This window comes from Arachis hypogaea, chromosome 15 (assembly GCF_003086295.3).
Source record: "Arachis hypogaea cultivar Tifrunner chromosome 15, arahy.Tifrunner.gnm2.J5K5, whole genome shotgun sequence".
NCBI lineage: Eukaryota > Viridiplantae > Streptophyta > Magnoliopsida > Fabales > Fabaceae > Arachis > Arachis hypogaea.
The window spans coordinates 14,023,121-14,159,018 of record NC_092050.1 but is presented as its reverse complement, the minus strand read 5'-3'; the positions used below and the strand labels follow the sequence as shown (position 1 = coordinate 14,159,018).

General features: G+C 34.7%; 7 protein-coding genes, 2 long non-coding RNA genes and 1 pseudogene across 15 annotated transcripts; 2 read left to right on the top strand and 8 right to left on the bottom strand.

The window, feature by feature from the left end:
- Positions 1-17,292: 17,292 nt before the first annotated feature.
- On the bottom strand, positions 17,293-19,337 carry LOC112749574 (uncharacterized). The gene is made up of 5 exons (XM_025797866.3): positions 18,924-19,337; positions 18,760-18,838; positions 18,599-18,667; positions 18,257-18,372; positions 17,293-17,745 (listed from the first exon to the last, which is right to left on the bottom strand). Exons 1-4 carry the CDS (start codon positions 19,220-19,222, stop codon positions 18,265-18,267), a joined length of 555 nt encoding a protein of 184 aa, XP_025653651.1. The 5' UTR covers positions 19,223-19,337; the 3' UTR covers positions 17,293-17,745; positions 18,257-18,264.
- A 25,693-nt stretch (positions 19,338-45,030) lies between these two features.
- On the bottom strand, positions 45,031-65,971 carry LOC140179601 (uncharacterized). 2 transcript variants are annotated; one of them, XR_011873171.1, is made up of 3 exons: positions 65,037-65,971; positions 64,796-64,864; positions 45,031-45,379 (listed from the first exon to the last, which is right to left on the bottom strand). It is a non-coding gene; the product is annotated as an uncharacterized lncRNA (long non-coding RNA). The 2 variants fall into 2 exon arrangements; XR_011873170.1 differs by lacking the exon at positions 45,031-45,379 and adding an exon at positions 53,969-55,055 and having other exon boundaries at positions 65,037-65,429.
- On the top strand, positions 55,830-59,481 carry LOC140178992 (uncharacterized). The gene is made up of 3 exons (XM_072216949.1): positions 55,830-55,884; positions 56,162-56,476; positions 58,607-59,481. Exons 1-3 carry the CDS (start codon positions 55,830-55,832, stop codon positions 59,332-59,334), a joined length of 1,098 nt encoding a protein of 365 aa, XP_072073050.1. The 3' UTR covers positions 59,335-59,481.
- Positions 65,972-69,565: 3,594 nt separating the features above from the next.
- LOC112749575 (transcription factor TGA10-like) lies at positions 69,566-74,010 on the bottom strand. Of its 4 annotated transcripts, XR_003814263.2 has the most exons (9): positions 73,883-74,010; positions 73,547-73,628; positions 72,727-72,771; positions 72,500-72,559; positions 72,269-72,346; positions 70,934-71,302; positions 70,803-70,847; positions 70,597-70,704; positions 69,566-70,031 (listed from the first exon to the last, which is right to left on the bottom strand). XR_003814263.2 is itself a non-coding variant. In XM_072218631.1 (8 exons), the coding sequence occupies exons 1-4, from the start codon at positions 73,356-73,358 to the stop codon at positions 72,323-72,325; spliced, it is 417 nt and encodes a 138-aa protein (XP_072074732.1). In that variant the 5' UTR covers positions 73,359-73,480; the 3' UTR covers positions 69,566-70,031; positions 70,597-70,704; positions 70,803-70,847; positions 70,934-71,302; positions 72,269-72,322. The 4 variants fall into 4 exon arrangements, 2 of the variants coding, with proteins under 2 accessions (XP_072074732.1, XP_072074733.1); XR_011873169.1 differs by lacking the exon at positions 73,883-74,010 and having other exon boundaries at positions 70,934-71,274; positions 73,547-73,871; XM_072218631.1 differs by lacking the exons at positions 73,547-73,628; positions 73,883-74,010 and adding an exon at positions 73,071-73,480.
- A 2,818-nt stretch (positions 74,011-76,828) lies between these two features.
- On the bottom strand, positions 76,829-78,191 carry LOC140179603 (uncharacterized). The gene is made up of 3 exons (XR_011873172.1): positions 78,080-78,191; positions 77,863-77,979; positions 76,829-77,339 (listed from the first exon to the last, which is right to left on the bottom strand). It is a non-coding gene; the product is annotated as an uncharacterized lncRNA (long non-coding RNA).
- Positions 78,192-82,718: 4,527 nt separating this feature from the next.
- Positions 82,719-84,392, bottom strand: LOC140179121 (uncharacterized). The gene is made up of 3 exons (XM_072217748.1): positions 84,251-84,392; positions 83,451-84,035; positions 82,719-83,227 (listed from the first exon to the last, which is right to left on the bottom strand). Exons 1-3 carry the CDS (start codon positions 84,390-84,392, stop codon positions 82,719-82,721), a joined length of 1,236 nt encoding a protein of 411 aa, XP_072073849.1.
- A 925-nt stretch (positions 84,393-85,317) lies between these two features.
- Positions 85,318-88,823, bottom strand: LOC140179602 (uncharacterized). Of its 2 annotated transcripts, none has more exons than XM_072218634.1 (4): positions 88,395-88,823; positions 88,231-88,309; positions 87,449-87,514; positions 85,318-87,329 (listed from the first exon to the last, which is right to left on the bottom strand). In XM_072218634.1, the coding sequence occupies exon 4, from the start codon at positions 86,460-86,462 to the stop codon at positions 85,584-85,586; it is 879 nt and encodes a 292-aa protein (XP_072074735.1). In that variant the 5' UTR covers positions 86,463-87,329; positions 87,449-87,514; positions 88,231-88,309; positions 88,395-88,823; the 3' UTR covers positions 85,318-85,583. The 2 variants fall into 2 exon arrangements, with proteins under 2 accessions (XP_072074735.1, XP_072074736.1); XM_072218635.1 differs by having other exon boundaries at positions 88,236-88,309.
- Positions 88,824-92,290: 3,467 nt separating this feature from the next.
- Positions 92,291-95,228, bottom strand: LOC112749573 (probable sodium/metabolite cotransporter BASS5, chloroplastic). Of its 2 annotated transcripts, XR_003814261.2 has the most exons (8): positions 94,713-95,228; positions 94,477-94,607; positions 94,135-94,328; positions 93,806-94,058; positions 93,465-93,718; positions 93,300-93,382; positions 92,790-93,000; positions 92,291-92,662 (listed from the first exon to the last, which is right to left on the bottom strand). XR_003814261.2 is itself a non-coding variant. In XM_025797865.3 (7 exons), the coding sequence occupies exons 1-7, from the start codon at positions 94,971-94,973 to the stop codon at positions 92,938-92,940; spliced, it is 1,239 nt and encodes a 412-aa protein (XP_025653650.1). In that variant the 5' UTR covers positions 94,974-95,228; the 3' UTR covers positions 92,585-92,937. The 2 variants fall into 2 exon arrangements, 1 of the variants encoding a protein (XP_025653650.1); XM_025797865.3 differs by having other exon boundaries at positions 92,585-93,000.
- A 4,336-nt stretch (positions 95,229-99,564) lies between these two features.
- Positions 99,565-104,689, bottom strand: LOC112747952 (uncharacterized). Its single transcript, XM_025796161.1, has 3 exons — positions 104,610-104,689; positions 100,849-101,836; positions 99,565-100,686 (listed from the first exon to the last, which is right to left on the bottom strand). Exons 1-3 carry the CDS (start codon positions 104,687-104,689, stop codon positions 99,565-99,567), a joined length of 2,190 nt encoding a protein of 729 aa, XP_025651946.1.
- A 1,729-nt stretch (positions 104,690-106,418) lies between these two features.
- Positions 106,419-134,907, top strand: LOC112747951 (pentatricopeptide repeat-containing protein At3g26782, mitochondrial-like; annotated as a pseudogene).
- Positions 134,908-135,898: the final 991 nt, after the last annotated feature.

The window sequence follows — 135,898 nt, the reverse complement described above, 5'->3', positions numbered from 1 at the left end:
TTCTCTTTGTTATAGAAGGATTTGCAGTGGTAATGACAGATTAGAAGAGTTAATACCCAAAATTGCTAGATTAAAGAGGCGGAGAGCAATCCTTTAAAAAAAAAAGACAAGAAGATATGTGCCTCCAACATGGTCGAAGAGGAGTGTCAATTTAGCTTCCAGTTCAGGTTAGTACAAAAGAGTCTTATAACATATTCTGTTCTGTTTTTTGTATTGATTTTTGGTACCAATAGAAAAAAAATTCTTTTGTAATTCTTTACGAATCATTACGTAGGATTTAAATAAAATATTTTGTATTATTTAAAATCATAAAAATCGGTAAAAAAAGGATAATTTTTGGGTCAAAAAATCACATGAATAGTAATTTTACAATTCGTAAAAAAATATGAATATCCTTCTAATTTTATTGTGTTATAAGATTGTTCAATCCATTAGTTAAATTAAATTATTGAGAAAGAAATTAAGAAGCCTATTTGTATTTTTAATACTTCATGGGATAATTTTTTTTTAAAAAAAAATTACTTCAATAATAATTTTACAACCATTGAAGAGAAAGCTATGTCTTAGATTAAGAAGTATTGCCAATTCAGCTTTCACTTTAGGTAAGTAGAAATGATTTTATAACATGCTTTATTTTAATTGTTGCTACTCATATCTAATTAATAGGAAAAAATTCGTACAGTTTGTTGTAATTGTTTGCTATGTAGGATGAAAATGAAATCTTTTTCATCTATCTATCTATCAACCAATCACTATTTAGTAAAATATTTTAAAAAAATTAAAACAAAAAACTCTTATCTATTATTATTCAATTGAAACATCAAGTACTAATTAAATGCAATAAACATACATTAAAAGTGTTATAATAATAATAGTTATAAAAAATTTCAGTTACAAATATTCAAATTCTACAGCTTATATATATTAAGACCCTTACTACTCTTCATTTCTTAATCTCTCATACTAATTGTCAAAAATTCCTTAAATTTAATATAATATCCACAATGAGTTTACGCTCTTTGCTGATGATGCCACATCAGCAATTCTAATGACTTGGCAAAAGATAAAAATCAACCAATCACTATTTAGTAAAATATTTTAAAAAAATTAAAACAAAAAATTCTTATCTATTATTATTCAATTGAAACATCAAGTACTAATTAAATGTAATAAACGTATATTAAAAGTGTCATAATAATAATAATTATAAAAAATTTCAGTTACAAATATTCAAATTCTACAACTTATACATATTAACACTCTTACTACTCTTTATTTCTTAATCTCTCATACTAATTGTCAAAAATTCCTTAAATTTAATATAACATTTTTATATGTTTTTCATTCTCATTCATTTATTTTTTTAATTATTTACAAACAAAAAAATTACAAGAAAAGACAAAGTGTAGCCATTAATGTAAATCGAAAAATAAAAAAAAATGAAAATATAGTTTTGTATAATTCTAATATAAATAACCTATATCTTTTTTAAAAATAAATAAATTCAAAATCTATTTATAATATGTTCTCCAAAATATTTTTAATATAACATTTATTAAAATATGCTATATAGTATAAATAATCTACCTCTCCGCGCATCGCGCGGGTCTCACTCTAGTTACACTTAATTAACGCATTACACACTTCCACATTCAAGAGTAAATAAAACGCACGTTATTCAACAATTTCCTGTTTCCAAAGCGCGCTACTCACCATGCATTATAAACGACTCTTCTTCTTCTTCCTCCATGAAAATAATTTTCTTGCCAAATTTGAAGATAATGGAACTTCAGAAATACACCCAAACGATTACAGAAATACACCCCAACGATTACAGAAATACACCCAAAGGATTACAGTAATACACCCAAACGGTTACAGGAATTCACCCAAACGATTATAGAAATACACCCAAAGGATTACAGAAATACACCTAAAGGATTACAAAAATACACCCAAAGGATTTAAAAAATACACCCAAAATTCGTTGAATTACACCTTATGCATATTTCAGAACTCTTTCTCTTTCTCCTCCTCATCTTCTGCTGCTTCTTCTTCTTCAAAAATGATTTCAGAGCTTGATGTCAAAAAACAATGAAAATCGAGAATAACGAAGAAAAAAAACAGAGAGAAAAACACGTAAATGAAGAAGAAGAACAGAAAGAGGAAGAAGAACGTGCAGTAAGAAGAAGAAGAAGGAGAAAGAGAAGGCAAGAAACGAAAGAAAAGAAGAAGAAGAGGAAGAGGAAGAAGAACGTGCAAGAAGAAGAAGAACGAGAAAGAGAAAACAAGAAACGAAAAAAAAGAAGAAGAAGAAGAAGAGGAAGAGGAAGAAGAACGTGCAGCAAGAAGAAGAAGAAGGAGAAAGAGAAGGCAAGAAACGAAAGAAAAGAAGAAGAAGAAGAAGAAGAGGAAGAGGAAGAAGAACGTAGACCTTGTATCGCGTTTTTTGGGTTTATTCGTTAATTAACTTGTAAAGCATACAAGCCCTATGGCTTGTATGCAGAGCTTTTCTGTTGTAAAAAAGAGAATTTGTGATAACTTGTTGGCCTTAAACAAATAAGTATTGTAACATGTCCCCAAGTAGAAATTGAGAGATTTGTTCTGATAAGTATGAGTCTAGTAATCAGTCAGAGGCATTTAATAAGTGATTACGCTAGCCTATTTTGCGTATGAATATGAGCTATTGGGTGTCCACATATGTATACAAGTGATCATACAATAAGTATCAAAAGTTTGAGAAGTAAATTCATCAACATTATCAAGGCGAATTGTTTTTATTCTATTTTCTGAAAATTGTGCTTTTAATTTTATAACTTGCACAAAGAGCCTCGCAAACATCAAGTTACGAGATGATAATAAACACACATGAGATTACCTTGAAAGACGCATCTATTAGAACCATAAAATATGTAAAAGATCTACATGATGGATGAATTGATTCACACATCACCTTGAATTTGCTCAACGAATTTAGGAAATTCAAATCCAATCTTTGTTACTGATAGCCTTTTTAATTAGTTTTCCTTGGGAGCATGTAGCATAACATAACTCATTGGATTAAAAAATCTTATTCTTCTTTAGTAAATGTCCTTGTGAGGTTTCAATGATTCTTCACATCATTATTATTTGAAGATGAGCTAATTGATCATACAAATGGTGAATTTATTTGGGCTAAAAAGTTTTTGATTTATTATAACATGTGATTCAATTGCACTAATATGAGTATAATATATACTCATTCAAGAGTAAATAAAACGCACGTTATTCAACAATTTCCTGTTTCCAAAGTGCGCTACTCACCATGCATTATAAACGACTCTTCTTCTTCTTCCTCCATGAAAATAATTTTCTTGCCAAATTTGAAGATAATGGAACTTCAGAAATACACCCAAACGATTACAGAAATACACCCCAACGATTACAGAAATACACCCAAAGGATTACAGCAATACACCCAAACGGTTATAGGAATTCACCCAAACGATTATAGAAATACACCCAAAGGATTACAGAAATACACCCAAAGAATTACAAAAATACACCCAAAGAATTTAAAAAATACACCCAAAATTCGTTGAATTACACCTTATGCATATTTCAGAACTCTTTCTCTTTCTCCTCCTCATCTTCTGCTGCTTCTTCTTCTTCAAAAACGATTTCAGAGCTTGATGTCAAAAAATAATGAAAATCAAGAATAACGAAGAAAGAAAACAGAGAGAAAAATATGTAAATGAAGAAGAAGAACAGAAAGAGAAAGAAGAACGTGCAGCAAGAAGAAGTAGAAGAAGGAGAAAGAGAAGGCAAGAAACGAAAGAAAAGAAGAAGAAGAGGAAGAGGAAGAAGAACGTGCAAGAAGAAGAAGAACGAGAAAGAGAAAGCAAGAAACGAAAAAGAAGAAGAAGAAGAAGAAGAGGAAGAGGAAGAAGAGCGTAGACCTTGCATTGCGTTTTTGGGGTTTATTCGTTAATTAACTTGTATGCAGAGCTTTTCTGTTGTAAAAAAGAGAATTTGTGATAACTTGTTGGCCTTAAACAAATAAGTATTGTAACATGTCCCCAAGTAGAAATTGAGAGATTTGTTCTGATAAGTATGAGTCTAGTAATCAGTCGGAGGCATTTAATAAGTGATTACGCTAGCCTATTTTGCGTATGAATATGAGCTATTGGGTGTCCACATATATATACAAGTGATCATACAATAAGTATCAAAAGTTTGAGAAGTAAATTTATCAACATTATCAAGGCGAATTGTTTTTATTCTATTTTCTGAAAATTGTGCTTTTAATTTTATAACTTGCACAAAGAGCCTCGCAAACATCAAGTTACGAGATGATAATAAACACACATGAGATTACCTTGAAAGATGCATCTATTAGAACCATAAAATATGTAAAAGATCTACATGATGGATGAATTGATTCACACATCACCTTTAATTTGCTCAACGAATTTAGGAAATTCAAATCCAATCTTTGTTACTGATGGCCTTTTTAATTAGTTTTCCTTGAGAGCATGTAGCATAATATAACTCATTGGATTAAAAAATCTTATTCTTCTTCAGTAAATGTCCTTGTGAGGTTTCAATGATTCTTCAAATCATTATTATTTGAAGATGAGCTAATTGATCATACAAATGGTGAATTTATTTGGGCTAAAAAGTTTTTGATTTATTATAACATGTGATTCAATTGCACTAATATGAGTATAATATATACTGAAAGAAAGCATAGATAATTTTTTTAATATGACTTTTTTATTTGAATGATAACTTGTAATACAAAAGAAATCATTCTCATCCTCATTTACTATTTTAATATAATATCCATTTTCACAAATATCTTTAAAACTTAACAAATTTTTTGAGACTTTGGAGATAATGACACATTATCTATAATGAGTTTTGTTCCTCTAAAGAAAATAAAATAACAGTTCTTCATTTGTACTAATAATGGTAGTAATACTTGCCTCTTCGTGTACAAGATTAGCAAAATAAATTTTACTTTTGAGAATAGTGTGTACTTACATTGTTCGCTAACAAATATCTTCTTCTTGTACCTTCATTATTTTCTTTACAAAAAAATGTGAAAATGCAATCTAACATATGATCTATTTTTATTTTTTTTTTTAAAATTCATAACTCAATCATTTTGTTAATGGATATATATGTAATGAGTTAAATCATATTCTTACTTGCATAGTTATTTTATTTATTGTACACATTATAATAATACAAATTTATTTATTGATTCTTTAAAACTTACATAGAAAGATAAATTTCAAAGTAAATACATTCAAATATAAATAAATAAAAACATACATTAATATATCAAAAACTATTCAATATTTTTATTATTGATTAAATGACCAATATTTTTTTCATAAACATCTTTACAAAAACAGACACATCACAATAAGTTGTGGTAGAAATATCTTTTAAAATAAAATTAGCTTTTATCTTTTCCTCGTTCCCTTTTAAAGATGACTCATAAAATTTAACCAAGTAATTTGGAGTGTGACAAATATGTGACTAATAATTTTTACCACTATACCACTATAATGATGATATCTGCTTTCTATATTTTTATTGTGGCTATTTTTTTTATTATTATCCCACTTTTTATAGAATCTTTTATTATGGAAGAATTTTTTCTTCTTTTCTTTGTCATATTTGTTACTAAAATATTGATTTTTATTATTTTTGGGATTACAATGTGTCACATTTATTTCAATGAATGGAGAAAAGTTATAGAGGTAAATTTCATGATTTTTCATGACCAATTCGTTACTCTATTTTGCTATAAGAAGACATGCAATTATTCAAAATATTTTGTATATTTTTTCTCTCAATATTGCTGCTACAGGAATATATTCGAGGTATGAAATGTTAAAAATATTTTCTCCAGCATATTTTTATCAGTAACATTTTTTCCACACAATTTTAATTGTGAGATTATTTTAACATTTCAGAATAACTATAAATGTAACTATTCATTTTGGGCATTTGGTTTAAAATCCTATAACTATAAATGTAACTATTCATTTTGGGTATTTGGAAGAATCACTGGTTTTTTGTGATAATACCTTTTCTCTAGCCTCTTCCATAATTCTGTTGGATTTTTTTTATAATAAGATATTCATTTTTTAATCTTTTGTTAAAATGACAACGAAAGAAAATTATTGCCATAATGCGATACTTTAGTGTTGTATTATTGTTTGCCTTAATGGCATTACAAGATCCATTGAGTCAAGGTGAATTTCAGCATCTATAATTCATGATAAATAATTTTTTTCAAAAATAAGTAGTAGTACAAATTTCAGACAAAAAAAATTTGACATAATTAAAATTTCTTATCTTAAGAGCATTCGTGCTATAACGTGTTGTGGAATTAAGACGAATAGATAGCATTAAAACTAGAAAATTAGAAGAGAATAAAAAAACTGTTATTAATTCTCAACATGTGTTACTCAATATAACATAACACATTCACACTAATATTGCATCTACAATATTCTTCTCAAAAGAGCCCAAAAAAAAAAACTACTTGAGATAAATAACTATATATTTTCTATGCAACATATTATTTTGAGTGTGTTAAAACCTTCTCTTTAGGATCTATGTATAAATTAAAATTTTGAATTAAATAATAGTAGAGTATTATTTACCTAACCCACTTATTAATTAGTACAAGCAAATTATAAAAATTCATGTTCCATTAATTAATAATATTTCATATTCCATTATATGACATCCAGAGTACTAATAATTTTATAATAGTTATAAGAGTACAAAAATATTTTACACTATAATTATTAAACCACTCTTCCACCTTAGCCCATGACAACAATAAAGACGTCTCACGGCCCACAAATTCAGCCCAACAGAATACACAAATTAAATTATAATTTAGTCTTTATCTTATCTTATAGTTATCTTTATCTTTATCTATATCTTATCTTTATCTAATTTTATTTTTCATAGGCCAATACTCTATATATACTTAGTTTTACCTTCATAGTTTACAATTCATTCAATCAATAATCAATAAAATTTCTTCATCTTTTTCTTTCACAATTCTTTTATTTTCCTATTCTTTCACAATTTTATTATGGTATCAGAGCTCCTCTTGAGCTCTGCTGACATCCATGGATCAAGGAGAAAGGGCACACCAGCAACTTCATCCGGAGTCTCTTTTGGACCTTTCGTCAGCCCAACACTTTTCTTTCATGGCACTTCCTTTCAATGAAGAAGCTCGTCCTTCAAACCAACTTGAGCTTCTGCCAAGTCCAACTACTCATTATCTTTGTTCTTTCAATACCTTTTCTACTGTTAACAATTCTTCAAATCGAGATTCATTCTTGAATACTTGGATCATTGATTCTGGTGCCACAGATCACATTGCATCAAATTTGTCTTGGTTTATTTCTTACACACAAATTTCTCCTATTATTGTTCATTTACCAAATGGTTCTCGAACTACTGTTTCTTATAAAGGCATCGTTCAATTTTCACCATCCTTGGTTCTTCATGATGTTCTTTATTTACCTCATTTCAACTTTAATATTATCTCTGTTTCAAAAATTACTTCAGCACTCATATGTGAACTCACTTTTTCATCTTCTTCTTGCACTCTACAGAGCAACAATTTGGGGACAATTGATTTGGCCAGAATGAGAGAGGGATTATATGTCTTTGAACCTAATTTCGGTAAAAATTCATCCACTACACACTCCATAAATTCCATCCAATCTCCACCCATTACACCTTCCAATATATGGCATTTTCGTTTAGGACACCTTTCTGGGCAAAGACTTAATCATTTACATAAACAATTTCCTTTTATCTCTATGCATCGTGACGAGGCTTGTGACATTTGTCATCTTTCTAAACAAAAGAAACTTTCTTTTTCTCAAAGTTTTAACAAAGCTAATGCAAGTTTTGATTTATTACACTTTGATATTTGGGGTCCGTTTCGACAAAATTCTATTCATAATCATAAATATTTTTTTACTATTGTTGATGATTTTAGCCGCTTTACATGGGTTACTTTATTAAAATCAAAAGGAGAAGTACAGAATCAAATAAAAAATTTTATTACTTTAATTGAAACACAATTCAACTCCAAAGTCAAAACTATTCGTTCTGATAATGGACCAGAATTTATTTTACCTGATTTTTATGCTTCAAAGGGCATTATTCATCAACGTAGTTGTGTTGAAACTCCTCAACAAAATGGAAGGGTAGAACGCAAGCATCAACATATTTTGAATATAGCTCGTGCTCTTATGTTTCAATCTAATTTACCATCATCTTTTTGGTCTTATGCTGTTAGACATGCTGTTTATTTACTTAATAGAGTTCCATCATCCGCAATTAATTTTAAAACACCATTTGAGATTTTACTCAATCTTCCACCAAATTATCATGACATTAAAGTTTTTGGATGCTTATGTTTTGTTTCTACCCAAATGACAAATAGATCAAAATTTGATCCAAGAGCCAAAAAGGCTGTATTTATTGGCTTTCAATCTGGTTTTAAAGGGTATATTGTTTATGTTTTAGAAGATAAAAGAATTGAGATTTCTAGAAACGTAATTTTTTATGAAAAGATCTTGCCCTTAGTCACAAAAAATGTCCAATTTCAGACACTTAGCCCAACATTGCCAAACACACCTTCTCAAAAACAAGATTCGGTTAGTCTTCCAGTTGAACCCTCACCTATACCCATTGACCCAACTCCACCTAGTTCTTTATTTTCTCCAACAACCTCTCCTTCTTCCTCACTATCGTTTCCTAACCAAGTTGAACCCATGACCACCGAATCCCTTTCAATACTAGACACCAGCCCACCATCACCTTCTCATCCCCCGTCACCTTCTTCACCACCTGAGCAACCCCATCCTCGTCATTCCGACCGGCCTCACCGACCTCCAGCATATCTCTCTGATTACTTGTGTAATTCCTCTCTCATCTCTACAAATCAATCTCCCTCAAAGTGCAAGTATCCTTTATCTTCAGTCATGTCTTTTTCTTCTCTTTCATCTTCACATAAAAAGTTTCTTTTATCTCTACATTCTGACGTTGAGCCAAAGTCTTTTAAGGACGCCAATCAACACTCTAATTGGCGTAGTGCTATGAAAGATGAGTTGGATGCTCTTGAGCTGAACAAAACTTGGCGTCTTGTTGATTGCCCTGCAGGGGTTAAGCCGGTTGGCTGTAAATGGGTCTATCGCATCAAACGCAAGCCTGATGGTTCAGTTGATCGATATAAAGCACGCCTTGTGGCTAAAGGGTTCACTCAAACTGAAGGTGTTGATTTCTTGGAAACTTTCTCCCCTGTTGTCAAGCCTGCCACTATCAGATTAGTTTTGGCATTGGCCTCTATGAAGCATTGGCCTATACATCAGTTGGATGTCAATAATGCTTTCTTACATGGGGATCTTTCTGAGGATGTTTATATGACTCTGCCACCCGGATTTATATCTCCTCAACCGAATCAATGCTGTAAGCTACTAAAGTCACTGTATGGTTTACGACAATCTAGTCGTATGTGGTATGACAAACTTTCTCATCTTTTGCTATCTCATGGATATCAGCAGACCTCATCTGATTATAGTTTATTTGTCAAATTCATTGGTGATCAAATTTCTATCCTTTTAGTCTATGTTGACGACATTGTTCTCACTGGTAATTCTATTTCTGAACTTGCTGCCATCAAGTCTATTTTACACCAACACTTCCGAATTAAAGACTTGGGCCCATTAAAATATTTTTTGGGTATTGAAGTTGCTCAATCAGAGAAGGGAATTTGCTTATCTCAGAGAAAATATTGTCTTGATCTTTTGGAGGATTCTGGTTTATTAGGTGCTAAACCTGCCTCTGTTCCAATGGATAGTACCACAAGACTATATCAAGACCAAAGTCCCTTGCTATCCGACCCTTTTGTATATCGTCGTTTGGTTGGCCGTCTTATCTATCTCACCACTACTCGACCGGACATCATGTATGCTACTCAACAATTAAGTCAATTCATGGCATCTCCTACTGAATCTCATCTTCAAGCTGCCAAGCATGTGTTACGATATCTGAAAACTAGTCCCGGCAAAGGACTTTTCTTTCCAAGGGAATCAGAAATTCAGCTTCTCGGCTTCAGTGACTCTGATTGGGCCGGATGTCCTGACACTCGGCGATCTTTAACAGGTTATTGTTTCTTCTTAGGCAGTTCTTTAGTCTCTTGGAAGACCAAGAAACAAACCACCGTTGCCCGCTCTTCCACGGAAGCAGAATATCGTGCACTTGCCAACACAACTTGTGAACTTCAATGGATAATAAATGTGTTACAATTTTTACGCATCTCTCCTATTCGCCCACCAGTTTTATATTGTGATAATCAGAGTGCTCTTCATATTGCTGCTAACCCGGTTTTTCATGAACGGACCAAACATTTAGAGGTTGATTGTCACTTGGTTCGACAAAAAGCTCAAGCTGGAGTGATGAAACTTCTCCCAATTCCCTCTTCTGGGCAACTAGCTGACATCTTCACCAAGCCTTTGTCTCCTCAACCCTTCCATCTTAATCTGAATAAGCTTAGTGTTCTTGACATCTTTCATCCTCCAGCTTGCGGGGGCGTATTAAACCACTCTTCCACCTTAGCCCATGACAACAATAAAGACGTCTCACGGCCCACAAATTCAGCCCAACAGAATACACAAATTAAATTATAATTTAGTCTTTATCTTATCTTATAGTTATCTTTATCTTTATCTATATCTTATCTTTATCTAATTTTATTTTTCATAGGCCAATACTCTATATATACTTAGTTTTACCTTCATAGTTTACAATTCATTCAATCAATAATCAATAAAATTTCTTCATCTTTTTCTTTCACAATTCTTTTATTTTCCTATTCTTTCACAATTTTATTAATAATCATTACCATATAGATCGATATGAATACCAAACTTCAAATAAAAAGCAAGTGAATAATTGAAACATGTTGTAAAATAACTAAATAAATAAGAAAGAGGTAACAAATATAAATATGAAATATAATTAAATAACTCTAGTAATATTCACCACAATTACTATTTTAATATAAAAGAGATGATTTATATATATATATATAAATAATATATGTAGTAATGTATGAAAGAAAGAGAGAAGAAAAGTCAGTGTAAATAAAAAGAGAGAATTGTTATTATTGTATAAGAAAAATATTATAGTAAAAGAGGAGAGAGGAATGCTTTATTTTGTATTATTGTGTGTTATACGTAAAGGCTATGATGCCTTATTTATAGTAGTACAAAATCAACCTTCATTAAAGGTTGGTCTTCAAATTTCTTCCTTGAAAATAAATCTTTGCATGGGAAAGATTATTAACCGCCCAATTGATAAATGGGCATTCATTTCATGTTTATCCCAACACTCCCCCTTGAATGCCCATTAAGGATTATGCCTCGTTAAAACCTTACTAAAGAAAACCCAATGGGAAAAAACCTTAGTGAAGGAAAAAGAGTACAATATCCTTTAGTGATGGGGACTGCCTCATTAAAAACCTTGTCAAGAAAAACCCAATGGGAAAAAACCTGACCAAGGGAAAAAGAGTACAGTCTCCCCCTCTTGCCGACATCATTTAATGTCTCGAAATCGACGCATTCCAATCTCATGTACCAATCTTTCAAAGGAGGATTTTGTGAATAAATCTGCCAGATTGTCACTTGAGCGGATCTGTTGCACATCAATTGTCCCTTGATTTTGAAGATCATGAGTGAAGAAGAATTTGGGAGAAATATGCTTTGTTCTATCGCCTTTGATGTATCCACCCTTAAGTTGAGCAATGCATGCTGTATTATCTTCAAACAGGACAGTTGGAGCTATCTTATGATCAATTAGTCCACATGATGACAGAATATATTGAATCAGACTCCTCAGCCAAAAACACTCGCGACTAGCTTCATGAATCGCCAGTATTTCAGCATGATTAGAGGAGGTTGCTGCTATCGTCTGTTTCGTGGACCTCCATGATATAGCTGTACCACCATATGTGAATAGGTATCCTGTTTGAGACCTCCCTTTATGTGGATCAGACAGGTATCCGGCATCTGCATAGCCAACTAGTTGTGACTTGGATCCATAGGGATAAAATAATCCCATATCAACCGTCCCATGAAGATATCGAAAGATTTGTTTGATTCCACTCCAATGTCTTCTGGTTGGAGAGGAACTATATCTTGCTAGTAAATTCACAGCAAATGATATATCGGGTCGCGTATTATTAGCAAGATACATTAGCGCTCCAATGGCACTAAGATATGGTACTTCAGGACCAATGATATCTTCATTTTCTTCTTTAGGACGGAATTGATCATTTTTCACATCCAAAGATCTTACGATCATTGGGGTACTTAATGGATGTGACTTATCCATATAAAATCTTTTCAAGATCTTTTCTGTGTATGTTGTTTGATGAATAAAGATCCCACTTTTTATATGCTCAATCTGCAGGCCGAGACAAAATTTAGTTCTTCCAAGATCTTTCATCTCAAACTCTTCTTTTAGAATTTTTATAATTGTTGGAATCTCTTCAGGAGTCCCAATGATATTTAAATCATCAACGTACACAGCAATTATAATGAATCCGGATGCAGATTTCTTTATGAAAACACACGGGCATATATCATCATTCTTGAATCCGTTTTTGGCCAGATAATCAGTAAGACGATTATACCACATTCGTCCAGATTGCTTTAGACCATATAAAGATCTTTGCAATTTGACTGAGTATAACCCTTGCGAATATTCATTGGATGGTTTAGATATCTTTAGTCCTTCAGGGACTTTCATATAGATATCACGATCTAATGAGCCGTATAAATAGGCTGTTACCACATCCATTAAATGCATATGCAGTTTATGATATGCAGATAAACTGACCAAATAACGCAATGTTATCGCATCCACTACAGGGGAATACGTTTCTTCATAATCTATACCGGGCCTTTGTGAAAAACCTTATGCCACAAGTCGGGCTTTATAGCGTACAACTTCATTTTTCTCATTTCGTTTTCTCACAAATACCCACTTATATCCAACAGGTTTTACATCTTCAGGTGTACGGACTACAGGTCCAAAGACTTCACGTTTTGCAAGTGAGTCTAATTCAGCCTTCATGGCTGCTTCCCATTTTGGCCAATCATTTCTTTGTCGACATTCTTCAACTGATCTTGGCTCAAGATCCTTACTTTCATGCATGATATCTAATGCCACATTATATGCAAATATTTCATTGACAATTGTCTTATTTCGGTCCCATTTCTCTCCTGTAAAGACATAATTTATCGAGATCTCGTCATTTTCACAATTTTCAGGTACCTGAACGTCTTCTGGCGTTATATCAGAATTTTGGACAACTGCGGGTGTCTCTACTATGTCTTTTTCAACAGGAATAGTATTTACCTCTTTTCTCTTTCGAGGATTTCTATCTTTAGAACCGACAGGCCTGCCACGCTTCTGGCGTGTATTTGCTTCAGTGGCTATTTTTCCTACTGGGACATCAATTCGAATTGGGACATTTTCCGCCCTGCCACGCTTCTGGCGTGAATTCGCTTCAGTAGCTACTTGTCCTACTGGGACATCAATTCGAATTGAGGCATTTTCCGCTGGTATATAAGATTTGGTTATCCTCTTTGTATCGGAAAATGCATCAGGCAATTCATTTGCTATTCTTTGCAAATGTACAATCTTTTGAACTTCTAGTTCACATTGCGCTGATCGAGGATCTAAATGCATCAACGATGATGCATTCCAATTAAGTTCCTTTTCAGGAAACTTATTCTCTCCCTCTAATGTTGGAAATTTTGATTCATCAAAATGACAATCGGCAAACCGGGCTTTAAACACATCACCAGTTTGTATCTCAAGATACCTCACTATAGAGGGAGAATCATATCCAACATATATCCCCAATTTTCTTTGGGGTCCCATTTTGGTGCGATTAGGTGGCGCAATGGGAACATATATCGCACACCCAAATATTCTTAAATGGGAAACATTTGGCTGCTGGCCAAAAGCTAATTGTATAGGAGAGAATTGATGATAACTCGTTGGCCTCAAACGAATAAGTGCTGCGGCATGTAAAATAGCATGCCCCCAAACCGAGGTTGGGAGATTTGTTCTCATAAGCAAGGGTCTAGCAATTAATTGGAGGCGCTTAATAAGTGATTCTGCTAACCCATTTTGTGTGTGAACATAAGCTACTGGATGTTCAACACTTATTCCATTAGCCATACAATAAGCATCAAAAGCTTGGGAAGTAAATTCACCAGCATTATCAAGACGAATTGCTTTAATTGGATTTTCTGGAAATTGTGCTTTTAATCGAATAATTTGAGCCAGTAATCTCGCAAACGCCAGGTTGCGAGAAGATAATAAGCACACATGTGACCATCTCGAAGATGCGTCTATCAGGACCATAAAATATCTAAAGGATCCACATGGTGGATGAATAGGTCCACATATATCACCTTGAATCCTTTCTAGGAATTCAGGGGACTCAAATCCAATCTTTACTGGTGATGGCCTTAAAATTAACTTCCCTTGAGAACATGCAGCACAACAAAATTCACTAGTTTTAAGAATCTTCTGGTTCTTTAGTGAATGTCCATGAGAGTTTTCAATAATTCTTCTCATCATGGTTGTTCCCGGATGACCCAAACGGTCGTGCCAAGTTATGAATTCATTTGGGCTAGTAAACTTCTGGTTTACAGTGGCATGTGATTCAATTGCACTAATCTTAGTATAATACAACCCAGATGAAAGTGAGGGTAATTTTTCTAATATAACTTTCTTATTTGAATCATGAGTTGTTATACATAAATACTCATGATTTCCCTCATTCATCGTCTCAACATGATATCCATTTCGGCGAATATCTTTGAAACTCAACAAGTTTCTCAGAGACTTGGTAGATAATAGTGCATTATTTATTATAAATTTTGTTCCTCCAGGAAACAAAATTATAGCTCTTCCGGAGCCTTCTATCACATTGCCTGAGCCAATAATAGTGTTAACATATTCCTCTTTTGGCACAAGATGGGTAAAATATATATCACTTTTGAGAATAGTGTGTGAACTTGCACTATCCGCAAGGCATACATCTTCATTACATATCCTTACCATTCTTCAAAAACAAATAATAATAAAATGAGTAGTATGCATAGTTAAATTGAATATTTGATCAGAATTATTTTTCTAAGAAACACTGCACATAAAATAATGTCATATACTAAAATTTTATTTTAAAATTTGACACAATTAATAATTTCAAAATTCATAAATATTAATATTTCATTATTTATGTACATCACATTTGAAACTTAAATACATAGAAAATAAAACTTAACAATAAGTTCTTTACATTATTTATTTACATATATACTTCACAATCCCATAGATTAAACTATTCCATCATTGATTAAATGACCAATATTTCCTTCAGGATCCTCAAAGAAATCAGATACATCATAATGAGTGGTGGAGTTCTCAGTATCATTTGAAACAAAATTTGTTTCCTTTCCTTTGTCGTTCTTTTTCAAAGATACCTGGTAAAGATCGACTAGGTGCCTTGGGGTACGACAGGTACGAGACCAATGGCCCTTTCCACCACAGCGGAAACACTTCTCCTCGGTTGATTTATTCTGCCCGATATTCTTTTCTTTGTCCCACTTCTGGTGAGATCCACTCTTTTGAACATAATTCTTTTTCCTTCCATAATTTTTCTTGTTATTAAAAGCTTGCCATTTACCTCTTCTGGGGTAATGATTTGCCGCATTTACTTCAGGAAATGGGGCGGCGCCAGCTGTGCGCGCTTCATGATTTTTCAATAACAACTCATTGTTGCGTTCGGCAACAAGAAGGCAAGAAATTAACTCAGAATATTTCTTAAACCCTTTCTCTCGATACTGCTGCTGCAGGAGCACATTCGAGGCATGGAAGGTTGAGAAAGTTTTCTCTAACATATCATGATCAGTTATTTTTTCCCCACACAATTTCATTCGTGAGGTGATCCGAAACATTGCAGAATTATATTCATTTATAGATTTAAAATCTTGTAAACGCAAATGCGTCCATTCATACCGGGCTTGAGGAAGTATCACCGTTTTCTGATGATTGTACCTTTCTTCAAGGTCTTTCCAAAGATCTGCAGGATCTTTTAATGTAAGATATTCATTTTTCAATCCTTCGTCAAGATGACGACGGAGAAAAATCATGGCTTTGGCTTTATCCTTCTGGGATGCATTATTTTCAGCCTTAATGGTATCTCCAAGATCCATTGAATCAAGATGGATTTCAGCATCTAGTATCCATGATAAATAATTGTTTCCAGATATATCAAGAGCATTGAATTCAAGATGAGAGAGTTTTGACATAATGAAAATTTGTTACCTGAGTCTTCCTAAAAATTTGATCAGAGTCTCGTGCTGATAACGTGTTGTAAAATAACTAAATAAATAAGAAAGAGGTAACAAATATAAATATGAAATATAATTAAATAACTCTAGTAATATTCACCACAATTACTATTTTAATATAAAAGAGATGATTTATATATATATATATAAATAATATATGTAGTAATGTATGAAAGAAAGAGAGAAGAAAAGTCAGTGTAAATAAAAAGAGAGAATTGTTATTATTGTATAAGAAAAATATTATAGTAAAAGAGGAGAGAGGAATGCTTTATTTTGTATTATTGTGTGTTATACGTAAAGGCTATGATGCCTTATTTATAGTAGTACAAAATCAACCTTCATTAAAGGTTGGTCTTCAAATTTCTTCCTTGAAAATAAATCTTTGCATGGAAAAGATTATTAACCGCCCAATTGATAAATGGGCATTCATTTCATGTTTATCCCAACAAAACATACAATTGTTGATAAAATTGATAACAAACTTATCCTGCTTTTCAAATTTGTTTCGGTGCATCAATTTTCAGTTTTTTTCAATGCTTATCTAATCTCTTTTTCCACTTGTTATATGCTCTATTTCAATCCTTTTTTTCCCCTTTTTGTTTGACATATATATTTGCTTTTAAAAAAATTGAACGATTAGATTGAACCCCACACAGCACACATCACCAGCTTTTTCTTTCCCCTATAGTACATACATATCAATAAAGTTCAGTTTGAAACATCCTTAGATTTATACAGTCACGACATTATGCCAACTCCTTTAATTAGTTTCCAAAATAAAATATTGCAATTCAAGGAGCTAGGAATAGCCGCAATAGGATTAGTAGAGAAACAGATTCATTTGAGATTCAATGGCTAGCGTACATGTGTTTTCTAAGTAACCAAGTGATCAAATAATAAGATCTTAAACATCATCACTAACTAACAATAACAATAAGGGGAGGCTAGATTAGTCAAAGTTTTGCTAATAAATAAAAAGAGGGGCAAATCCATAATTGATGTAACTTTAGTACTGAAACTAGGGGAGCAGTGAGAGAGCAACTTTAGGTCCATGTGGATGATCAAAGTTTGACACTTTGACTTGTGACTGATGAACCATTATGAATGCTTTCATTATCTTTATGGGGTGGCATGGACTTTTTAGGGAGTAGACAAGATGGGATGCCTTTTCTTTACTTGAAAAGAAAAATGACATGTGAATTATGAAAGGAATGGACCACATCTTCAAACCATTTTGGAGGGGACTTCTCTGCTTACTTGATCTCGTGGAAGGCTGCATGCAAATGCCATTTGCATCAATATATAACATATGCTTTACATTTCTCCAATAAAGTTTATTTAGAATGAATTCTACAAAAGCTTACCCAAGTCACTACCCTAGTAAGTTGTAGTTTATCTAAACACACACAAAGCTGATCTTAGAGATGTAAAATACATGTTGAAATTTTCAAATGTAATGATTGTTATTGAGTATTTTCTATTTACAATTCTTAATTAATACCTTGGCAAAATCTTTACTGAAATACTTTCACAAGTAATAAGGTACTGTGTTTTGATCCTTGAACTGAGCAAACTTGTAGCTTCGAAAAGCTTTATTTTTCAATGTAATGAAAAGAGTTAAAGTAATCATGTGAACCCTATGCCTTTGCCTATGGGATTATTCTATAGTTGTCTATCAATATATTTTGGTAAATGATCAGCATGTTCATGGAAGATATAGCTTAGCAATCAGAATCAGCACAAGAGAAGAGTAGGACTTCCATTCAAAGTATATATATACATACTTTTTCGTTCAAAAATTCTTGGAGCCTTCGCTGGACGATTTGTATATCCTGTAAGCAGCAATGCACATTGTGAAGTTACCAATAACGGTCAGCGCCGCTTGAAGAGCCACCAATACCTGCAACTCATTACAGAACCCCTCATTCATTTTGTATGATCATCCTATTTCAATAAAATTCACATTCCAAATGGAACACGGAGTGAAGGAACAGATATGGCTATTATTATGCAGCAAGAAATATTTTGTAGCAATGTAACTGGACTTCTGCATAGAATGAATTTGAGAGCACGAGTGCACAACTCATTAATCCTAAAATTATAATAATTTGAGATAATGAAGTTACCTCGAGGGACTCAGAGTTATAAAAGAAATGCCATGTACATGCACAAAGTGCTCCACCAAGAAGAGGTACCTAGAACCAATCAATCAGAACAAACACACACATACACACAAATAAGAGCTAATTAATAATAAAAGGAAGAAAATTAAGGAAGAAAAACTCACCATACCCCAAGAAAGGCCCTTCCAAGCTTGATGACCGGATTTTTCGCCGTATTGCCAGACCAAAGCCATGGCTATAATCCTTCAAATAGAAAAGCAACAATATAATGAAGCAAAATGAAAGCATGAATCATAAAGCAGAGAGTGTGTTAGAGAGAGAGAAGGACCATTCAGCTACGCTGGAGACGTGAACGGCCCACGTGGGCAAAGAGAGGGCGTTGGGGGGTTCATGGAGCTGCAACGGCAGAGACAACGCGGGTTCTAAATAGCTCACAAACTGCAACACACTCGCTCCAACACCAACTACACCCACCGATTTCAATATATTGCTTTCACGTTCAGTCTTTCCCATTATCTCACATTTCAAAAGCTTTCTAATTTCATTGCAACTGGATCTTGAGCTCCACGGAACAGGGATTTCCGCTCTACACCAACCTCTTCCTGAGTACAAGCTTGCCACCGCCATCTTTGCAATTTTCCGACACAACACCACAACGCTATCCGCTGCAATTTTCCAACCACCACTTCGGATAGCCTTTTTTTTGGTTCATGGTAGGAAATATTTTCCTTTTGAGCCTAAAAGATAAGCCCAATTATGAGCGCCCACGCATTTGAACCCTATTTTTATTGGGCCTTTGGTGGTGCATCCTATTGAAGGTAGCCCAACACGATGTCCAAAAACAAGCCAGCCGAAAACAATAGTAAAATTAGTATGGGACATTAACCCAAAAAAAAAAAGTATAAGAGATTCGAACTATTGAGGATACCGCTGACCAAAAAGAAAAAAAAAAACTATTGAGGGTTCATACCAAAAAAGGAAAAAGGTATTGACGATTAAATGCATAATCTGTTAAACTAATGATATAATCATTGCTAAACCAAGTAAAAGATCCTGACCCAAATTAAAAACCAAGGGAAAGATTGGGTATAAAAGTTTTAGATTATGATTCTTAAAAAGGATATTGTCTTGCCTAAGAAATAATAAATATTTGTAATAGATAATTCTTTTTTTTTTTTCGGTATATATGTATGCAAATTGCAATATATATTTTTTTTTGGAGGCCACTCAGATAAACATGCCTAAAACGTCTTTTTTTAAAGATGTCTTTATGTTGTGTTTTAATTGGTTTTGGTATAATTTATTCGGTGTTCCTCATCACATATTATTAAATTCCTCAAAAGATTTTCTTTCCAAAAACAATAAAAAATATTTAATTTGGACTAAAACAAAAAAGGTAATAGATTAACTATTAGATTTTTTTTTAAAAGATTATTTACATAAAAAAATATATCACATTCATCAAAATATATATATATATATATAAAAGCTCTTAAAAAATTTTATAAATAAAAAAATAATTAATTTTTATTCGTATAATATATAAAATAATTACTATATTATTATTATATTATAGATTAAAATTTACTAATTTAAATTTTGTTTTTATTTTTAATATAAGCATTAAAAATAAATAATTTTTTTATAACAAGATATATTGTAATAAAATATATATAATATTAATTAGTTTTTAAAAAATTCTGAAAAGATAGTTTTTTCTAATAAAGTGTTATTAAAAAATTAACATTATAAAAACTAATTTCAACCAATATGATATAATATGATATAATAGGTTATTAAATATATTTAATACAAAATACATTGAATATAAATTTTTATTGAGTTTAAATTTTAAATAATTTTTAATTAAATTTCAAATATTTTTATTTTAAAGAGTTAGAATATTTTAACATCATTTTTTTCGTATCTTTTTAATTGAATCTTTGATTTTTTAAATTATAAACCTTATTTATAATTAAGAGTAATGTTTTAACACCACCAATTAGTCACACATATAAAAATACAAGAACAATTCTATTGTCATAATTATAATCTAACTTTATAAGCAATACAATACAATGAAACTATATATAAGTAATATAACTAAATTTTATCTGCATCTATAGTCACATTTCATAAATAATATAATTAAATTATATTTATGTTTATAATTAAAATATGAATAAAATACAAAAAAGTATCAGGATGGTTAATTTTTTCATTCATAATTTTTTATTATTTTTGTTGTAAAAAATTTAATTATTTTAATAATTAATTATTTTTTAAAAAAAGATAATTGAATAACACAAAAAAGTCTTATTAAGAGTAATTTATTTATATATGATTAAAAAATAATTGAATAATTATATACGGTAAAAAATTAATATTATTAAAAAATAAAAATAAAATTTATTTTAAAATTAAAAATAAAATTAAAAATCATGGTTTTTTTCTTTTTTCCAAAATTTATCTATGAGTAATTTTATAAATATTTTATGATGAATAAAAATATTAAACTCATACTAAAATTTATTCTAATAAAATTTATTTTTATTCTACTAAACGTTAAATAAATTATTGAAAAGAATTTTGTTTCCTCCATTAGAGAAGAATGATAAACTTCCATACTTCTATTATGTTATGGCAATAATTTGGCCTGTTATTTTTTAATGTACATAATAATAATAATAATAATAATAATAATAATAATAATAATAATAATAATAATAATAAAACAAGTATATCACAGTAAAAAAGAAAGCACGTCACCAAATAATTTATCATCCGAATTATATATGAATCAAATTGATAATATGAGAGCTAACACTACAAAAATCGACAACAAAGTTAGAGACTTACAAAACCTTTCTTAAGATCATAGAAAAAAAAACGTTTATATTTGTGTGATATACAAAGCAATTATCATATTATTATTATTATTATTATTATTATTATTATTATTATTATTAATATTATTATTATTATTATTATTATTATTATTATGAGCAAAAAAAGTCCAACCGTATGTTTTAAAGTAAAAATTTTTTTAATATTTGATTAAATGTTCTTGTATTTAGTACTTTTTTTTGCACTTCCTCTTAGTTAAAAATATAATCATTATAATTTTTTAGTTATTATTGCTAGGGGTGTTTACAGATGGGATATGGCTGAAATTTCGATCCAATCCGCACTAAACTCATTAGATCAAATTCGATATTCGCACTTTTTATGTTTGGATCAGATATCACATATATCCATAAAATAAAAAATATAAAAAAATTTATTTTTATAAAAAAAAGTCAATAATTTTTTTTGTTTACTTTTTTAAACATATTTACTTCTATCTGATTAGAGTGTGGATCCGATTCGATCCAATCCGATCATCTTACAGATCAGATCATATTCTCAAATTACAGATCAGATACGGATAAATACTGTGAATTTATATGGATATGATCTAATCTATGAACACCCCTAACTATTACTATAGGTTCATTGTTGCAAAAGAATGTTTCTTTTATTATAAACTATTATTAGATTTTAATTACCATTAAAACAACTGAATGGTCAACTTAATTACCATTATTATATCCATAGTTGTAAAAACCGAACTGGATCGGTTGGTTCGACCAAAAAACTAGTGAACCGGACTAGAACTGGATTATAGTCCAGTTCGGTTTACTCTTTGGACCGTTTAAGGAATAAAATCGGTGTGAACTGGTAAGAACCGGTGCAAATTGGTCTAACCAAACTGGTCTGCTTGAAAAAATTTTTAAAATGTCTCCACAAGGTCTCAAACCAAGAATCTTGGAGTAAAAGTAACCTCTACTTGCCACTTAGCCATTGCACTTCTAAGTACTATATTTGACAAATACTAATTATATAGTATATATAAATATCTAATTTAATTTAATTTTTGTTTTTTCTATTTTTAAAATTAATTATATTTTAATTATATACCATTATTAATATAAATATAAATTTCACTAAAAATTTATTAATTTACTTGATCTATTTTATTGCTAGTATTGTGATTAAGGTTATTTGTTTTGATGTTAGTGTTAAAATCTACTGATATTATAGTTAGATGATAGGCTTTGTGAATTAATTATTTTTTTATTGTGTCAAAATAAGATACTATTGTAGTATTAAAATTTTATGATTTTTTTTATATTAGTTATTTTTAGAAGTTGAGACTTGATTCTTCATAAAATGTTAGTGAAGATATGCATTTCAAATTTTAATTTTAAGTTTTTAACTATTTTATATTTTATATTTACGTGAGACCAGTTTTATCGGTTCAACCAGTGATTTATCAGTTGAACCAATAAACCAGTGAACCAGTAGCTTGATCGGTTCGATCACTGGTTCAGTTCTAACAATTATATTTCAATCTAATTTCAAAAATTTCGATTTACTCAATTTAATAGTTATGACTCACAATTGGTTCCTAATCAAGCAACAACAAATTATGTCTCCCAATTGGTTCCTAATCAGTTCTAACAATTATGTCTCCCAACTTAATAGTTATGACTCACATTGGTTCCTAATCTTATTTTTGTCACTGTCTCACAAAATCGTTAACGACATGCTGAAATGGACTAACGACTGCTACATTATACATTCTAGCGACTATTTGATGTGACAATTGAAATTTTTTTACCTTATTTTTTATTTTCAACTAAACACTTAAAACCCTAATATGAGTCACGGATACCTAAGTTAAAAAATCAAACTAAGTAAATTGAAACTTTAAAAATCAGATTAAAGCTCGAATATAACTTCAAAACAGAACTTTAACTTATGTAGTGATTAATTTAAATGAAAATCAAATAAATCAAAATTCAACATAATTTTTATCAATGTTTTTAAATTCGAAATTTCTATACCAAAATTAACTAGGATTTTTCTTTAAATTAAAAATTTAATGAAATAGTGACTTTAATTATCTTAACCAATGTCCTAATTAATTGCTTTTATGTCTTAAAAAAACCGTATATGAGAAGAAAATAATTAATTTGTCTACTTTAATAAATAGTTATTTTACTAAAATGAGAAACTATTTTTTTAAAATTTTTAAGAACTAATTAATATTATATATATTTTGTTACACTACATTTAATTATAAAAATTTTATTTATTTCTAATACTTATATTAAAAATAAAAAAAATTAAATTAGTAAATCTTAATCTATAATATAATAATAATATAGTAATTATTTTATATATTGTACGAATATAAATTAATTATTTTTTTTTATTTATAAAAATTTTTAAACGCTTGAGCTTGTTTTATATATATATATATATATATATATATATATATATATTTATTTATTTATTTATGTAAATAATCTTTTAAAAAAATCTAATAGTTAATCTATTACTTTTTTTGTTTTAGTCCAAATTAAATATTTTTTAGTGTTTTTGGAAAGAAAATCTTTTGAGGAATTTAATAATATGTGATGAGGAACACCGAATAAATTATACAGAAACCAATTAAAACACAATATGAAAACATCTTTAAAAAAAGACGTTTTAGGCGTGTTTATCTGAGTGGCCTCCTTTTTTTTTGTATTAAAATTGCAATAGATAGTTAACGCAACGGCTTAACGCAATTAGGAACCAGGACTCACTTTTTTATTTTTGTTTTCTTATTTGGATCATTTTCTTTTTCTTAGAAGTCTCAATTTTTTGTTCATTAATGTACCCAAAAAGATAAAAAGCAAGTCCAAAATAAAATATACCCAAAAAAAAATAAAAAGAATGAAAACAAAATTAATTAAGAGTGAAATCAACTCCAATCAACTAGTTAAAACACGGGTTCGTTACAAAAAAAAATTATCCAAATTTTTTTAATTTCAAAATAAAAAAAAAAATAATTTAGTTGACTTATATTATAATTAGTCTTTAAAGTACCAAACTGCAAAGACCAAAGTAATCTCCAGGACCGGCGATATCACAATGTTCGCCTGCAATAAACTAACTACCAGTGAAGGGTTTTCCTTCGTCCATTCCTAAAGTCAACATAAGAGAAAGAATCAAAATGAGACGATTATTTAAATCAAAAGGCATATTTGAGTCCATTCGCACCGGACTCCTCTACTTTGATCTCTACTAAGCAATTTGCACCAACGATTACCTTCTTACATTGTTATTATAATACATGAAAATTTCCCTCAAAAACTTTCAAAGCTAAACGTTAAAACTGCTTTGAATGACATTTCTCCGGCTGCTATTGATGCCTCCTGAAAAATGTGCAGTACATACCCCAAACCATACCTTTCATCTGCTTTAATATCAATCTCTTACTCTTTCCTCTTGGCCCAAATCATCACAAGAGAAAATCCCATCAAAGACATTATTACAGTCTGCAAGCAAAATTAGCTTACTTATATTGCAATACAATAATGCATATACTTATCGAAAATGGTTGCATCAGTTTTTTCTTTTTCTTTTAATGAAAAGAAAAAGCTCTAGATTTTCTCACAACGAAGCAATAAGCTTGGTTGCTTTGAGTAAGTATTAAATAAAGACATTTAAATAATATGTCTTTCATGCAGAAAGTATAAACAGTTAAATACATACATGCAAAAGAGAAAAAAGATAGAGAATACTTAAATAGTTAAATTGCACAAAGAAACTACTCTAATTGGAGTCTATCGAGGTGGCCAGACTTACAGAAATTGCAGGAGGCACACTCACTAGTGGATCTTCGAAGAACCGATTAGCAAGGGCCAGAGCAAGAAGGCTACTTTGCATTCCTGCAATTAATAACGACTCATTTTTAATTTTTTATTACATTCATTCTTTCTCTCCTTCAATTAATAACGGCTCATTTTTTATACCTCATTCTTTCTTTCTTTTTTTTTTTCCGATTTTTTACTGCATTGTACTGGATCTTTTTGTGTATTCTGTTCATAATTTTATGTTAATTATATATTGTTTCAGAAATTTTCAATCTACAAGGTAGTGTTTGTGAAATTAAATTATATTTTTTTGCGTACTTCTTTTTTAATGTCGTTGTTGTCATAGCTGCTGCCTCACTGTCGTGTTTATTATTGTCATAAGTGTCATCACCTTCTTCTTCTTATTTTTGTTGATGTTGTTGTTATTTAATTTCTTTTTTTTTTCTCTTCATCCTCCTTTATTAAGATTATTATCGTCCTTGTTTTTCTCTTCTTCTTGATGGACAACACAAAAATTTTGGAACCACATGAATTTGTGTACTGTGCTTCGAAAATTTATGTATTATATTTAAAAATTTGTATATTATACTAATAAAATACGTATAACACATAAATTTTAATGTATAGTATAAAAATTTTGATCCATAGCACAAAAATTTTTAGAGAATAATATAATTAGAACATTAATTCATCCAACTAACAAAATATATTTGCAGTAAAAATTATATACTGTTACAAAAATTTATGTGTTGTGTACAAAAATTTGTATATTATATTTATAAATTTGTGTTATATGCAAAATTTTGTTTGTTATATTTCAAAAATTTGTGATATAAGAAATGTGAAATACAGGCATGTAAAGATAACTAAAACGAAAGGTAAATGATTTTCCAAAGATGATGCCAAATTAGTTGTTAGTGGTAGATGGGTACAGGGACGAATATATTCATTGAGCAATTCTTACGGTCCGAGAGAACCCGTATTGAATTTTATTTTGCTTTACACAACAAACAACATATAAATTAACAAAAATGCTAGAACTAAAATCTAATTAAAGTTGAGAGTTCAATCCTGGTTATTGATGAAAGCAGCAATGCACTTAAGCATGCTCTTAGCATTATCAGAATCAGGGTTGAAGATGTGAAAGTCGTGATCCTCTCTTTCTGTCTCGTATAACTCAGCTTTTTCTTTCCTTCTACCAGAATCTTATGAATTGTGAAAATTCATATTACTTTAAAAGACGTAAATCGATTGGATAACACAACCAACTGTAAAACTTCATATTACTTTGAAGTCTTTAATTAATTGGGTAACATGAACAATCGATTGAATTAGAAAAAATCCATCTTTTAAACATCGTTCAATCGATTGTGTATAAGTTACAATAGATTGATTGTTGAAACAACAATACTATCGTCCAACATTCAATCAATTGTTGTGTGAAACCAGAATTTCAATCGATTGAATTATGGAAAATCTGAAATTCAATCGATTGATTTTTGAAGAAACACGATTTCACAATTCTATAAAAATGTAACGGATCAAAGATAAAATTTTAATCGATTAGAATTGTCAAAAATATTATTACGATTAATGGAAGATCTTTTATTATTTTTGTTTTTTATTATTAATAAATATGATAGATAAATAATAAAATAATAATTTATAAAATAAAAAATAAATTTTATAATTAAATAATATATAAAAAATTAATTTAGAATTAAAATTAAATAAAAATTATTTAATAATTATTAAAAAATTTAAAAAATATATTTTATTATGAAACTATTTAATTATCCAAACATTCTACTAAGTCAAATCCTTTGCCGAATATGTAGTCAACAGTTATGACCCTTACGTATTCCTCTTTCAGTTCCCCTCATTTTGACATGTTCATATGTTGTTAGCTATTCCAAATAAAAGGAATAATGGTGTCGAACTCTTTGTATGGATGGATGACTGTCTCTGTAGGGGAATTTTGATAAGGGCATTTGCTTCTGTGCATAAAGAGAACACTCTATCATCTGCTGCGCCCCACGTTTCAGTAACTTTGGTTGGCTTCAGCATGATTGTGGGTACAGTGATCTTTTTCACGGTCTATGCAAAGAGGCAGCTCAGGGAGCTCCAGAAAGAAGATCAGCGGCTTTTGGGGTAATCAACTAACTTCAACTCAAATTTGATAGCGTCACTACTAACATTGCAGAATTTGGGTGAGGCTTGAACATCATCATCTATGGGAATTGGAGGGCCAAATATAGGAATTTTCTATCGCAGGTAGGGGGGAGGGGTGACCAAGGAGGAGCTAGCTATAACACAAACCAATTGGCATCTCTTCCTTTTTCCATTTTGTTTATAAAAATGAAATTTTGTTTCTGGATTGCTTCATGCTTGCAGCTCAATTGTCATTGTTTATGAATGAAATTTCCACTTAGGGAGTTCTTTTCTGAATTCGCAATTGCTTATGCTTAAAGCTTCCTTTTGCCGCATGAACCTTTACATTTAGTAAAGTACAAGAACCGAGATGTAAAAATGACAAGTGACCATAGTGAGTGTAGAATCACTAACATTTTATTTCAACGTTTGAAAACTATAATTTAATTGATTGCTATAAATTCGGTGTCCAAAAATCGAATGTTAATTCTAATATACAAATAATATTTTTTCATACTATTCTAGTATTCAATTTATCACTCTGAATTTAATTGAGATATTTATACCTGATTTTTAATATTTTCTTTAGAGAGAAAAACAACACCATTTTGAGTAATGGTTAGTAGAAAAAAAAGTAGGAGATAAAATGAGGGACCTGGGTCCACAACTGAAACAAGTCAACCATGCTTCTTTCTTTTTTTTTTTTTTTTTACATGAACCATGCTTCTTTCTTATTCTTATTAGATAGATAGAAAAAGCACCAAATAAATGAATTTCGAAACATGGCAGAAACCGTGGCACAAGAAAACCCATAGGAGACATTCACTTTTTCTTTTTGGATTACATGGAAACATCAAACATACCCTTATTATTGCATATTGTATGTGTCAATTCATCATTTTGTTGTGTTTATGTTTTAACAGTGGATCAAACCCCACTCTCTTTTATTTAAGAAAGATCGAGAATTCTTGAATATAAAGTGAAAAGACAGTGGATCCAAAAGCTTTTTACTGCTTAGTCAAATGCCAAAAGGAAAGGTTGAACAAATTAGAGAAGGACCAATTTTCTCAGAAATTATTTTTTATATTGGGACTTTCTCGATGTTATGCAGGAGTTAGAGCGGGAGGCTTTTATAAATTCGGGTCTTCTTTTTCCTGAGAGATAAAATAAAATAAAATTGTCTTTCTTTTTTTTTTTACCTAAAATAAAGAAATTTGATTCTGCAACTTTTTAAATGAGTATAAAAAAATTATGTCATTTAAATTATAGTTCTTTGATAATTTGTATCTCTATCTACAAAAATAAAAATGTGATTATTAATGAAAAAAGTGTGATTTGAGTTAAAATGGTATGAAATTTAATTCTACCAAAAAAAATATTATTTCACATTTAAATCATTCTCAATAGGTAAGTTATTATTTTTTTAAATTTATTTATATTAATATATAGATGTTATATTATTAGTGTTGTTTTTTTTAATATATTAATATTATTGTCATTTTAAATATTCAAAAAAATTAATTACGTATGTTAATATTATATTTAAATTTATTAAAATGAGTATCTGAATGTTAATATTAGAAGACAAAATATTCAATAAAAGAAAGTATTTTTTTTGCGTTAATTTTTTTTTGTATTTATAATTGTTATATATTAACATTATTATGTCTAATAATATAAAAATTACTTATTATTAATTTTAAAATGTTAATAATGTGTAATACTCTGAAAATAATATGTTATTATTGATTTTAAATTAAAATTATATTAGTAGTCATATTTCAAATAATAGTATATTATTAACGTTAATGTATTTTTGATATTCATGTTAGTAAAATATATTTATTTTAAATATATTGTAAATAAATTATGCAACATACACAAATATATTAGTAATAAATATAGTAATTGTTAAAGTATTTTTTATATTCATGTTGATAAAATATATTTATGTTATATTTATTTTAAATATATTATAAAAAAATAAATGATACAAAAATATATAAATATATTAGTAATAAATATAGTACGATAATAATATACATCATTAGAGTTAAAATATATGTATATTAATATATATGACGTCATGTTATAAATAAATATATACGTAATTTAGATTTTATTTATTAATTTTTATACCGAATTTAATTACGAATATGTATTTAGATTAAAGGATTGTATATATTGATGTTACTAAATATATTTATATTAAAATATTTATTCTAAATATATTGCTGTACGCAACATACATAAATATATTATTGATATAGTATTATGATATATATATATATATATATATTATGTTATATTATGAAAAATAGATACGTTAGTTATATTTTATTTATTAATTTTAATTATGAGTATAATTTTTGTTATTCTTTTTGCATGTTAGTCTAATTTTTTATATCTTTATTTTTATTCATATTCAGGCACAAAAAATTTTAAAACCGAAAAACTTGGTCTCCTCAGAACAGCATAGTCAATTTGGTGACGGAAGCATTACGAGGGACTGAATTCTATTATGTTTCTTAAATAGGAAGAATAAACTGTAAACTATTCCTAATGAAGGCATTAATAGACAGATGACAACCAGAGATATATACGTTCCATCTTTTAGGGGGTATGTATAATCACTCTATAGAGAATGTGGCACACATCCAGGGACGGGTCCATTTTTTAAGGTGCTTGTTTTCACTGCAATTTAAAATTTTATTGGGTAATATATAATAATAATATTTATTTGTCTTACTAAATTATTAAATTTGACTCCATAATAATTTTTTATTTAACTTTCGATACTTAATAGTCAATTTAAGAACTTCATATTAGATGTTTATTATAATGATCAAATTTTAAATTTAAATAAGATTGATGTTTTTTCTTAGAAATCGACTCGAAAGAATATTATCTATCCATTTGTATTTCTTCTTTTAAAATTAGTTTTAGTTTTTTTTCATAATAACTACACTAATTAAATGAACTTTTTCAACTATGAATAATATAATCAAGAACTAATTGTATGAAAGTTGAATTTTAAATGATTGTTTAACGACATATACAAAAAAAAAGAAATTTTAATTATATTATCAATGTTTTAAAATATGAAATATAAAAAATTAAATTTTAAATTATATGTTATTATTTAAATTACTATTTTAGTATTTTAATTTGTAATTAGATATTTTGAAACCTAATCATATTTTACAATAAAAAAATATAATTATAACAACAATTATGCTATGTATACATAAAATAATCACTTGTGCAGAATAAATCTTAAAATACAAATTTTAAAATATAAAATATACATTAAAAATAAGTTAAATGATATATATACTTATACACAAATTTATAGTAGATAATTTGATAGTTATTTTTTTATGTAAACGTAATATTTTTATTATAAAAATTATTATCATATTATATATATTTCGCCCCCACTATTAATATTTTCTGGATCCCACACATCTATGGTCTTTCGACTTACGGTCGTGCTGTAAGTAGAAGAACAGATAGTAGTTTTGCCCACCTAGTCGATAAATGTGTGACCAACTTCGGGATACTGTCGGACGAAAACGATCATGTATCTAGTGCGATCAAGCTATCATGGATCAGACAAATTCGTGATGCGGAGGCGTTAGACATTCCAGAGTCTGTGCAACGCTATGTTCGTTGTCACATATTCTTCTTGATTGGGACCACTTTATTTCCTGACAAGTCGACGTCGTTGGTGAGCTACAAGTACTTGCCCTTGTTGAGAAATTTTGTGGAAATCAGTTCTTACAGTTGGGGATCAGCGTGTTTGGCATATTTGTATAAGTCGTTGTGCCGGGTCTCGCGTTATGATACGAAGGACATGAATGGTCCACTAGTGCTGTTGCATGTCTGGACATGGGAGCGAATGCCTTGGCTAGCTCCAATTTTCGCACCTGTTCCTGCAGGTGGAGTATTTTCGTTGGCACGAAGGTAAAATTATTTTTTCACTTCAAAAATAGTATTAATCCATGGTAAATTATACTACTGTATTAAGTCATTATTGTCATGTTAGTAATTAGAAATGTTAATATTTTAAGGTGGAATAATTGGAGGGAACACTAGATCCACAGAGAAATGAAAGTAGCACAAGTTAGGCAGCTGCTGGACGATATGCAACCTGAAGGAGTAATAACTACAAATTGTGAGATATAATAAAAATAAATAAATAAATTTGCGTTTGCTAACTTCTATTTGCATTCCGACACGTAAGTCGGATCACTTGAAAGTTGTCACATCCGCATAATCTGTACCTAAGATTGACGGTGTATTCAGCCCCACTAGGTATCTCACGAATCTCAAAAACTTCGTTGCGTCTATTAAATCGATGCACTTGTATGTTTCCTGATGCTTGTAAATTTGCCTGCAACTTCACAGTGGCAAATTCTGAGAAGGTATGTCTAGCATTGATGCGCTCTTGAGTCTCGGCACTCTTTTGGATAAATAGCTCATTTAAGCGATAAAAGGTTGCCCTGACCAATGCTGTGACCGGGATGTTGCATGCACATTTCAACACAGAGTTTATGCACTCAACCAGATTGGTTGTCATGTGACTCTAGCGATGCCCTTCATCAAAAGCCATAACCCACTATCGATGATCAATAGTGTCACACCATTAAGTATATGTCTCTCATCGATTCTGCAACCCCGCTGGTACTGCTCGTTGTATTATTGTTCTGTCTTACAATACCCTACAGAAAAAATCATTTCAATATAATACCACTTATTAGTAATTCAAATAGTATATAGCAAATTTAAGTTCAACAAAGATCAACTCAATATAAAGAACCTGTTTTATCCATGTTTATGATTTTTTTTTGCAAGTAAGGGGTCTTGAATCTGCGTAGGAAGTTTGATGCAATATGTCTGACACAGAATAGATGAAATGCTCTAGGAAGACTCCATGCACCATTACATCCAGCCATTGCTGCATTGATAGAGTCGTGCCTATCAGAAATAATACCGACATCGTCCCTCCTGACGACATTTCTCCGTAGATTATTTAAAAAAAAGTATCATGCGTTAGCGGTTTCTCCTTTAACGATGGCAAAAATAAGTGGCACAATATTCTAGTTTTCATCTTCAGACACGACAACCAAAAGAGCTCCTTTATATCGCCCATATAGATGTATTCCATCAACTTGCACGAGTGACTTGCAGTGTCAGAATGCTCTAATGCATGGATGGAAGCTCCAATCCACGATATGCTGGTATAGTATCAACCTGAACCACAGATCCTGAGTTCTGAACACACATTGTCATACACCATTCTGGAAAATACTCATAGGAAGATTTTCAACCACCAAAGATTTTTGCAATCGACTTTTACTTTGCCAACCACATTTTACGATAGCTTATCATATAGTTAAATTTCAACTGAACATCTGTGATCACAACTCGGATCTTTAGAGATAGATTGACTTCAACTAGAGGTCTTACAGCGTCCTCTATTGAGAATGGTCTTAGAAATTGTGTCCATAATGCAAGTATGACTTCCATTGTATCGTCTAATTTTCTAACAACATTTTCTCTGAATCAAACTAGCGCGAATCATCAGCCAACAAAACATCTGCCATGCTGCATGCATTTTGCATAAAATGTCAATGGCTTAAACTCAAACACACTGTAATCGACACCCCTGAAAATGGTATAATTCCTAATTTTCATGACTACAGCCTCTCTAGAACTGAGCTCCATTCTAACAGCAAACTCACCATCTTACACAAAAGGAACACCTATGTATGCAGAATAACAATTTCTAAGTTCTAAAAAAAGTATATCTAATTTAAAAAGTACTCTCAAGCTGAGGAAAATTTATCGTTTTTAGATAGTGAACAATTTTTGAACACTTTAGCTGATAACTTAGAAACAAATATATTTTAAATAATTCAACAAATAAAATTAGAATGTATAACCGAAATTTGATAAATAAAAGTAAAATTGTCATGACAAAAAAATAATAGGATGACATACCTGAGTTTGCCAACTCAGGAAATTCGAGTGCGTTCACAGCTTTAAGATCCAAAGCACGCATGGAAGATGGAACACCAAATGAATGTTGGCTTCTAACTATGCTTGTTGCAGCCTGAACTTCTGTGTCGGTAATCTCAGTTTCTTCCCAACATGTCATTGTTAGATAAGAACTCCTCTTCATTGTCATGTCATTTTCTTCTCAATCTGTGTTGCCCCCTTCAATTAGGAAGGATGCGGTAATCTCGTAACTAATAGCCAACTCTTCAAATTCAACATACAGTTTGATCATCGACATATGAGCTTGATTCTGTCAATAAATCATTAACATTTCTAGTATGGTGGATTCATCAGTCACATTCATTACTTGAGATTGTATTACAATCACTGAAAACTAACACAGACTGCCTGTATAAAATATTGCTAACTCTTTTTGACAAATCACCGCATATGTATTGACATAGTCTATTTTATAACTCTACAAATGACATCGTGTAAAGAATAACAGAAGATACTGAACTTGTGTTAGGTACCAGACAAATGACACAGCAAAATATAGAGATGAAAAATTAGAAATTTGTATAAAATATGGAAACAATTGAATAACTTTCTTTGAGAATTACAACTTCTCTCTATCACAAGGAGACTACAATAACACTCTCTCTTGAAAAAAGGAGAACACACTTCTCTCTCTCTATATATATAGAAGAAAACTACTCAAAGAAATATTATGTTATTCTCTTTGGATGACATGATTGAAATGAATTAAAGAAAAACTCAATTTATAGGTGAGTCTCTTCAATATGAACCATCCGTCAATTAGAGGTATATAATTCTTCTCTTTTTCAACCACTAAAATTCTAAGGTTATAAACTAAGATTGTTTATTACCTCTCATTTTATTTAGTTATTATTTATTTATATATTTTCTAAAATTAGCTTTACTAATTTTCACAATCTCCCATTTAAAGCTAATTTTGATAAATTTTAAAAAATTCATGTTGCTCATGTATTCCATAGGCCGTATGAGGATCTACACCATTCAAACTTTTCTGTGTTGATTGGTTTTGTCATGGCATCTGCTAGGTTATCTTTAGTGTGAATCTTCTGCATATCAACACTTCCTTCTTCTACTACTTCCCGAACAAAGTGATATGGTACTCCAATGTGTTTTGTTCTTGAATGAAAGGCAGGATTCCTTGCAATGTGCAAGGCACTCTGACTATCACAATACACAGAAATCTTCTGTTGTTTGTGCCCGAGTTCTTCTATCAACCTTTGGATCCAAATAGCTTCCTTGCATGCTTGTGTAGCTGCCATATATTCAGCTTCTGTAGTAGATAAAGCTACAACAGTCTGTAATTTAGATAGCCAGCTCACAGCTCCTCCTGCAAGTGTAAACACATAGCCTGTACTAGATTTTCGTTTATCAAGATCACCTGCAAAGTCTGAGTCGACATATCCATTGACAATGAATTCTGATCCTCCAAAACATAATGCAACATTTGAGGTTCCTTTGATGTATCTCAAGATCCTCTTAACAACATTCCAATGCTCTTTACCCGGATCTGCCATAAATCGACTTACCACCGCAACTGCTTGAGCAATATCTGGCCTTGTACAGATCATGGCATACATAAGGCTTCCCACCGCTGATGCATACGGTACTCGAGACATTTCCATCCTCTCTGCTTCACTACTAGGGCACATACTTGAGGATAATTTGAAATTCATAGGAAGTGGGGTTGAAATTGGCTTACATTCTTGCATATTGAAGCGTTGCAAGATTTTCTTCAAATAATTCTTTTGCGATAGCCAAATCTTCCTATCTTTTTTGTCTCGGTGAATTTGCATCCCTAAAATCTTGTTTACTATTCCCAAGTCTTTCATATCAAACTCCCTAGCCAACTGTGCCTTCAATTCTTGGATTTGATCTTTGTTGGGACCTACCACCAACATGTCATCCACATATAACAGTAGAATGATGAAATCATTATCACCAGACCTCTTGTAATAAGTACAATAATCTGAACTAAGTCTGTTGTATCCAAGGCTAATAATGAAAGAATCAAATCTCTTGTACCAACACCTTGGCGCCTGCTTTAGACCGTACAAAGATTTAGTTAACCTGCAAACCAAGTTTTCTTTTCCTTGTTCTTCAAAACCTTCTGGTTGGAGCATATATATCTCTTCTTCAAGTTCTCCATGAAGAAAATCAGTCTTTACATCTAATTGCTCTAGATGTAAATCAAATGCAGCACACATAGCCAAAACTACTCTAATAGTAGTTAGTCTCACCACCGGAGAAAATATTTCATTGAAGTCAATACCTTCTTTCTGAGCATATCCCTTGACAACCAATCTTAGACGATATCGTTCCACCTGATCATTACTATCTCGTTTGATCTTGTAAACCCATTTGTTACCAATGGCTTTTCGACCTGCTGGAAGTTCAACAAGTTTCCATGTATGGTTCCTATGTAATGCCTCAATTTCTTCTTGCATTGCTGTCATCCACATAGAAGCGTCTGGATTGCGCATAGCCTCCATAAAAGTTGTTGGCTCTCCATCTTCTGTCAAAAGACAATATGCATCATGGTTTGTCAAAACATAATATGAGTGCCATGATGGTGTTCTTCTTTGTCGAGTGGATCGACGAACTTCTATGTCATTAGCCTCTGCTTCTTGTTCTTCGTGCTGTGGTTCTGCTTCAGAAAGATCACATTCTCTGCATTTTTCATCTATTTGAACAGTGGTTATCTCTTTAATAGTACTGTCATTTTCTTGTTCTTTTTGCAATTTATCTTCTGCAAATATCACATCTCTACTGACAACTACCTTGCGGGCAGTGGGATCCCCCAGGCGATACCCCTTAACACCATCATCATAACCCAAGAATATACATTTTCTAGACTTTGGGTCTAGCTTTGTTCTTTCTTGGGAATTGTACATCACGTACACAGGACAACCAAATATATGTAAAGAAGAATAATTAGGTGGCTTACCTTGCCACATCTCCATTGGTGTCTTTAACCCAATTGCAGTTGATGGTGACCGATTTATCACATAACAGACAGTTTTAACAGCTTCTGCCCAAAAAGACTTGGCTAAACCTGCAGTTTGCAACATAGCTCGTGCTCTTTCTAGGAGAGTCCTATTCATTCGCTCTGCTACACCATTTTGCTGAGGCGTATATGCAACTGTGAATTGTCGTTGAATACCTGCTTGCTTGCAAAATGTTAGAAAATCACCATCAACATATTTTCCTCCATTATCTGTCCTTAAACACTTGATCTTCTTTCCAGATTCAAGTTCTAACTTTGCTTTGAACTCTTTGAACATCGCAAACACGTCTGACTTTTTCCTGATCGGGTACACCCATAGCCTCCTAGAGTAATCATCAATAAATGATACAAGATATTTTGCTCCTCCTAGGGACATCTCCGACGATTCCCACACATCAGAATGAATCAACTCCAATATGTGCTTGCTCCGAGCAGTTGATCTACCAAACGTCAATCTATGTTGTTTGCTTGTAACGCAGTGCTTACAAAATGGTAAGTTTACCGATTTGAGCCTGGGAATGAGATTACGTTCTACAAGAATCTTCAAGCCTCGTTCTGACATGTGGCCTAGTTTGCAATGCCATATCATCGTCATTTCTTCTTGGCTTGTTGAAGCAACTGATGCCTCTGCCTCTTGCAAAGTATCTCCCATAAGCATGTATAGATTTGCTGCAATCTTTTCTGCTTTTATTACCACAAGAGCTCCTTTAACAACTTTTAAGATCTCACCTTCAATATGGGTCTTACAACCAAGTTCATCCAATTGCCCAATCGACAACAAATTCTTCTTCAAGCCTTTCACGTGTCTTACCCCTTGAAGTGAACGAATAGAACCATCAAACATTTTTATTTTGACAGTACCCATTCCAACAATTTCTAAGGCATGATCGTTTCCCATAAACACAGATCCTTCCATGACAGGTTCATATGTACAAAACCAATCACGATGAGGAGTCATGTGCCATGTTGCTCCTGAATCAACAATCCAAACATCAGTGAGCTGTTTACTGCCTTTAGAACCAATTGTTGCTTCGCCATACAGGATTTCTCCATCATCAGAGGTACTTGCAACACATCCTTGAGAACTTGATCCTTCTGGAACCTTCTCTATACTCTTCTTATTCCAACAATCTTTCTTGAAGTGCCCTCTCTTACCACAATTGTAGCATTTGACCTGCTTCTTACTTTGTGACTTTGGTCTACTTTGACTCCCACTGAAACCACGCTCTATTGATCTCCCTCTTGTCATCAACAAAGCCTCTGCTTATTTTGAGCTTTCTAATCTATCTTCCTTATTCTTGCGCCTAGATTCTTCTTCAAGAACCGCAGCAGCCATGTCATCAAAAGAAAGATAATCAGTCAAAACATTATTAGTTAAGTTAATGATAAGCTGATCATATGAATCTGGTAGACTTTGAAGTAAGAGCTCTGCACGTTCGTTTTCCGCTATGGTATATTCCAACGATGAGAGTTGGAAAAATAGCGTATTTAGATTGTTGATGTGATCCGTTGCCGATGTGGATTCACTCATTCGAAGAGTATAAAGTCTTCTCTTCAAGAATATCTTGTTGTGAAGTGACTTGACTTCATATAATTTGGTGAGAGCATCCCAAATTTTTTTTGCTGTCTTTTTCTCTGCTACACTTGATAAAACTGAATCAGCTAGTGCCAAGTGTAAGTTTGCAACAGCATTGTTGTCCATTTCCTTCCATTTTTCATCTGTAATTCCAGTGGGTCTACCTTCAATTGCTATCACGCAATTGTCTTTTTTCATAATGGCTTTTATCTTCAATTTCCATACGGAAAAATTACTCCCACTGAATTTCGGAATTTCATACTTTGCTGCCATTTTTTTTTAGACGGTAACTCGCAGCGGGAAAAAAATATATTAATCAGCAACCTTTGGCTCTGATACCACTGTTAGGTACCAGACAAATGACACAGCAAAATATAGAGATGAAAAATTAGAAATTTGTATAAAATATGGAAACAATTGAATAACTTTCTTTGAGAATTACAACTTCTCTATCACAAGGAGACTACAATAACACTCTCTTTTGACAAAAGGAGAACACACTTCTCTCTCTATATATATATAGAAGAAAACTACTCAAAGAAATATTATGTTATTCTCTTTGGATGACATGATTGAAATGAATTAAAGAAAAACTCAATTTATAGGTGAGTCTCTTCAATATGAACCATCCGTCAATTAGAGATATATAATTCTTCTCTTTTTCAACCACTAAAATTCTAAGGTTATAAACTAAGATTATTTATTACCGCTCATTTTATTTAGTTATTATTTATTTATATATTTTCTAAAATTAGCTTTACTAATTTTCACAACTTGCACAAGTCAATTTTATACCTTTATTTATATATGGTATAATCTCATCCTCAAAATATACTAATAAACACACATTAGTTTCTATGACTTCCAAAAATAAAAATTTCTCAAAAAAACTCATATGTAAAGACTTATACAAAATCACAGTTTTAACTTCTCAACGAAAATAAATGTTGCTTTTGGAATACTAACTCTTTTATATAGGAAAAAAAAACTAATTTTTTATTATTTTTTAACGACCTTTTTTCACAAAATAGTTAACTTTATTTAAAATAATATTAAATAATTACACTTTTCACCGTCTTTAAATTAATAAAAATGTCCCATCATATAAAATTTATTAAGTTAAAATATTATTTTTTTCAAATATTTTTTATAAGTATATTTTTTAAAATAAATAAATCAGAACTTTTTCTTTTTAATATTGTATTACTAGAAGTGAAATCCTTCATCATGAACCAAACTATGTGTTGAGCACAACTATGGCCATTTACAAAACGTCAGTGACGTTTTGTGTTTCTTCAATTAAAATAATATTTTTTTAACAAAACGTCAATGACGTTTTGTGTTTTAATAATTAAAATAATATTTTTTATTACAAAACGTCAGCGACGTTTTGTTCTTTCATGATTAAAAAATTTTTTTTATCGTAAAACGTCAACGACGTTTTGTGTTACTACCATAACCGTGTAGAACACCAAAATGATCAAATATTTTTGTATTTCACATTAAAATTATTCATATATAAAAATTTTAGCCACCAATCTTGCGTCCTACGAAATGAATTTAAGAAAATATAAAAAATACTCCTCGTAGTTGACGATAAACTTTTGCTTTCCCTTTATTCCATGCTCATCTCTCGTCAATGACAAGAAAGTGAATACCATTAGAAAGTTTAACACCTCATATACCTGTATTAAAGAATAACTCCAAAAAAATTGTCCATGTTTAAATTTTTTAACCAATTTTCTTTCGTGTATTTAATAACATAAAATAAATCGGGGCCAAAATTACCTAATACAACGAGCAAGACAGCGAAGGATATGCCGCGTGTCAAAGATTCGGATTCCGTTAGGGAGATAATGGACTATTTGTACAATGTGTACAATGGACTATTGAGTTACAAAATGAACATCTCCCATACTAACTAGAATAACCATCCGAGTACGCGATAATAAACATCTTCCCAAAAGCTTAAACTGATTTTGGGGTTCACCAAGGCTCGAACTTTTGACCTTTTGAATCTAGCGTTCTAATACCATGCATGATACTACTCATCTCAAAAGTTTCAGCTGATGAAAAAAAGTAACACTAATGATTATATTTCTAATATTCTCTAAACTTCCATTGTACACATTGTATAAATATTCTATTGGCTCCTCATACTTTTCCCAAAGACTCGTTGTGGTCGCATCACAATTCCTGTATTGCTCGCTGTTAGAAAATTCTATTAACACTATTTTTTATTTATAAATTGTTATTACTTCAACAAATATTAAATAAATAAATCAAACATCTTCCGTCTTTAGAAATAGCAGGAAAGAAATTTAATTGGGTTAGTTAAGTGGTAAATTTACTAAATTATTTAAATAAATATAAAAAATTTAAATTTCATTATATGTATGTAATAATTTATTAATAAAGAGACCACTAATTATAACAAATTAGAGGAGATACCTCACAATAATGCTTCTGACAAGAAGTTCTTTCATAATTTGTTCGATGAAGTACTTGTATATTTAATTTAATATTTTTCTCTACACGTAGGTACTCCTAAGAGTATGAGAGAACGAGAGAAAAGGTGAGTAAGGTGGAAAAACACAGAGTGGGATAGAGTTAGACATTCACTCAATGAAAAAGATTCGTGGATTATTTGGAATCGAGAAGAGTATCAACGTTTGAAAAAAGAATCATTTATTATTTTTGTGAAAAATTTACCAGAAGATAGTTCGAAAAAAGAGTTGTTTCACTTATTTAAGTAGACAGGGCGAATAAATGACATATCTGTCCTGTAAGCAGAAGAATGGACGGATCCATTGTTTTCTTTCATAAGGTATACTACGAAAGGAGGACACTGAAAGCAATACAAGAGATGGACCGAATGCGATTGCGGGATAAAGAGATCTTTGTGGGAGAGGCTAAGTATCGGAGATAGCTTGATGATAAGGTGAAACATGATACAGAAGATGCCGCTAATACCAGATATATTCAGAAGAATTTAATTGGCTATGGGAATCACCAAGTGACCGTGGTGGCTGGTCTGAACAGCGTGAAGCAGACAAGAGACAAGAGAGGCAAGTAGAGTAGAATGCAACCCAGAGTTAGAGTTTGGCATCCGTGCTAAATCACGGGAGATACCATTAAAGATGGGGTGGGACATGGCGGCAGAAATGGTGACACAAATGACACTGGCTGACGAAAGAAAATGGATAGAAAGATCATTTCCCTCAAAGAACTGGATGAATGGCGTACGGAAATTTCAATAAATTTGAAAAAAGCAACGAAAGTTCCTATAATTAGATCGACAGTTATGGGATTACATTTAATTGATGAAGATGCTGCTCCAGGGGTGGGTCCAATAACGTAGATCAACACACTAAAGGGAATATATGTGATGTGGGCCAAAACCACATAAGCGCTCATGAGCTAGCTGATCCTGGAGGATGGGCGGGTTGAGTAACCCAACCAGGATGTGGAACATGGGATGTACTCCCAGGTAGGAGCGTGGTGTCGGGTTGGGATGGGAAAGGGGATTGGAGTTGATCACACTCATGTTGCTACTACCGTAAGGTGTAACGGTGACTTCATCATACTAGGCTTTCACAAGAAGTTCTTGGCAGCGACTACGGGTGGTGGTGTAGGGATACGATGCATTAGACAGTGATAAGGGAGGAGGGTCTTGGGTATCACACAGCTATGGTGGATAACGTGAATCACAATAGTGACGCGGGATATGGTGGAGGAGTGGTAGGGATAGAAGATGGCCGGCAGAAGGTCAGCGGTGGTGCTAGTGGAGATGTTTGGAAAGCGGTTGCTATCATAGCGAGTGACGAGTTTGAGGTTTGGCGGTGCCGCCGCTGGTCCACTTCGTGCCGTGAAGGAGCATGACGATGTTGGAGGGCACAAGCCAGTGCCAATGGTAGAAACCTCTATGGTAAAGAAGGTAAATGGCGTAGGGATGAATGATTTCTCTTGTGCAGGGATACTTCATGCGGTCAACAACTTTGTGATAGATGGCGACAATCTATTAGACAGGGAGGAAGGGAGAAGAATAATAAGGAGCTTGAATAAAACTGATGCCATATCACATACGGTGCACGAAAGTCTCGATGGGAGTGTAAAGAAGACCACCGTTACAAGATTGGTAAGGGATGATGGAGTAGAGGAAGCAGATTCAGGGGGAGAGGATACTGGGAGAGAACATGCTTTAAAGAGGATGGGACGGCCAGGAACTTGGAGGATGTTGGGAACTCTAAAAAGGATGTAATCAGTGATCATAATATTGTGAAGCAAATAAAAAGCTGGGACGAAGACTTGGTTGAAAACAGAGTTGCTTGGACCTTAGCAGTGGAATCAAGAACTGTCTCATATGAGGAAGACGACATTATGGCAGCTCTTCAAGCTCAGAATAATGAAGTGCTTGAACAGAAACGAAGGCAAGCAAAGTAAAAGGAGAAAGCAAGAAAGAGCCGGCCTAGAAATCGGAATAAGGAACCATTAAGCAACACTTTGAGAGTTGGATAAGAACTCCTATAAGAAAAGACGAACGTAATAGGTGACTGATTTTTGCTATCATTTGAAATACGTGGTTGAAAAGAAATGACAGGATTTTTAAAAATCAAGAAACAGGCATTCCGGAAATAACTACAGTTTCTTTTTTAGTATTTGTATTATAATTTTGGACTTTCTAAATGCTCCACCTTACAGTATTGACCTTTTTGTTTCAAAAAAAAATAAATAATTTATTAATGAGTAACGAACTTTTAAATAAATTATGGTAATAATATTATTTAAAAAAAAATATAGTACCGCTTTACCCTTTATTTATAGATATCAACTAGTATCGAACCCGTGTGATGCACGGAATTTATATTTTAATTTGATATGGTAAATTGAAAATAATATTTAATAATCATAAATTTCTTAAGTTTAGTATAACACTATCATCGTCATTATATAATAAACGTATTTAAAATGTTGTTTTATCTTTATTCAAAGTAAAATACAAATGGAACAGTTTGAAGTTTATAATATTCTTGAGCCATAAAGAAAGAGACCTGAAAAAAATAAGAACATATATAACTATAATAGTAGCATGTCAGTTTTACACTAAACTTTATATTATAAGGCTAATAAAAATTTATAGACAACCTAGTATTTTACTAATCTCATTAGAAAAATAATTGGCATATAATGTTGTGTTCCATGATATATACTTTATTTCAAGTCTGAAAGTATAGTTAATAAATTAGTTATATCTACGACAAATATTTGTATAAAAGTGTAAATCATAACATGTTACTAAAATGAAAATACTATTTTCTTATCTAAATTTATATTATTAAAAACTTCGTTGAACACGGCATTTGTTGTTGATGAGTTTGGATTGTTGTCTTCATCTAGAATTAAAATGTTCAAACAATTGCGACTCTTAACTCTTGACAAAGCAATGTAAAGTTGGCCATTAGTGAACACTGATTTTGGCAAGCAAAGTCCTACATGTGATAATAATTTACCACATAGTGAAATATCTTAGTTTTTCAGTATTTTTCTCTTCATATATAGTATCCTGTCAGCCAATAACGTCTAAGTTACATTTTAAATACGATTTGATTTGTTAACACTATCAGATATCAATAGCATCACAAACAATTTTCTCAATTGATGACCAGATCTCATTAATAACTGCAATGAATTTTTTATCGTCACACAGTAGTCCTATAAAATAGAAAGCATCTTGGAAGCTAGGATATGTAATCCCATTAACTGTCCTAATAGACTCATATGTTGTGCAACATTTTTGAATAATTAACAAAATTCTCATATAGTAGATATCATCACATGTACCCGGTGAAACATAGTCTAACCTCCCAATAGAATACTCTCTCTTGCGTGGATATCATTCCCTTTCTTCGCTATCATAAACAAATTGATTTGGAAACTCAGCATAAGTTAAAACTTGACCAACTTCAAATTTTTTGTTGGTCTCCATCCATGCTAAGAATATCGTACCTTTTCCGTTCTTTTGATCCATAATTTTCTCAAAATTGTCATCGTCTTTAAAAATGATATTTTACTTTTCAGGTAAATAAAAAGTTAATCTCATCACTAAAGACCATCTCCGATGAATATCATAAACTAAAGTTCTCTATACAGCCTCCCGTGTCACGATTATAAAATTATTTGATCTTATAATACATTTTTTTAAGTATGTTTTATCTTTTATATTTTTAATACTAACATACCAATAATGATGTTTGTCTTTAAATGTGGTACTTGACTCACTCGAAGCGTTTTTTTTTAATTAATGAAACACAATAACTCAATTCATAAATAACTAATATCTAACTATCTTTTTATTTATCTATTCTTATTATATAAAAATTAATAATTAAATTCTTTTATATTATATCTAAATTATATTTTTTCTTTTAATGATGTTATGTCAATAATTTTATTTACTTGACAAATTTTAGATATCAACTAATTATATTTTAATAAAAATTTTAAAAAATTAAAATAAAAAAATTTTATTTATTATTATTATTCAATTAAAACATAAATTACTAATTAAATACATTAAATATACATTAATAATAATAATAATAATAATTTAAATTATTATTATTATTATTATTATTATTATTATTATTATTATTATAAAAATTTGCATAAATTATTAATTAAATAAAATAAATATACATTAAAAATATCATAATAATAATAATTATAAAAATTTTCAATTACAAATACTAAAATACAATTTATACATATTAATACTTTTATTATTACATTATTTGATTTAACTATGCATGTTACATAATATTCTACTACTCCTTCAAATAAGTTTAATTTTACAATATTTTTTATTAAATATATCATAATTATAAAATTAATTTATCATACTAGTACAATGATGTGACTATATTTTCCATTATTGGTACCGTAGTTGATTAATACTAACTACTTTGTAATAAGCTGGTCCGACGAATTCCAACTAATAAAGGTATCCCTAATGAAACGGATACATAACATGTCTTGGAATAAAAGCAAAGCAAAAGCCTTAACCAAGAAACGCTACTACAGACAAAACAGCTCCCTGCCTCTACCATCAATCCACCATCTTCTTGTTTAAGATGAATGTTCAAACTTCAAAGCATATTCAATATATATCTATATCTATATCTATCTATCTATCTGTTGCATAGTAGTAGTGGCAGTAGTATAATTGAGAGAGTGATTAAGGTGGTGGTGTTGTGGCTTGGTTGGTGGGGAAGAATAAATGCCCGGGCAAGAGAAAGTGGTCCCTACTCAAAACAACACAGGAACAGGACAACTTAGTGTGTGTTTGGATTATGGTTTGTCAAACTTCAGTTTGAATAAAAGTGATTTTATAGAATTGATTTTAGGTAGAAGTAAGTTTGTGTCAACGTGATTTATATTTGGCAACTCTATACTAAAATTAATTTTGATAAAATAAATATTGTTTGGATAATATTAATTAAAATTACTTTTAGATAAATAATTACTAAAATGGACATGACATTAAATTATAATGTTATTTTTTTATATAGGTTTAATTTTTTATATATTTTTTTTACATGTTTTTATATAGTATATTTTTAGTACTTTTAGTATTCTTTTTTAGTACGTTATAATTTTTTACTATTTATTCATACCCTGACCCAATGATAAGGCCCAGGTCCAAATGAAAGGCCCAATCCAAAGGATTGAGCCTCGCCCTACACCACCTTCTCCCTACGAAGTCGGTTCTTACCACGACTTACCCTAAAGAAGTCGGGACGAGGATTAGCTGGCAGATAAACACTCATTCAAATGAGTAACTGCCCCTAAAATCTCTCTAACTTTCCAAGAGACATATCTCAACTTCCCTAAGATAAGGGGACGGTTATCCACCTTAAATGGCGGAACTACTTCAACGGTGGTTATGGGTTCACCACTATAAATACACTGACACTTCTCAAGTATCACTAAGCCCAATACTCTCTAAACCTGTTTTGCTCCCTTTGCTAACTTTGGCATCGGAGTGTCTTTGCAGGTACCACCCCCCATTCTCTCATACTGAAGTCGGACGGAGGCCCTTGGATCACAAACCTATTTGGACACCTCCTCATTCAGACGATTGGACCAGCCAAACTAATCCAACCCAATAATCTCCGGTTACCCATCGTAACATTGGCGCCGTTGCCGGGGACCCGAGAGATCAACCAGTAATAGCGGACATGTCACCGGAAGACGGTCATGTGGCATCGGATTCCGAACAAGAGAATCTAGATACCGGAAACAATGACGCAGACCTAACCCTTCACCAGGAAACCAACGACCAACATAGGGAAGGCACCTCCGGATTTAAAAATCCGAAGATGAACTCCTCGGAGGGGCGTGAATCGGAAAAGGATGGACCACTCCATGCAACTGAACTAATGGGGCTAGTCCATGGCCACCAAGGTCGCTTGGAACAGCTGGAACAGGAGCGGGAGCAACAAAGGGAGATAGAAAAGCACCTAAGAGAGGAGATGGAACGACGAAAAGAGTTAGAAGAAAAACTCTTAAAGTTAGAATCCTCCCACAAAGGTCGGAACTCCCGTGGCGATCGAGAAGAGTCACCCCCAGGAGGGGAGGACCCTTTTAGTGAGGACATAACGAGGGCAAGAGTTCCAAGAAACTTTAAAAGCCCTGATATGGACTTCTATGATGGAACCACAGATCCAAAGCATCATTTAAGCAATTTCAAAAGTCGGATGTATCTGGCTGATGCTTCTGATGCGACGCGCTGCAAAGCTTTTCCGACCACCTTATCGAAAGCAGCGATGAAGTGGTTCAATAGCCTCCCTCCAAGATCGGTCACCAGCTTTGAGGACCTCTCTAGAAAGTTTCTAATGAGGTTCTCCATTCAGAAAGATAAAGTAAAGCATGCACCGAGCCTCCTGGGAATAAAGCAGGAGGTCGGAGAACCTCTACGGGACTATATGGAAAGGTTCAACAAAGCATGCTTAGAGATTCAAGACCTGCTCGCCGAGGCAGTCATTATGGGGCTGGTAAATGGGCTTAGAGAAGGTCCCTTCTCACAGTCCATATCAAAGAGGCACCCCACCTCCTTAAGTGATGTACAAGAAAGAGCTGAAAAGTACATCAACATGAAGGAAAATGCTAGATTGAGAGAGTCGAGTTGGCGACCTGGGCACTTCCCCTCGATAAAAGAGAGGGAGAGGGAGCCCAAAAAGAAAGAAGACCTCGGTCTCGACAGACCCAGAAAATATCACTCTTATACTCCTCTGAAAGTCTCTATAGTTGACGTATACAGAGAAATTTACAATACTGAAAGGCTGCCACCTCCCAGGCCTATTAAAAACAAAAGAGGGGGGAGTCGCGGCGATTACTGTGAGTACCATAAGATATATGGTCACTCAACAAACGATTGTTACGACCTTAAAAACGTGATAGAAAAGCTAGCCAGAGAAGGCCGACTTGACAGATATCTCATGAAAAGGTCGGACAATCATGGGAAGAGAAAGCGAGATGACGCGGATAGAAGAGACCCACCACCGCAGACTCCGGAGAGATATATACATATGATCTTAGGAGGATTCGCGGGAGGGGAACTCACCAAGTCCTCTCGCAAGAGACACCTCAAGCGAGTTTACCAGGTCGGAAGCGAATCATCTGACCTCCCTACCATCTCATTTACAAAAGAAGATGGGCAAGGAGTAATCCCTGGACACGATGATCCAGTAGTGATAACCATGATCCTAGCCAATGCCCACCTCCACAGAACCCTAGTAGATCAAGGAAGTTCGGCAGACATCCTTTTCAAGCCTGCATTTGACAAACTAGGTTGGATGAAAAGGAGTTAAGAAAGGGATGCCAGTTTGAATGGACTCCAGAATGCGAATGAGCGTTCCAGGAGTTCAAAAGGTTTTTAAGTCAACCTCCATTCCTAACCCGACCTCTAGTTGGGGAAGATCTCGTCCTATATCTATCTGTAGCAGACAAAGCTGTCGCATCAGCCCTGATAAGGGAGGACGAGGTCGGACAACATCCAGTTTACTTCATCAGCAAAGTTCTACAAGGCCCCGAACTAAGGTACCACAAGCTAGAGAAGTTTGCGTACTCCTTAGTAATAGCCTCACGGAGGCTACGACCTTACTTTCAAGCTCATACGATAAGAGTCCGAACGAACCAACCCATGAAGCAAATCCTCCAAAAGACGGATGTTGCAGGGAGAATGGTTCAATGGATAATAGAGCTCTCCGAGTTCGACTTAAAGTATGAAACTCGGACAGCAATCAAAGCCCAATGCCTCACCGACTTCATAGCAGAATACGCGGGAGATCAAGAGAAAAAGCCAACTGCATGGGAACTTTATGTAGATGGATCCTCAAATAAAACAGGAAGCGGTGCAGGAATAATATTGGTTGATGAAAGGGGAACCCAAATAGAGGTATCCCTCAAATTTGAATTCCCAACTTCAAATAATCAGGCAGAATATGAAGCCATGATTGCAGGATTGAAGCTGGCAGAAGAAGTCGGTGCGACAAAAATGATGATATACAGCGACTCTCAAGTAGTAACCTCCCAAATAAATGGAGAGTATCAGGCCAAATACCCGAATATGAAAAGATACTTGAAAAAAACTCTGGAGCTTCTCGAGCGCTTTGCAGAAACCAAGATCAAACACATAACTCGGGATCTTAAAAGCAAAGCAGACGTCCTCTCCAGGTTAGCAAGTACCAAACCAGGAGGGAATAATAGAAGCCTGATCTAAAAAACTCTCCAAGAGCCCTCTGTGGTGAAAGCAGAGGGCAAACAAGATGTCCTTGAGGTAACTGGGCTAAACCTCGGATGGATGAATCCCTTGGTCGAATACCTAAAATTCGACACCCTCCCCAAAGAGAAAAAAGAGGCTAAGAAAATCCGGAGGGAAGCACAATATTACACTCTGATAAAAAGTATCCTTTATAAAAGAGGAATATCAACGCCATTGTTGAAGTGCATACCGACCTCAAGGACCACTGAAGTGCTAGAGGAGGTTCATAATGGGATCTGCGGGAACCATCTCGGAGCCAGGTCACTAGCCAGGAAAGTAATCCGAGCTGGATTCTACTGGCCGACCTTGCAAAAAGATGCCACAGAGTTTGTGAAAAAATGCCAACCATGCCAAATGCATGCAAATTTCCACGTGGCTCCCCCCGAGAAGCTCATTAGTATAACTTCTCCATGGCCCTTCGCAAAATGGGGAATGGATTTGTTAGGTCCTTTTCCCCAGGCGCCAGGACAAGTCAAATACTTAATCGTGAGAATAGATTACTTCACAAAGTGGATAGAAGCAGAACCATTAGCCACCATCACAACCCAAAGAAGTCGGAGGTTCCTTTACAAAAATATCATCACGAGGTATAGGATACCTTACTCCATTACTACAGATAATGGAACCCAGTTCATCGACTCTACCTTTAGAAGCCTAGTGACTAGTATGAAGATTAAACACCGGTTCACCTCGGTAGAACACCCACAAGCAAATGGACAAGCCGAGGCGGCCAACAAAGTCATACTAGCAGGGCTAAATAAAAGACTATAAGAGGCAAAAGGAGCCTGGACAGAGGAGCTCCCACAAGTATTATGGGCTTACCGGACGACGCCACAATCTGCCATTGGAGAAACACCCTTCCGACTTGTCTATGGAGTAGAAGCCATGATACCAGTAGAAATCAGCGAACAAAGTCCTAGGGTGATTCTCCATGATGAAATCGGGAATATACAGGGGCACAAGGAGGAACTTGATTTACTCCCCGAAGTCCGAGAGCAGGCCCAGATAAGAGAAGCAGCATTGAAACAAAGGATGACTATCAGATACAACAAAAAAGTCATTCGAAGGAGTTTCACCCCAAACGACTTGGTCTTGATCAGAAACGACACCGGAGTCAACAAATCGGGAGAAGGAAAGCTCGCTGCTAATTGGAAAGGACCATACAAAGTTAATGAAGTCTTAGGGAAAGGTTATTATAAGGTGACCGACCTAAACGGCACCGAGTTACCAAGGTCGTGGCATGCTTGTAACATGAAAAGGTACTATAGTTAAAAGCGAACTCTACTCCCTGATGTACTCTTTTCCCAACTTCACAATTTTTTCCCAAAAATAAAAGGGTTTTTCTGAAGAAGGGTTTTTAACGAGGCATCAAAGTAGAGACTAAGGGAGAATGGATTATCAAAAACCCTTAGTAGCAGTAAAGTACCTTCCCAAATAAATAAAGATCTTTTTACAATATCTCTTATAAATTCCTCCTCGTTTGTCTTTTTTTTTTCTACGAAACGCGCCGACTTAAGCTTGACAAAACGTGAAAATTCCATGAACCGACCTAGATGATCGTCAGGATAAAACGACGAGGTACAAGTCGGTGTAAAGAGGTCATAAAAGTTGATCGTGAGAAACTCGAAAAAATTCCGACTCATAAGTCGAAATGAAAACCCGAGAAGCAAAGAAAACGCATCGCAAAAATAACCTAAGTCATAGGAACTCAATGAATCAAAAAATTGAGTATAAGGAATACCAAAAAGAGATCGAAAAACCTATCAAAGAGCCAAAAGATTGTCCTAAGTCCTTAAAGTTAAAAGACTCAAAAAGGACAGACAGCCAAGAAAAGGTTTCAAAAAGATCAAAGGGGATTTTTCAAAAACCAACCTCAGAAAAGCATGCACGCAAAAAAGTAACTTAGACCCTTATCCAAGAAAGGGTATTCTTCATTAACCTAAACCCTTATCCAAAAAAGGGTATTTTTAAATATTTTTTGTTGTTTACGGCCTTAAAAGGCCAAGGAAAATGTCAAGAAGTTACCACCACATAAAAAAGAGTTTAAAAAAGAGGGGACCCACAGGCCGGGCCCCATATAGCCACAAATATTTTAAAGAGTATCACCACCAGAGTCGAAGGGAGTAGTCGGATCACCACCAGAATCAGGGAGAGTAGTCGGAGAGGAGGTTCTGTGAACCTTCGAGGAACTCAGAGCATCCTTGGAACGAGGAGGGGACTCAATTATCCTCTGCCCCCGAGTCTTCAGATCTGAATCGGTGACATGCTTGGGAGAGGGAGGAGGATAGACTATCGCCCCATCAATGACAACCTTGTCAGGATCCAAGGGAGATAGATCCAGGTCGGGAGCAAGAACTCCGACCTGCTTCTTAAAAATCCTCCAGGCTTCCTCGGCATAAGCATTCCTAGCATTCAACAAGTCCTTCCTCACCTCCACAAGATCCGTGAACAGGCTCGAATAACTCTCCTGCACCTTCAACCTTAGGCCCTCCTCCATGTTACACTGAGCCTGCAACTTCTTTTCCCTCTCCTGGAGGCCATCTTTCTCTTCCTTCAATTTGGCGATCTCTTCCCTCAGCAACTTCTCCTACCCTTGATATAAGAGAAACCTCCCCTCCAACTCTTCAACCCTCGAGGTTGAACCCAGAGAGCTAAGAGGAGTTTTCTCAAAAATATCAAGGAACTTTGTACAAATTCCTGCCGCCCTGATACTCTCCTGAGCCAGAATAGTGAGGTGATTCCGAATAGAAACATCATCCATACCTATACGGGTATGAGGATAGATGTATTTCCGAACAAACTGAGGCGCATCCACCTTAGCCTCACCTTCAAAAGAAGAGCTAGACTCTAAAGTCTTGCGCTTCTTCTTCTCTGGCTCAGGGAAAGATTGGGGGGAGGGGACGGCTGAGAAGAAGCCGAGGAGGAAATAACGATAGGTCGGGAAGGGGTCTCCAAATTTTGGGAAGAAGTGGGAGGAGGAAAAAGAGGAGAACTAGTTACCCTGGCGCCGCCATTCCTGGCACGGAAAGCTTAAACAAATCAAGGGCTACCTAATTGCGTCTGGACAAAGGTCGGAGCCCCCTGGAGAAATTTTTTAGTGTCCAGATATGGGGCCCGCCCCCACACTTCTCGGAGGAATTCCACAATAGCTGCCTCCGCCTCATCCAGATCATCCAAACCATATTTCTCACAAGTGGAGGCCTCTAGCCAGTACAGAGGAAAGCGAGGGGAAGAACTCTCGTCTAAGAAGAAGGGGTGGTGACCCTCTACAGCTTGAATTTTGAAAAAATAATTTTTGAAGTCATGGAAGGATTCATCAAAAAGGGTGAAGACTCTCCGACCTTGTATAGCTCGGAAAGACACCCATTGTTGCTTATTATTTTGCCCACTGAAGGGCTTGGTCATGTGGAAAAGGAAAAAGAAAATCCTCAAGGAAGTCAGAAAGTCTAAAGCGTGGCTGATAAACTGGTAGATTTTCAGAAAACCCCAGGAATTGGGGTGAAGTTGGGTAGGAGCAACACGGCAGTGACGTAAGACAGCCATTTCGAAGTCAGAAAATGGGAGAAAAACACCCAAACGGGTAACCATGCTCTCATACATGTAGAAGAAATGAGGGGCCGTCTCAGTAGCCCTCCCGAAGCAAATCCGGTCTTCCAGACCCGGGACCACCAATTCATACTTCGGCTTATCCTCCTCAGAAGTACAGATTCTGTGGTGAGTGCGAAAGTTGGTGATAAATTCGGTATCGACCAAAGGTTCCTCTCCTAAAACTGTGACATCGACCTACTGAGCAAGAGTTTCTATGGAAGACATTTTCTTTTCCTAAAAAAGGATTCGTGAAACCTACAAAGGGAAAAAGAAAAAGGTCAAGAACAGGGTCTCTAAGGGGGCATGGAATCAAACAGTAGCCTACAAAGTCAACTCCTCTCTCTAAAAAAGTAAAAGCATGCAATTAGAAGCATTTCATAAAAGAGAAGAGGAGAAAAGACTAACCTTTGTCTGGAAGCAAGGTAGAGGAAGATGAAAGCCTTCAAACGAAGAATGCCCCACGAACAGATGGGAAGAAAATTTTAAAAACGCAAAAACGAAACAACGAAAGAAAGGAAAATTATTTATAGACACGTTAGGGGCATAATGGTAAAAACGGAAAGCGGTCATTAATGGGTTCACCGTTACCAAGGTAATTAATACCTACGCAAACCTCTAACGGACGCGACGTTTAATTAGACGTAACTATGAAAACCAAAAGTCACGAAAGTCACGTCGGTTCCGAACAATCACGTCGGTTCCCTCACAAGTCGGCTACGACCCCGAGTAGAATACTCGAACCCAAGTCTCAAAAGAAATTGGGTTCGAATAGGGGCACTGTTCATACCCTGGCCCATTGATAAGACCCAGGTCCAAATGAAAGGCCCAATCCAAAGGATTGAGTCTCGCCCTACACCGACCTTCTCCCTACGAAGTCGGTTCTTACCATGACTTACCCTAAAGAAGTCGGGACGAGGATTAGCTGGCAGATAAACACTCATTCAAATGAGTAACTGCCCCTAAAATCTCTCTAACCACTTCCAGGAGCCATATCTCAACTTCCCTAAGATAAGGGGACGGTTATCCACCTTAAATGGCGGAACTACTTCAACGGTGGTTATGGGTTCACCACTATAAATACACTGACACTTCTCAGGTATCACCAAGGCCAATACTCTCTAGACCTGTTTTGCTCTTTTTGCTGACTTTGGCATCGGAGTATCTTTGCAGGTACCACCCCCATTCTCTCACACTGAAGTCGGACGGGGCCCTTGGATTACAAACCTATTTGGACACCTCATTCAGACGATTGGGCCAGCCAAACTAATCCAACCCAATAATCTCCGATTACCCATCGTAACACTATTATTATTATTTATGGTTAATTTTTTTTGTTTATTTTATTTTACCTAATGGGATCAATAGATTATATTATAAAAAGATAATAATAAATATAATGTACAAAAATTACCAGTATAATAATATATAATGCCAAATAAAAATTTAATAAAAAATATAAATAATAAATAATAAATAATAAAAAAAACTCATATAAAGAGAAATAATAACAATTCAATAAATAATACAATAATATGTATAAAGGATAAAAACGGTAAAGAAAAATAAATATTAAATATTAATAGCCAAAAGCTAAATGCAGAAGCTAGAAATTGTTGCTTCTTATAAACGTGGTTTTGAGACTAAAATCACTTCTATGTTTATAGAGAGAAAAATTAGCCAAACCAAAAATTGAAACTTTTAAGAAACTGTAACATACTTTTCTTCTTCTAACGTGGTTGCCAAACACACCCGGTGTTGGTGGTAGTAACTGAGAAGTGAGAACTCAAGCTCGAACACACATATAGGACAGGACACATAATAATAGTTGAGGTTTCCAGTTTCCATTATAGAAAGGGCATCATTTGCATATGAATAAGTCATTCAAGCTTATAAATGGTAGGGAAGATAGTGTGGTATGGAAATTTGATAAAACAGGTGACTACTCAACAAAATTCTGTGCGAGTGATGAAGGAGGAAGTCCTACTGGAGGAGGTTACCAGCTATAGCTTCACTAGTGCTGTTTGGAAAGGATTTGTCCCCCCGATGATTGAACTCCTTTCTTGGTTTGCGTTAGTCGGAAGGATCAACACAAAGGATCGACTGTGCAGATTACGGGTTATTGACCAGCAGGACAATAGGTGTCTTCTCTGTGGTAAGCCTATGGAAACCGCGTATCATCTGTTTCTTAGTTGTGAGATTACATGGCAGGTGTGGTGTGCTTGGCTAATGGCCTTTCAACAAAGGTGGAGCTTTCCGGGTACTTTGAAGGAACATTTTGAGAGTTGGACGAGCTTTATAGGAAGGAAGGTAGATAGGAAGAGATGATTCACTGAATTCTTTGCTGTTATCTGGACAATTTGGCTAGAAAGGAATGACAGGCTCTTCCGAAATAAGAGTTCAAGAGTAGGGGACATTATTAACAGATCGTTTACGTTCTACGAAGAATGGAGTGGTGCTGAGCCCTTTGGGTGTTGATGGCCGGGTCACAGTGTCTAGGAGTTGTATGTTATCTTGTTTTATTCTTACTATAGCTTTGCTATCTGCTCCACTCTGCTGTGTTGAGCTCCCTTTGATTCAAAAAAAAAAAGTGTAAGTAGCGAGTTAGTGTGTGCCATTCTAATGCACGTGGTTGAATCCTCTTTTTCTATACTAGTTTTATACTAATATTTTTTTTTTCATTTTGTGTCTTTAAAATGTGGACAATCTTTTAAAATTGAACCAAGTGAAAATCAAGAACATACAAGGAATTTTACCTAATTAATGGATAGAAAGAAATTTTCTTTTTATTTGCACAATAAAGTTATTTTTATAATTCAAAAAAAGTTTCAAATAGAATTGCAACATAAAGGATGAAGTAGAAAATGCAAAACTTCTTTCCAAAACACAGGTGGAAGCCACGAACTCTAATATAATAAAGGAAAAGTTTAAAGAGCTAACAACTTTTTTAAATTTTGGCCAGCATGTAACGAGTATTGAAAAATGAGCTATAAGATGAAATTTCACACTAATCTCACACCGTTAAAATCATCATTAATGGCTACTTGCTGGCCCCTATCACTCCTCTATAATAAAATACTGTATGATAGTATGATTTTCCTTCTATTATTTTTTATAATATGTTATTATTTATGATATTTATCAGTCTTTGATCACAATTCACAAGTCACTTGTTTTAATTTTCTTAAACTCCCAAATATACTCTTATTATAGAACACAGAGTGCAATTTGATATTAAAAGTTAAAACTACGAGAAGTTGCTGCAACTACAAGGAAGTTCTCTATCAAGTACTCGTCTTTTTATAATTATAGTTCTGTCATTCTCTGAGTTCTTAGGGGTGAGCATGGGTAGCGGGTACCCGATTACCCACCCGGACCCGAACCGAACCAATAAAATTGGTTCAGGAACCGACGGGTAATCGGGTCCAACTCGAACCAAACCGATGACAATTGCTGATGATTGGTTCGAGTATCGGTTTTGGGGACGCGGAACCCGAACCAACCCGTATACCCGATTATAATTAATTAAATAAAATATATATATATGACTTTGTAAAAACGCATAACCTGATAACCCTAATACACAATCTCACTAACGGCGCAACCAAAGTTACCAAACCATGGCGAAACCCTAGCAGAGGCAGAGGCGCAGAGCTTCCTCCTACCACGTAACCAGCTTGGCAGCTTCTCCAATCTTCATCGTCTTCTCCATTAGGCGTCAGGCTCGTCTTCTCCATTAGGCGTCAGGCGCATCGTCTTCTCCACCTCGTCCGTGGGACCATCAGGTGTATCGTCTTCCTCGTAGCGGCAGTGACGCAGCAATCAACTTTGTCCCGGTCATTGGCATCTCATTCGGTATCTCTGTCAGCATCGTTGTTCGCGGTTCCCTCTCCAGCAGCCAGCTTCGTCTTCAGCCAGCCGTTCCCTCTCCAGCAGCCAGCTTCCTCCAGGGCCCAGGCTCCAGCGTCGTCTTCTCCAGTCACTCATTCAGGTTAGTCTATAATTTTTGGGGAATGTTATATGTTAAACTATTAATTGTTTTATTTTCTGTTCAATTTTTGAAATTATACATTCTTATTTGTTGTTGAATAAAGCAATCTTGATCACTCTGAAACAATCGTGCTGTTCAATTTTTTAAATATTAATAGAATCTTGCTCTTGTGTAAAAGCTAGATTTGATTTTGAACTGAGGATCTTCTATAAGCTAATTTTGATTTGTTAACTTCAAAAATATTATGCTAATTGCTATGCAGTTACTATTATAATTCATGGTAGCAAATATTTATAACAGAGACCAAACCCTTAGAGTTTGATAATTGATGTTCACTAAAAACTAGAAGTCCCCTTAGAATTTGAAGTTGAAACCAAACATAAAACATTACGCTGAAGGCAAGGTGATATTAAGGATGACATTAAGGATGTAGCAAGTGATGATGGAGTGCAGTTATTATGATATTTGTATTCCTATTTATATATGTATTTATTCTTTTTTTTTTTATCTATCTTGCATTTTCACTAATATGTGATTTTATCTTGTTAATTGAGTTGATTTGATTAATTTAAACCGGTGTCTGTAAAGTAGTATCCATCAGAAGGAGTTAGGTGCTGTCAAATTGTGACATTAAGTATTAATTTTCCTCTCCAGCAAGTTGATTTCACTAATATGTGATTTTATCTTGTTAATTGAGTTTATTTTGTATTGAATCATAAGATATAATGATGTAGCAAGTGATGATAGAGTGCAATTATCATGATATTTGTATTCCTATTTGTATATGTATTTATTCTTTTTTTATCTACCATGCAATTTCACTAATATGTGATTTTATCTTGTTAATTGAGTTGATTTGATTAATTTAAACTGGTGTCTGTAAAGTAGTATCCATCAAAAGGAGTTAGGTGCTGTCAAATTGTGACATTAAGTATTAATTTTCCTCTCCAACAAATTGATTTCACTAACATGTGATTTTATCTTGTTAATTGAGTTTATTTTGTATTGAATCATAAGATATACTGATATAGGATGACATTAAGGATGTAGCAAGTGATGATGGAGTGCAATTATCATGATATTTGTATTCCTATTTGTATATGTATTTATTCTTTTTTTTATCTACCATGCGATTTCACTAATATGTGATTTTATCTTGTTAATTGAGTTGATTTGATTAATTTAAACCGGTGTCTGTAAAGTAGTATCCATCAGAAGGAGTTAGGTGCTGTCAAATTGTAACATTAAGTATTAATTTCCCTCTCCAGCAGGTTGATTTCACTAATATGTGATTTTATCTTGTTAATTGAGTTTATTTTGTATTGAATCATAAGATATACTGATATAAGATGACATTAAGGATGTAGCAAGTGATGATAGAGTGCAATTATCATGATATTTGTATTCCTATTTGTATATGTATTTATTCTTTTTTTATCTATCATGCAATTTTACTAATATGTGATTTTATCTTGTTAATTGAGTTGATTTGATTAATTTAAACCGGTGTTTGTAAAGTAGTATCCATCAGAAGAAGTTAGGTGCTGTCAAATTGTAACATTAAGTATTAATTTCCCTCTCCAGCAGGTTGATTTCACTAATATGTGATTTTATCTTGTTAATTGAGTTTATTTTGTATTGAATCATAAGATATACTGATATAGGATGACATTAAGGATATAGCAAGTGATGATAGAGTGCAATTATCATGATATTTGTATTCCTATTTGTATATGTATTTATTCTTTTTTTTATCTATCATGCAATTTCACTAATATGTGATTTTATCTTGTTAATTGAGTTGATTTGATTAATTTAAACCGGTGTTTATAAAGTAGTATCCATCAGAAGAAGTTAGGTGCTGTCAAATTGTAACATTAAGTATTAATTTCCCTCTTCAGCAAGTTGATTTCACTAATATGTGATTTTATCTTGTTAATTGAGTTTATTTTGTATTGAATCATAAGATATAGGATGACATTAAAGATGTAGCAAGTGATGATAGAGTGCAATTATCATGATATTTGTATTCCTATTTGTATATGTATTTATTCTTTTTTTTTATCTATCATGCAATTTCACTAATAATTTAACAAATACATGACTTCTCTTATTTTATGTATTTTGCAGATTCAAAAAAATGGGGGAAAACTAACCCTAAAAGTGATTCGGTTGTTGGAAGTACTTCTTCTCCAAGTGCAGCCACTCCCACTGTTGAGAACGATGTTCTTTCTGGTGGAACATCGCAAAGTCCAGCTCCCCCAAAGTTGCCTGCCTCAAATCCTTCATCAGAAACACAAACCAAAGCTGCTGGAACTACTGGCGAGCCTCCAAAAGAGGTAAAACGTAAACCCAGTAGAGCACCTAGTAGTGTTTGGGCGCATTTTACTAAAAGTTCTCCTAATGAAGCTTGCTGCAACTATTGTAAAAAAATATATATATGCAATAGTTCTAGTCATGGTACAACAAACTTGCATAAACATTTAAGAATTTGCACTAAAAACCCTCATAAGCAAGCTGAAAATGGGCAGAAAACTATTGCACTTGGGAGCCAAATTGAGGATGACCCTAATGCAGTCACTATGAAGCTTGTTGATTTTAATCAAGAGGAAACTCGTCTTGATCTTGCAAATATGATAATTGTTGATGAACTTCCTTTTAAATTTGTTGAGGTTCAAGGCTTTAGACAATTTATGAGTAAAGCACAACCTAGGTTTAAGGTTCCCTCCCGTTGGACAATTGCTAGAGATTGTATGGCTTTGTTTAGATATGAGAAAGAGAAGTTGAGAACATTGTTATCTGAAAATCGCCAAATGGTTTCCCTTACTACGATACTTGGACCTCAATTCAGAATTTGAATTATATGTGTGTGACTGCGCATTATATTGATGAGTCTTGGACATTGCATAAAAAAATTTTGAATTTTGGTTTGATTACTGATCATAAGGGTGAAACTATAGGGAGAGCCTTAGAACAGTGCTTGCAAGAGTGGGGTATTAGAAGGATATGTTGTGTAACTGTTGACAATGCTAGTGTTAATAGTGTTGCAATTTCGTATTTACTTAGAGGCATGGGTGATTGGAATGGGTCAACATTGTTAAATAGGGAGTTCATGCATATGAGGTGTTGTGCTCACATATTAAATCTAATTGTGGGTGATGGTATGAAAGAGATTGATAGCTCAATAACTAAAATCAGAATTGCATGCAAGTTTGTTAGGTCATCTCCTGCTAGGATGCAAGCTTTTAAGAGGTGTGTTCGAGAGGCTAATATAACTTCTAAAGCTAGTGTAGTGTTAGATGTGCCTACTAGGTGGAACTCTACTTATTTGATGCTAGAGGCTGCTGAGAAGTTTGAATCGGCTTTTAGTCGGCTTAGTTATCAAGACTCATTTTATTTGTTGGCGCTTGAGTCTGAAGGAGGACCTCCTGATGCTAATGATTGGACAAGGGCACGTGTGTTTGTGAAGTTCTTGAAGATATTTTATGATGCAACTCTTACTTTTTCTGGTTCTTTGAATGTTACATGTAATAATTTTTTCAATAAGTTGTGTGATATTCAAAAAACTTTGAATAAGTGGAGAAAGAGTAATGATGTTGGTTTGCAAAAGATGGCGACACAAATGAAAGTGAAACTAGACAAATATTGGGAGGGTGATGGGATAAATTACTTTCTCTTTGTGGCTGTTTTTCTTGATCCTCGTTACAAGTATGATTATGTTGAATTTTGTCTTAATCGGGTGTATAGGTTGAATCAAGCCAAAGATATGTTGAAAAAATTGAAGGATATCATTCATAAGTTGTTTGAGTATTACTCCATGATGTATCCCCTTTCGGATGGTAGTTCTTTTGGTAGTTTTAATTCTAGCATTGCCTCTCATGATCATGGGGTTGGTGGTGAAAATGCAATTGAGGAGGAAGATGACTTCGAAGATGAGTTTAGAATGAGGGTTAAAAAAAAGCAAGTTGAGGTCAAAAGGAATGAATTGGAAAGATACATGGAAGATGGAGGATAACATTCCCGGTTTTGACATTTTGCATTGGTGGAAATTGAAATCAATGAAGTATTATGCTCTTGCTCACATGGCTAGAGATTTGTTGGCTATTTCCGTCTCTACCGTGTCTTCTGAGTCGGCATTTAGTACTAGTGGTCATGTGCTTGACCAATTTAGAAGCTCATTAAGTCCTTCTACTGTTGAGTCTCTAATTTACGCACAAAATTGGTTGAAGACTCAAGAGAAGATGTATGACTTAAAGCAAGAACTTGAGGACCAAGAAAAACTTGAATTAGTTTACTATTTTTAAATTATATTTATTTAAATTATTATGTAATTGTTGTTATTGTTGAGTCTCTAATAATAATTTAATTACTGTTAATATAGAGCTCTCAGCTTTAACAATATCTAATCAAGCCATTGGAGTTGATGTTATTTACAACAATTTGAGGTTAACATTTTTATTTACTGTTATTTGTTGAATTTCTTTTAATTAATCAATTTTATATGTTGACATTAGCTAATTATATGCTGATTTTTTGAAGGTTACAACTCCTCTCTTGAATATGCTTGGTTAATGGAGTAAAGGATTATGGAGTGAAGACTTTGAAAAACAAATATTTCTATTGCACTTTTGTATTGAGCTTCTAATGTTTAGATTTTATTGTGTTTTGGTTTTAGCTTTTTTCAAAGATTATTCACTAGACTTTTGTATTTAACTTCTAATATTTCTATTGCACTTTTATATTTTCATTAGACAAGATTATTCACTATTAATATGTTTAGATTTTGATGAGTTTAGTTTTTAATGTCTTTGGTTTTTAATATGTTTGCATTATTTTTGTTGATGTTACATGTTTATTGTATTTGTTGAATTTTTAACATAAAAATTTGCCAATTTTTGTTTAATTTCAAAGTCATCGGGTACCCGCTACCTGAACCGAACCAACCCACTCTTTATCGGTTTGGTTTGGTTCGGGTACAAGCATAAAAAAACGCAAATCCGAACCAATTATTTTTTGATCGGTTCGGTTCTAATTTTACCTTGAACCCGAACCAAACCGACCCGTGCTCACCCCTATGAGTTCTTATTATATTAAAAAATACCATTAGTTATTGATATTTTTTTCATTGAAATTTATATATCTTTTATCTTTAAAATTTTGAATTTGGTAAAGTCAACGTGCCTAATCTATATAGATTGTTCAGCGATTGTGAGTTACTAAACTTTACTATTTTTATTTTTTTTTTTTAATCGATTTTTTGCTCATACAGTTTATCTTTTACTTTTTTTATTAGCCGACTTGAGGGGGAAAGAGTGCTCCGAAGGCAAGCCGAGTCTCTGATAGAGTCCATTATCGATATTGTAGCCCACAGCACAGACTATATTTCACATTCCCTCATTTCTCTGCTAATTTCGCATTAATATTTTTTTTTTTCTTTGAAAGCTGGATAATATTCTAAAGTTGAACTGGTGAAAGTCGAGAACATACAGATAATTTTACTTTACCTAACTAATGGACAAAGAAATTTTTTTTATTTATACAGTGAAATGACTTTTATAATTTAAAAAAAATTTCAAAGAGACATGCGATATCAGATCCATAGATTTAGGAGTGACATGAAAGATGCTGACAATGAGTTGAAGGTTAAAGTAGAAAATAATTCTTTTCAAAGACAAAGCCTAATCTAATAAAATACAGTATTATTTTGCTACAGTTAGAATAACATATCTTGGTTGAAAAAAAAAAAAAACTAAAATGTTGGATGTTTGTTTCAAATTGAGGAATGATCTTTTCCACGGAACCTTCATCGAAAACACCTCTTTAATCTTGGCAGGAGTTTTCATGGGAAACCGATGAACTCAACTTGAAACCATAGAGTATTATATATTCATACAATGCATTACACTACTATCAAACATTTCAACATCTTAATTTTTTTTTTCAACTAAGATATATTATTCTATGTGCTGCTAGACAATACAGTATTCATATAGTATTTTATTAGACTTCGTGGTTTTTACATATACTTGGAAAAGAATTTTTGCATTTTCTACTTCAATTTTTAACTCCTTGTCAGTCCTTCTATCACTCCTAAATCTATGAATTTGATGTTAATCTCTCTTTGAAACCCTCTTTCAATTATAAAAGCCATTTCATTCAGTGTAAAAAAAATTCTCTGTCCATTAGTTAGATAAAATTACTTGTATGCTTTTGACTTTCACCCAACGTTAGAATAATATCCACTTTTCAAAGACACAGAGAAAAAAAAACAAATATTAATACGAAACTAGCGTAAAATCTAGTCAATGTGAAATATTTTCATTGTTGTTGGCCACAACATTGATAATGGCCTCCGTCAGAGCTTCAGCCTACATTTGGGGCACTCCTTGCCCCTCAAGTCGGCTAACCAAGAAAGTAAAAGATAAAATTGCATGAACAAAACATTCGACTAAAAGAAAAAATAAAAAATAATAAAGTTTAGTAACTTACAATGGCTAAACAATCAATGTAGATAAGGTGTACCGTTGACTTTACCAAATCCGAAATTCCAAAAATAGAAAACCAACAATTTTAAAAAGAACTTTGATATACATGAGGTTTAAAAGTATAAATACACAGGTTTCAATAAAAAAATATCAATAACTAATTATATTTTTTAATATAATAAGAATCCAATTGAATGACAGAACTATAATTATAAAAAAATAACAGTACCTGATAGAGAACCTTCTTGTAGTTGATGAATTATAATCCAGGGCAGCAACTTCTCATAGTTTTGATATCAAATTATACTTTTTCAAGATGTGTGTTCTATAATGAGCTTATATTTGGGAGTTTAAGAAAATATAAAAAAAAAATTAAAACAAGTGACTTGTGAATTGTAATCAAGACTCAAAAATATCATAAATAACAACATACTATAAAGAATAATGGAAGGAAAATCATACTTTAAAATAAAAGTAAAATAGAACATGAGTTTTGAAAAGCTTCTTTCATGCTCAACTTACCAATCCTACAAAACTAACAATACCTTCTACTTATTTATAACACAAATATAGTTTTTCTTTTTCTTTATTATTGATTCTTCCTGAATTGAAGTTAAAATTATAATGACCGTGCTCCTATTCCCTTCTTTTTTAAGAAAAATTATGTAGTTAACACTACTATTCATACTAGTGCTTTCAATTGAGTTAAAAATATTCAATATACAAAACGATAATCATATAGACTTATGGTGGCCAGTGGTTAAATAATATATAAGTTATATATAGAATAGGCTTCAAAGTAACTTATGCTTACTTAGTAATTAAGGGCATCCCATATAAAATTTAAAAACCTGAATAAACGAAGAGAATGTGGGAAATGTGAATTATTTTTATTACAATTCATATGATCATTACTCTTATAAACCTGAATAAAATTTAGTACAAGCAGCTGACCAAATATAATAAATTAATAAACCACAGCAGAACGAATTTCATATGATCATTACTCTTATAAATCACGAAATAGAATCTATGAAATGTGAATTATTTTATTCATATGGTCAGTGTTCCTAGTCAATGAACATGCCTATATATTAACACATACGCCAGCTGGCTATTAGCAACTCCAACATTATACAACAAATTAAAATTGAGTTAGTTTTTTGCGATCTAATTATTAACCTTGAGAATAAAGTAATAGCTTCTAGGCCGAATCCACAAGATACTTGTTACTTAAACCAGAGCAATCGATATGAAAAATGTGCAAAGTTTATATCAACTCGTTCTTTTAGAAATAAGTTTTCCAACGAATCATGAATCATGAAGAATAATTTCTTTTTTTAAAAATAAAAAAGACTATAATAAATATATTTTTAATGAAGAATAATTTCTTTTTTTAAATTCCTTAAAAGTTCATATAATATAAAAATTAAATATTTATTATATTATACCTAATATGTGATAGAGATGTATTTGATTTAAAATTTGTAAAGATTAAAATAAAAAATTAAAAATATATGAAGATTGTGTCAGAATTTGTGGAGGTTAAGATGAGAAATTAGAAATATACGAAGATTCCAATGATAATATAACAGCGAGGGAATAAATTTTTTTCTTAAAATTAACCCTATCTTAACAAAAAAGAACACTAAAATAAATAATCATTAAAAATGTTATCGTATTAAAAACATGAAGAACATTAAAATAAACTAGCGTAGTTTTTATTTTAGTGCTATGGAGCAAATTGAATAAAATGGCTTTATAGTATTAATAATAACATTTATATTCGGTTAAATATTATTTGTGTTATTTAAAAATAAAAATAAAATCATACCTAATGATGAAGAAGCAGTGTTTCCTTCCTCCTCGACGAGTAAATGGACTAAGAAATTCACGAGTAAACCTGCATTGCAATTTCAGCAGCATTTTTTTTCACAGATGAATTGGCAAAGAGGAAAACAGAATTCGATGGAAAGAGAAGCATACATTCCACACAGAACTAAATAAAAAAAAAAAAGAAGTAATCATACAAGGATAAGGAACAGAAAAATTGAAATCGTAGATCTTACAATCACCTGGCAACAGAGACATCATGTGGCTGTTAGCTTCAGAAACAGCATCAATGGTGGGTGCTAAGATACACCTTTGTTTCAATACTCACGGATTTCATTACAGATACCAGGGTACACAAAGTCAACCAAATTTTGCAAGTTTGAACATTCGTCTGCTAATAAAAACAACTCAGGAATTTCAAACATGGACTTAGCATCAATATTATCTCCTAAAGTCTAAAAGACCGTCACCAACATAAATCATGATGATTAACCGATTAACATAATTTAAAATTGATTTATACTAGTGCATCGACCCGTGAGTTGCACGGGCATGACAAAAAAAATAATAAAAGATATATTAGGTATATGTATAAAAAAGATAAGGTATAAAAATTATATTCAATCAGCTTAAATACATATATAGATTAAAATTTGACAAAAAAAAATATAAGTATACAATAGATCAATTTATTTATAAGATTCAGGATTTAATATAGCATCATGGAATAATTACTGTCATAATTCATAAGCATGCTAATTTATGTGAATGGAATTGAAGAAATAAAAATTAAACTCTACATGTTTATTGTAATTTTTTTTTTGCGGTCGGAATTCAACGTATAAGTTTAATAATAACATTTTAAGTCAACATAATGACATCTTTTTATAGGTATAAATGACATAAATATATAAAATTACCAATTGTGATTTATTTTAACAACTAATAACAAAATTTGATTGACATCGTGCATTATAGAACACAATGAGTAATTATTTGAAATATTAATTATTTTTTTAATATTTAAAAAAAATAAAAATTTAAACATATATTATTTTTGAAATTATTAAAAAGATTTAATACTTTCTTATTTAAAAATTAAGATGAGATTTAAGATTTTCAAATTTTTTTCTTAAATGTATCACATATCAATTGTGATATAATGTGATATAATGTGATATAAAAATAAGTACGTTAACAAAAACGAAATGCATTCATAAATTACATAAATAAAATAATGAAATATAAAATTTTTTTATTAATTATACACATTTTTGTACGGTATGACTTATAGTAGAATTAGTTAGTAACTCAAAATTAGAAAATAAAATACAATAATAAATATGTAAAACACTTAAAATAATAAAACTGTTTAAAAACTTTAACAATTATTATAATTTACCATATTTTTTTGTTACCTAAAGTATTTTATTTTGTCATTGTATATAACATTTAAAATCTTATATAATTTGAAAGTGTATTATAAATTGATAATTAATTTTAGAGGGACAATTATAAATAAAAAATAATGCAAGAAATAAATAAATTTAAAGATAAAATAATTATGATATACATATATCAATCATGAATGAATTGTAATATATTATCTTCAACCATTTTATTTTTAAGACTGTAAAACTAAAAAGCATACAAAAAAAATTAGTTGATACATATTGTAGCTAATGCACAATTTTTTCAGTGATAAGACATTTTTCACAAAGATCATAAACAACCCCAAAAATACAACTTGTACAATACATTATCACCACGATTTGACACCGTATGGATTCCAAAACTGTCATTAAAGATATGTTGACTTGTGTTCATCATCAATGAGTATAAACTTTTCAAATGATGCTCACTAATGAAAATATTTTGATAACTAAGGATTTGTCTTCGTGGTAGTAAAAAATTATAAACAAAATAAATATTGACAAAAATATTTATGGATAAAACAGATGACATCCACATATCTATATAGACTTAACCTGAAAAATAAAAAGTTTAAAAATTTTCATCATAACCTAATGAAACCCAAAATAAAATATCATCCATCATAACTCTTAAATTACCATAAAGACTATAAGAATAAAAAAGAGACAATATAGTCAATGCAATTACCACTCATCATTGAAGATATATTCAATCTTCTTACCTGAGCATCACTTCCGGGAACAGTTTTTCCTCAAACTCAATTATATCCATAGTTCAAATTTATCTAAAAACTCGGGTGCTAACCAATCTCAAATGTTTTAGCCAATAAATCGAATAATAATAAGAAGAAGAAAACCTGAATGTAATAATAATAAGAGGAAGAAGATTCTGCAATAACTTTCTGAAAAGAGCAAAATAAAAAAGTTAGAATCAACTTTGTCATTTATAGAAATTAATCCAGAAAATTGGCATCAATGGAATATCCCCTTTGATTTTTATTTTTTACAATAAGTAGTAATTTGTATAACATCATTCATGGATCAACAACTTTGTGGCTTCAAGCACCTTAGTTAGATGTTAATCTCGTTACAAATTGGTAAGGAAGAAGGTGGTTTTGGTGAGCCATGGAGCATTGAGGGCAGATGTAGAACGCAAAGTGATTGAAATTTGTAAACTTTATTTAGAGTTCGATAAAAATGTATCAACAACCACTTTTATATAAAGAGTATCAAGATTATAACATAAAGATAATGACCACAACAAATTTTAAAGAAAGGAAAAATCACAATTTGTTATACTCAAGAATTAAACAAAAAAAAATTATAAGCATCCAGAATCCAGAGCACTTGGATAAGTAAGAGTACCTATTCTTGCCCTTTTCTCTTTTCTCCGTGAGTGGCTCTCCCTTTAATCATGCCTCTATTCACACTCACAGTACTATCTACTTTCACCACAGCTTCAATTTCATACTCAATATATATTAAAAGAGAAATATTAAAACTTTTTTATTTGATCAACCGAGAGAAACAACATAATCACAAATTAAAAAAAAAATGAAAGCAATGGATGCATTAAGTAAACTACAACAAATTCAAACTAACTAATTCTCTTACAAAATATTTTGAAAGAATTAAATACCTATACATCATGAGAATGAGCACCTATTTCATGGTATTTAGAAATCAGAACGTAATAGGTAGCAGATAAAGAGAATGGGTCCTACTGAGAAGAATTCAAACCAACAATTAAAAAGGTAGAAGAATTCAAGCCTATTGAGACTTCACACCTGAAAAAGTTTTTTTTTTTGAAAAAAAAAAAACTACTCTTTAGAAAGTAAAGGATAAACTGTTCTCATTGTACATATTAAATATAATAGTATTGAACAGTGGATAAGATTGATATGATGAACATATGTGGCCAACAACTGCATTGCGCCTTTACATTTTCTTGAATCTTTTCCTCAAAAAACAATGAGCAAATATTTGTGGTTTATGATAAGCGTAGTTAAGAATTATATTAGATATGTAAACTTTGTGCTGGCTTACGTTTTTATTTCTCTTTCTTTTTCTTGCGCACACATAATTTGCGTGTTTAACTTGTACTAATAACTACATATCATAAGGCAACAAAATTAAAAAGCACCATTCTTTTATAGTTATAAAAAAATGACTTGACACATTCTATATGTGAAGAGCAGATAACTTTTAAATTGCATGAGTTTTGGTCAATAACAATGTAAAAATAAAATCAGAGTAATGTAGTTTTAAGAAAAGCACCAATAAAAGATAGTTTGATCAGATGTGGAGTATTTCACTATTTTGTAAACAACTACCAAATTATATAATACTAAAAATAAACGAATACTCATTAGTGGAAATAGTCTTGCAAGTATGCAAACTATGATGCACTTACATGTAAAGCCTTACAATAATTAGAAGTGCCTAAATCTGAACCATCTATTTTCAAGACTAACCACATCATATCAAGAGCAGTAGTTTTTCACAATCAGAACGGATAGGTTGAAACTTGAGTAGACAAACTTAACATGATATAAACCAAATTGAAGCTAGTTTTTATAAATATCCTTATCATGTTACTTTACAACACCAAATTAATAATTAATAGCTCACAACTAAAAACACTTACCAGTCCAGTGTCCAATAAATTTCAAATTACATCAAAACCTAAATAAAGAACCCTCTTAGAGAGGAAATGAAGTTTCTGAAATGAAATATCACTATTAAAATTCCAGTATGCTCAAGAATGAAGAACAATTAAAATTTAGATATAAGGTAACATCAAATTATGGCATATGAAAGAGATCTTAATTAAAGAAAATATGCTTAATGGAAATTGTGAAACCAAGTTTAACATGAAAATAAATAGAAAATTAGAGATATACAGGATCTAAGGTGATGAATTGAACATCAGGGGAACTATCATAGAGAATTTTAAAATTCATCTAAAAATGTTGGGGATTGGTTGTACGTGGTATATGTTTAGCTAAACTATGATACTTTATGCTGTGGAGTGAAAGATTGATAATGAATCTTTGATAGAAATAGAATATAACATATTTCATCTATAAAATTTACTTTCAGTGAAGTCTTTCTTCTTGATAAATTCATTTACAACTGGTCGAGACTATATAACTGAATTTTGTAGTGTGTAAAAACTTTCATGCACATCACCCTCCCTTATGTTAACTTTTCTCTCGATTGGATAAAACGAAAATGAAGGTTGGGGAAGCAATAAAACAGCAAAAATGAAAATTTCTAATTATATATATATATATATATATATATATAGAGAGAGAGAGAGAGAGAGACTTTCAAGGTTTAAGAATTTAATCATTAATGCATGGTTATATTCCTTTTGACTTGTAATGATCAACAGCAACAGGACTTGGTGATCACTATGAGGCTAAAACTATGTTGTGCTTTAGTCATTGGTTAATTATTTTTAAACCTATGGATGCTAAATTGTGTACGGTTGAAGGAAACGGTGCAAGGACCTCCAGAAGGACATAGAACAAATGCTGACACCCTAGCAACTTCCTATGTTGAAACCGCTAATAACATTAGAGATCTATCCTTATATGGCATCTATCCTTATATGAGAGCCATGCAACAAACACTATAAAGGAATCCAACAACAATACAACAAATAGAACATTACCTAACGATGCCAAAGCACAAAGTAAAAAGGCAGAGCAGGTGGTGCAGGATGAACCAGGCGTATAGTTGCTACTTGCTGCCAGTAGGTAAACTTAACTCCTTTCAATTTATTCTGATCAGATTCACCTTGAACGAAAACAACAGTAGATATAGTTTAATTTCTATCATGTCAAACACTGCTAGTTGATTAAATCATAATGTATTTATGCTAAATTCTTCTCAGTCCAATTTTCAAAAAGTTTTTTCCACAGTAAAAGATTGTTTATGCAGGGAGAAGAAGGATATAATATATTAGCTACAATGCAATATTAATTCAAACCAAGATGCACGCAATATTAAGCACAGAAAGAAGAATAGAATCATGTAGCAGAGTTAACATAAACATGGAATTTACAAAGTTTCATTTGAAAGCAACAAAGCTGAAATGGGTAGTGAAAAAAAAAATTGACCCAATTTTAGAAGACAAAAGACCCAAAATTGAGAATCGAAACTCATTACCTTGAAGAGTGATGAATATAGTAGATATAGTTTAAGGAATTGAACAAAAAATTAACAGAAACACAATAGAGTGGATACAAACCTCCACAGTAGCTGTAGAAAGATCTTCTTTTACCTTAGTTGCTAAATTATTTTGAAATCACTTGCTCTTATTGGATGCAAAATTAAAGATAAGAAGGAAACAGGTTAAGACCTTTTGGTGAAGGGCAATTAGAATCCTGGCAACAATATAACGGTTCTGAATTTTCTGCATCAACGGTGGATTTTCGGCATCAACGGAGAAGGACGCCTCACAACAACACTACAGACATTTACAGCAGATCAAATAGTAAGGAACACACACAACTCATCATCGCAAACCATTACGAATCTGTCATTGGAAAAAGAAAAAAGAAATACCCCTAGGTGGGAGCGCGTCTCTTGAGAGTGATCTGGTGCTGCTACCTGTATTGAAGACACAATTTAAATAAACAAAAATAATATTAAAAAAAACAAAGAGAAGTATGAGCAGGGGTATTAAAATCTTATACTTTCATTTTCTCATAGAGCTTGTTGGGCAGTCTGTTGCAAAATGCCCATAAATGCCTATAGTTGTAGCAGCTTCTGCCGGCACAAACGCCCCGAACCTACCTCTGCATCTGCCTCCTCTCTGGTTGCAATCCTTGACCCATTCCAACACGGCTGTAGCATGCACGACAGTGGACCCATGCTGCCTTAGACTTCTCCACCACCATAGCCGCCATCGCCACCGCATCCATCTTCGTACCCCTACCACCACCGCTGCTGTCCCTTCCACCACCACGACCACCCCTGAAGGTTGGAGCCATCAGGTACAGTGATATCAACTGCTTTGAAACTCTATAATCTCCACCTTCAAGTTAGATTAGGAACAAAAAGAGCTGAAGAAGAGAAAGAGATCGAAAAATAGTATCAGAGAACGGAGAAACAAACTGAAGAGGAGGAGGAGGAACTAAAGATGATGATGAAGAAGAAGAAAAAAAATAGAAATTGAGAATGGAGGGAGAACGTAAATGATGGGAATGAATCTCTTTTTCAATTTTGATTTTGAATTCAAAATTTGAAATTTCATGCTCAATTGTTGTATTTGTGGCAAGTGACAACAATGACACGGGATGGGAAAGATGAGCTTGATGTAAGGAGGAAGGAAATAAGGAATTGTTGAGAATGAATCTGCAGCATGCCACGTTGGATTTCCACTACCGAATGAACCTTCTTTTAAAGGATAGTTATAGTTATAGGAGTTATAGGATGAATAATAAAAATATTTTTATGAACACTGATATTCAAAAATATAGAGAATATCATTTAAATTTAAATAAAGATGAAGAATTTAAAAATAACTATCTAATATTCTAATGTGAGGTAATAATAACAAAAAATATTATATTATTAATGTTTATTTTCACCTAATTTGCTTAGAAAATTATTGAAAGATAATTATATATTTTATTATATAAATCCTATACCGTAAGTTCTATACTATAAACACTAAACTCTATGCATAAAAATATTTATTAAAGAATAATTAAAGGATAATATATACTTCTTTTAACAACATAAACTAGTTGAGATTTTTTAAAAAAAAAAATAAGCATAAAGCTACAGAAAACAAAGTTATAATAATAAAAGATAAATAAGCATAAAATACACAATAAACACAATGCCATAAACTCTCAAAATTTAATGCAAAACTATAACAACGAAACCTTTAAACATGAAAAAAAAAATCCTAAATCCTATATCATAAACCATGGACAATAAAAAATAAACACTTTGGCCATGGTAATTAATAGAGAAGATTAAGTTTGAGACCGGTTTCATTTTAATGTATATGAGTTTAGAACCTGAGAATGAACTCTTTGAAGGTCCTGTTCAAGTTGTGTAAGCTTTAATCTACTTTACTCTAATTGCTGCACATAAGCCTGTTCCATAGACAGCAAAAAAATGCATTTATTATTCATTTTTATCAACATCCAATCATTTTTTTTCACCATTTTACAATATATGCTATGCTTTAATCTTATCTCTTAACAACTATTTTTGAATTTGTGCAACCATATAATAATAGGACACACCTTTTTCCATAGATGGCTTTTTCTTGCAGCCTCTCTGTTTTGAGCCAAATGTCTCAATGTCTGATAGCAAAAGTAATATAGAAAAAAATAATAATAAACGTAAAAGAAGTTAACATAGCTTCAATAATGCAGAAACTATATTATAAAATATAATAGAGAAGGAGATATAGATACAAAAAAAATAAGTTTATGGAGAAATGATAATATATGCTTTCATATTCAAACACCTTTGCATCAAGTGGCTTCTCTGATGTGGAACCAGCTCCCTTCCTCTGCAACTCAAGGGAAAAAAAAAAAACTTATTTGAAACAGATTGATTATTGCAGAATAAAGAAGGAAAAAAAGCTTATTTGAAACATTTTTTTTTTGGCTAAAAAAAATCAGTGTAGAATTTGGGACTAGAAAACCAGAACAAAAATGTTTCCATAGCAGAAGCTTCTTGGTATAAAAGAGGGAGGGAAATGGATACAAGTTTAGAACATGTTTTAGATAGCTAAGCTATTAAAGGGGGCTACAATTTTTTTCAATCCAAAATGAAAAAGAAAAGAAAAATATGATTATATTTTCTCACAGAATTTCTAGGAAGAGTTTCTGAATGCTGATCAAGTCCCTTAGACCATTTCTCTTGAGGCATGCAATAATCAATATGATAAGGGTAGCAAAAGGGATCATTTTCAGCCATTGTTTTTTGTGGCTTAGAACTTGAGAAGAAGAAGAAGAAGAAGAAGAAGAAGAGGAGGAGGAGGAGGATAGTAATTAAACTTGGTAGGACACGGGGGTTTAAAATGAGAAAACTTTGATACGTGATAAGTACTGAAAAGATTCTCTCTTTGTTTGTTTGTGAGTACTTTGTACACATCCATCCCTCTCTATTTCTCCTTCCTGATTTTGAACCTCCCTAATTGCGAAGATTTAATTTTGATGAGCATGATTCAAACCCAACATGATTAATATTAATATCATTATTGTTTGAACTTATTACTTGTAAGCATAAGAAACTTTATATTAATAATTTTGAATGGTCAAAGATGAGAGTAGTACAAGTACCCTTGAGGTTTGGTGAAATCTGATTGCCATGAAGGGAACATTTCTAGTGTAGCTGTAGGTCTGGGTGTTGTTGTGAATAAAGCTGCAAGAATCACAAAAGTAAAATCTGAGAGGATCACCAAACCATAAAGGACTATTGAAGCCTATACCAAAATAAATAAAATCATAGAAAAAGACAAGAGAAATGAGGAACCGAATCCTCCTCCTTTTGCAGCAGTTATGGAGTCAGTAGAAAAAATAAAGAAAGAAAATCATGCAAGGAGGGTGAGTCTTTGTCTTTTTCTCTGTCTCTATCTCTTTCTTTTTCTTTTTTTTTACTATTTTCTATGAAGAAACCTGGTTGATTATTGATTAATGTCTTTGGCTTGCTTTGCCACTCTCTCTAACTTGAAATCATATTTCATTTCATTTTGAAGAAAAAATATTGTGTGGTGCTTGCTTAACATACTGTGATTACTGTCCCAGCAAACATGTCTCTATCCCTTGTGGGCCTTCAAAGGTGGCTCAAGTAAAAATTATATAGAAAATAAAAATTTTACAAATTTAATAAAAAAATGGAAATTGGACATGTGGGTTCTTGTGAAGGAAGGCACTAGAATCAGTGAGTCCTACTCCATTCTCTCTCTTGTAACGGCCTGTGTTTTCTTATTGGTTCCCTTTGTGGGTCTCTTCAGGACAATATGTACTTAAAAACAAATATGACTCTTGTATTTTTCAAATGCTTAGTGGGAACAGTCACGAAAAATTTTTTAAGTCACCGAAAAAAAAAATGCTTAGTGGGAACACAATAAATTCAGCAATGAGATAGATTAATTACCTTTGATGAGACTTTGTTTTTTCTTTAGTATTTACTTTCCCATCAAAATATGGCCCCAAAAAAAGGGTGAAAAAGAAAGGTCAATCTTTGATATCCTTTTAAACCTAGGAGGACATTGGATTATTATTTCATTTTTTACAATTTAAGTTAAAAAATATATAATATAAGTTTTTAATATATTTATTAAAAAAAAATACTAGTAATATATAACAACTTTAACATGTGTTGATAAAGTTGTACTATAATGCCATGCCATTTCATTTCAACCAAAACATTATATTATTAGTATAATCTTTTGTTCATAAGCATATAGCATATTAGCAACCACTTTGTGTATTTAATCCCAGGTCTGAGATGGATTTGTTTGGTGTTATACTTCTTTGTTGATGAGTCAACGTCCATTCCCTGTTGAGATTCCTTTCTACTTATAGAAATTGGAAAATCTGTTTCAGACCAATATAGTACTCATTGGTAATCATGAATTACTTGCTGCAGCTTCATCTCATTTTTATCTTGTGCTCACAAATCCACCATTTAGATATATCTACAACTCTCTGTTTGACTATAATATGAGTAAATGGTCAGACAAATTTGTTCCTCATGAGAGATAACAAAATATAAAGCTAATGCATGTCTTTAGTGTTGTAGATTCGGGTCTGTTTAAGACCGTTAATATATAAACTTATCATGAGAGAATTGAGTTATCTGAATATTGTAATTGTGTTGTGTTGATTGCATATGAAACTAATGTTTGTAGAGTAGTAACTACCACACCAGAATACTATGCATTGATTTAGGTTATATGACTCCCAATGTGTTGGATATTCTATGTGAATTGTATATAATATAGAGGTGTCCATAGATTATTTTTTTAATGCAAAAAAAAAAATCATCAATTGTATTTGTGTATATGTGCATTCGATATTTTATACATGGGGATGCTCCCATAAAGACGGATAAAACGTCTTTTTTTAAAGATATTTTTTAATAATTAAAATTTAATACTTATAATCACTTAAATTGTGTTATTTTTGTCAAAATTGGATCAGACAAATTAATTTGATCGAAAAATAGTGAATCAAATTTTGAATCGATCTAAATTAATATTATTTTTTATAAAAAATGACTACAATATCCCTATTATATAAAATAACTAAAATACTCTTATTATATATATTAATTTTAAAAATCTTAAATTTTAGTCCTTTTCTTCTCTGTTGTTGTTATAGGGTTAGAATTTAAAGTTTTCTATATATAATAAAGATATTTTAGTTGTGGTTTATAATAAAGATGTTGTAATAATTTTTTATAAAAAATATTAATTTATACCTGTTTAAAATTTAATTTATTAATTTTTTTACTTAACTGATTTGTTTGATCTAATTTTAATAAAAATAATATAATTTAATTAATTATATGTGTTAAATTTTAATTTTTAAAAAATATCTTTAAATAAAGATATTTTTGACATCTTTATCTAAGTGGCTCCCTTTATTACATTTTCATATGAATTTCACATTTCAGTATGCATTCTACATAAGTGGTTGATTTAGTTCTTGAAATACAAATAGTCTAGTTCATATATAATATGTAAGGATCCTTTGTTTCTTTCTTGCCATTGTTTCCTTGTGTATACAAAATTATTTTGTCTTTTTAAAATAATTTCTATAGAGTCAAATTTAATTTCAATGATTGATTACTTTTGTTAAACAATATTCATCTTTCATGAATACAGTATTAGTTTAATTTTTTTTATTAGTTTTGCAGCCATTAAATTTATATGGTCAAAAATGGTTATTTACCCGAATAGTGATATTAAGGGTTGAACTATTAATCATATATGAGTTTTACATATTTTGTGTGGAATTAGACTTGTTTGGAGGAATTGTCCTAAAACATGACTTAATATTCTGATCTACTGTTAAAATTTAAAACTGAATGAGTTAAACAAACTCAATACCAAAAAATTAGTTATAACTTATAATAGGACAACCTTGTTTCACACAAATTAGTTATAACTTATAACAGGACAACCTTGTTTCACACTATGATCATTACCAATATAGATCGATATGAATACGAAACGTCAAATAAAAAGCAAGTGAATAATTGAAACCTACAATTGTTGATAAAATTGATAACAAACTTATCCTGCTTTTTAAATTTGTTTTGGTGCATCAATTTTCAGTTTTTCTCAATGCTTATCTAATCTCTCTTTCCACTTGTTATATATGCTCTATTTCAATCTTCTTTTTTTCCCTTTTAGTTTGACATATATATTTGCTTTTAAAAAAAATTGAAGGATTAGATTGAACCCCGCAGAACCAGCTTTTTCTTTCCCCTATAGTATGTACATATCAATAAAGTTCAGTTTGAAACATCCATAGATTTATACGAGTCACGACATTAGGCCAACTCCTTTAGTTAGTTTCCAAAATAAATATTGCAATTCAAGGAGCTAGGAATAGCCAAAATAGGATTAATAGAGAAACAGATCCATTTGAGATTCAATAGCTAGCATGCATGTGTTTTCAAAGTAACTAAGTGATCAAATAATAACATCTTAAACACCATCCTAACTAACAAAAACAATAAGAGGAGGCTGCATTAGTGGAAGTTCTGCTAATAGAAACAAATGCCAGTAGTTTAATTGAAAAGGAAAAAAAAAAGAGGGGTGGATTTGAATCCACAACTGAGGTAACTTTAGTACTGAAACTAGGGGAGCAGACGAGCAGTGAGAGAGTAACTATAGGTTCATGTAGATGATCAAAGTTTGACACTTTGACTTGTGACTGATGAGCCATGATTAATGCTTTCATTATCTTTATGGGGTGGCATGGACTTTTTAGAGAGTAGATAAGATGGGATGCCTTTTCTTTACTTGAAAAGAAAAATGACGTGAATTATGAAAGGAATGGACCACATCTTCAAACCATTTTGGAGGGGACTTCTCTGCTTACTTGATCTCGTGGAAGGCTGCATGCAAATGCCATTTGCTTCAATATATAACACATGCTTTACATTTCTCCAATGAAGTTTATTTAGAATGAATTCTACAAAAGCTTACCCAAGTCACTACCCTAGTAAGTTGTAGTTTATCTAAACACACACAAAGCTGATCTTAGAGATGTAAAATACATGTTGAAATTTTCAAATGTATTGATTATTATTGAATATTTTCTATTTAGAATTTTTAACTAATACCCTGGCAAAATCTTCACTAAATTACTTTCACAAGTAATAAGGTACTTTGTTTTGATTCTTAAACTGAGCAAAACTTGTAGCTTTGAAAAGCTTCTTTTTCAATGTAATGAAAAGAATTCAAGTAATCATGTGAACCCTATGCCTTTGCCTATGGGATTATTCTATAGTTGTCTATCAATATATTTTGGTAAATGATCAGCATGTTCATGGAAGATATAGTTTAGCAATCAGAATCAGCACAAGAGAAGAATAGAACTTCCATTCAAGGTATATATATATATATATATATACATACTGCTCTCATTCAAAAATTAATGGAGCCTTCGCTGGACGATTTGTATATCCTGTAAGCAGCAATGCACATTGTGAAGTTACCAATTTCGGTCAGCCCCGCTTGAAGAAACACCAATACCTGCAACTCATAACGGAACCACCCATTCATTTTGTATGTTCAACCTATTTTAATAAAGTTCATATTCTAAATGGAACGGGGAATGAAGCAACATATATGCCTATTGTTTCGTCCTGGCAATGGGGTGACCGAGCTTTAGCTGTTCCAAGCAGGCAGCTGTCGGAGAGGAAGAGCTATACGTCGGTCTGGATCGAACACCGCGGTGGGAATACCTGCAAAAGATACTCCGACGCTCAAGTTAGTAATGATCTTTAGTGAATTAGCTAAGTAAAGAATAGAAGACTGAGAATGGAACCTGAACCTTAGCCGAGGATATTAGCTCGGCTTTATAGGAGTTGTTTTATCCGTTTTACTGGAGATAAGTCCTAGTTTGTAGGTTGGTTATGATATTCTGTTTTGGTGATTAGGTTTGCTGAGCACGTTTCTTATTTTCAAATGGGTGAGGCCGTTCCTGTCTGCTTTCATGCCGAGCTTATCGGGCAGCTGGCGTAAGGCCGAGGATAAGGGTGACGTATCATAGCCCCCAAGCTTGCGTTGGTTTGGACAGGACTAAGGCGAGCTTTCGAACCAAGAGTACCGCAATCCTCGGTCGCTGAGTTGTTGTCGTATATGCTCCTTGCAGCCCCCAAACTCGGCTTGGTTCTGTACAGAATCCAAAACATTTTGGGTGGCTTCGTTCTGCGTGCCATTATGACATGATTGATGTGAAACTGCCCCGTTTTTCTAGGCACCCCTGTCCATTGGATTTTGTAGTGGGTTTAATGCTTATCTTTTTTAACAATCTGGATTAAATGCTTGTGGTATTGTAACCGTTTGTGTTTTAGGGGAGTTATCTATAGTTTCATTTCTCCTTTCCTTCACACTGCTGTGTTTTGAAAAAAAGTTTGTGTCTTCTACCTGACTGAGAATGAGTAAGAAAGGTCAGTGTTAACTCCTCTTCTATTTTTCTTTTTTGCTTTTTTGTCTTTCCGTTTCGTTCCTCGTTAATGGAGAACTGTAATGTGGGTGACCTATATGGTTGGGTGGATGCTAGGGTGAAAGAGTATGCCTCCTAGTTTGATGATGAGGAATCGGTGAGGTTGTTGGGTTCAGATTTCTGGATCAAGGAGGGTAGTAATGTTAGGATAGAGTTATTACCTTGTGAGAGAGGTGACCGAGTGTGCAACCGACTGGACGATTGGTCTTTCTTTTTCATGTATAGTTGTCTGTTTACTGAGTTGGGTGTGAGACTTCCCTTTACCGAATTCGAGTGTGGGGTGTTGTATTGGTTAAATTGTGCCCCATCACAGCTTCACCCTAACTCCTGGGGTTTTGTCCGAGCGTTCGAAATTTTGATGGATCTGTTGGAGCATCCGCCGTCTTTGAGACTGTTTTTCTCTTTATTTCAAGAAAAAGGGGTGAATAGGGGCTTGTGGGTAAACCTTAGTAGCTATCTCCGTCGTGTTGTGTTTGGTCTATATAAGTCTTCGTTTAAGGACTTTAAATCCATGTTTGTAAGGGTTAGGAGTGTACCTGAGGATTTCCCATTTTATTTGAACGAGCATTTAGTCGAGAGATTTCCTTTATTTTGGTGTGCCAAGCCGTATCAAGCATTGGATGTAGATGATAGGCTTCCTGATGATGATATCGTGATGGATTTTTTGTTTAAGTCCTTGGGTCCAAAAGATTTGTTGTCGGTTGCCGAGATGTTGAAATGGGATACTGATAGACAGGCTGTATACGATCACATAGGTAATTAGTTTTACTGTGTTTGTTTCCTATTTCTGTTTTGATCTGTCGTTCCTGATTTGGTTATTTGTGATTTGCAGTCGAGAAAGCTCATGCCATCACCACTGCAGGTTTGAAGTCTTTCTTCAATCAATGCAAGAAAGGTGAGAAAGAAGTTTCATCTAATGTCGAGAAAGGTCTTGCTGCTTTGGTTCAATATGGTCCTGGGCAGAAGCATAAGAGGAAAAGAGGACAAGCTCAAGGCAGCCTTGCCGAGGTCTTAGAGGGTAAGGGGGAGTCTTCTATGATTCTGCAGATGGTTGAGTCTGCATATGAATCACAAAAAAAGCTCTATGGGTACGATGAAAACGAGCATGCTAGGTCTTTGTGGGCAAAGTGGTATCCTTTTAGCACCATGGCTGATGAACTTTGCTGCTTCCCGGATGACATGAAGATGATTGACGAAGTTGGCCGAGCTGGTGTTAGCCAATTTCTTCAAGTACAGGTTTTGTTGTAATGTTGTAAATATTTGTTAATGTCACCTATTTACTTGTTTTCTTTTCCATAGGTGATTGGTGCTCGGATCGTTGCCATTGGTCGGGCACAGGAGCTTGCCTTGGAGCGGGAGGAGAAAGAGGCTTCCCGTGTAGAGGAGCTATTTGGGATTATCCAGGAGAAGGACCAAAAAATTGCTGAGCTCTCTGCTTCAATGGAGAGGAAGGAGCTGGAATTGGCTGACGAGAGGAAACTGCAGAAGACATCGTCTGAAAAACTGAAGGTTATGGGGTCCGAGAATGATCAGCTTTCTGCTCGGATCAAAGAGTTGGAAAGTGGGATTTATGAGGCTTTTGCTCAAGGATTTGATCGCACCGTTTCTCAGGTCAAGGTGCTATACCCGGAATCTGACCCTTCGAAGGTTGATGTTATGAAGGTGGTCGTGAATGGTGAGCTTGTGGATGACGAGGCTGGTGCTGGAAGTGATGGCGAAGGATCCAGCATGGGTGATAAGGCAGATTAGGCCTTTTTTAGTTTGTGCTTTTATTTTGTAGGTTTTGTATATGGTGTTTTGGATTTGAGACTTGTATCTGACTGTTTTGGTTCTTTTGGACAATTTCGAGTATTATTCTCGGTCGTGTTATTTTGGTTTCCGAGTATATAGCTCGGTTTGACGGTGACTTGTTTAGTTTTTTATAAAATATGATATTTGGCAAAGTTGTGATAATGGTATGTTGTGTTGTGATATCAATTGCGTGTATGTATTGAAGATGGCTATCTGTTGCCATTTCTTATCTTATCAGACTGTCAATAAGTAGAGCGGTAGCTTTGATATAGGAGGTATGGTGGAGTGAGCCTTTAGGCTTTGTTTGGGCAACTTAATGTTGTTTTGTTTGTTTGTATTTTTTCGAGTAATATGCTCGGCGTACGTTTTGTGTTTTCCGAGTATGAAGCTCGGATTATTTTGAATGTTTGTTGGTTGAAATATATGCTAACTGCCATGATAAAAATGTTTTACTTGTAATGTAAGTTACATTGGTATAATGTTTTGTGGCGTCCGGCCTCATTAAAACCCTCTCCGAGTAAAATCCAAGTGTTTTTTGGGAAAAAATCTTCGGAGGGAAAAAAGAGTACCATCATTCGCGTATTTACAGCATGTGTTATGATTGATATCCCCTTAATGAGGAGACGTTCCAGGTTCCCGGAAGTTGATCTCCTTTAAGGGTTTCTAGCTTGTAATCCCCCTTTCTGAGATTTTGGAGAACTCGGAAAGGTCCATCCCAATTTGCTGCTAATTTGCCATGTGCTGGAGGCTTCCGAGCTTCTTCTGTTTGTCTGAGTACGAGGTATCCTTTAATGAAAGACCTATGAACTACTCTTTTGTTGTGTCTTCGCTCTATGTACTGTTTTCTAGCTCGCTGCTTTATGGTTGAGATGTCTCTTTCTTCTTTCACAAGATCCAGCTCGGCTGCCCCAACTTGTAAATTATTTGATTGATCATATAGCTCGGCCCGTAACGTCGGGACACTGACTTCTACTGGGATTAGTGCCTCTGCACCATATACCAGTTTGAAAGGAGTTTCTCCTGTAGCAGATTGAATGCTGGTGTTGTAGCTCCATAGGATTTCTGGAATGAGGTCGGCCCACTCCCCCTTAGCCTCGCCGAGCTTTTTCTTTAATCCCTGCAAGATGATTCTGTTAGCTGATTCAACTGGCCCGTTGGTTTGCGTGTACTCGACTGAGCTGAAATGATGTTTAATGTTAAAATTTGTTAGAAAGGTAGCGAGCTTATGGTCTGTAAATTGTCTCCCGTTATCCGAGATTATCTCCCTTGGGATACCGTATCTGCATATAATATTTTTCCATAAGAAAGATTGCACTTTCTCTGCCGTTATATGTGCTAGCGGTTGTGCCTCTATCCACTTAGAGAAATAATCTATTGATACTAAAAGAAACTTTACCTGACCTGGCGCTTTTGGAAAAGGTCCGAGGATATCCAATCCCCACCTATCGAAAGGCCAGCTTACCTCTATGGTGTGGAGCTCTTCAGCCGGGATCTCCATGAGGGTGGCGTGTTTTTGACAATTATCACATGCCTTTACTTTCGAGATACAGTCCCTTTTTATTGTCGGCCAATAGTATCCTATTCGCAGTATCTTTGCGGCCAATGCTCGGCCACCGATGTGGTTTCCACAAACCCCTTCGTGGGTTTCTGCCATGACATCTTTGGCCTCCTCCTTACTGATGCATTTGAGGAGTGGTTGGGAGTGTCCTCGTCTGTACAGGGTATTTCTGAGTACTGTATAGAAACTTACTCTTCTTCGGAAGAGCGGCAAGTTCGGCTCCTCGTTTGGCACGGCACCTGTGTTGATGTAATTGAAAAAGGGTGTTCTCCAATCTGGTACCTGCATGATGCTTAAGATTGTGTCCTGCTCAAAGCTCGGCTTGTTGAGTGTTAGCTGTGACAGGGCCAGTGTGTTTTCCGCCTGCCTTGTTGTGGCTAACTTGGATAACACATCGGCTCTGGTGTTTTGTTCTCAGTTTACATGAATAATATCAAATTTACTGAACTTTGAGATGAGATCATTTGTTATGAGCCAATATTTCTCTAACAAAGGATCTTTTACCTGGTACTCGCCCTTGATTTGTTGTACTACAAGCAATGAGTCGCAGTAGACTGTTATCTGAAGTATTCTGAGTTGTTGGGCGAGCTTTAATCCTGCTAGCAGAGCTTCATATTCCGCTTGGTTGTTACTTGCGTTGAAGCAGAATTGTAGTGATTGTTCGGCTATCACTTTCTCTCCCTCTTTTAGCAGTACCCCAGCTCCGCTTCCTTCTCTGTTTGATGCTTCATCCACATGTATACTCCAATTTGCTGATGTGTGTTGTGCCTCATTGGTCATCTCTGACACAAAGTCGGCGAGTATTTGTGACTTCAGAGCCTTTCTCGACTCGTACTGGATGTCAAACTCGGATAGTTCGATTGACCACTTTATTAACCGTTCGGCCAGCTCGGGTCTGGTTAGTATCTGCCTTAGTGGTTGGTCTGTTCGTACTATGATTGTATGGCTTTGAAAGTAATGTCGCAGCCTTCTTACCGTTGTGACTAGTGCCAGTGCTAGCTGTTCTATCTTCGGATACCTTATTTCTGCTGGTTGTAGTACCTTACTAATGAAGTACACTGGGTTTTGCTTTTTTTCCTGTTTCCATCACTAGGACCGAGCTTATGGCATGGTTAGATACTGATAAATAAAAAAACAACGGCTTACCTGCCTCTGGTCTCTGGAGTATTGGAGGTGATGCTAAGAGCTGTTTGAGTTCCGTAAAGGAGTTTTCACATTCGTCTGTCCATGTGAATTTCTTGCCCTTAGAGAATGTCTGGAAGAAATGATAAGATCGGTTTGCCACTGCAGGCAGGAAACGTGATAGGGCGGCTATTCTCCCTGCTATTTGCTGGACTTCTTTTACTATCTTTGGACTTGTCATGCTCAGCACTGCATTGCATTTCTCTGGGTTAGCTTTTATACCTCGTGAGGTTAGTATGAAGCCAAGGAATTTCCCTCCTTGGACTCCAAAAGCACATTTGTCTGGATTGAGCCTCATGTTATATGCTCGGAGTTGGTTGAAAACTTCTACCAAATCATCACAGTGTGACCCTTGTGCAGGTGTTTTTGCTACCATATCATCTACATAGACTTCTATATTCCGGCCTATCTGTTGTTGGAATACTTTTCCATTAATCTTTGATATGTCGCCCCTGCATTCTTTAAGCCAAAAGGCATTACCTTGTAACAAAAATTTCCATGTTCTGTTATAAAAGCTGTTTTGCTTTGGTCTTCTGGGTGCATCAAAATCTGGTTATAACCAGAGTATGCATCCATAAAACTCAAGGCTTTGAAACCAGAAGCATTATCAACTAAATTATCAATGCAAGGTAATGGATATGCATCTTTAGGGCAAGCTTTGTTTAGATTTGTAAAATCGACGCACATGCGCTATTTACTTGAAATTTTCCTTACCATTACCACGTTTGATAGCCATGTGGTGAAGCGGATTTCTCTGATAAAACCTGCGTTGAGGAGCTTTTTGGTTTCTTCGAGTGCTGCTTGTTTTTTCTCCTCTCCGAGGTTTCTTTTCTTTTGTGCTACTGGTCGGACTGCCTTGTCAATTGCTAACTTGTGGCAGCTGACTTCTGGGCTTATTCCAGGCATGTCGTCCGGTGTCCATGCAAATAGGTCGGCATTCTGGCGCAGTAAACTTATAAGCTTTTTGCGTTCCTCTCCTTCTAGTGCTTCACCAATGTGTGTGTACTATTTGTCATCTGATGTTAATATCACTCGGTGGAGGTTATCCATTGGCTGGGGTCTCTCGCCGAGGTCTTCTCTTGGGTCGAGCTCGGCCAACGTAGGGATCTCTGCAGTGTCGTGTATTGCTTGGACTTGTGCCCGAGCTGTCATGTTCGTCGGGCTTTGTTTCAGGCTGGCATTGTAGCACTGCCAAGCTTCCTGGTGGTCGGCGTACACTGTTGCTATCCTGTTTTCCTGTACTGGAAACTTAACACACATGTGTAAGGTAGACACTACCGCTTTGAATATATTCAAGGCGGGTCTCCCAATAATAATATTATAAGGGCTATAACAATCTACTATTAGGTACTGAATATTGATGGATTTTGACATAGGGATCTCTCCCATCGTGATCGTTATCCATACGTGTCCCATGATGTGGACCCTTTCTCCAGAGAACCCAATTAGCTCTCCAGAGGAAGGCTGTATTGTTTTTTCTGATAACTTCATCTTTTTAAAGGTAGAATAGAACAAAACATCAGCACTACTACCTGGGTCCAGCAGTGTTTTTCTTACCAACAGCTCTCCAACCTGGATGGAGATTACTACTGGGTCGTCGAGGTTAGGGCTTGCCGATCTGAAGTCTGATTGATTGAAGGATATTGTGACATCTGGGTCCTCCTCCTTCTTTGGCTGCAATGTTCCCTCGATTGCCAGCATTGCCCTATAGCTTTATTTTCTGGCTGAGTTTGTTTCACCTCCGCCTGCGTATCCTCCTGATTTTCTTCTCTCTATATTTAGTTACCACCGACCCGAGCCTATGCGAAGCAAGCCTACACCTGACAGTCTATTGCAGATCTTCACTTCAATCATAGGAAGCAGAGAGGACTGGATTTGGATACCGTAAGGCACATGCAACAAGACGAAAAGCGCAAGCATCTTGAACTCTTACCTTCACTATATAAGAACATTTGGCATAACAGCAGGAAACTGCCTTTAGTGCACAACAGAGGGGTTAAAAGCCACTATTCGTTCGATAGCGGAAGTCTTCATTTGCTTTACCACTTGTAAATCCTCATAGACTGTTCTAAGTAAGGTTATGGTACGTGGTTAGTCTCATATGTGGCTGATGATTCCTCTTGGCGGATCAGAAGCTGTATGTTCTTTGTTGTTCTTATCTGTTACTGCTTGTTTGTGTTCGTTCCTGTCCGAGTTTGTACCTCTGGCTTTTTGACCTTCGACATATTTGCCTAAGAGCCTTTGGTGTGCCAGTCTTTCGAGCAGGTCTTTTGCAACGACGCAGTCGTCTGTGGTATGGCCAAACTTCTGGTTGAAGGCGCAGTGCTTGCTTCTATCCACGAACCTTTGGTCTTGGTAGTTCCCTGCTCGGGCTGGTGGCTTCACGATTTTGGCATTCAGAATCTCTTTTATGATGTTCTCTCTCTTGGTATTGAATCTGGTATACGTGTTATATTTTGGTGTGAGCTTGAAGGGCCTCTTTGTATCCTTGTTGCCTGGTGATCTGAAAGCTTTTTCCTCATCCCTCCGCTGAGGTTGTCTCTCCGGCTTTTGGGCCTCTCGGAGCTCTTCAATCTCAATTTGACCTGCAGCCCTTTCTCGGAACTCCTCCAGTGTTTTTGGTTTTGTTATCGCAATGGTTTTCCAGAATTTGCCTGGTCGGAGGCCGGCCTTGAGGGCATGCAGGTGGACAGCAGGATCCAAATCTTGGATCTCCATAGTGGCCTCGGAGAACCTGGTCATGTAGTTCTTTAAACTCTCATGTTGGCCTTGCTTGATTGTGCCTAGGTAGTCTGATCTGTGGACATAAATTCTTGATGCAGCAAAATAGTCAATAAAGGATTTTGCCAGCTCCTCAAAGGAGGAAATTGAACCTGCAGACAGTTTAGAAAACCACAGTAATGTAGCACCATCAAGATAGGTAGGAAAAGCTCGGCAAAGCACGGGCTCGTTGTTAGCGCCGTTAAAAAACATCATGGATTAAAACTTTTTGACATGAGCTCGGGGGTCACCGAACCCCTTGTATGGTTCCAGCGCTGTAGGTAATACAAAGTTTTTCGGCATCTGAAACTTAGTGATCTCATCAAAAAAGGGGTTCTCGAGGGTGAGCTTTTCCTTTGGTGGAGTGATGTTCAGGAGTTCCGTATTGCCCTGCGTCGAGCTTTTAGAGCTTTCTCCTTCGTGCTTTCCATTGTTCTGTGCGGACAGTTCAGCTATCTTCCACACCTCCGCCTGGAGTTCGGCGATCTGAGCTAAGAGCTCTGCCTGTGTGGGTTGGGGGTTCCCATTGTCAGCCATGTTCGAGGATAGAGAATCCTGCAAAATAAGGTAAGATACTAAATAAAATGAATGGTGAGGTCAGATATATTCCGGCCCCATGGTGGGCGCCAAGTGTTTCGTCCTGGCAATGGGGTGACCGAGATTTAGCTGTTCCGAGCAGGCAGCTGTCGGAGAGGAAGAGCTATACGTCGGTCTGGATCGAACACCGCGGTAGGAATACCTGCAAAAGATACTCCGACGCTCAAGTTAGTAATGATCTTTAGTGAATTAGCTAAGTAAAGAATAGAATACTGAGAATGGAACCTGAACCTTAGCCGAGGATATTAGCTCGGCTTTATAGGAGTTGTTTTATCCGTTTTACTGAGAATAAGTCCTAGTTTGTAGGTTGGTTATGATATTCTGTTTTGGTGATTAGGTTTGCTGAGCACGTTTCTTATTTTCAAATGGGTGAGGCCGTTCCTGTCTGTTTTCATGCTGAGCTTATCGGGCAGCTGGTGTGAGGCCGATCTTATCTATTCACGTGCCGAGCTTTTCGGGCGGCCGAGAATAAGGGTGACGTATCACCTATTATTTTGCAGCAAGAAATTTTTCATAGCAATGTTAACTGGACTTCTGCATAGATTGGATTTGAGAGCACAACTCATTAATCCTAAAATTATAATAATTTGACATAATGAAGTTACCTCGAGGACTCAGTTATAAAAGAAATGTCATGTATATGCACGAAGTGCTCCACCAAGAAGAAGTACCTAGAACCAATCAATCAGAACAAACACACACATACACACAAATAAGAGCTAATTAATAATAAAAGAAAGAAGGGAGCCACTTAGATAAAGATGTCAAAAATGTCTTTTTTAAAAGATGTTTTTTAAAAATTAAAATTTAACACATATAATCAATTAAATTGTATTATTAATAAATTACAAAAAAATTAGACTGGACAAATCAGTTTACAAAAAAATTAATAAATTAAATTTTGAACCGGTATAAATTAATATTTTTTATAAAAAATTACTAAAATATCCCTATTATAAAACACAACTAAAACACAACTAAAATATCCTTTTATATATATATATATATATATATATATATATATATATATATATATATATATATATATATATATTAATTTTGAAAACTTTAAATTCTAACTCTATAACGACAGAAAAAAAAACGACTAGAATTTAGAATTTTTAAAATTAATATATATAATAAGAGTATTTTAGTCATTTTATATAATAGAAATATTGTAGTAATTTTTTATAAAAAATATTAATTTAAACTGATTCAAAATTTGATTCACTAATTTTTTATCAATTAATTTATCTGACATAATTTTGACGAAAATAATACAATTTAAATAATTATATGAGTTAAATTTTAATTATTAAAAAATATCTAAAAAAAGACATTTTATGCATGGGAGCATCCCAAGAAAGAAAATTAAGGAAAAACTCACCATACCCCAAGAGAGGCCCTTCCAAGCTTGATGACCGGATTTTTCGCCTTTTTGCCAGGACAAAGCCATGGCTATAATCCTTCAAATAGAAAAGCAACAATATAATGAAGCGAAATGAAAGCATGAATGATAAAGCAGAGAGTGTGTTAGAGAGAGAGAAGGACCATTCAGCGACGCTGGAGACGTGAACGGCCCACGTGGGCATGCAAAGAGAGGCCAACGGTGGTTCATGGAGCTGCAACGGCAGAGACAACGCGGGTTCTACATAGCTCACAAACTGCAACACAGTTACTCCAACTCCAACTACACCAACCGATTTCAATATATTGCTTTCACATTCAACCTTTCCCATTATCTCACATTTCAAAAGCTTTCTAATTTCACTGCAACTGGATCTTGACCTCCACGGAACAGGAATTTCCGCACTACACCAACCTCTTCCTGAGTACAAGCTTGCCACCGACATCTTTGCAATTTTCGGACACAACACCACAGCGCTATCCACTGCAATTTTCCAACCCTCACTTCGGATAACCTTCCTTTTTTGTTCACGATCGGGAATATTTTTTATTTTGGGCCTAAAAGCTAAACCCAATTATGAGGGCCCACGGATTTGAAAGCTATTTTTACCCCCTAATAGCTCAACCCTACTTTTTTTTCACTTATCCAAAAAAGCCCTATTTTGTTGAGCCTTTGGATGTGCATCCTATAACCAAGACTGAAGGCAGCCCAATATGATGTCCAAAAATAATCCAGCATAAAACAGTAGTAAAATTAGTATAGGACGTTCACCAAAAAATATTTGTATAGGACAATCAAACTATTGAGGATACCTTGTTCAAAAACAAAACAAATTTAGGATACCAAGACCAAAAAGAAAAAAACTATTGAGGATTCATGCCAAAAAGAGGATAAAAAAAAGAAAAAAGAAAAAAGGTTTTGACGATTAAATGCATAATCTGTTGAACTAAAGATATAATCATTGCTAAATCAAGTAAAAGGTCCTGACCCAAAGAAAAAAAGAAAAACAAGTGAAAGGTTCGGTATAAAAGTTTTAGATGATGATTCGGGTAAATATTCTTTTCAGCTCCTGATCATTTTTCTGTGAAACATATCGCACTTTAATTATCACTAAATCTCAATCAGGTCTTCACCTATCAATATGACTGGACCGATCGACTCCTGTAATCGGTTGCCAACGAATTACCAGTATGACATGTCAGATGAAGTCTAAGTTGTTAAAGCCAAGTGCCACGTGTCAATAAGAATCGTTGCAGGGATTAAAAACTCCCCTACCTACAATTGAAACGTCGACGTCACTTGCCATTCATAAACCCCATTTCTCAAATGATTGAAAAGGTAGAATTTTCATCTTGCATCTATGTGAGAAGACTAACCAACGATGGACATGGGTACTGCAAATTTTGGTTCTTCATGCAATTGCGAAAAAAATGCGATGGATATGAGTGGAGTTGGAGCACTCGAATTAGTATTGATGGAAGTAGTTTGGAAGGAATGTCGAGGAGAATGAAGAAGAAATTTGTTTTTCTAGTGTGTAATTGCGGAACTTACGCCATCTTATTCGAATTTGGCACTTCACAAAATTTAAGGAGACTTCTCTTTGGTTGTTCTTATTTTAAGGTAAGTTTTATATTTAGAGTTTTGTTAGGTTTGCCGAGTTATTTGGTGATTTTTAAAATTTAATAGTAGGTATCTTTACTATAGAACAACGCATGATATTACAAATATTTTGTTTGGCTAAATGAGTACATTGCCTCTTTATATATTGATGAAGTGGCACAACATGGAGTTGCAAACCCAACGAAAAAGATAAAAGAAATGATTGCAGAGATAGAGAAAAAAGATGGTTAAATACAAAAATATTGAGAAGGGCAGTGGTCTGGTGCTTTTAACAAGTGAAAACTGTTTGGTTAATTTTGTTGTAATCCTGATTGTTACTAAGTTCTCCTTGTTGCTTTAATTCTGTAAAGTATGGTTACTTATTTTGAGGTAAATTATATTGATTTGATTGATCTCTAGGTTAAGTGTTACGGAGAGAATTTTAAGTTCATGCAACTATTCTTATTGATACGTGACACTTGACTTTGACAACTCTGACTCCACCTAATACGTCATATTGATAACTTGTTGGCAATTGATTATGGGAGTTTGTCCAATTATATTAATGGGTGGGAACCTGATTGAAGTTTAATGATGATTAAGGTGTAATATGTCCCAAAAAAAAAATGGTCAAGGACTGAAAAAGGGTATTCACCCTTGTGATTCTTAAAAAGGATGTTGTTTTACCTAAAGAATAATAAATATTTGTAAGTATCTCTAAAATAAACACAACAACTTGTGCTTATTAAATGTGCTGCATTTTTATAAACTATTGAATTTCATTAAATGTAAATCAAAATCTGCTATAAAAAAAAGAGTATTAATAGAGCATAATAAATATAGAATACACTAAACGTTATTAATATATAAATAAATAAGTAATTGAGTATTTTTTAATATATAATACTTTAAATAAGAAAAATAATTTTTTATTTTTAAATAATAAATATAAAATATATAAATACGAAAAATATTTTATTTATTAAGATCTATTATCATGTAATAAAATTTTTATAATATTAAAAAATTATATTAAAATAATATTCTAAATTACAACATAAAAATATAAAATAATTAAATTTTATTTTAATATTATGACAAATAATTAAATTATTATATTAAAATTTTATTAATTAATTATTTTGTTAAAAATATTATTATATAATACAAATTATTATTAAAATGAAAACCCAAAAAACTTTTATTTTAATACAAATTATTATTTTCAATTTAAAATAACAAAAATCTCACCACGATTCATATTTTATTTTTAAAATGAATACCCAACAAATTTTTATTTTAATTTAAAAAATAAAAATCTCAAGCAACAATTTTTATTTTTATTTTTATTTAAAAAACCAAAAATTTCACCCAGTGATTCTTGTTTTATAATTTCACCTTTATATTTTATAAAATTTAAAAAAATTTAATATTTTTGTATTTTACAAAAAAATCTCCCATATATAAAAAATTGCCACATAAAGTATGTACAAATATTATTTCTTAAGTTATTAAAAAAATAAAAGACAAATACTATTGGGTCCCCCCAACATATATTGTAGAAAAAATAATAAAATACTAAAATAATAGATTAAAAAAATAAATGAATAATATTAGCAAGAAATAATATTTGTAAAAAGTCATTTAATTCCATTTTTTCATTTGTTTTTTAACCTATTATTCATTTGTAGATTAAAAAAATCATATATTGTAGCGGAGTATTTTATTCCATTTTCTTGAGAAATTAATTTTATTCTTAATCAATAATTAACCAACAAAATAGTGAATCGATCAAAAAATAAAAAACTAATATTAATTGAAAAGTATCAATTCTTGATTTTTATTTTTTATATTTATTGTGATGTTTTTGTATCCGTCGATGAAATTAAGGATTAGCAAATTTTTATACTATATAATTTAATTAGAAATTTTTAGCTATAAAAATGTAATAAAAATTTCAACACGGAGAATTATTAATCATAAGGAAAATTGAAAAAGCCAATTTATAAATATTTTTATTTTTTATTTTAGAATATTATTTTAATATATTTTTTAATATTATAGAAAATTTATTACATGATAATTGATCCAAATAAATAAAAAAAATTTTGTATTTATATATTTTATATTTAGAATGTTGTATATAAAAAAAAACTTAATTACTTATTTATTTATGTACTAGTGACGTCTAGTATATTCTATATTTATTACTATTTATCAATACTCTTTCTTTTATATTAGTTTTTAATTTATATTTAATAAAATCTAATAATTTATAAAAATATGACACATCCAATAAATACAATATTGTGCTTATTTTAGACATACCCAACATACTCAATATTTGTAATAGATATATTTTTGGAAAGAAGGGGGGAGGGGGTTGGGTTATATATGTAAATTGCAACAGATAATTATCGCAACAGCTTAACGCAATTAGGAACCAGAACCCACTTTTTTCCCCCTTATTTGGATCATTTTCTTTTTCTTAGAATTTAGAAGTCTCAATTTCCTGTTCATCAATGTACCAAAAAAATAAAAACATAGCAAGTCCAAAATAAAATGTACCCAAAAAGAAAAGGAAAAGAAAATGAAACGAATCGAAACAAAAATGTATGGTTGTTGGCTTGGTTTTCAAATCCCACTGGTGGTGGTGGATAAAAAGAACCAATGTAGTGTAGTGCGTGTGAGGGTGTTGTGTTGCAAAAGAAAAAAACAATGCAAAACTGCAAAGTAGTCTCCAGAACCGGGGATATCATAAGGCTCGCCGGCAATAAACTACCTGCCAGTGAAGGGTTTCCTTCGTCCATTCCTAACGTCAACATAGGAGAAAGAATTAAAATGAGACACGATTATTTAAATCAAAAGGCATATGTGAGTCCATTCGCACTTGATTCCTCAATTTTGATCTCTACTAAGCAATTTGCACAAACAATTACCTTCATACATGAAAATTTCCCTCAAACTTTCAAAGCTAAACGTTAAAACTGCTTTGAATGACATTTCTCCAACTGCTATTGGTGCCTCCTGAAAAATGTGCAGTACATACCTCAAACCATACCTTTCATCTGCTTTACTATCAACCTCTTACTCTTTCCTCTTGGCCCAAATCATCACAAGAGAAAATCCCATCAAAGACATTATTACAGTCTGCAAGCAAAATTAGCTTACTTATATTGCAATACAATAATGCATATACTTATCGAAAATGGTTGCATCAGTTTTTTCTTTTTCTTTTAATGAAAAGAAAAAGCTCTAGATTTTCTCACAACGAAGCAATAAGCTTGGTTGCTTTGAGTAAGTACTAAATAAAGACATTTAAATAATATGTCATTCATGCAGAACAGCAGAAAGTATAAACAGTTAAACAAATATATGCAAAAGCGAAAAAAGGCAGAGACTACTTAAAAACTACTCTAATTGGAGTCTAACAAGGTAGCCAGACTTACAGAAATTGCAGGAGGCACACTGACTAGTTGATCATCGAAGAACCGATTAGCAAGGGCCAGAGCAAGAAGGCTACTTTGCATTCCTGCAGTTGGATGAATGAAGTTACTAGCAGTAACATTCGAGAAGACAACCACTTGATGAAATAATATAGAGAAAACTCGTACCTGTCTCAAAGGAAATTGTTCGCTGCAATGCCTTTACATCAGGAGAATCATGGAAGACAAATCCACTTAAGATATAACCAACTACAAATGCAGCCAAATGAAAACCAACAACAAGCAACAAGATAGAAGCTCCAAATGGGGATTTAACAGCCTCAATGTTAATTGCAAGAGGAGCTCCAACACAGAGAGCCGTCACAAATACTGACAGTGGAGGTAAAAACGGTCGAATAGCATTACAGATACGAGGAAGGAAGCTGTCAAAACAAATCTGTAAGAAAGATAACACTCTTTGAAAAAACACAGAGAATAACACCTTTATCCGAAACTATAGATATAACTACCGGTTTAGAAGCAGGCCAAGAGCAATAGGAGCCACCACAATCTGTGTAATGCTAAACACCATTCCTTTTACATCTACAGGCAGTCTCTTTCCAATGAGCAAAAGTGATAACAGGGGCGTCACAAAAACCGCAGATGCAGTAGACAGGGATGTCATAACTATGCTTAATGGCGCCATCTGTGGATCGGTGAGGAAAGTAGCATAATTCGAGAGCTGCGCTCCACTAACACAAGACACCAATGCAATTCCTGCGCCTGATTCATTTTATGGCCAGAAGTTAGAAAGCATATCCCACCAGGTCTTCCTAATCTTAACATAGCCCATCCTCACCTATAGGTGTTGGTAGACCAAATACAGTTACAGAAATTAGGGAAAACAGATACCCTAGAAGGGGCTTCATGACAAACTGGCCAACATAACCAACTACAATTTCTACTGGCCTGTTAAAAGCTTCAAGGAAGTCCTTTTCACTTGAATTTACCCCCACTGCAAACATCAAAAACCCTAGTGCAGGTGCATAGTATCTGCGAATCAAATAAACAGATAATGGACTAATGGCTGAAATAAATAACTTTTTAAAGGAAAAACGTTATTCGTCTATACAATTAGGTTTCGTAGAGATACATGGCAAAATGCAAATAATTATAAAAGGGTGATTTGAGATGCACAGACCTGGTGGTAAACCAGGTAAATGAAGGTGGGAATATTAGAGCTAGCAGCGTGCTGCCAAGGACTACATGAGGAAGGAATGAATTCGCCCGCTTCAGAATGTCCCCAATAGGCACTGAATCTGGCTTCACTGCCTGAGAAAATGAAATACGCATTGTCATGAATTGCAAATACACGGAAAATTACCCTAACAAGAAATAGTTGATATAAATACACGAGACAAACAAAAGAATTGAAACCTGAGGCAGGTGAGAGGGATCGGGTACAAGCGAATCGGAGGAGTGAAGAGGTGCGCATGGAAGACGAAGATTGGGGTTCCGATCTGTAAAGTGAAAGGAGTGGAAGATGGAGGGACGTTGACGTGGAGTCGGTAGATGAGAGTGGAGAGGAGTGGAGAATGGATTGGAGACGCATCGCAGTAGAACTGGTTTTAGCCTTGAAGTATGAATGGGACAAGGGGAGCTCACAGTATGCAATTGCTTCAACGAAATTGAATTCATTCTTTTATTATCTTATTTTCTTTGAACAGCACAGCACAGTTTTTGTTTGGCCGTCCTCTTCAGACGAGAGCTTCCCCTGAACACGATTCTATTCCCTCGCTTCTTTGTTGACAACCGGGCAGCGCTCCTGTTGACCACCTACTATCTTGGAATAATAATATTCCCTACAATTCTTCAAATTTTAAACTACAACTACAACAAGGAGCTTTCTTCGGTGGGAAAAATATAATCCAGATCTTAAAGGACCAAGCAATAAATAAAGATACCTAAAAATATAAGGATGGGTTCATAAATATTTAATTATTTTAATTAGGACAAATTTAAATATAAGTTAACTTTATGGTCATAACTAATATTATCTTTCTTGCAATAATCTTTGCATCTATACTGATCTTTTTTTTATTTTGGTCTATTACATTGTTCTTTCTTATTATTGTTATAATTATTATTTCACTTATTATTGCTGTTATTGTTTTCATTAGGGTCATTATTATTGTTACTGTTATTATTATAATATCTCTATTATCATTATTATTGTTATAATTAGTATTAGTATTTCTTTGATTATTAAAATGATTATTACTATTATTCTTATTATTATAATTGTTAATGTTATTATCATTGTTTTAAGAGTAATTATTTAAATTAGTCTCTAAATAATTTAAAGGTAGACATTTTAATCTCTAAAAAAATTAAGGACAAAAAACCCAAATGAGCCAAGGGCAGCTCATTTTAACCCAAATCAGCCAATTCAAACTTTGATACCTCAATCCACCAGAACTCATATTTATGTAATTCGAATCAATTGGATTCGAATCATTTTTCCACGTAATTCGAATTGATTCCATTCGAATTACTTGCAAGAACTTTATCAACGTAATTCAAAACAATAAGACTCGAATTATGCACGCAATATTTCTAAGTAATTCGAAACGATAAGCTTCGAATTAGGATAGGGTAGTTCGAATTATATAAATTCGAATTAGTAGGAGAGTTGCACTCGAGGGATTTTCGAATCAAATTGATTCGAATTAGGTGTAGTTGGTGGTTTTGAGTAATTCGAATGGAGTTGATTCGAATTACAATGGTTTCGGCTATATAAGGAGTTCGAACCAAGTTCATTCGAATCACTCTCTCATTCCCATACCCCACCAAATCCCAGAGAAAACGACCAACATTTGGGCCGAGTAAGACCGGAGCGGCATATTCAGGCGATGGGGGACGATCCTGGGAGGCTTTATCGTTTGGATGGAGTTGCTCATATCGCCGGGGTGATCAACGACGAGGTTAGTGGTTTATGATGTTGCGCTGTTGATAGTGTTTTCTGTTAGTGATTCAAGGTAGTGGTTGATGAAAGCGGTTTATGATATTGCCATTTCTCCGTGTCTTATGATAGTGGTTTAGTGATAGTGGTATTTCTTATCGGTTTTTGATAATGGTTTATGTTATTGGTAGTGGTTTAGGATAGTGGTTTAGGAAAGTGGTTTGAGATAGCGGTTTAGGAGAGGGGTTTAGGATAGTGGTTTAGGCAAGTGGTTTTTGTTAATGGTTTTTTATAGCGGTTTATGTTAGTGTTAGCGGTTTACTGGATAGTGGTATGGACAAGTGGTTTTTTTTAATGGTTTTTTATAGTGGTTTACGTCAGTGTTAGCGGTTTACGATAGTGGTGTAGGGAGGTGGTTTTTTTAAATGATTTTTATGTTAGTGGGTTTTGTTATTGGTTTCTGTTAGGGGTATGTAGTAGCTGCTTTTGTTAACGGTTTTACTTGTTAGTGATTGTTGTATTTGTTAATGGTTTTTTCACGTGGTTTGTGTTAGCTGTTTCTGAAGACAATGTTGATAATTCATTTACTATGCGTTAAGTTTTACGATTTTTGTTTCGGTTCTTTATGAAGTAAACTGTATATGTTATTGGTTTTTGGATATGTTCTAATTATGCGTTTTATCTATTGCCCAGCCTCGGCGTTGCATATCCAGCGTTAGGCGGCAGCAGGGGATGCGTCTTGATGAGAGGTACGTTCCGTACTTGCAGATGGCCGGCTTGTACCATCTTGCGAGACTGAACGACAGATGGTTTCAACTAGACGAGCCCCTAGTCAGTGCATTCGTCGAGAGGTGGCGGCCTGAGACGCACACCTTCCACATGCCGTTCGGAGAGTGCACCATCACGCTTCAGGACGTCGCATACCAGCTGGGGTTGCCAGTTGACGGACATTACGTCAGTGGTTGTCTGACAGACTTCCACCTTTACATTGAGGGTGGGAGGCCTGCCTGGCAGTGGTTCCATGAGTTACTTGGTGTTTTACCTCCCGAGAACCAAGTTCAGAAATTCGCAGTGAACTGCACCTGGTTCCAGGAGACATTTGGAGAGTGTCCCGAGGGGGCGGACGAGGAGACAGTTAGGCGCTTTGTCCGTGCCTACATGATGATGTTACTGGGCATGCAGCTGTTTGCCGATAAGTCCGGCAATCGTATACACATCAGATGGCTACCATATGTCGCTCGGCTTGAGGAGATGGGTGGCTACAGTTGGGGGTCGGTGGCACTAGCGTGGTTGTACCGGTGCATGTGCCGGGTCGCCAATAGACATGTCGTGAAGTTAGCTGGGCCTTTACAGTTATTGCAGTCTTGGATCTTCTGGAGGTTTCCTACTTTTAGGCCTACTGGGCATGATGCGTTTAGCTGGCCCCTTGCCTCGAGGTACCGATATTGTTTTGTATTATGTATGCCTGTTGTATATATTTTCGATTATGCAAGCAGTTTCATGCATTGTATAGTGACTCATGATTGCAATAAAATGTTTAACTTCTTACACAGATGGTCTGGTTACAATCCTGGGATTAGCAACAAGGGACCCCGCGTACAGATGGCTCGCCTGAAGATCGACTTGTTACAGCCTCGGGATGTAAGTACGCTGAGCCGATATGTATATCCACCTGTTCTTTCAGTTTATCTTTTGTGTCAGAAGTATAAAATTGCGTTTATTTGGTTTTTTTACAGTTCATATGGATGCCCTATAGCGCACTCGACGTCATCCAGGTTGTCCATCCGGAGGTCTTGGAGCCTCGGCATACGATGTTATGGCGGTGTGTGACGTCCCTGATTTACTTTGCGGTGGTCGAGTGGCATCAGGTTAATAGAGTGTTACCGCAATTTGGTGGCGTTCAGCCCCCACCGCGACCCGCCCTGAACATCGACTTCTTGATGTCGAAGGACGGGAGAGGAGGTGACCGTTGGTTCCCGTCGCACTTACCTGACTGGCATCTTCACTGGCAGGAGCGTGCGGATCACATTTTACAGTTCGACATCGTGCCCGATCCCGGCCCCTCCCATGAGTTCTTGTCATGGTGGCATCAGCACGGAAAGAGGTTCCTTTCACCGGAGATGCTCTTGGGGGATCCGAGAGGTATTCCTATTCCGGAGGAGGCTACGCAGAGGGGTGCAGGCCGAGTTCCAGAGATGGATCGAGTCGATGATGTTCCTGACAGACGTCGTATTGAGAGGAGAGCCCGAGTCGGGACACGTTGTAGCCAGCGTGAGGTAGATTGGTTGGAGCAAGCTATGGATGACGGTGACGACGCAGTTAGGGGTGGCGGGAGACGACGTGGTCGTGGAGGCAGGAGGAGAGGGGCTGCGCCTAGAGAGGCTGCCCATCAGCCTGGGGGGGATGCAACTGGGGGGGTGATGCGGCGGGGGTTGATAGGCCCCATCAGGGGGGTCATGACGGTGAGTGGTATGGTTCTGGTATGGGGGATCCCACGAGCCACGCTGACGCTGGGGGTGTTGGTGGTTCTCTTGGAGATTATTTTGTCGGTGTTCCCAGTGACGATCAGACCCTTCAAGAGAGTACTCCATGGGTGAGTCCGGGCTCCATGTTTCCAGACTTCCTTGCCAGCGATGGCGTTGTTGCCGAGTTCGGTGGACCACATTTCCTTGAGGATATCAGGACCATCATGCAGGAGGATGAGGCTGCACCAGGACGGGTTCACACGTCAGGGCCACAGGCACCGCTAGGTGTAGATCTGAACGAGCCACCCACGATGCCTCCTATGCATACCTTTTCCCTTGGTGGGACACCTGCATCGGCCCAGACTATGGGGTCACATTCAGTTGCCGGCCCATCATCATCCAGACCCGTCCATGTCCCGTCGAGGACCCCGACACAGGCAGCTCCCGATGACGACAGCGACTCAATTGAGGACGAGGAGCCACTTGTACGGCGACCACAGAGGACACGTGTTCCACGCCGTTGCTTCACGGGGTCCCACCTCTTTAGATGACTTAGGGATATTGGTGTATGTCGTGTTGTTATGTTTATCTATTGTACCTTCTTTGTTGGTTATCGTTCATATGTATGGTTTCATTAAGGTATTTGTTCATCAAGCAGTCACCTTATAATTATGTTATGTATTATCAGACATCCCATTACCTTATGAACTTTGTTTTAGAAACTTAAATCCATAACTAGAATGACATTCAACTTTCATAACTTATAAGTTACAACTTAGTTCCATGTAGAACACTGGATGATAACTGAAATTAAATACATGTGGTGATTCTAAAATAAATAAAACAAGACGCAACAACGCTCCTACTCAATCCCAACTGTCCCGGTGTGTCGTCCGGCTTGAGGACAACTCCGACGACTGTGTCCTGGCTGCCTGCAGAGGTCGCATCTCTTTAGCCGGTTTGGATCTGCATCATCCATGTTGGTGCGAATGCGTGTGGACCTTGGACGACCCTCCTTCGCACGCCTCATGTTCGGATCCGGTATAACGGTAGGCCCGACATAGGGTGGCCAGAAACCCTCCGGAATGGGAGGTGTAAATCCCATCTGGTAGACACCGAAAACGGAACTAAGGCGATAGACCTGGTGGACGTAAGGCTGCCAAGTAAGACGTGAATAAGCACAGCATGCTAATGCGTGAGGACACGGGAAATGAAGTGCTTGGAAGTATCTACAATCACATGTCTGAGACCCCAGTGAGACCCTGTAGGTACCAAGTGAGAATGAACCTGTTGGCGTCGTCTCTGCCACGGTGTACTCCGAGTTATCCCTATCATAAACAGTCACCGTGAAGCACCTGGCTGTCTTCAGGTTGGCCTCGATACACTTTACTAGGTATTGACTGAATTGTTGTCCGGTACCCATCTGAGCCTCGGCCTTCCTCCCCTTACGGACAAATAGCTCAGCCAGCCTTCCGTATGTGGCTTTCACTAGCGAGCACACGGGGAGGTTCCTTACCCCCTTAAGGATTGAATTGACACACTCTGATATATTTGTCGTCATGTGCCCGAATCTCCGACCCTCATCACAGTACTGTGTCCACAACGAGTACTCAATTCGGTTCGCCCAGTCACACATTGCCGGATTCTCAGAGCGCAGGATGTCAAACCAGTAGTCAAACTCCACCTCGGTCTTCGCATATGCGGCGTTCACAAGAAGCCTCCGGGCATCTTTGCCCTTGAATGTGAGAGCGAAATTCGCTGCAACGTGTCGAATGGAGAATGCCCGGTATGCAGACGGAGGTAGCCATCCCCCATCAGGTGCCTCAAGTGCTGCCTTGATGCCGTTATGCCTATCTGAAATAACTAACAGACCTGGCTGAGGTGTCACGTGCTGACGGAGGTGGGAGAGAAAGAAGGACCATGACTCAGTATTCTCACCCTCAACTAGTGCGAATGTTACAGGGAGTATGTTGGAATTCCCGTCCTGTGCAATCGCCACAAGCAACGTTCCCCCATACTTGCCATATAGATGGGTGCCATCAATACTCTCCAACGGCTTGCAATGACGAAATGCTTCGATACAAGGGGGAAAAGTCCAGAACATTCTATAAAAATAAGCCTGAGACTCGTCCACCTATCCACCAACTCGAACAGGACAGGTCCTGAGGACTGCTACAGTGCCAGGCATAGTCAACTGAACTCCTAAGACCCACCGAGGGAGCTCGTTGTACGACTCATCCCAGTCCCCGTAGATGATTACGACCGCCTTCTGCTTCGCCATCCACACCCTCCGGTATGTAGGCCTGAAGCCAAAGTGTGCTGCCGTTGCATTTAGAAGCACCTTGATGTTGACGGATGCGTCAGCCCTAACCATTGGCATGATGAATGTCGCTATCACGTGGTAGTCCAAGCTCCTATGGTCGCTGGAGATGGAGGTGGCGAGACAGGTATGCGGCCCGTTGTACCGCTTGACTTCCCAGATGCCCTTGCATTGTCGGAGGCTCAGCCTAATCAACCATGTGCACCCATTTCCAAACTCAGAACACTTTCTCACGTACCGGCGATAGTCAGACTCAACTACCTTGTACTGTACCCCTCGGCGGATGCTGTACCTCTTGACACTCAACAGCGCCTCATCTTTATCCTGGAATTGTTGACCAACCTGGAACTTTGTCATACCGGCAGACCCTTCGGTATCTCTAGCGCCAAATCCAGCTAGCTGCCCAAGATGTTCGTCCTGCCTCATGGCATCCAGATCCAAAGATGAAAAATGGGGTGGGTACTGATTTGTGCCAGAACTAGAACCACCAGTAGGCCTTATCGGATCACTCGCTCCAACATCATCGCCGCTTTCATCAGCGATAATATCCGGCTCGACTTCATCATCATCTGGATCATCACACAATCCCTCGCCAACACCAGCCGGTGGAGGACACTGTACTTCAGTCGGATGATGTTCCTCATATCCAACCTCGTCTCCAACATTGCCGGCGAGATCAACAGCAAACGATGGGGAGGCGGCAGGCTGGACCGCTGCCTCATACACTGGAACGGAGGAAGAAGCAACCGCAGGTCTCGAGCTCGAACCGGCCGCCGTGGCTATAGTGTTGGCATTCCGGTTCGACCCACCAGAGCTAGATACCACGTCGACAAAAAAAGGTTGGGACGAATTTAATTTTCACCCCAGACCTTAGGGACGAAAACAGTACTTAACCCTTTTATCTACTTGTTCAAATCATTAACTAATTTCGATTTATTTATAAATTAACTAAGGTTCAGTTGATCATTATTATTTTTAAATTATCATCTAATAAGGTCATATCATTTTCCTATTACTAAAGAAAAAAATTGGCTACTAAAGAAAAAAATTGGCTAATGTATATCAAACTTAGTTTAATGGACTGTATTATTGGTTCTGATTTTCTGTGGTACGATCATTAAGTAATTTTTGGTTTATTTTTTAGTTTAGTTTCAGTTCATTTCTTGTTTTTGAACTGAGTTTGTGTGTCGTAATCATTAAGTAATTTTGGTTTATTGCTAAGTTAATTAAGGTACATTTTGGTGTTATTTTTCTAATAAATTTTGCACAATTCAAAACTTTTTTTCTTATCTTCTACTGCTTCTTCTTTTTCATCTTTTTTTTCTTCATCTTCTCTTTTTTATTTTATTTTTTTATAATTCTTCTTGTTTCAATAATAATAATAATAATAATAATAATAATAATAATAATAATAATAATAATAATAATAATAATAATAGAGGAGGAAGAAAAGAAAAGAGATGATCAAAGAAATTCAAATAAAAAAAGAAACAGGAAGAGAAGATGAATGTGGTGGTATGATAGTGATGACGATGACGATAATGAAAAAAAAATGAAGAAAAAGGATAAAAAGAAGAAAAAGAAGCAAGAGGAGGAAGAAAGGAAGAAGAAGAAGAAAACGAAATCCTATACACATAAATTAAATGACTTAGTTACTTAATTGCGTAAATCGCTTGAATATATAATGAGACTCATAAAATCATAATTATATATGTAAAATCTATTTAAATGAAATAGATATGTAATAAATAATAAATAATCATTCAAATAGTGGGTAAGAAGGCTAAATTTAGTGTCTAAATTGAATGAATGTCATACGAAAAGAATTAAAATTTAATCCATCTTTTTATAATATGGTTTTGAAGGGCAAAACAACGTTGCATTTGCACTCTTTAAACCTCTTTTTTTCATCTATTCTCTTGTTTAATCTAGTTTAGCAAAATCTAAGTTTGACTTTCGAAAACTGATTTTAAATTTGACTTTGAAAGATTAGACTCGATTTATTATTTTTTTTATTAATAATTGAGTCTAATTTTAAAATTTAACGATTCATCAAAAACTCTTAAAAAATTATTATATGCACACATTAAAATTCAGTAAATAAATAAATATATTATTTAATTTATTTTTAATAAAAAAAATTTCTACTAACAACATGATCAAAACTTTTAAGATAATTTAAACTTACAATATAACACACACGTGTCTGTCTTTTCTTTAATAATAGCACTTCTATTTCTCCTGTACTATCTATGAATTGATTTTGCTGATTCTGGGTTAGATCTTGTCCATTTTGGACTACAGCTTAATTCGTGAGCATATACTGAGAAATAACCATTTTTATTTATTTGTTTAAATAAAAAATCATTTTAATCATAGGACTTGCAACTAGCCGTCTATTATCTCAATCGCTCATGTAGTAATGTGTCATTATTTTGTACACACTTCAACACTGTTGTATTGTCATTTAGATTTACTCAATTTTTTGAATTAAGACCAAATCAGTTTAATGTTCAATATTTAGTAAGAAAGTTAATAATACAAGAGAAATAAAATTTTAGTGGAAAAAATTCTTTATTATTCAAGTATTTATTACAAATACGCCTAAACTCAAATTCTCACCCTCTATTTATATTCATCCACTTCTTCAATGAATACTTGGCATTAAATCTAATCAATGGTCCAGATCGAATATCCAGAATTTCCATAACAAATATCTAACCTACTATATTTCCCTAAATATTTTTAGATTATTCTACATCTATTTTTATATTTCTACATATATTTATACTCTTCTAGAATGTTTCATGAACATTTTTAGTCTTCTAGAATCTTTTGGAATCTTTTGAAACGTTTTAGAACATTCCAAAATTACCCAGAATATTTTCAAACACTTTAGAAAAATATATACGCATCGTTAAATCTAACATTCTAAAATTTACCGTAACAAATGACAGACATCAAACAGATTAGAATTGGATAATATTCAGCTACATTATCTTTATCACTTTAAATATTTAATCCCCAAACAAGTTAATGAAATATTAATATCTAAAATACATTTATTATTTCTACACACTAATCTTTTAATTTTTAAAGACTAGATTGCATTGAAATATTTTCTCACTTTTTTTATCCTTTTTTTTATGTATTATAAGTAATTTTCATATTTCCATATTATGCACTTGCTCCACTGTCAAACAAGGAATAAAAGAGAGAGTGAAAGGGGTGATCATAAATGACAAAGAATGCTATTATATACACGATAATAGGAATTCAATTCAAATTAGTCTAAGATCTTTTGTGTGACCCAAAGATAAGAAAAAGGGTCGTCAATAAGACCTATCATATCAACCTGCCAAATCCAAATAAAAACTAGTTTATGCATGGGAAAGGAAAAAAAAAAAAATATAATTGGCTGGAAACATACAGAAAATGGAGATTTTTCTATAGGAACTACAAATAAAGTTCTGCAACACTAGATAAAATTCAGTCAAAATTATTAGACAAAAATTTGGAAGTAGGAAGGACTCCAAAAATCCAAAATAGTCATCTGAAAAATTATATATGGGAAAATTTTAACATACCAAATGAGAGATTCTCTATTTGGGAGTAGTGGAATCTGCTCAATTTGCAATGTTAGTAAGGAGGACATTATCCACGCCATCAAAAACTGGTCAAAGGTGTCAAAAATGTAAAAGCAGCTTATCAAACCTAAAATTGCAATGGAATTCTTCAATAACAATCTGCAACACTGATTCACTGAATAACTCTCAATTTAGATAATTAATTGGGTCTCAGCCAAAGACACAATTAGCTAGACATCTTTATCATTACTTGCTTAAAATTGTGGACATGGAGAAGAAGAAAAATAAATGATCAAAATTATCAAAGACCCCTAAACTCACAAGTTAATCCTGAAAGGGATAGAAGAATTAAAAGAAGCATTCAATAAGAGGCGAAGAAGGATTACCATGAAGAAAAGAGAGGATATCCACATTAGTTGGACTCCACCACCGCCAGGATAGATGGACAATGCTAAACACGAAAAATTCAAGGGACAGAAACACGAGCAAAGCTGGCTGCGGGGAGCTGCTACGAGATGCAAACGGAAGATCGGTAGTAGGTTTCTCTCATTTTGTTGGGAATTGTTCAGCGTACAAAGTTAAATTTTGGGTATTGAGGAAGGAATTGAAGTTGCATGGACTATGGACATTAAAAAAATTAGTAGTAGTGCAATGTGACTCCCAAATGGTAATTGGCAAAATTAATGGAAAATGGGATTTGAACAAACATCCAAATGCCCTTTTGAAAAATATTAGTTGCTGAAAAAAGAAAATTTGGGAGGTTCTTTTTGTAAATATATATTGAAAGAAGAATAGATGTGCTGACTTTTTAACTCGAATTAGCTTAGATCTTAAAATAGAATTCATTTAATTTGTAATTAATTTTTTTTAAGCATCTCTTTAGTCCCGTTATAATACAAAAAAAAAAAAAAAGAAAAAAAAAGTAGCTGCTTCGAATTAAATAAGAATTAAAATATCCCAGGAACGTAAAATAAAAGATGCATGTTAGCGTGAAGAGAGAAAATAGTGAAGAGATGAAACTTGTCCTCCATGGATAGTTAAGATGACTATCACGTGCAACATATTATTTTATTTTTATTTTTTATTTTTAAATAAAATTATCACAAGGTATCATCTGATGCCTAAGGTAATCAATTATATTTTTTACATCCAAACAAAAACTAATTTATTTTATTAAATCCTAAAAAGTTATCAAACATGTTTATAACTAATATGGAAGCTCTCAAATCATGTATTTTAATAGGGGATTGATGAAACTCAAGATAGCACAAAAATCAAAATGGCATATGCTCCTATTATACTATGGGGCACTCTACTATACAAATTGAAGTGGTATAAAGAGAGAAAATAAATTCTTTTTATAGTTATTTTTTATTATTTTATTGTTATTCAAAGTGTGGGTCCTATTTTTTTCAATCTCTCTTTCATTCCATAAAAAGAAAAATATGTAAACTTACATTTTTACCATATAATTCACCTTATATTATTAATATATGTATAAAACTATAAATTAAATAACTGTCCAAAACTAGATAGGCATGACAAAAGCTTAATTAAAACAACAACAACATAAGTAGATGCAAGCAGAATCAACAATACAAGCTTAATTGAAGTTTGGTTTGTTCCCGTTTTCCGATCAAGGAAGCTATTGGAAGTGGAATCATCCCACACAAGGATAAATCCTTATAATAATTTCTCATATTCATGCGATTACTTGAAATTGTTCTCGAAATTCAAATTTTTTCATAGTGATCCTCCAGATAAAACTCCAAGCACCATAGTGATCACTGTGTCATTTCTGGTACTGACATGGCTAAAATTTTGCCACACTGGACAATCTCAAAACGACGTTGTTTGGAGATTTCTTTTGCTAATAGAAAGTGTGATCAAATACAAACACACTCGATCATCTTCTTCATTGCCATTTTCCCCTTTTTCTTTCTTTCTTTCTTCATCGATGGAGCTACTCTAGGATTTGGTTTCTTGAACTGCATAGCTTGCGATAACTACAACAACGCTGAAGGACCAAGGGATATCATTTGCTTTCCCTCATTGCCGACCTCGCCCGATGCAGCGACTCCCTCGAGGCCCTCGGCGCCTTCTCCTCCATGTGCAAGCTGTCCCTCATTCCCAACCACAATACCTTCCCTTGCTCCATCAAACCTTGTTCTTCGCTCTTCGACCTTTGCGCTGGAAAACAGACCCATCAATAGGCTTTCATCTTTGGTTTTGAATTGGATCTCTTTGTTTCGTCAATGATGAGCGGATATTTTATACGCTTTTTGGGGTTAATTTCATATAGATTTTAGTATGTTTTAGTTGGTTTTTAGTTTATTTTCATTAGTTTCTAGGCAAAATCTATATTTCTAGACTTTACTATGAGTTTGCGTGTTTTTCTGTAATTTCAGATATTTTCTGGCTGAAATTGAGGGAGCTGAGCAAAAATCTGATTCAGGCTGAAAAAGGACTGCTGATGCTGTTGGATTCTGACCTCCCTGCATTCAAAATGGATTTTCTGGAGCTACAGAACTCCAAATGGTGTGCTTCCAATTGCGTTGGAAAGTAGACATCCAGGGCTTTCCAGCAATATATAATAGTCCATACTTTACTCAAGAATAGATGACATAAACTGGCGTTCAACGCCAGCTCTCTGCCCAATTCTGGCGTCCAGCGCCAGAAACAAGTTGCAAGTTGGAGTTCAACGCCAGAAAAGGATCCAAAGCTGGCGTTGAACGCCCAAAACAGCTCCAGACACGTGAAAGCTTTAGTCTCAGCCCCAGCACACACCAAGTGGGCCCCAGAAGTGGATTTCTGCACTATCTATCATAGTTTACTCATTTTCTGTAAACCTAGGTTACTAGTTAAGTATTTAAACAACTTTTAGAGACTTATTTTGTATCTCATGACATTTTTAGATCTGAACTTTGTACTCTTTGACGGCATGAGTCTCTAAACTCCATTGTTGGGGGTGAGGAGCTCTGCTGTGTCTCGATGAATTAATGCAAGTATTTCTGTTTTCCATTCAAACATGCGTGTTCCTATCTAAGATATCCATTCGCGCCTAATTATGGAGAAGGTGATGATCTGTGACACTCATCACCTTCCTTAATCCATGAACGTGTGTCTGACAATCACCTCCGTTCTACATCAGATTGAATGAATATCTCTTAGATTCCTTAATCAGGATCTCCGTGGTATAAGCTAGATAGATAGCAGCATTCATGAGAATTCGGAAAGTCTAAACCTTGTCTGTGGTATTCCGAGTAGGATTCTGGGATTGAATGGCTGTGATGAGCTTCAAACTCACGAGTGCTGGGCGTAGTGACAGACGCAAAAGGATAGCAAATCCTATTCCGGTACAATTGAGAACCTGCAGATGATTAGCCGTGCGGTGACAGCGCACTTGGACCCTTTTCACTGGAAGGATGGATGGTAGCCATTGACAACGGTGATCCACCAACACACAGCTTGCCATAGGAGAAACGTGCGTGCATGGACAAGAAGGCAGAGGAAAGCAGAGATTCATAAGACAAAGCATCTCCAAAACTCCAACACATTCTCCATTATTACATACCAAGTATTTATTTTATGTTCCCTTGTTCATTTGCAAGTCAACTGATAATTATAATTGACCTCCTAACTGAGATTTACAAGATAACCATAGATTGCTTCAAACCAACAATCTCTGTGGGATTCGACCCTTACTCACATAAGGTATTACTTGGACGACTCAGTGCACTTACTGGTTAGTTGTATCGTGCACCAAGTTTTTGGCGCCGTTGCCGGGGATTGTTCGAGTTTTCGGCAAGCTTTTGGTCCGGTAACATCAGTGCCAAGTTTGATCCGGCAACAACACCAAGTTTTTGGCGCCGTTGCCGGGGATTGTTTGAGTTTGGACAACTGACGGCTTATTTTGTTGCTTAGATTAGGAAAAATTTTTCTTTTTGGTTTAGAGTCTTTTATTATTTATACATTGTTAAAACACTTTAAATTTATAACTCAATTAGTTAGAGCGTGGTGCTTATGTTCTTGGTAATTGGCTATCCTATTTTTAAAATATTTTTCAAAAATAATTTTTCTTTGAATAAATCTTGTGCCAAACTCTAAGTTTGGTGTTTTCTTGTTGATTTTTCTTTGTTTTTCGAAAATTTTAGTTTGGTTTTCTAAAAATTTTAAGTTTGGTGTTCTTTCTTCATGTTCTTGTGTTCTTGTGAGTCTTTAAAGTGTTCTTGAGTTTTCCTTGTGTCTTGATCTTAAAATTTTAAGTTTGGTGTTCCTTGGTGTTTTCCCTCCAAAATTTTCGAAAACAAGGAGCATTAGATCTAAAAATTTTAAATCTTGTGCTATTTTATTGTTTTTCTTTCCTCACTAAATTCAAAAATATATTTTCTCTCTAATTTTAAAACAATTTTCGAAAATTATTTTTAAAAATTTAAAATCTTTTCCAAATCATATCTTTTTCAAAACTCCCTTACCACTTTCTCTCTCCTCATTTTTTCGAAAATCTTCACCTATTTTTATTTATTTTATTTTAATTTATTTTATTTTTGAAATAAATAAATAAATAAATAAATAAATAAATAAATAAATAAAAATAAATTTTTTTTTGACATCATCTCCCTTTCTCCATCATGGATCTAAGTGGAAATGAACAGTCCAGGAGGACTCTGGGGTCATATGCTAACCCCTCTACTGCTTCATATGGGAGTAGTATCTGCATACCCTCCATTGGAGTCAGTAGCTTTGAGTTGAATCCTCAGCTCACTATCATGGTGCAGCAAAGCTGCCAGTATTCCGGTCTTCCAAAGGAAGAACCTACAGAGTTTCTGGCACAATTTTTACAAATTGCTGACACAGTACATGATAAGGAAATAGATCAGGACGTCTACAGACTATTACTGTTTCCGTTTTCTGTAAAAGATCAAGCTAAGAGGTGGTTAAATAACCAACCTAAGGCCAGCATAAGGACATGGAAACAGCTGACAGAAAAATTCCTGAATCAATACTTTTCCCCAAAACGGATGACACAGCTAAGGCTGGACATCCAAGGCTTCAAACAAGGAGATCATGAATCTCTTTATGATGCCTGGGAGAGATACAGAGAGATGCTACGAAAATGTCCCTCTGAAATGTTTTCAGAGTGGGTTCAGTTAGACATCTTCTATTATGGGCTTGCAGAAAGAGCTCAGATGTCCCTGGATTATTCAGCTGGTGGATCTATCCACATGAGAAAGACAATTGAAGAAGCTCAAGAGCTCATTGATACAGTTGCCAGGAATCAGCATCTGTACCTAAGCAGTGACCCTTCCATGAAAGAAGAGGTTAAAACAGTAACTGCTGAACTCAGCCCTGTAAAACAAGCTGCTGAATTCAATCAGCAATTGGACTTTCTAACAAAGCAGTTAGCCGAATTCAAGGATAAACTACAAGAGACAAGGATGGCTAATATAAATATGGAAGAACAATTGAAGCAAACAAAGCAGCAGCTGTCAAGACAAATAACAGAAGAATGCCAAGCAGTTCAATTGAGAAGTGGAAAAATATTAAATATCCCACCTCAAGGCAGCAAAGAGCCAAGGAATGAGCAAACACCCAAAATTCACCTAAGGACAGTAAGAGCCCAGGAAAAAGTAATTCTGGCGTTAAAACGCCAGCAATCTGGTGGAAGGCTGGCGCTGAACGCCCAGACCATGCCCAAGACTGGCGTTCAACGCCAGTAACAAGCAAGGACTGGCGTTCAATGCCAGAAACAAGCAAGGATCTGGTGTTGAACGCCCAAAATGGGCAGGATCTGACGTTGAACTCCCAAAATGGGCACAATTTTGGCGTTCAGACGCCAGGAACAGACAAGGAGTTGGCGTCTAACGTCACTCCAGCTTCTAACTCTGGCACTCAATTGCCAGTGAGGGATCAGACACACACAAGTGCTGATGACAACCCCTCTAAAAAGGCTTCTTCAACCACTTCTGTAGGCAATAAACTTACAGCAACTAAGGTTGAGGAATATAAAGCCAAGATACCTTATCCTCAAAAACTCCGGAAATAGGAGCAGGATAAGCAATTTGCTCGCTTTGTAGATTATCTCAGGACTCTTGAAATAAAGATTCCATTTGCAGAGGCACTTGAGCAAATACCTTCTTATGCCAAGTTCATGAAAGAGATCTTGAGTCATAAAAAGGATTGGAGAAAAACAGAAAGAGTTCTCCTCACTGAAGAATGCAGTGCAGTCATTCTAAAAAGCTTTCCTGAAAAGCTTAAAGACCCTGGGAGTTTTCTGATACCATGCATATTAGGAGGTAATTGCACCAAGACAGCTTTATGCAATCTTGGGGCAAGCATCAACCTAATACCTGCATCCACTATCAGAAAGCTTGGCTTAACTGAAGAAGTTAAACCAACCCGGATATGTCTCCAACTTGCTGATGGCTCCATTAAATACCCATCAGGCGTGATTGAAGACATGATTGTCAGAGTTGGGCCATTCGCCTTTCCCACTGACTTTGTAGTACTGGAAATGGAGGAGCAAAAGAGTGCTACTCTCATTCTAGGAAGACCCTTCCTAGCAACTGGACGAACCCTCATTGATGTCCAACAAGGGGAAATAACCCTGAGAGTCAATGATGATGAGTTTAAGTTGAATGCTGTCAAAGCCATGCAGCATTCAGACACATCAAAAGACTGCATGAAAGTTGATCTTATTGACTCTTTGATAGAAGAGATCAACATGGCTGAGAGTCTCGAATCAGAGTTGGAAGACATCTTTAAAGATGTTCAGCCTGATTTGAAGGATTCAGAGGAGATTAAAGAGCCTCTGAAATTTCCTCTGGAAGAGGAAAAACCTCCTAAACCCGAGCTCAAACCATTACCACCATCCCTGAAATATGTATTTCTGGGAGAAGGTGACACTTTTCCAGTTATCATAAGCTCTGCTTTAAACCCACAGGAAGAGGAAGCACTTATTCAAGTGCTAAGGACACACAAGACAGCTCTTGGGTGGTCCATAGGTGACCTTAAGGGCATAAGCCCAGCTAGATGCATGCACAAAATCTTATTGGAGGATAATGCTAAACCAGTGGTTCAACCACAGAGGCGGCTAAATCCAGCCATGAAGGAAGTGGTGCAGAAAGAGGTCATCAAATTACTAGAGGCTGGGATTATTTATCCTATTTCTGATAGCCCCTGGGTGAGCCCTGTCTAAGTCGTCCCAAAAAAAGGAGACATGACAGTGATTCATAATGAAAAAAATGAACTGGTTCCTACAAGAACAGTTACAGGGTGGCGCATGTGTATTGACTACAGAAGGCTCAATACAGCCACCAGAAAGGATCATTTTCCTTTACCATTCATAGACCAGATGCTAGAAAGACTGGTAGGTCATGATTATTACTACTTTTTGGATGGCTACTCAGGCTATAACCAGATTGTAGTGGATCCCCAGGATCAAGAGAAAACAGCATTCACATGTCCATCTGGAGTGTTTGCTTATAGAAGGATGCCATTTGGGCTGTGTAATGCGCCTATAACCTTCCAGAGATGCATGCTCTCTATTTTCTCTGATATGGTGGAAAAATTTCTGGAAGTCTTCATGAATGACTTCTCAGTATATGGAGACTCATTCAGCTCCTGTCTTGATCACCTGAAACTTGTCCTGAAGAGATGCCAAGAGACCAACCTAGTCTTAAACTGGGAAAAATGTCACTTCATGGTGACTGAAGGGATTGTCCTTGGGCATAAAATCTCAAACAAGGGAATAGAGGTGGATCAAGCAAAAATATAGGTAATTGAAAAATTACCACCACCTGCCAATGTTAAGGCAATCAGAAGCTTTCTGGGGCATGCAGGATTCTATAGGAGGTTTATAAAGGATTTTTCAAAAATCGCAAAACCTCTAAGCAATCTGCTAGCTGCTGACACGCCATTTGTGTTTGACACAGAGTGTCTGCAGGCGTTTGAAACACTGAAAGCTAAGCTGGTCACAGCACCAGTTATTTCTGCACCAGACTGGACATTACCATTTGAGCTAATGTGTGATGCCAGTGATCACGCCATTGGTGCAGTATTGGGACAGAGGCATGACAAGCTTCTGCACGTCATTTATTATGCTAGTCGCGTTTTAAATGATGCCCAGAAAAATTACACAACCACAGAAAAAGAATTACTTGCAGTGGTTTATGCCATTGACAAGTTCAGATCATACTTAGTAGGATCAAAAGTGATTGTGTATACTGACCATGCTGCTCTTAAATATCTACTCACAAAGCAGGATTCGAAACCCAGGCTCATCAGATGGGTGTTGCTTCTGCAAGAGTTTGATATAGAAATAAGAGACAGAAAAGGGACAGAGAACCAAGTAGCTGATCATCTGTCCCGGATAGAGCCAGTAGAAGGGACGTCCTTCCCCTCTCTTGAGATCTCTGAGACTTTTCCGGATGAGCATTTATTTGCCATTCAGGAAACACCATGGTTTGCCGATATTGCAAACTATAAAGCTGCAAGGTTCATACCCAAAGAGTACAACAGGCAACAAAAGAAAAAATTAATCACTGATGCAAAGTACTACTTGTGGGATGAACCCTATCTCTTTAAGAGATGTGCAGACGGAATAATCCGTAGATGTGTTCCTAGAGAAGAAGCACAGAGGATCCTATGGCATTGCCATGGATCTCAATATGGAGGCCATTTCGGAGGTGAGCGAACAGCCACCAAGGTCCTCCAATGTGGCTTCTATTGGCCCACACTCTATAAAGATTTCCGAGAGTTTGTACGTAACTGTGACAGTTGCCAAAGAGCTGGTAATCTGCCTCATGGTTACACCATGCCTCAACAAGAAATCTTGGAGATTGAGTTGTTTGACGTATGGGGAATTGACTTCATGGGACCTTTCCCACCATCATTCTCAAACACTTATATTCTGGTGGCAGTTGACTATGTATCAAAATGGGTTGAGGCCATTGCCACACCCACCAATGATACTAAAACAGTGCTGAAGTTCCTCCAGAAATATATCTTCAGCAGGTTTGGGGTCCCTAGAGTACTAATCAGTGATGGGGGCACTCACTTCTGCAACAAACAACTTTACTCTGCCATAGTCCGGTATGGGATTCGCCACAAGGTGGCGACTCCATATCATCCACAGACTAATGGACAAGCTGAAGTCTCTAACAGAGAGCTAAAAAGAATCCTAGAACGGACTGTAAATACCCGTAGAAAGGATTGGGCAAGAAGCTTGGATGATGCTCTGTGGGCATACAGAACAGCATTCAAGACTCCTATAGGGACCTCTCCATACCAACTGGTCTATGGTAAGGCATGTCACCTGCCCGTGGAACTGGAACATAAAGCCTACTGGGCAACCAGATTCCTGAACTTTGATGCCAGATTAGCTGGAGAAAAAAGATTGCTCCAGCTAAATGAGCTAGAGGAATTCAGATTCACTGCTTTCGAAAATGGCAAGCTTTATAAAGAAAAATAAAAAAAGTGGCATGACAGAAAGCTGTCATCTAGAATCTTTGAACCAGGACAAAAGGTTCTGTTGTTCAACTCTAGGCTCAGGCTATTCCCCGGGAAACTGAAGTCCCGGTGGAGGGGACCATATGTGATTACAAGTGTATCACCATATGGTTATGTGGAGCTTCAAGATAGTGATTCTGATAAGAAGTTCATTGTCAATGGATAGAGAATCAAGCACTATCTTGAAGGTAATGATGAGCAAGAGTGCTCAAGGCTGAAGCTAGACTAAAAGCTCAGCGAGGTCCAGCTAAAGACAATAAAGAAGCGCTTGCTGGGAGGCAACCCAGCCATGGGGCATCAATCCTCTAAGCATTTTGCCCTATTTTTATTTTTATTTGTTTATATAAAGTTCACTGATCCTAAGGTAAAGAGTCAATTGTATAAGTTCACAGGGTTACAGAAGGATTCTGCACACAAAACAGAGAAAAAGAGCTCACTGGCAAGAAAATGCCAGTAAAAGTCTGTTTTGGGCGTCCAACGCCCAACAGAAGCATCCACTGGGCGTTGAACGCCAGTGAGGATAGCCATCTGGGCGTTAAACGCCAGAAAGAAGCTCTTTCTGGGCGTTTAACGCCAGATTTACAACATTCTGGGCGTTCAGAAAAACTCCCAGTAACAAAGGACTTCCTGGCGTTCAACACCAGAAAGAAGCAGCAGCTGGGCGTTGAACACCCAGGAGAGGCAGCATTTGGGCGCTGAACGCCCAAAACAAGCAGCGTTTGGGCGTTCAAACGCCAGGATGGTGGGGAGGATGTAAATTCATTTTTTTTTCATATTTTTCATTTTAATTTTGATTTTCATGTTTCAATTCATGACTTCTTGCATAAACATGTTAAGAACCCTGATTTCTAAAATCCCTAATTTCTAAAAATCCTACTTTAAAAATACCAAATGTATCTTAATCCATAAGCACAAACCCTCTTTTTCAATCCAATGCAACTCTTTTTCAAAAATTTCAAAACAAATATATCTTTTCACTCTAAAAACTTTTCAACTAATATCTTTTTCAAATCTCCACATTATCTTTTTCAAAATTTAGATTTATCTTTTTCAAAAATCTTTTCCAAATCAATCTTTTTTTTTATCATATCTTTTCTAAATTTTTGAACCCACCCCCCTCCCTTTAAATATGGGTTCGGCCTCCCTCCCCTTCCATCAACAATTGCACCTAGCTCTCCTTATATCCCTCTCCTTTCTTTTCTTTTGCTTGAAGACAAGCAAACCTCTAAGTTTGGTGTGTTTATTCGTGATCACTAAGATCATGGCTCCTAAGGGAAAACAACCCACTTCAAGAGGCAAGAAAGAGAGCATTCCAAAACCACTTTGGAATCAAGGGAAGTTCTTATCTAAAGAACATTCAGACCATTATTACAAAATAATGGGTCTAAGATCAGTGATCCTGGAAGTTAGATTCGATCTGAAAGAAGACGAATATCCGGAGATCCAGGAGCAAATTCGAATCAGGAACTAGGAGGTCCTAGCTAATCCTAAAACAAAAGTGGGAAGGAATATGGTCCAGGAGTTCTATGCTAATATGTGGCAGACAGACAAGCAAAAACTATCTGGAACTGCTTTCTATGGATATCGGACCGTGGTCAGAGGAAAGATTGTTCATACCATCCCTGACAAGATCAGGGAGATCTTAAAGCTACCTCAGCTGAAAGATGATCCAAACTCCTTCAACAGACAAGGGCCTGGATAAGATTCTAGAGGATATATGTATTCCTGGAGCCAGGTGGACCACCAGCACGAAGGGTGTCCCAAATCAACTCAAAAGAGAAGATCTCAAACCAGTCGCCAGAGGATGGCTGGACTTCATTGGGCATTCTCTGCTGCCCACTAGCAACCGTTCTGAAGTCACTGTTAAAAGAGCAGTGATGATGCATTGCATCATGATGGGAAAAGAAGTGGAAGTTCATCAACTGATTTCAACTGAATTCTACAAAATTGCTAACAAAAATTCTAAAGAGGCCAGGTTGGCTTACCCAAGCTTGATTTCTCTGCTCTGCAAGGATGCTGGAGTAAGGATGGGAATAACTGAGTATATCTCAATTGAGAAACCAATCACCAAAGCATCAATGGAAAAACAACAAGCACAGGATGACCCCATCAAGAAGAAAACACAGGAATTTCTCCCAGAAATCCCTCAATCTGAATATTGGGAGTATCTTGAAACATCAGTTACCAAGATGCAAGAAGCTATGGAACAAATAATAAAGGAACAGAAGGAACAAAGTCAAATTCTTTGCTATTTGATTAAAGAACAAGAAGAGCAAGGGCGTGACTTGAGGGAATTGAAGCGCCAGAAGTTATCTCTTGAAGGACCAAGCACCCCACAGATCCGAGGAACATCCACTTCCCAGAACAAAGGTTTTTAAATTCCAATTTCTGCTTTAACTCTGTGATAGTTGTCGTTATAGGAGTTTATCTTAGGAGTCATATAGTAGTAATTAGTGTCTATTTTGATTTTACCTCCAATTAAGTTATAGTCTATTTTTCTCATTATCAGCAAACATGAATAAAATAGTAGATCTTTTGAATAAGAGGCAATAAAATTCGAGTTTTTAATAAGAAATATTCTAATTAGCAACATGTGGTGGCAATGCTTTCTATCTTCTGAATGAATGCTTGAACAGTGCATATGTCTTTTGAATTTGTTGTTTAAGACTGTTAAATATGTTGGCTCTTGAAAGAATGATGAACATGAGACATGTTATTGATAATCTGAAAAATCATAAAAATGATTCTTGAAGCAAGAAAAAGCAGCAAAGAACAAAGCTTGCAAAAAAAAAAAAAAGAGAGAGAGAGAAAGAAAAAGCAAGCAGAAAAAGCCAAAGCTCTTAAAACCAAAAGGCAAGGGTAATAGAAAGGATCCCAAGGCTTTGAGCATCAGTGGATAGGAGGGCCTAAGGGAATAAAATCTTGGCCTAAGCGGCTAAACCAAGCTGTCCCTAGCCATGTGCTTGTGGCGTGAAGGTGTCAAGTGAAAACTTGAGACTGAGCGGTTAAAGTCAAGGTCCAAAGCAAAAAGAAGAGTGTGCTTAAGAACCCTGGACACCTCTAATTGGGGACTTTAGCAAAGATGAGTCACAATCTAAAAGGGTTCACCCAATTATGTGTCTGTGGCATTTATGTATCCGGTGGTAATACTGGAAAACAAAGTGCTTAGGGCCACGGCCAAGACTCATAAAGTAGCTGTGTTCAACAATCATCATACTGAAATAGGAGAATCAATAACACTATCTGAATTCTAAGTTCCTATAGATGCCAATCACTCTGAGCTTCAATGGATAAAGTGAGATGCCAAAACTGTTCGGAAGCAAAAAGCTACTAGTCCCGCTCATCTAATTAGAATCTGAACTTCACTCAAAAACTCTGAGATATTATTGCTTCTTGACTTATTAGTCTTCTATTTTATTTGTCTAGTTGCTTGAGGACAAGCAACAGTTCAAGTTTGGTGTTGTGATGAGCGGATATTTTATACGCTTTTTAGGGTTAATTTCATATAGATTTTAGTATGTTTTAGTTGGTTTTTAGTTTATTTTCATTAGTTTCTAGGAAAAATCTACATTTCTGGACTTTACTATGAATTTGTGTGTTTTTCTGTAATTTCAGGTATTTTCTGGCTGAAATTGAGGGAGCTGAGCAAAAATCTGATTCAGGCTGAAAAAGGACTGCTGATGCTGTTGGATTCTGACCTCCCTGCATTCAAAATGGATTTTCTGGAGCTACAAATCTCCAAATGGCGTGCTTCTAATTGCGTTGGAAAGTAGACATCCAGGGCTTTCCAGAAATATATAACAGTCCATACTTTTCTCAAGGATAGATGACGTAAACTGGCATTCAACGCCAGCTCTCTGCCCAATTCTGGCGTCCAGCGCCAGAAACAAGTTGCAAGTTGGAGTTCAACGCCAGAAAAGGATCCAAAGCTGGCGTTGAACGCCCAAAACAGCCCCAGGCACGTGAAAGCTTTAGTCTCAGCCCCAGCACACACCAAGTGGGCCCCAGAAGTGGATTTCTGCACTATCTATCATAGTTTACTCATTTTCTGTAAACCTAGGTTACTAGTTAAGTATTTAAACAACTTTTAGAGACTTATTTTGTATCTCATGACATTTTTAGATCTGAACTTTGTACTCTTTGACGGCATGAGTCTCTAAACTCCATTGTTGGGGGTGAGGAGCTCTGCTGTGTCTCGATGAATTAATGCAAGTATTTCTGTTTTCCATTCAAACATGCGTGTTCCTATCTAAGATATCCATTCGCGCCTAATTATGGAGAAGGTGATGATCTGTGACACTCATCACCTTCCTCAATCCATGAACGTGTGTCTGACAATTACCTCCGTTCTACATCAGATTGAATGAATATCTCTTAGATTCCTTAATCAGGATCTCCGTGGTATAAGCTAGATAGATAGCAGCATTCATGAGAATCTGGAAAGTCTAAACCTTGTCTGTGGTATTCCGAGTAGGATTCTGGGATTGAATGGCTGTGATGAGCTTCAAACTCACAAGTGCTGGGCGTAGTGACAGACGCAAAAGGATAGCAAATCCTATTCCGGTACAATTGAGAACCTGCAGATGATTAGCCGTGCGGTGACAGCGCACTTGGACCCTTTTCACTGGAAGGATGGATGGTAGCCATTGACAACGGTGATCCACCAACACACAGCTTGCCATAGGAGGAACGTGCGTGCATGGACAAGAAGGCAGAGGAAAGCAGAGATTCAGAAGACAAAGCATCTCCAAAACTCCAACACATTCTCCATTATTACATACCAAGTATTTATTTTATGTTCCCTTATTCATTTGCAAGTCAACTGATAATTATAATTGACCTCCTAACTGAGATTTACAAGATAACCATAGATTGCTTCAAACCAACAATCTCTGTGGGATTCGACCCTTACTCACGTAAGGTATTACTTGGACGACCCAGTGCACTTGCTGGTTAGTGGTACGAATTGTGAAAAGTGTGATTCACAATTCGTGCACCAGTCAACTCTAGTTGATATGTACTCTAAGTGTGGCCATTTGGAAGACGCCCGAAATTTGTTCGACGAAATTCCCCAAAGGAATGTGGTGTCTTGGACTTCAATTATTGCTGGGTATATCCAAAATAGTTGCACTATTGAGGCCATTCGCTTGTTTAAGGAGCTATTAGTTGAGGAGACTGAGAATGTGGGGTGTGTTCAGGAGGAGGATGGTTTTGTGGATCCAATAATTGTAGGTTCAATGCTTTCGGCTTGTTCTCGGGTGCACCAGAAGAGAACTACTGAAGGCGTTCATGGTTTTGTGATTAAGAGGGGGTTCAACGGGAGTTTGGGGGTTGGGAACACGTTGATGGATGTTTATACAAAGTGTCACTACAATAAAAATACTGTGTATCGTCGAATTTACCGTCGTACGTTAGTAGCACTATTACCAGGAGATTTATCAGCAGAATTTACGATGAATTCGTTGTGTTAGTAAGTTAGCGTCGGATTTGTTTTTTCGACGGAAAATCCACGAGCAATATTTGGAGGCAAAAAAGAAAAAAATTGGCATGATCATTATTGTTGGATTTACCGTCAGATATATCTAACGGTGACCTTGATTAGTAAAATGATTCGTTTTGGTAACACGTAAAGCCCTACCATCGGATTTATTCGCCGATAAATCCGACAATAATAGTGCCCTAAATTGAGAGTGCAAACCCTCTTCTCTCTCATTTTGAATTCTCTCTCTCTCTCTCTCTCTCTCTCTCTCTCTCTCTCTCTAGACCTCTCGGCTCCCTCCCGTCTCCGGCCGCCGCTCCGTCCACCAGCGCCGCTTCGTCCACCAATGCCACCACAGTTTTCTTTTTCTTCATTTTCTTCGTTGTTCGGCTCCACCGGAACACCGTCAAACCACCACCTAGCCTCGCCGCACCACTCTTCTTCGCAAACCAAAACCTTTGTCATCGTCCGAACCACCATCTGTGAGCTGCTTCTTTCCCTATTTGCAAAGCTCAACCCCTGCCTCCAGCACTCCGACCAACCACTGCACCTCCATTCCCCTTCTTTGTTTTTTCCTCCTGTTTCTAAATTTCAGGTTATTCATCAAATCCCTCTTCAATTCTGTTCTAGTTAGTATTAGCTTTAGGTTGATTTTAGTTAGTTAGCTTGAATTGTCTGATTTTAGTGAATTTAGATGGTTAAGATAAGTTAGAATAAGTTACTAGGTTCTAAGACTGCTGAAAATGTTTGAGTCCCCTTTGTTGTTGATGGATATGTTGTTGAAACTATTTAGTTGAATGATTGATTGTGTTTATTCACTGTGTTAAGGATGGTTTTGCTAAAAAAAAATTGTTGCTAAAATGTTGGATTATGTTTTGCTTGTTTGGAAAGGCCTTAACTTGATGAATTTCACTTTTTGAATTTAATTTTCTAATTAGGATTTGTTGTAGTTGCGGCACGACCTTTAGATTTGAATGGTTATAGTTGATTTGTTGTTAATTTTCACTTTATTCTGATTTTTTGTTGTTGATATGATGAGTCTTATTGCTGATTATTTAATTTGAACTTAGCAATTAAGTAGTATTCTCTTTATTAATATGATTATTGATGCTGAATTTTATTGGTATTTTCTTTGTAGACATGACGACAGATAGAGGTGTCAACGATCAGCCTCGTGGTCGTGGTTGTGGTAGGAGGAGGAGTTCTCAGTCGACCCCATCTACTCCGACCACCCATGGTCGTGCCATAGGGGATAGGTATAGTGGACCAGACGTTCATCATAGTCCCTAACCCAAACTACGTGCCTCCCACCACCTCAACGACGCCGTCTCCATCCGCTTAGGACTCAACTACCTCGGCTACACCTCCTCTAGTGGCAAACACTGTGGTGCCAAAATCATTGCACGGATCCCAGCCAGCTGGTGCCCCTCCCATCGCACGGATGACCATTTGGCCTGACGGAACCTTGGCGTGAGTACTATTTTAACTCTTTTAGATGCAATCCATTTTAGTTAGTGAGCTTAATTTAGTTAACTCAATGTTCCAGTTTTAGTGGATTTAGGTTGTTAAGATAGGTTTGATTTAGGTTAGTTTGTTTAGGTTTGTTAATATAGGTTTGATAAGAACTAGTTCAATTATGGCTATGAATGAAGATTGAATGTGTGAATTGTTGGTTTCATAAATTTGAAATTGAAATATGATGAATTAATTCCTGAAAAGTTGTTGGTTTCATGAATGTTGAGGAAAGATTGGTAGTGTAAACCCCGTTAAAATTAACGAATAATTAGTCAATAAATTAAATTTTGACAAAAAAAATAAAAAATATGAATATTATATTAAATTAGGATAGAGCTCATTAAAACGAGAATTTTGACACTAATTTTAAAGAATTTGGTCCAAGATTGGGTCAAACAGGCCGAACCAGTTGAACCAGGCCCAAATCGGGCCTGTGAGCCCAACCAGCCCACCAATTAAATGAGCCAAGGCTCATATTCTTCCCCAATTTAGCAGAAAGCAACGCTGAACACAGCCAAGGAAAAGAAGGGTTCCGAACCCTTATTCCAATTTCTAACCACCGTAACTCTTCGCTCCAAACTCCGATCGCTGCACCGTTTGTGGCCATGCGACCACCGCATCAAGTTCTACGATTCTACCGGAACAATTTCATAGGTAAGCCACAATTTTACCTCAGTCTCTCTACCCCTTTTATTTTCAAAAATTGTGAGTCTCTATGTTAAAATTTTGTTGATTTTGGTATTCTAGGTTCGATTTAGCTTGCGAAGCTTATCAGACTTGGATGGTTTTGTCCATGGGTATGGTAAGGATTATTAACCCTAATTTAATTCATTGAATTAGTGTATGAGTATTGAATTTTATATATGGATATGTGAATTTGGGTGTATATGTGTTGTGTACATGTGTTAGGTTGTGTAAAAGTAGTTGGAGCTTGAAATTGTGGACGTTAGAATTTTAGTGTTTTGGTGAATTTTGGACCTTGGGGATGTGTTGATTTGGTGATTTTGCCTTGGAAAATACTCATAAATCGGCCAAGGTATGGTTTAGGTTTTATGTATATAATATATGTTCTGTGAAAACTTAGGCTAGATGACCATAGGATAGGATTTGAATGCATATGCATGTTAAATTATTTAGTTCCTTGAAAATAATTGTGAATTAAGTTAGAAGTTGATTGTTGTTTGACATTGGGTATGGAAGAACGAATGTTGGATTATGTGTTAATGATGATTGGTAAACTGATGGTGATGGTCTTATATGGATGATTATGTTGTTGTAGGTAGGAATTAATGTACTAGAATTGTTAACATTGGGGTTTGATGGATGGTGATTGAATTGGAGTGAGGTTGATATAATATTGTATGAGTTAGGGCTAAATTTGCATGATACAGGTTGATTTTGAAAGGATATTTGTTGGAAAGTGGAGGTTTTGAAGTTTTGTGAAAAATTGGTTTTTGGCCGAACTTCGGCGAGCCATAACTTGGCTTCTGGACCCCCAAATGATATCAGACTTGTTTTATATAAAAATTGGGTCCGCGAAGTTTACGCCATTAGACAAACGGATAAAAAATATTTTAAAACGAAAAAGTTATGGGCGTCAAAAAATTTGAGCAAAAAGCTATTTTTTTTAAGTTCTGGCCAAACCAGAATTTCTGGTATATGTGCGCACGCACACCCTTATGCGCACGCTCTGAGCAGGGCCAAGTTTTCACTTGTGCGTACGCACACACCTTGCTTCTCAGCACATGTATTTTTGTAATTTCAGAATGATTTCAAACTTCTAAACCTCTATTTTCATTCTTCCAATCATAAATAATAGTAATGAGCCCAGTATTTAGATGAAGTTAGGAAATGGAGATAACTTGGAGGTGAAGTAAAGCTAAAAAGGTGATGAATTGATTATTCATTGTTATAAATGATTATGTATAGTATTTGGCTTAAGCATTCAAATGATCTGAGATATGAGTTTCCCTGTGTAAAGTACCTTGGCTTGCCACCAAGTGTTCCAGGTTGAAACTCGATACTCTGTTGACCCTACGTCGTAAGGGTGACCGGGCACGTATAAATTTCCGGGAATGGTAACCCCCATTGAGTAAAAATGAATGTATGATTTATGAATGAAAGAGAAAAAGCTATCAAGAGGTGCACATGGGGTCGGGTGATGCCGGGTTCGCCGTGACCCGAACCCGACCCTAAATAATGACCGGGTCTGTTTATGAGACCCTTACCTGGCCCTAGACCCAATAAAATCGTGTTACTTTTGGGCCATACTTAAGCCGGGTCTAGACCGGGTGAAACCCGGGTCTTGATCAACTTTATCACGACATCACCAAAAATTATATTCTACATCTTTTGAACCTCTAAATTTTGGAAAATAATTATTCCATAACATTGTAACATTCACATAATAATAATTTAGAATCTAATAATAATAATTTAAAGTTTCATAATAATAATTATGTCAATTACACACTAAACATTCAAAGTTCAAAAGATAATTAAAACAAAGTTAACAACCAACACAAGATTAATATAATAATAATTTATAGTGTCATACCAACCAATAATAACAAACTATTAAGTAGCAAACAACTACAGAATAAAATTCATTTGATTCGTAGCTTGCTCTCAAGGTTGTGAACTTGATTCTTGTTATGTGGATGTGTTAGTAACATCTGCAAAACATAAAAATTAGTCTCTCAAGATTATCATATGAATTAAATTAAATAATAAAAAAAAAGTAAAGACATCATAAAGTAAATATACCATTAACAGTCTTGTCACTACTGTCAAATTGATCAATCTCAAGTTCTTCAAATATCTGCTTAGAAGGATACAACCAACTTTGAGTGCAGATTAAAGCTTCTGCCATTTTTGGTGACAAAGAGCTACGATAAAGATCAACCACACGCCCACCGGTACTAAAGCATGATTCAGATGCAACAGTTGAAACTGGAATACCAAAGATATCACGGGCTATGGGATAAAGAATTCTATATTTTGATCCATTTAATTTCCACCAAGCCAATATATCAAAATTCTCATATTCGATGTCCACAGGATCTTCGGCCAAATATTTCTCAACATCAGATTTGCTATCTGCATTAGCTTTTTTCTTCTTTTGTTTTTTCCACAAATTCACTCTATTTGCAGCAACACACCTAGCACTAGACTGACTAATGTCTTTATCATCCAAAACAGCTCTAGAGGAACTGACACCATCATCAAAAACTTTATCATCTACAATTTCTTTTGAATAAAATTTGTACAATGTCTCCAATGTAAATTTCACAAAACTAGTCATACTAGTAGCCACTTCCTTATCATATACATCCTCCAAACACCAAGAAAGATAATCAAGTTTGTATCGAGAATTTAAAACAACGTCAACAAGTATCAAAGGATTAAACTTGTCAACTGGTCCCCAATATTTATCGTATTTAGCCTTCATAGAGCATGCCATAGTTCCCAATAATTCAGAATTGTTGTGGCTTCAAGATGTTAGTTGAGAATTTATAGATACAATTTCATGAAAGCATTTGTTTGAAGTAACATGTAAAGAAGATGAGAAACACAAAGTAATCTTATAGAAGATTCTCAAAAAATCAATGAATAGCCTAGCATGTTGCCAATCAAGTGCTGTGGGTGGACCAACTTTCTTTTTACTCCCACTATCCTCTCTAAACCATCTAAAAAAATCAGTTTCTTGATCATAAAGTCTATCAAAAGCTTTTTCAAATTTTTTAGCATGTTCCAACATTAGATAGGTGGAATTCCATCTAGTTGGAACATCTAAACAAACAAGACTTTTAGACTCTATCAACTTAGCCTCAATGCATTCTTTAAATTTTTTAATTCTTTGGGAAGAAGATCTAACATACCTAACAGCATTCCGAATGCTTTCAATGGAGGCATGTTGCTCTTTAATTCCTTCATTCACTATCAAGTTGAGAATATGAGCACAACACCTCATTTGTAAATATTTTCCTCTGCACACCAATCCACCCCTTGCAGCTAATTTTCTTTGAAGGTAAGTGATAGCCCCATCATTTGAAGATGCATTATCTAATGTGATTGTGAAGACCTTTTCAATTCCCCACTCTCTCAAACATGTCTCAATTTCTCTCCCTATTGTTTCTCCCTTGTGGTTCTCAATCAAGCAAAAGTTGAAAATTCTCTTTTGTAGCTTCCATTCGTCATCAACGAAATGTGCAGTTAGGCACATGTAGCTAAAATTTTGATTTGATGTCCAACAATCTGATGTTAAACAAACTCGAGCACATGACTTTGCCAACCAAGCTTTAAGTTTTTTCTTCTCATCTAAATAAAGCTGAAAGCAATCTCTTGACATTATCATCCTGGATGGTACAGTGAATCTTGGCTCAAATCGATTAATCATTTTGCGAAACCCAATCCCTTCGACCACTTTAAAAGGGTGTTCATCAAGGATAATAAACTCAGCCATTGCCTTCCTACAATCTTCCACGCTATAGCAGCCATTGACTTTGAAAGTTTTGCCGGCTTCACCTTCTTCACCAACCTTAGGCATATAACCATGAAGTGTCCCATTTTTGCCTGCTTTGTAAATATCCACTTGTGAGAAATTTTCAAGTGTTTATTCAAAGAATTTGTGCCATGTCTAGTTGGATGACATAGATATACTTTTCGACAGTGATTATATTTGGCCTTGTGCTCTCCATTGGTCTCGCTAAATGGAAGCTATTTAAAATGCGTCCAAACATAAGACTTTGTTCCCTTGTGAGTAGCCTGCTGTCCCTCGTTAGCCTGCTGTCCCTCGACAGCAGCAACCTCATGCTCTATGTCCATAGCTTTGTTGTCCTCATTACTTTGGACTGCAATAGAACTAGGATCTCCTCTTCCCATTTGTGTTTATCTAAACATAAAAAAAACTGAGCATACTTAAACAAGTGTTCACTGTTCAGTCTCATCATTTAACAATAACAAATGCAAAAAGAATTAAATGTTTAATTTACTAATCCAAAAAAGAAAAACAAAACAAATAAGAAAGATTCATAAGTATGTCGGTCTCATTCTTATTATTGTAAAACTTAAGTGAAATAAGGCATAGAGCCATAGATAATAATTGAAGGTAGGTTGAAATGCACGTAAGGATAGAGGTAGAACAGCTAGCATTACTCAATACTCACCAAAGCATTATTAGCGGGAGATCAAACCAGAGCATTACTCAATACTCACCAAAGCATTATTACACAATAACATAAAGTGCAGTAGTGCACAAACCAGGAAGTTCAATTTTTAATAACAATAAAATTTTAAGTGGAAGAGATCAATTACAATTATTAGCGGTGCAAATTACAAAACTAAAATTATTGTTCCTACTTCCTACTTCCAAGAATTTGCTAAGGCAGCCAACAATTATAATTGCAAATTTTTGTTCCTGCTCCCAATTCCTCTCAATTGTTAATTCCTATCTCTAATCAATAACTTCTTCCTACTTTCATCTAACTCGTAACTCTCATCATTGAAGTATTCAAAATACAAACCAGAAAATTAAACACAAAAAAATCAATTTTGTTAGTTTTTCTCAAAATTAAACCAATTATAGCAAGAAAAATATCAACGATTTCATTAGTTCTTTCCAAAAATTAACAAAACAAACAAAATAGGTGAAATATTTAGCACTCAATAGCCCGGTAGTTGCAAGAAAAAATGAAAATCAATGGTTTTTAGCAAAAACAAATTACCTGCTCTGCGTCTTGCGATGAACACTGCGTTGGTGAGAACTCTAAGTCTCTGAGAGATGATTAAAGGCGAGTTACTGGTGCGCGCGGTGTTTGACGGTCAGCAGTTGTGGTGGTTGATCAGACTTGGTGGAGAAAGAGGAAGCTCTCCGTTGGCCGTTGGGGGCTTGGGGCTACGGCGCTGCGCCTCAGGAGAAGTGGGAAACGAGTTTGAGTGATAGAAAGTGAGAGAGTGTGTTGTATGTTGTGCAGTGTGCCCTAACCCCTGAATTTTGTGGGCTATTGGGTTGTGAAACGTGAAGCCTGAGTCCTGAAGAATGAAATTGTGGACATTAAACACAAAGCCAAAAAACAATAAAAATAGTGCATATTTTTTTATTTTTTCTTACTGCACGCACAGGTCCAACGGGCCGGGGCCGGGTGACCCAAAGCTTGGCCCGAACCCGATTTAATAAATAACCGGGGCCATATATTGAAACCTCGGGTTTGACCGGGCCATAACAAAGCCGGGCCAAATTAGCCCCGAAGTCACCGGACTTAGTCCGGATTTTCGGGCCGGACCGGGTCTTGTGCACCCCTAAAGCTATGCATAGACTCATGAGAATGCGTGACGGGGGATAGTCCAAGGGTTTAGCAAACCGAACTTGTCGGGTTGGCTTGATAACCGACAGATGAGACTCATCAGGCATAGGACAGATATGCATCATATTCATATTGTCTGATTTGCTTGTTTGTGAACTATGTAGGATTGCCTATGTGACTATAGCCTGCTATTTGTTATAACTATTAGAGTAAAGTATCGTTTTTGTCCCCAATATTTGGGGTAAGTCTCAAAGTTGTCCATAACGTTTCAAAATTGACTCAATGTTGTCCTGCCGTTAGGGATCCATTAACAGAATTGACTGCAGGACAAAATTGAGATGATTTTGAAACGTTAGGAACTTAAATAGGACGAAAATATTGGGGACAAAAACGATACATAGAAATAAATTTTAATTTTATCCTTTAATAATATCAATTTTTTACTATACACAGTATTCAATTATTTTTTAATCACATCTAAGTAAATTACACTTAATCATATTATTTTCATTATAAATAAATTAATTTTTTTTATAATTTTACTCTTAAATATTTTTAGTTATCATGAAATATTTGTAGAATGATTAGTATATAAACTTGCGGAAAAGAAAAAATAATATATATACAATAAAATATAAATTATATCTTTTGTCTCTAATGTATCAAAATTCTTTAAAATAATAAAAAAATTTATTTAAAATAAAATAATGTGATTAAGCATAATTTACTTAGATGTAATTAAAAAATAATTGAATACTATGTACAGTAAAAAATTGATATTATTGAAAGACAAAATTGAATTAAAAATTATTTTTATGTATCATTTTTGTCCTAACGTTTTCGTCCTATTTAAGTCCCTAACATTTCAAAATTGTTTCAATTTTGTCCCGCCGTCAATTCTGTTAACGGATCTCTAACGGCAGGACAACATTGAGTCAATTTTAAAACGTTAGGGACTTAAATAGGACGATTGAAACGTTAGGAACAACTTTGGGACTTACCCCAAACGTTGGAGACAAAAATGATACTTTACTCTAACTATTATTTGTACTACTTGTGAACTACTTGAGTTTGCCTTGTTTTGCTTGATTGTCTGTGCAAATCATAGGAGACAGAGGTACGGAGGAAAGATGGGAAAAGTTTAGTGTATAGGTTAAGTTTAGTTAGGTTGAGAACCTTTAGACGACCACGTATTTATGGCTTCTGTTTTTAGTTCCTTAAGCTTTACATTTGATGTCGGCGTTCTAAGATTGTCTCTGACATTCCCTGCGTGGCACCTTTACCATACTGAAAACCTCTGGTTCTCATCCCATACTATGTTGTTGTTTTTTCAGATGCAGGTCGAAGGGCACTTTGCTAGGCGTCTGGACTTCTGAAGCGGAGTGGTTACTGGGTTTCCTTTTGATGTATATTTATGTATATATGTACTTAGTTTTCTCTCCAGACAACCTGTTCTTTTGATCCTCTTAAAGGCTTATGGAGAAATAGGGTTTTGTTTATGTAAATTTGGATTTTGGACATGTATATATATATATGTAAATATTCTTCGGACAGCCTTGGCTTCGCAAGCTGCGTCAGGAGCTAGTTATTATGTATCCTTGACTCTCTAATCTCACTTTCTGTTTACTTATACCTATGATCTTTAGGTTTCTTAGTACGCAAGTAATCCCATTTCCTGAGCATTGCGCTTTTATTTTCGCAATTTTGTTTCACCTGTTTTTTTTAAGGCTCTTAGTTTATTATATTCTTTCTACTATTATATGTATATATTTTATTTTAGAGGTCGTAATACCACACCACCTCTGTTTTACGGCTTAAGCGTAAAGCTCTGTGCGGTAGGGTGTTACAGGTGGACTATTGTGATTGGGAGAATCCTTGAAGGGTGGTTAAATCCGAGTTTTAGGGGAGTTCTGCCGAAATTTCTAAAAAAACATAAATCCTAATAGTACTTTATGATTGGTTTGTTTATGAATCATTGATAGGTCTGCGCTGAACAACAATGCATGTACTCAGGAGATGACTAACATCATCAAGATGATGTACGACCATCCGTGGCCGAGCTATAAGAAGGCCCCAGCTGATACTAGAGACCGATGGTTTCAAAAGTGGGCGGTAAAAATTAAACATTCACAATCATTATCTAGTTTATATCTTTTATTTTTCTTACCACATTAGGTTTCGATTAATTAATTTTAAATGTTTCTTTTGTGCAGGAGAAATTTATATGGGATAGACAACACGATGCCGTCATCTGCAAAATTTTCAACCATCGGATGGGCAGGCGACTGCAGCCGATGATGGAGGACACGCGTAAAATTCACAACCACCTCACCACCTGTCTCCACAACGACATCAAGAAGGCCCTGTTCATTCACTGGGAGACTGATGAGGGGTTTAGGCATCGCCGTTTCACAAATCAAGTAAACATGGCATTAGCCAGGTCGTCGAAGTACGCTGATGGCTCGACCACTTTCATGAAGACAAAGGCCAGACTGGTATATATACAGCTTCTCTCATTTTGTTTTTAAGTCATGTATAATATCTGATATATAATGTCATTGTAACATATTGTTTCAACATGTGTAGTCTAAGTCGCTGGAACGCAAGATAACAATGGTCGAGCTTCAAGTATACCCACACCTTGATGGAAAACAATGAGAGATTTGCTTATCAACGGTCTTATGATCATTATATGAGATACAAGTTGTGATTTTAAATATTTCAATTAACTGTACTAATGTCATACTAATTATAACATGTGTTACACAGGAGTCCTACACGCAGAGACTGGATGCCGCAACTCAGCAATCTTAGGGGAGTAGGGAGGACGGAAGGCACTCTGCCACATCCACTGTCGATCCTTATGCGGTTTGGCGCGAGACCGCATTTGAGTCGTATACGAACCGCATCTACAAAGTGGGCTCGTTCTTCGCTAGCAGCCTCCGCACTTCCGACTTAGAGCCTCTGTCCGCCTCTGTTACTAATCGTGTCATCGATCCCAAGGACGGCATCGATTTGAGGTAGCCCATGAACTTCATGATAAGGGTCAGGAGCTGCAGCAGGCTAAAGAGAGCTATCAGGAAATCCTCACACACGTGACGGACATGATAACCTTAAGCTGGAGTCGAGGTGGGAGCTGAAGCGGCTGCAGCGGATAAAAGCTTAGGTAGTAGCTTACTAGTCTTAGATGGGAGCCAATGGCAGTGGCACTGCCACAGGGGCTCAAACGTCACCGCCTCGTCAGGACCTAAGGTAGTGTTTGTTTTGAGGTACTGAGACAGAGACTGAGAGACTGAGACTCAGTATCGTGTTTGTTAGTTCAGAGACTGGTACTAAAATTTCTGTCTCTGTCTCTAAAATTTCAGTATTTCAGTACCTCCAAAAAGTAGGGACACAGGGGACTGAAATTTTTAGAGATGGAGACTGAAACTTTAATAACATTTTATACTTAAAATACTTTCATTTCAATTAATTAATTCCAATTTTACTCTTTGTGCAAATTAAATTAGAGTTTCATTCTTGTTTCAATTCCTGTCTCCCATTTTGCACCAAACAGAATACTGAGATTTATTTCAATCCCTGTCTCTTAGTCTCTGTCTCTCAGTCTCAGTCTTTCCGTCTCTGTCTCTCCACCAAACGCTACCTAAGAGATGACGACGACGACTTTCAGGACATTTAGTGCTTAGGACTTTTTATTTAGACCATTTCATTTATTTCTTTGTATTTGAATAATAGTTTATTTGTATACTTGTTATTTGGATAATCAATTTATTCGAATAATTATTTAATTTAATACAATTGGTTTCAATTTTTTAGAATTTGTCTACTAGTTTTAGAAAACATAAAATTAATTAAAAAAGCACAAAAAAATAAAAAAGCCTTACCATCAAATTCACCGGAAAAAAATTCGATGGTAATGTAGCACGCATCCCCAATTTATGGTGCTACATTTATCGGCAGAATTAATTTGATGGTAAATGTCTATCAAAATTTCAATCCCAGGCCTTAATTTTCGATGCTAATTCTGTCGCAAATTAGCATCAGACAAGAAAATCCGACGATAAAGATTTACTGTCGAGATTTATACCGTCGGATCCAATCCGATGTAAAATATGATAGCAAACTTATTACCATTGGATTAGTTTGGTTTTTTCCTCAGTAAATCTGATAGTTTTCAGCGTTTTTCTTATAGTGTGTGGGGAGATAGATGTGTCAAAGAAAATGTTTGATAGAATGATTGAGAAGATGCTTACTGTAATATTCTAAATTTTTAAAAATTAAATAATGAGTTATTCATGAGTATTATTTTATTTAAAAAAATTATTTTTTTTAAATAATTAAATTAAATTTTATAATATTTTAAATTTAAAATCTATTAAAATTTTTAAATAATTTATATTCAATAAGATATTTAAAAATATATATATATATAAAAAAATTATTATTATTATTATTATTATTATTATTATTATTATTAAAGTTCAAAAAAAAAGAAAGAAATTTGGCGGAAGCCAGTTGGGAGCAAAAGAAAGAAACTGAAACATGGCTTTTATATATATATAACCAATGTCATTAAAGGAACAAAGAAAGAAAAGAAACGTAGCTTGTAAGTATATATACATATTTATATATAATCATGACACATAAGCTCCTCATGTGTCACTTTAATACTAATTAATCATTCTTTTTTCATTAATAAGCAAGATCGAACCATTTTCTCAAGAAAAGAAAGAGAAATGACCGTGGGTGAGGGAGAGAATTATGGAACCTCTGGAATTCCGGCTCTAATTTCTTACGATCCGTAATTCTAATAAAAAATATAATTCGATAAAAGTGTTTGTATTTTTTTTTCTCTGTGTTAGTATCATTTTTGTTTGGTATAAATTGACAGTGACATAGTTTTTCTTTTTTTTTTGAGTTTGGCCAATTGAAATTTTAAGAAGCATAGACAATTTCTAACATTTTTTTCTTCAGCAGCTCGATCAAAAAATTTTTTCGCAATTTTTGTTGACTTTGATTTCGTACGGAAGTAGGGGGTTCGTTTTAAAATTATATGTTTTTAATTCATGAATGCTCAAAAGTTTAATGAGTAATTACAAATAATTTATAACTGTTTGGACTGATTGAATGACAAATTTATGTTGAATTTGTGACTGTAAAAATAATTGAATTTGATGAATATGTGTTTGATTTTCTGAATGTTGGAGAATGCTAAAGATTCTGATTTATAGCTGGTTGTGATGAGAATTGTCGAAATTGTGACTGTGAATAAATTATGTGTATGTTTTAGTAAAATGATGTAAAAATTGAGAATAATGTATGGATTGAGATAAGTTAAGGAATGATAAAAGTGACGGAGCCGTGAGGGTGGTGAAGTCTATTTTAAGGAGAGGTTCTGTCAAGTTCTTGTAAAAATATGTGATTTTATTTTAGAAACCTTATTTACAAGCTTATTTTAAAAAATGACTCTATATTAGAAAAAGATTTGTTTACATATTTATTCATAATTGAAAAAAGGGTTTTTGTATTAAAAATTTGACTTATTGAAAGTGATTTTTGAGAATTGAAAATGAATTTATAATATTGAATTTGATTTGTTTGAATTATCAAGAAGGAGCTTTTGAGAATTGAAGATGGTTTAGCAGGAACCCTTGAAGGATGGCAAAGTCCAAATTTTAGAGTAAATGTTGTAGAAAATTTTATAAAACTCTGGGGTTTGTTTAAAGCGTTATTTAAAAGAAAATTTGATTCAAAAATCATATTAATGGATTTCGGTTTATTAAGAAAAGATTTTGTTTTAAGTTAGGAATTGAGTTTGGTTTATTAAGAAAACGAGTTTTATCTTGATTAAAAGTTAAAGAAGTTTGAGTATTTGGAAAATTAAAGGTTTTGATGCTAAAACTGAAAGTATACCTATAAGGTGATGTGGAGGTAAGAGTAATTGATTATTTGGTGATGCGGAGGTATGTGCAATTAAGTGGTGATGCGGAGGTATGTTTAATAATATAGGTGATGTGGAAGTGTGTGTATGTAATTGGTGATGTAGAGGCATAATACAGAAGAAAATGAGAAGCCATGTACGAAATAAATAACTGAAACAAATAATGAATCATGAAAAGTGTATGTCGAATGGTCTTGTGTCAAAGTGCTAATGCAGAAATGCCCGCCTGACTGATAGCCTAAGATTGCTAATGCGGGAATGTCTGCCTAACCGATAGCTTATTGTATGTTGAATGGGCCTTTGTGCCAAATTGCTAATGCGAAAGTGCCCGTCTAACTGATAGCCTGAGTTGCTAATGCGAGAATGTTCGCCTAACTAATAGCCTGTTTCTACCGTGATGCCAAGATATCCTAACTGACATGGGTTCGCCCATAATAATAATTGTGCCTGACTGACACCGTAAAGAAACCATATTCAGGGTTCGCCCTGAATAACATCGGGTTATGGGTAGACAACCGACGCGTGAGTTCATGGCCTGCTTAGGACAGACATGCATCATATTTTGTTTGCGTATTTGCATTTGGTTGTGTTTTGCTTGTTGGATTTCCTCTGTAATTATGCTAGTTGTCTTATTCTGCCTTACTTGTGTGTTCAATTGGATCTCTGATACTATTAGTTTTTTGTTTGTAAATGAGTTTTGTTTTAAGTTCGAAAATTTAAAGAAAGCAATTAATTATCTAAAGTAGAATTAAAAAGTATTTTCAAAGGTTTGATAAAAGAATAGTTTACCGAGTAAAGTCAATTATTGCTATGTGAGTATATATGTTTTTGTAATTAAGATTTTTAAAGTAAAGACCTTTCGTTTTCTTGATTAAAATTCTAATTCGCATTCGCGAAGTCTCAATATTAAATAAAGATAGTATAAAATAAAAAGGGTTAGAGGTAAGTAACGCCTAAACTTTTAGGTAGCGTTTGTTTTAAGGTACTGAGACAAAGATTGGGAGATTGAGACTCAGTATCATGTTTGTTGTTTCAAAGACTGGTACTAAAATTTCTGTCTTTGTCCCTAAAATTTCAGTATTTCAGTACCTCCAAAAAGTAAGGACAAAGGGGACTAAAATTTTTAGAGATGGAGACTGAAACTTTAATAACATTTTATACCTAAAATATCCTCATTTCAATTAATTAATTCTAATTTTATTTTTTGTACAAATTAAATTAGAGTTTCATTCTTGTTTTAATTTCTGTCTCCCAATTTGCACCAAATAGAATACTGAAATTTATTTCAATTTCTGTCTCTTAGTCTCTGTCTCTCAGTCTCAATCTTTTCGTCTCTGTCTCTCCACCAAACGCTACCTTAGTACGATCATAAAATACTAAAAGTTAGGGTGTTACACTTACTCTTGAAACTCTATGATAGCTAAATATGCACAAAATGGATGATCAGATAAGGCATTCAATGTTTTCAGTGGTATGGTGAAGAGTGACGAGGTCAGATATAATGCTGTGACATTGTCGACGGATGAAAAAAAAGAAAGACATAGATAGAATCCTTTACAGATTTAGGATTAGGATTATAAATTGGGAGTAAGGACCAAATTAGGTAGGAATTGGAATGAGTACACGTTAGCTAGTCATTATAACTGTTCAGCGTGGCAAAATTTTAGCCACGCTAATACTCCGACAGCTAGCTCCACACCGAAAATAACATAGGGATTATTATAGTACCCAAAACTCTACCTGAGGGATCACTATAGAAAAATTTAGCTCTCCAGAATAATTTCAGGTCGCGTGATGGAGATTTATTCTCCCACACAAGGAGCCAAACTCTCACTCCTTCCTAACAGCTGCACAATAGCGCGTTGGCAAAAATTTGGGATTTGCTGAAAATGAGTTAATTTGTACCTCGGAGGATCCATTAAGGAGACCAAGCATGGCTGAGGTTGTCCAGGCCCTTGAGTCCATTAGAAATGGATTGGGAGCACACTGCACACTAAGCTACTTGCTAATTGGTTGTGTTATAGAAGCAGCAACACAAAAATTCTTTTTCATTCATTTTTATATTGTCATTGTTTTTTTCTCTTCATAAAATTGGGTACATTTTGCAATAAAAGGCATTTGTTTCATTCCATTGTCTCAGGTGTTTTCAAGTGGAAAACAAAATTTGCACATTGTATTTAAAAATGAACATGCTTGGAATTACTGATCATCTTAGCATGGTTCGGTTTCTAATATTTTACCATTTCTTCTTTGCCATCTTTGTTTTATTGTGTATCCTTCGCTTTTCATGGTTGTAAATTTTGGACACACCACACCACCTGCATCAATTCATGCCAAATCATGTTTTTGGATTTGGCATTATGTACCTTGATCACGTTGCCCCAATTCATAAACATATTCCCATATTCCCAATTTCCCATTCCAATACCGCTAATGATGATGCTTATAACTCTCCGTGGTATACAAATTAATGCAACATATACAAATGGTATCAAAATGAACAGTCATATACACATTATTAAGTAGGTCAATTATAATG

Coding starts and splice junctions, on each gene's coding strand:
- LOC140179121 (XM_072217748.1), bottom strand. CDS start 84,392: ATGCCTGGAATAAGCCCAGAAGTCAGCTGCCACAAGTTAGCAATTGAC. Junction 84,036..84,250: donor CAAAAAGCTCCTCAACGCAG/GTTTTATCAGAG, acceptor GGTTATAACCAG/ATTTTGATGCACCCAGAAGA. Junction 83,228..83,450: donor ACTCCAGAGACCAGAGGCAG/GTAAGCCGTTGT, acceptor TAGTACGAACAG/ACCAACCACTAAGGCAGATA.
- LOC140178992 (XM_072216949.1), top strand. CDS start 55,830: ATGGGTAGCGGGTACCCGATTACCCACCCGGACCCGAACCGAACCAAT. Junction 55,885..56,161: donor GAACCGAACCAATAAAATTG/GTTCAGGAACCG, acceptor CCACGTAACCAG/CTTGGCAGCTTCTCCAATCT. Junction 56,477..58,606: donor TTCTCCAGTCACTCATTCAG/GTTAGTCTATAA, acceptor TGTATTTTGCAG/ATTCAAAAAAATGGGGGAAA.
- LOC140179602 (XM_072218634.1), bottom strand. CDS start 86,462: ATGATGTTTTTTAACGGCGCTAACAACGAGCCCGTGCTTTGCCGAGCT.
- LOC112747952 (XM_025796161.1), bottom strand. CDS start 104,689: ATGGCGTGGATAATGTCCTCCTTACTAACATTGCAAATTGAGCAGATT. Junction 101,837..104,609: donor AATAGAGAATCTCTCATTTG/GTATGTTAAAAT, acceptor CGTGGTATCTAG/CTCTGGTGGGTCGAACCGGA. Junction 100,687..100,848: donor TCAGGACCTGTCCTGTTCGA/GTTGGTGGATAG, acceptor GCGATTGCACAG/GACGGGAATTCCAACATACT.
- LOC112749574 (XM_025797866.3), bottom strand. CDS start 19,222: ATGGCGGTGGCAAGCTTGTACTCAGGAAGAGGTTGGTGTAGAGCGGAA. Junction 18,839..18,923: donor GTCTCCAGCGTAGCTGAATG/GTCCTTCTCTCT, acceptor TTCTATTTGAAG/GATTATAGCCATGGCTTTGG. Junction 18,373..18,598: donor ATAACTCTGAGTCCCTCGAG/GTAACTTCATTA, acceptor AATGAGTTGCAG/GTATTGGTGGCTCTTCAAGC.
- LOC112749575 (XM_072218631.1), bottom strand. CDS start 73,358: ATGTGTACAAAGTACTCACAAACAAACAAAGAGAGAATCTTTTCAGTA. Junction 72,772..73,070: donor AAACTCTTCCTAGAAATTCT/GTGAGAAAATAT, acceptor CTTGAGTTGCAG/AGGAAGGGAGCTGGTTCCAC. Junction 72,347..72,499: donor AAAGCCATCTATGGAAAAAG/GTGTGTCCTATT, acceptor TCTATGGAACAG/GCTTATGTGCAGCAATTAGA.
- LOC112749573 (XM_025797865.3), bottom strand. CDS start 94,973: ATGAATTCAATTTCGTTGAAGCAATTGCATACTGTGAGCTCCCCTTGT. Junction 94,608..94,712: donor ATCCCTCTCACCTGCCTCAG/GTTTCAATTCTT, acceptor TCATTTTCTCAG/GCAGTGAAGCCAGATTCAGT. Junction 93,001..93,299: donor GTGTGCCTCCTGCAATTTCT/GTAAGTCTGGCT, acceptor TTTTGCTTGCAG/ACTGTAATAATGTCTTTGAT.